The sequence below is a fragment of the Thunnus thynnus genome, chromosome 5 (genome assembly GCF_963924715.1).
Source record: "Thunnus thynnus chromosome 5, fThuThy2.1, whole genome shotgun sequence".
Classification (NCBI taxonomy): domain Eukaryota; kingdom Metazoa; phylum Chordata; class Actinopteri; order Scombriformes; family Scombridae; genus Thunnus; species Thunnus thynnus.
Genome location: NC_089521.1, coordinates 3,930,433 through 4,074,611, shown reverse-complemented (window position 1 = coordinate 4,074,611; position 144,179 = coordinate 3,930,433). Strand labels below are relative to the sequence as shown.

Sequence of the window (144,179 nt, the reverse complement as noted above, 5' to 3'; positions counted from 1 at the left end):
TCTTTGCTTAAAGATGTGTGTCTACTATATTCTATACTATACCACAACTATATTCACACTTGTGCTCATTAGTGTGTCTGTGTGTGATTTCTCACCTGTGTGTAGAGCTTGGTTTGCTGGATTCGCTTCCTCCTTTTGTTGTCATTAATCTAATATATTTCCTTGGAGCAGATTGCACACCTGAATGTTTACAGAAGAACAGAAGTCTGCTGCAGTCTGTCTGAGATCCAGAGCTAGGTTTATGTTCACGACGCACAAGCCAACTTTGCATGTTGGCAGCGTGAAAGGCAGCAGCTTTAAGTACTAATATATCTTGAATAATGTAATTTTCACTTTCATACTCACAGCAGCAACAAGAAACATCAGTACTTGTTAGCGCAGAGTGCCACTGCTCAGACCTGCCAACACTCCTCCTTTTCCTGGGTTTCTCCTGTATTTTCACCCCCTCTCCTGCTGTGATCCCATTTTGTTGTTTCTCCCGGGAAACTCCCATAATTTGCTTGGCCCTCAACCTTTATTATGAATGATCGCCATACACACAGATCCATAAGTTTTGTATGTTTGTCTGACATTACCCAAGTTGCCAGATCGTCTATGAAACACAATCTACACACACAATCCACACATGACATACAATTTCAACCCATCTGTCACCACAACCCAATTCAAGGGGCGTGTGCACAGCTGCTCTCTGTGCAGGCAGTCTTTCCTCCTGTCCTCTGTCCTCCTCCCTCTGCTGCTGATGTGATTCACTGCCTGCAGGTACCGCTGTTAGAGAGGAGGGGCTGGTTTGTCTCAGCCAGCAGCTAAGTTTACAAGAATTTGCCAAATTTTCAGATACATGGCAAACTCAGATAAGCAATAAGGCTACATACAGACAGCTTTCAAATTATTAGCTTAACCAGCGCTCTGTGGTTGTGTAAAATATCCCGGCGGTGGATGGGACACTGCGGGCAAAGCAGTTGAAAATATTGCTTTTCTATATGTTTATGCTTGTTGAACAGGTGGTTTGATAAAGTACTTATTGGCTTTTTACTTGTGACGGTTTTGTTTCACTTACAGTAACAAGCATAGCTGTCATCAACTACAGTAAAATTTACAAATAAAATGTGAAATATAGTAAATATAGTAAAAATATACTTTAAGTGAGAAGAGTTATGGAATTGTACAAGATATTGTGTGTTAAAGTTCACAATATAAAAACAGTATAAACGGTACATGTAATGTGCAATTGTAAAATTACAAATAATTCCATTAATTTAATGTGCCATTGTTCAATGTGATGGTTTCACAGGTGTGCAGATGATGACATTTTTATGTTAATATAACATGTATCAATATCTCAACATCTACTAAATGGACTGACACAAAGTTTTGTGCAAGGCCCTTCACAATGTATCCTACTGACTTTGGTGATCCTCTGACCTTTGCTATAACACCACAATAAGGTTGACAGTTTTGGTTTTGAAGGGAATATCTCAAAAATTATTTGATGGATGGTCATGAAGATGAATCTTAATGATTTTGGTGGCTTTTCATATAAACATTGCCTGCTAAAAATCAGCATGTTAGCATGTTCATTGTGAAAACAGCCTCACAGAGCCATTAGCGTGGCTGTAGATTCTTAGTCTTAGTCATCAGTTTTTTACGTTTTTTAGTTGGTTGATCAGCTTGACTAACATGATACAGTACCTGAATATGACCACCAAAGAACAGCAGTCATTATTAGCTTATTTCTGACAGATTGTACAGAGTGTAATGTTGTGAGTTAAGCCAAAAACAAAGTTGAATAGATCTAGTGAAGAGGCATAAAACTTGTAGGCCTACATACATATTTATTTCCTCTGCTAAAACTGGGTCCTAATCCATAAGTTTTGAATATTCTGATTACAGTTGGTGTTACATCCGTCTTTCTGATAGAGTTCAAACTGTTTTTTCCCCCAGTGGTTTCAAATCAAGTCCCAAGTCACTGACAACGTGCCCCATAAGTATTAATATTAGGCTCCCTGCTACCTACTCTATAAATATTTTTATGTCTGACAAAATTCTGACAACTCCAAAAAGACAGAATGTATGCATTTCACAACAGTACAAATCTCAGCTGTTGCCACATCTGTCAGGGAGGATCTAACTGATGCAGTATAGCAACTGGAAACTACTCCATCATTAAAATGAACAGAGCATGTGCTTGTACTACATCCAAACTCTATGAATAACTTCACATGATGGATTTCATAATGGGAGTTTGAATGTTTTGTATGACTCTAATGCACCTGTGATCTGTTCATACTTTAAATCCAATAAAGCAGCTGGTTGATTTTCATGATTGTATCTGTTCCTTTTCAAATAAGCCATAATAGCCTAGAGGAAGTAGAGGGGAGGTTTATTACAGCAGGGCTGATGGGGACAACAGTGATCCAGTGTTTTAATTACTAATGTCTGGTTAGTCAGTATGGCCTTGCATTTGTTAAGCGGCTGATTCATTATCACACACTTCACTTTCTCGACTTCCTTCTCGCTATCCCTGCCATCCTCTCCCTTTATCCTTTTACTCCAGAAGTTTTTCTTTTCTCCTGTTTCTTCTCATTCTCTTCACATACCATTTCTCTTTCTTTACTCTCATCCTCATATTCTCTCTCTCTCTCTATCTCTGGTGTTCTCTCCTCGTGTACAAGCTGGATTTTAATAGAAATATATTGTTTATGAACTGGGGACCATAATCAGATTTCATCCCCTTCTTCTGACCTCATTAGTATTGACCTGTCCTTCGATGATGATGTCATAGGCGGCTGCTATAAGCTGGCCAATGATCTGCGGATAAAATTGGGTTGTGTTTCAACAGTTTGTGTGTTTGTGTCCTCTCTTTTACATGCACACACATACACACAGGTTCAGAGTGATTTAGGGGACCCTTTCTCTCATTTTTTCCACTCTCTGTGTGCTGTAATGTATTATTTATATTATTTACTCAATTTAGTTCATAATTTTAATGTTTATGGAGTAAAATATCACTTCCATAATGCAGTCTGGTTGCCAAGAAATGATATTCATATGGGGAAATTCTGCAGGACATAATTTTCATCATGAGTTAGGGGGTATTGCAACATTTTTTACTGCAACTACATACTACCATTTACTATGTGACAAACACTACGTGGAACATATACATATATTAAACGCAAAACACAGAGCACATTTTGTTTTCTGTCAGATACAGGAGGATTTTGACCCTGACTTCACTCGTCCACATAACAGATAACCATTCCTATTAAACCAGGCAACATAAATCTCTTTGGGAGTCCAGCAATTTCCAGGTTCGCATTTCCTGAAACTGTGGAGCTGTGCTAATGAGCTGAATTTGTATGTCAAATGTCAAGTGTGTGTTCTTTGTTTCTTTCCTTTAAGTCTGTCTTTCTTCTTCATGTGTGTATGTCCAAATATGACACATGCATGTTAGTGTGTGTGTGTGTGTGAATGTTTGTCAGTACATGTTTATGTGAGTTACATCAGTATGTCCCTTCTGTCCTGTTGGTTTCTAAGGCGTGACAGGTTTAATACCATTAAGCTTTACTGTGTGTTTGAGTTTCTGTGCACATGGACATTGTGTCTGTGCATAAGTGCCTCTACCGTTCCTCAGTTAGTGTGCGTGTGTCTTTCACAATCTCTCATTGATATTCATATAGAGCTCCCAGATGAGGCTGTGTTGAGGTTTCCACAACTATAAAAAATTCCACAAATACGAATGAGAAACTACAACACAACAGACTAAAGATTTACTTGTGGACAAAACATTGTAGTGAAATCATTGTAGAATCAATTTTTCTGACATCAGTGGAAGGTAGGAGATCCCTTGTTGAGAAATTGCTGATTGTTGAAATTACAGGAACTCAGACGCAAGGATGAGTTAATCCTGGGCTTTTCCTCCGTGGCCGCTGCTCAGGCCAAACATCTCTCCGTGGTGGGCTCTTCCTGCTGCGCTGGCTTGTTTAGAGAGTGCTCAGCTGCTGTTGCATCCGGCGAAGCCACTCTTCCCTGGTCTGGCTCTGTCACCACTGGAGGTGAGCATTATTTATTATTTCAACTAATGCCCTGGCCCTGAATGATGACATCTGGCCCATGCTTGGGGCTAAACCTAAGTCCCAAGCCTGCTCCACCCCCTGTAACGCCGAGCCGTGGGTCCTGGTCAGGAGCAGCAAGGGTCGGGCTAGGCGCTCCCTCCAACCACGCGCATCTGATACTCTCCAACTGTGTAATAAATTCCAAGCCCTGGACAGTGGGGATGGACCGCGCTCTCCAGTGAGGCTACAGCTGGTCGACCGTCCATCTTCTGCCTGGGCCTCTGCTCCCAAGCCGGTTGGTGGCCCCTCTGTTGCCATGGACTGCACCTCGCCTGCTGCTGCCAGGGTCCAGCCCCCCCTCAGGAAAGATGTACCTCCTGGTGGTTCTCCTGATGCCTCAGCTGCCCCTCCAGTGTCATGCCCCATTACTGTGCGTGCACCTCATCACTCCCATAGACCTCTGCCACAGAGACCCAGGGGACACCCCGCAGTTCACCATCCACCGAGGAGACAGCTTCCAACTAAGAGCCCCCGTCCATCCTCTTCTCCCCCTGCCCCTCCTGCTGTGCTCGTTGTGGGCTCATCTATGGTGCGACATGTGGTCCTCCCTAAAGCCCAAACCCTATGTCTCCCTGGTGCTGGCGTTCTGGACATTAAAGTGAAGCTCCCTTCACTTTTAGATCAATACCCTTCAGCCTCAACTGTCATTCTCCACATTGGCTCCAATGAGATCAAAACTCAACAGTCAGAAAAACTGAAAAAGGACTTTATGAGCCTCATCAACACTCTTCTGGACTCAAGGGCTCAATGTATTGCCTATGCCTTCTCCTTGCAGGGGAGACATAAAGTATAGCCATTTACTCAATCTGCACATCTGGCTAAAAGGCTACTGCAGATCACTGGGAATTCCTTTCACTGACAATTTCACTACATTTCTGGACAGACCTATGCTTTTCAGGTATCATGGTCTTCACCTAAACTGGTCTGGCTCTCATCTGCTATCTACCAACATGGCACTGACGCTAAAATCATGCAAATCCTTGTGTAACTGACATGGGATTAGTCCATTCCATTATAGTAATAACTCGGCTCTTAAGTGTGATACTCCTGAGATTGTAAACGCCACATACTGTGTAAATCCTGAAACTTTTCTGAACAGGAATGGAACGGTTTGGGCGCCTGACAGTAGCCAGTCTATTGACCCAGTCTCACTGATTCCCGTCATTACAAACTTTAGGCCCAAGAAATGCCTCCCTGCTCACACAACTAGAGCTAACAGTAGTAACTTGATCCATATTACCTACAATCATAAACAGTCTATGCAATCCATCACTCCAGCTAAGTTTGCTCTATTCAATGCTAGGTCTCTGTCAAACAAAACCTTTATCCAGAATGATCTGATCACATCACATAATTTGGATTTTCTGATTCTGACAGAAACATGGCTGAAGACTAGGGACTGCTGCCATTTAATTGAACTCTGCCCTCCTGAATACAGTTATTTTAACTCCCCAAGGTCCACTGGCCGTGGTGGTGGCCTTGCAGTTGCCTACAGCAACCTTTTTAATTGTAAACATATCACTATTGATAGTTTTCAGAGTTTTGAGATGCTTATGTTCAAAATCAACTGTCAAAACCCTATCTGCTGTATCTCAATCTACCGTCCCCCTGAACCAAACAACAGCTTTTCAGCAGAGTTCTCTGAATTCCTCCTCCATTGTTCTCAACCATGATAGAATTATTCTTGTAGGGGATTTCAACATCCATGTTGATGATACATCCAACCATTTTGCTACTGAATTCCTAAACATTACTGATTCTTTCAATCTGGTGCAGCATGTTTCTGGTTAAACACATAACCGAGGCCACACCCTTGACCTCGTTTTTACTCTTGGCCTGACTATTAACTCCCTCTCGTTGAATGATCTTGTCCCTGATCATAAATGTATTCTATTTGACTCCTACATCCAGGCAACTGCTCCAAGTCAGAAGTGAACAGTATGTTCCCGCATTTTTAATAACCGGTCTGCTTCAAATTTTCTCTGATTTATATATTGGCCATACTCAACCGTCTAACATTAATGATTTGGTCAGTAATTTCAATAATCTGTGTTCCTTTGCGTTGGATGCCATCGCACCTTTCACAACCAGGTCAATAGCAGCTACCAAATCATCACCATGGATAAATGATGCTATTCGTAACTGTTAGCAGGAATGCAGGAGGGCTGAGCGCAGATGGAAAAGAAAATAACTCAATGTTCACTTCCAATACATGACAGAACTTTTAAACTTACTCAATCAAAAAGCAAGATCAGCTTATTTCTCAGACTTAATTACTGCTAATAAACACAATCCCCGAGCTCTGTTTAGCACAATTAATCAGCTTGTACAACCTGCTCCTGCTACTATCTCTGCCACCTCAACTGAAGACTGTGAATTGCATTTATCATTTTTCGTCAACAAGATCAATAGCATTAGATCCAACATTGTACTGCCATCCACCACTTTTGATCCACCTAGTAGTGTTTCAAATTTACTGACCCATTTTGCCCCAATTACCATACAAAACCATATAGAGACAATTTCTCATCTGCACCTGTCCTCCTGCAATCTTGATATCTTACCCCCCAAATTCTTTTTGGAGGTCCTTCCTGTCATTGGCCCTGCTGTACTCACTATTATAAACATGTCCCTCACCTCTGGTTATGCCAGTGTACAGCCACCTCTAAAAAAAAACCTGGCTGATAAGGGGGAGCTCTCCATCTTGGTCTTTCTTGACTTGAGCGCTGCCTTTGACACCATTGATCACTCCATCCTCATTAATCGACTAAATACATGTGTTGGTATCTCAGGGAAAGCCCCCCAGGGGTCAATACTTGGCCCGGTTCTTTTCTCTTTGTATATGTTGCCCTTGGGCCAGATAATCAGTCGCTTTGGTTGTATATCCTATCATTGCTATGCAGATGACACTCAGCTATATTTTTCTGTAAAACCAGATGATTTTAGCAACCTAAACACTCTCCACAGCTGTTTAGCTGTGATAAAGGACTGGATGTCTGTCAACTTTCTTCAGTTAAATTCTGACAAAACTGAGCTTCTCATTTTTAGCCCTGAAAATACTGCTAAAGGCATCATTCAGCATATTGGCCCACTTGTCCCCTATGTCAAAACTAACGTCAGGAATCTTGGCGTTATATTTGACCCTAAATTGAAATTTGAACACCATGTCAATAAAATGGTTCAATCCTGCTTTTTTTCAATTTAGGAACATTGCAAAGATCAGACCATTACTGTCAGCCTCTGACCTAGAGCTTATCATTCATGCCTTCATTTTTCCCCGTCTTGATTACTGTAACTCCCTTCTCACTTGCCTTAGCCAAGCTGACCTGTCGTGTCTTCAGCTTGTACAAAATGCAGCTAGGCTATTAACTAGGACTGGCCGCAGATCCCACCACTTCTGTTTTAGCCTCATTGAATTGGCTGCCAGTGAAGGATTGATTTCAAGATTCTCTTAATCATTTATAAGGCCTTACACGGTTTAGCTCCTGCATATATATACGAGCTACTAAGCCCGTATACTACAATGCGGTCACTTAGGTCATCCAACCAAAACCTGTTGGCTGTACCACGTGCCAAACTAAAAAGCTTTTGTTGCCCTGGCACCCAGACTTTGGAACAATCTCCCCACTTCCGTCAGATCAGCTGAATCTGTTGACTATTTCAAAAAACACCTAAAAACTTACTTTTTTAGAATGGATTTCTCATAACATTTCATAAATTCAAGTGTGTGCTCTGGGTGATGACTGTATGCTTGCTGTGTTTGTATGTGTGAGATGTCTGTATGTGTTCTTGAATGTGTCTTTCATGGTTTTTGTGTCCCAATGTCACTGTAAAGCACTTTGTAACCTGTGTTAAAAAAGGTGCTATATAAATAAAGTTTTACTTACTTACTTACTAAAGATCCCTCCACAAAGACTCCAATAAACTCCTGCTGTTTGGAATGACTTTTCACTTCTGGCACAACTACAGTATTTCATCATACCCTTTCCCAGTGAGATGCTGTCAGACATCAACCTCCAAAATAATCTACCTGCTTGAGTCTTTGCGTTGCCTCCATCAGCAATGAGGCATATGGTGATGCTGGTCATTTTTTATGGTGTCAGTTGCTTCTATTGTATGCCAAAAAGCCTAATCTCTACAGTTTACCTAAACCCTTGTAAATGTGTTTTTACAGCAAAATACAGAATATCAACTGTTACTGGGATTGGGTTCCATTGGACAATATAATATTCAGTTATACTGTATATTACATAACATGGTCCATCACATGAATCTGCAGTTGTCTCCATTTTTATATACAAACATGTGCATGAGCAAATGCATGCGTCTTTATGTGTGTGAATTTGTGCATGTTTGCTGGTAAAGTATAACTTCAATTGTAACAGTGATGAATGTATGCAATATGTGTGCATGCCAGAGGGTGTCCATCAGCAGTGTATGAAAGCAAGCTTCAACATGATTCATTAGAGAGAGGGAGAGAAAGAAAGAGGAGGAAAGAAACTGTTATAAAAGAGGAAGGGATGAAGACAGGTAGACAAGATGAAAAAGAGTATTCTGATGAAATAAAGAGAGCAGTAAAAAGAACTACATTGTAGAGTAATTTGAGCGGAGCATGAAGGAAAAGGAGAGCTGAGGAGATGGACAGCAACAGATAAGGGAGGATAAGGGTGTGGAGAGATACAGTGATGGACAAGGAAGTAAAGATAACCTAAAGAAAAGCCAAAGAAAGAAAAAAGGTAGACACTTTTCTGTGCCGTCTTTTTTCAGTTGAGAAAATAAGAATCAAAATAAGGGTAAGAAAAGACATCATAAGAGGCATCTACAGTATTGTGGATTACAGATTACAGGTTACAGCATCTGAATCCTGACTATTAAAAAGGCATGTGAACATTTTCCAGTGCTTTGTTAATAGAGATAATTGCTAATAGTTTGTTGTTTTTTTTTTTACTGAGACCAACGCCTTTTAATTCATTTTTCATGGCTGTTCAACTAAATCTGTGCTACAAAAAACACGTTCATACTAATACTGTACGGTTTACTCTCACAGAAATGACCAGAAGGGCTCACCATAAAAAATATATATATTTTAGGTGGTAAGGCATTTCATGGCATTTACCTTTGTTATGTGGCCAATAGCACAGCATATTATTTACTGATACACAACTTCAAGACAAATTTAGTCACAATGACTAAATAAATGCACATTATTACTCATATTTCTGTGGTGATTACAGTGGTGTGAGGGGCAAAGCGTTAAAGGGGACCTATTATGCTTTTCCTTATTTTCTCTTATGTATATAATGTTACAGTGTCAGATGTTCATATTAAATGTCACAAAGTGTCAAATAATGGGGTAAACATGAGTAGAAGTAATCCCTGTGAGCAAAAAGCACCGGCTTCAGACTGCTCTGAATGCTTGGTTTCCAACGTTTTTTTTTTTTTACTTTCAGCCTGAGCTGACATTGGCTCGTGACAGATTTCTTTATATGGTCATCTGCTCCATGCACAGCGCGCAAGTTCACTGCTGCGCTCCGCAAACATTATGGTGTTTTTCCATTGTTTTGTGGGTAGTCATGCCGAGCCATGACTTCAGTCCAGCTGGCACACTGTGAGTGTTTTTCCATTATACAGCAGGCAAAGTAAAATAAGTAGTTTACCTGTTGGAGGTGTGCTGGTCATCTGCAGCTCTTCATCAAACATCATCATCACTGTGGCTGTTTCTGCTTGTACTATTCCTCTCTGCATTATTTCTAACTGATCCGCTGAACACAGGGCTCCAGATATCTCCATATGTTGTGTGTCCACCGGTTTTTAGCATTGCTAACGAAGCTCAGCTAACTCAGTGAGGAACAAGTTTCATTTCCTGTAAATTCTTCACAATAAAAGTCTCCCTTTATTTAGTCATTTAAAAGCTTTTAAATGAAGCAGTAAAGCAGGAAATGTTGGGTTTTCATTGGTAGTAACTTAACAAAAGAGACAAGAGGACTGCCTGTTAGAGACAGAGGCTGAACTGAGGGGCTGCATAAAGGGCCAGTATAGATAAAGTATAAAATAAATGAGGAGTTTTGAGGAGAATGAGTCCCAGAATAAAAATATCAAGCAGGAAATTAGCATAATAGGTCTCCTTTAAATATGTAAAGTCAGTTGGATACCTGCGTGGGCTGTGATACTTGTTGTCTTAGAACACTATAACTAAGTAGAGTCCATTACACTTCTTCTCATAACTCTTGTTACAATATAGAGATCAAAAGGCATTGTTAATAAGCTTCAGTATTTTAGATAAACAACATCAGTAGCAAGGAACTAGCACATAAATAATATGTGGTACAATGAATGGTGTGGTTGCAACATCCTGAAAATGTGATGGCTTAAATAAAAAGTAATATAGTAAAGAACAAACTATAAACAGAACACTGACATATTATCACCTTTTAAAGTTTATATGGCAAATTACACATCCAGCAGCAACATTATCATTCATTAAGAGTATTGCTGGCCACCTTCTGAATGTAAGTTCAATATTCACTCTCCTTTTCACACCGTTTTGGTCTCCACCAACTCCTGAGGGAAATACCTGGCTATACATACACATCGCTACGCACACACAAATGACACCTCCTTCTTACCGCAGTAAGGTAGACAACAAGCTACAACCTAATTTTCACCCAAACAAACTGTCCTCCGAGCTGGACTAATAACATTGGTCTTTGTGCACAGCTGGCTGTGAGATGAGAGTGCAGGGACCATCTCAAAAGTGCAACACTGAAAAGAGATACTACAAAAACATTCAATAACTTCACTCTTATACAGTGTAGTGTACTCAAAATCACTTCACACATCAATGGTCTCTTGTTGGTTATACTACAACACTTAGTTTTGAAAAATATACTTTTGCATAATTTTGGGGAATTTAAATATTCAATAACTTCACTCTTGTTGTAACATAACACTTTTATTAATATAAAACGTAACCTCAGCTGGGCACCACCTTCCTTTTTGGTTAGAATTTGTTAATGCCAGGAGGAAGCACTAAATCTTATTCAATTTAATCAATGGATCAGTCTCATAACCGTAAGTCCAAATAGTGACCTCTGTTTACTGTGCTCAAAGAAGTCACACACTCTTAGGATACTGAAGATGTTTATTAATAGCTACACGCAGTGTTTCCCCTATAATTGTACAGGCCTGGTGGGCCGCCAGGCCAACAAGAATCCCCCCCAGGCCAAAAAATATATTTTTTAAAAATAACAGCAAATACCCATTCATCGGAATTCAATAGCGTTTGGGATCCTCTGAGCAGCGCTGTTTCAAAACATTAGTCAATGTCTGTGTTGTTGCCTGGGAAACTCCTGGTAGTGTAACTCTTTTTAAGGAACAGGGCAGTGTGTAAGCGAGTGAGTGGTTAAGTGAGAGAGCGAGTGGCAGAAAAGTGACGGTGAATGCCAGCAGAGCAGAGAAAAAGGTTAGCAGGAAGTTGTCGCTCTGGCAGTAAATGTACAGTACAGGCTACAGTGTCAGTTAATAAATGCTGCAGCTTCTCAAGACTAAGAAAAGTCTTATCTGTTGTTTCCCCATCTGCTGGAAAAGTGAAGGGGGTTAGCTCCAAAGTTAGCAACAATGGGTCAGCCTAACCTGAGGACACTAAAGAGAGAAATACCCAACGGAGAAATGAGTGGCTCCCCTCCTGCCCCTGCCCCCGCCAGGCCAAAGCAGTCAAGTAATGTGTAATGTGTCCTACACTCATATACAGTGTCGTGTCCCCAAAATCACATTGATAATGAAAAAATATTTCTTTGGTTTACTAATTGTACAGTTCAGTTTTTCTCTTTGTATTTATTTATATTTATTTATTCAAACAATAATGGTAACATTAATAATGAAAATATAGTTATTTGGTTAGTCTAATATATGCTGTTATTGTATAGTTATAGTTTTGTAATTTGTGACATTGACTATAAAAAGAAGATTGCACTTCCACATATTTGTTAGATTTTTTTTTTGGGGGGGGGGGGGGGAACTTCATCTTAAGTCAACAAGACTTCAGCTTCCATAAGTACGAGTGACATATGGAAGCTATGTATTTAGCTCCACTGTGCACTGTGAACTATGCATGTAGCATCATTATTATTGTTGCACATTAAACAGTTGAAGAAGTACCATGCTGTAAAATTTAAACAAAATTTTAAAAACCCAGATGTGACATTTTAGTGCATATTATTTAATTTGATAAAATTACTAAAACTATAACGTAGAATTCTTCTTTATGAACTGGGGCGTACAAGACTGGCAGAAGGTACTGTATGTACCTGAGAACATCACTGAGGTAGAAGGAAGATAGTAAAGGTGAACCACTGACATCACAGACATCACCCATAGTAGTAGCAAAGTGTGTGTATGTGTGTGTATGTGTGTTTGAGCGTGTGCGCTTGACCTGTGTGTTGATCTGTCACTGTAAGTGATCTGACTCCTCTGTGCTAGATTGCCATTGTGATTAGATATAATACGGTGTGTGTGTGTGTGTGTGTGTGTGTGTGTGTGTGTTCCCCAGAGGCAGATAAGGTCTGTTTCCAGGTAGGTGGCATGGCCCACAGTGAGTCCTATTATCAGCCTGTCATACACACTCACATCTACCACTGGACACACACACACACACACACACACACAGACACACACATCACTCCTCTAACACACAGGCACAGGAACGGTAATCTGTCCCTTGACACACAAACACACACACACACAGAAAATGACAGATACACACATTTTGCTTAAAGTATAGAGTACAGAAAAAAGAAGAGAAGAGAAGAGAAGAGAAGAGCAGAGAAGAGAAGAGCAGAGAAGATGTAGGTGAACCAAACACAGGAAGAGCTGAAAGTCTAGCTTGTGAAAAATAAGAGAAACAAGAAAGAAAATAAGTGAACCATCATCTCTCTTTCTGTCTATTTGTCTATCTATAACTCACTCACACATATATTATTTCTCTCTCTGTGTGGGATGCTGCATATTGCTGTGTGACGGTGCACTTAGCTCTGATTTGTTCGTGCGGATTAGACAGAGCCGTGCGTTAGCTGGTGCTCAACACAACACACACACACACACACACACACACACATATACACACTCACAGAGAGCAGCAATCGGTTAGACTCCCTGAGGTTCAGTTTGAGCAGGCTCATCCTTCCAGAGGTCATTAACCAGTCCTTGCACACACACACACACACACACACACACACACACACACACACACACACTTAGGGGGAGACACACACACAGCACAGATTAAAACCTGCAAACACACACTCTCGCACATACACACTGTGTTAGGCACTTGAACTTGCCAACGGAGGTGTCAACTGTTAATGCAAAAAATGAATTCTAGACATTACATCTGGCGTCACTTATCTGTGACACTGTGAACCCTGGTGTCTGTGAGAAACAAAAAGAAATGGAGAGGGGATGGCAGAGGGACGGCTGTCGCAATTTACATCAGGTTTTCATTTTTAAATATACCATGTGATACACATTGGCTATTGTCTACCACAAGTAGAAAAAAATTGTGATTCCTGGCCCAGTGTAAACCAAGGATAGTGATCATGTCCAAAACCCTTTTTACATATTTCCAGTTCAATATGTACATTCAAGTTCACATGCCTGGAGTTGTAGCCAGTTTTCTAATTGAAACAGATAAGTATATAAGTGCATCTATGTGGAGCCTGAACACCTTGTCAAAGTGCAAAGCAGCTAAGATGTTTCAGCTTTTTAGAACAGCCCAGTTAATAGAAACTCAACCTTGGAAAATGTTTTTAAGAACATTCTGTAATACCTGACTAAACCTAAGAAATACTGGAGTTCCTTTTGGATTGCATTTTAAGATTGCGATTGAAAAAATATTAAAACTTAATAAAGCAACATATTAACAGTCCTACAGGATTCAGCCTGGTTCCACCATTACTGCTGGTTATACTTCTTCCTCTCATGTTGGACTGAGGGCAGACTAGACGCTACACTAACTCACTCTCGCCACTGTGGTACAAAGTGGTATTACGAGACAGTACGGACTGAAGCTAGCTAGTTAGCATGCTAACTTCAGTAGGTATCCCTGCAACACAATTCATATAGGTCTTTGACATGATATCAGAGCTGTTATTTCTTCACATTCTGTTGATAATTTTATTTAATTTGGAAATGTTTTAAACTAAAATTCTGGCCAATTTTTACACATTATACCTTTAAAAGTAACGTCTACCTTCAGCAGCAGGTAAATCAATCAAGTTTACTTTCTTAAACAGACTTCTACTCAGTAACATGAATTATAAAAGGACCACAATTCAAAAGCTGTAGACTTTTATTGCAAATTAAGCTTTGTTTTCATACTGAACATTTCCAAGTATAAAGCATTTCTTTTTTTACTTTGTTATGTTTGTATTTTTAATATATAGCACAGCTTACAGACAGTTAAATATGCAAAGTTACTTTAAAATGTATCCAGCACCATGGACAGCTAAGAAGCTCTTAATGGCATACACTTGCTCCTAAGTGCTGCTTTGGGAAACATGTGGACATTTACGCGTGATTGTAGAAAAACTTTGATCGATCTGTATTGGAAAACAGGGTGGAGAAACCTTTCTTGAAGCCACAGATGTTTACCTAAGCAAATACTTCACTTATGTTGGCCATCACACCACATAAACACAGATGAGCCTAGATGTGTGTAATGCTGCTAAGACCTACGAGGTAAGCTTCTTTACCATTTTACAAATAAACACCAGTGAGCTCACACTTACTTTCTGGAGTCCCCCAAAGGAAAAATATTGATATGCATAAAATCTTAAGAAAAATTCTTAAATAAAGTTGACAGTCACTCTAAATGGTTACGAGATATTTTTGATACAGATCTACACATGTTGTAACTGCATCACAGCAGACATGGGAAGGAACATGGACAAGCAGTTTGTATGTCCTAATAACGCTACAGATCTAAAGAATGTGTTTTGGTTAATAAGATCCTGTAACTTACATCACCCTCTGCACTGAGAGAAAAGTTAAAGTTAGAGTGGAGATGCAGCTTGACTCAGAAAGTGATAGAACAAGAGGGTCGGAGAAAGAGAAAGAAGAAAGTGAAGGAAGAAGACAGAGAGACAAAGGCATTATCTCCCATTTTCCTCCACAGATGACAAGGGTAAAATAATTATTATCACACAAACAATAATCTGTCTTTCCTGTGCCGTCTCCCCTAAGTCGCATCCATAGCTCCAGGCAGATAATATACTGGACTGCCTGAGATGCATTTGAATATTTCTTTGGCAGGAAATCACATTACTGGCTATTAAAAAGTAATTATTTGTACATAAATTCCCTGCAAGTTTGAGTCTAGTCTTGGCAGATGCCTCTGTGTGTGTTTATGTGTGTGTACTTATGTGTGCATGAGGTTCAATGCTAAGGCAGTTAGCGTGTGGGGCGTTGCAGTGTTGTGTTTATTAAAAACGCAGACAGCCTCTCCATCATCAACTCCACACACACACACACACACACTCACACACACACACACACACTTGGTGTCACTGAAACTATATTTCATAGGGTAGTGCATGATAATGTAATTACCAATACTTAGCATAGACAGAGAGAAAGGGAGGGATAGTGCAAAGACAGAAAGAGGAGGGATAGAGAGTGAAGATAAAAATGAGATGGCTCAAGAAATAAATGAGAAGTAGAGAGAAGGACAGATCTGGCAAAAGTAAAAGAAAAGAGGTATTCTGATAAAGTGGAGGATGTGGAAAGAAGATCCACTGCACAGTGGTATAATTCAGTTGGGTGCTGGTCAAACCAGGAAATAGGAAAGTAAAGAAAGGGCTTGTTGCAAACCAAAACACAGACAAGCAATGCCTTTTCTGTATACCTCATCAAGTTCATTTGGTATGTGGCACGTCCTTTTTCATTTTAGAAGACAAGGCCACATTGAGGAATGAGTAAAACCTTTACTCATGTCTCACTACAGCGAAGGATTTGGGGTTTTGGTTTCATTTTTGGCTGGATCAGGTGTCAGTGGGCTTTAGCAGCTGTGGCCACTTTTGATGGAGTTTTAGTCTGCACACGTGCACTGTGCTGACACTAATGTGTCCTGCTCAGAGACACAGCCACTATTTCTTTGGCAGAATGCGTTCATATTATTTATTAATTATCTGAGTCTGTATTTATTGATATTCTGATTGTGAATTCATTATTTCATAACCCAGAATATGAGTAGAGTGGCTTTTGAACACTGAAAATTATTTATTAGGTTTAAATGTTTCAGGGAAAATTGAAATAATGTAACTCATATCTAAACCGACACTCAGGAATTTTCAGCCTCATGTGACTGAATGGAAATGACGATAAATGATGTAAAATATAAATGTGTTTAAACTGTGTTTTTTGCTGACAGACAGACTCTCCCTGACTTTAATTTTATCCATAATAACAGTTAATGGGGGAAACAACAGATCATGAAAAGAAAAATCTTTCTAATAAATGAAGAAAGTTGTTTATGGTTCTTTTGTTGTTCAGACTGACAATTAACACAGATTTTTAACTAGATGAAAACAACTTTAAAAAAAAATTGGGAGCGATACACTTGAGTTTATTCTGTAATCTGTCTCCACTTCAGTATGAAACTGCAGTGATGTTGTGATGTATCAGATCAGTCCGATGAGCTGCAACGGCCGATCAGTAAATGATATCCAATAAGGGGGCGTGTTGTCAGTTAAAAGACTTTCGTGAAGGCTGCTCTCCTGTATCCTCACTCATGGCTCCTCAGAGATCCTTCCTCCTACCTTGCAGAAATAAGAGACTTGGGACGGCCTTCAAAATGCTGGATCAGAACAACTTCCGGCTCCAGTGAGGATTGAGGAGCAAGGAAATATCAAATAAGACACTTGGGATGCACCCACTGAGAATGGACTTCTCAGTGAACTAGGAGACATCTTGTGTCAAGCAGTTTAACTTTTGAAATGAAAAATGTTTGAATTTTCACAGATTCTTAATTTTATTGAGGGAGGAGGAGATTTTTAAGAATTTTAAGAATTTCTTTGTAGGTAATTTTTGTGGAAAAACAGAAAATCAGACACAAATTATTATATACTCTGTTTTGAACAGAGTATTTCTATATGTCTTAGAATAGGTCTAGAGGGGATTTTTTTTATCATCAGAATGAACTATGATTAATCCCTCCGTTTATTCAGGCTTAGGACTTGGGTTTAGGTATGCAGAAGGGAGTTTTAAATTCGACAAAACAATCTAAACTCAAGGACCACTTACTAGCCGCCGCTTTTTACCACAGCTCACTGTCTTCATTAGCAGATGGAGTTTGTTTAGTTGGCATGGGGATGGCTCAGTTGCCATGATGTGATCTAAGTATAGAATTTTGGTCACATAATAACAAGTGTGATATATAGTCTCTTTTAACTTTTTATGAGTTTTACTCACAGTGTATGATGTTCCTGCCTGTGTGTGTGTGTGTGTGTGTGTCAGCGAGACAAAGCAAGCATCGACTTGTACATTTCGCAGCTTCTATCATAAGAGACAGTGAGGTTGGTGAATGATTTTATTCAGTAATATGTGGCAACACTGTACAGACTCTGGCTTGTTACTAATTGCCACCCGTTATTTTACTTCAACTGCTTGTGGTCTGCCAGGACACTCATTTGCACTGATGGAGAGATCTAATTGGGTCCATTGTGCTAAACAATATCAGTCAATGCCAGGAAAGTAATTGGACACATTTCAATAGTATGTAAATTAACTGTAAGTTCAAATAGCATTAAGTCTAGGGATCTATAGGGCTAATGTTCCAGTACAGGGCCCAGTTGGATCATCTGAGGTGCAGAGGAGGAACTGCTCCTCTGTCTATGTGAAACATGCATGGCAAACTGTGTTAACACTGCAAAGGGCAGAGAGCAGAATGCGATGTCTAACTGCAGCTGAGCCAGCGGCCTTAACATGAAGGGTTGACATAAGTCTTCTCACAGCAGTGTTATATAACTGACCTGCAGTTGAAGTTTCATACCATCAAGCCACTAAAGAGAGATAAAGACCATGTTACCTGTTTATTTTGTCACCTTTTTATTGTAATAATTTTACTCTAAATGTCTGACATTTAAAAATGTAATTATGAAATTTCTCTAATTTGCCTCTCTCTTTCATTGTTGTGCCTTCCAACAAATAACACTGCAGTTAGAATGAGCTTCCCCTGAGCATTAAATACCAGGTGAAATTATGCATGTTTTCATTTAATAAATCAATGTTACTGATCCATATGAATAATTTCCTGCTGCACTTTTGTGCCTTACCTTTGCCACTCTTGAGAATTTTTACAGTCGGCCCCTATAAACACCAATAGAAACATTCAGAGCCAGCAGGCTGTATTTATGCCTGACCAAAGAATTATTCATCAGGAAACAGACAGAAGAACCAGTTTTCTGTTTTCTGCCCTCCCATATACCTTGCTAGGGGTTAAAGTGGGATTTGGCAGATGGGGAACCCTAAAGCTTCATTTATACTCCTGAGCGGACACGCACATGGGCAGCTGCGGACACCACGGATGGATAGTTGTTCTGTTTATACTACCTTTTAGAGGACGCATTCCACACATGTGCAGTATATTGGCGTGTGACGTGTACCGCGGTGTCTGATCAATCCCGAGGTGTGCAAGGACGTTTGGGACACTCTGCAGCCGGAACTCGTCCCTTTCCCGTCCCAGACACAGTGGAGGGAAATTGCACAGAATTTCTGGAGAATCTGGAACTTCCCACTGTGTCTTGGTGCCATCGACAGGAAGCATGTCACCATCACAGCCCCCCCAAATGCCGGTAGTGACTACTTTAATTATAAGGGAAGGCACTCACTTGTTCTGATGGCTGCATGTGATGCCCATTACCGGTTCACGATGGTGGACGTGGGGAATTATGGATGTGAAAGTGATGGAGGAATCTTCAAGGAAAGTATTTTTGGGTCTAAGATACTTGACGGATCTCTGGAGCTGCCACAACCAGCCACCCTGCCAGGCACAGATGTCACCAACCCGCATGTGTTTGTCACAGATGCAGCTTCCCACCGCACCCAAAACCCAAATATTTGTTTGTCAGAATTTACAAATGAATTATAAAATTATATTTTACAGCAATAGAGGGTGTCTTAGAACAAAATGCTGTAATGTTGCAGCAAATGCAGCAGTAATTAATCCAAAAACATTGTATATAATAGTATAAAACACTGACAGGGACCATTTTTCTGCAGAATGAGTACTTTTGATACTTTAGGTAAATTTTGCTGATAATAAATAGTTTTAATTGAGTAAGGTTTTAAATGCAGGACTTTTACTTGTAGTGGAGTATTTTCAGTGTGGTATTTAACTTACTTTACTTTACTTACACTTCTTCCACCACTGTCTGTCACAACAGCACAGCAGGTGTACAACTACCGAGATTCCCAGGCCCAAAGAATCATAGAGAATACCTTCGGGATCATGGCATCCCGGTGGAGGATTTTTGGTTGGCCAATTAACTGCAGCCCACACAATATAGTACACATTGTGAAAGCCTGTGTGGCTTTACACAACTACCTCACCCACACTGATGCAGCAAATCCAGGGAACACCAGATATATCCCATCCAGCCTCACAGACAGCACTACCGCAAATGGAGACATCCAGCCAGGGGATTGGAAGCGGCATGTGGCAGGTGACAACACCCTTCTTGAGTCAAGGCAGCCGTCTACTGGAGGAGCAACATGGGATGCACTCAACACAAGGCACAACTTCATGACTTTTTTTCCAAACACCAGCGGGACTTGTGCCATGGCAAGACGCTATAGTTAGGAGGGGTCTCTAGAACATTGGACATAAACATTCCCTTTCAGCTACTTTCAGCTAGCAATGGTGGAATGTAACTATGTACATTTACTTAAGTACTGTTCAGTTGAAGTTCAGTTGTTCACTCGAATATTTTCAACTTATGCTACTTTCTACTTCTAGATCACTACATTTAAGAGGGAAAATGTAGTACTTTCTACTCCACTGCATTTATCTGACAGCTTTTGTTACTAGTTACTTTACACATTAAGATTTACACATACAATATTGTCAGAGCTTAGAAAATATTTTTACTTTGTGGTATTAGTACTTTTACTTAAGTAGAGGATCAGAACATTTCCTCCACAACTGATTGTTACATTTTTTTCATTCACCTGGTGCCAATGTCAGTGAAGGGCACAGTATATTTCTTGTATTTTCATTTCTGTAACTACATTGCCTGTGATATTTGTGGAGTGAATTTGCTAATTAACAACTGTTTGTGATTAATAACTTCTTACTGGTTTTTATGGCAAGATGTTCTACCATTTAATAGCTAGACTTGCTATCTGTAAACCACTTCTTCCTAGTCAAAATGTTTGTTACATCAGCCACTTTATTTTGTCCAATACAAATGTTGTAGATATCTTGAGATACAATTCCTACCAGTAAGGTTGTTGAACGGGTCCACGCAAACACAACAAATTGCACGTATGTGGATGTCCGCACAGACCCCATAGACACCCTCTGATAATGAAATTTATGTCATGTGGACCCTAGTGGACCCTCGCGGACATGGAAACTATAATTTTAGCTTAAGATCTAAATTGATTTGTACTGTGAGCCCTGGTGGACTTGTTTTCTTTGTGGACAGACTATGTGATCAGCTGACCTTCTTTTAAGCACCCATTTCTTGCTGTGGCTCTGGGCTGTGCTGAATTTGAATTAACCAGATAACTTTAAATGAACAATATGTAATTTCTGTCACTAAGGGTCTCGCAATCAAAACAATAACAACAACAAAAGACAGAGTTTGATGGCATTGTGAAGTAGAGTGGGATCATGGGAGTTGTTGTTTTCATTGTTAAACAACCAGCTTCTCTCAGTTTAGGATTCCTTCAGTGTTCATTGTTCAAGAGGTTTTTACCAGGAGCCGAATTATCCACAGACATCTCCTCCTCTCCAAAACAAACAGACCTGGTGATTAAAACCGGTAAAAACAGTGACGAATGCAGTTTCACGTTAAGATCAGTGTTTCTCTGATGCTGTTCGGCAGACAGAGGACATCTGGCAGGAGTTGCTAGCTGAGCTGCTGCTAACATTTGCCCAGCTTGTTTCTCTGACAACATAAGATCCAGATGTTCAGCAGGTTTTTACCAGGAGCCAAATTATCTGCAGAGGTCTCCTCCTCTCCAAAACAAATGTACACAGCGATTAAAACTGGTAAAAACACTGAATAAAGCAGTTTTGTGTAAAAAAAATCAGTGTTTCTCTCCCAGTTTTCGGTAGACACAGAACCTCTGGGGAGGGGCTGCTAGCCTAGCTGCTGCAAACACTTGCTCATTTTGTTTCTCTGATAACTTAAGATGTAGATGTCTGATGACTAAAATCCTTCATCCGGTTAAAAGATATAATTAAAACCAAGATCTAAAAAGTTTATCGTAAAGTGTGGCTTCAAACTGAATAAAAGTACATTTATGTCAGTTTCTGGCAGACAACCACAATGCCAACGTATTATCTTGTATGCATATACTCTTTGGTAGACTCCATTGTGGTGGACAACGAAGACGCAAGCGCACAAGATGATCACCATCTTGCACCGTTGATCGGGGTGATACGTGTGCCCCGGCTATCTCCCTGGCTAGCACTGCTTGTGATATCAGTCAGGAATCCCCTAGCAGAGGGTTACTATAGTTACTATACCAGTAGTTAGAAAGACAGATAGCCAAGTTGCAAATAAAACAGCTTGTATTTTTGGTGATATTTGTTGAGTTTCATTTGAAATTACGTACCTCTTCAGATAAAAGCAACTCCGTTTACGCTCGCTCCCTTCTGTAGCTAGCTAGATGCTGAAGTACCATGACCGCAATGTTATGGCCATCTGCACGCATGAACCCACTGAAGGGAAGTGATGAGAACGGAAAAAGGATGTGTGTTGAGTGTAGGGTGACATTACTTTCTGATTTATTGAGTGAGTATCTTGATGGCATCAGCTGGAAGGAATGCCAGACTGCAGCATATGAAAAATGAACTTGCTTGACATTATTATGTATGAAACTGCCAATCAGATTTATTTACTTATTAATCAAAGGTGCCAGAATGCTGTTCTGGATCGTTCTGGATCGTTCCAGCCCACTTTAACCCCTGTACCTACCATATATTCAACAACATTAAGGCAGACACACTAACGTGTAACAGAAGTCAAGTCATGAGTATTCATCCCTAGAGGTGCTGTTTTCCCCATCAGCGTGAGTTTGCTGCTGTCTGACAGGACAGTGATTAATATGGACAGGTTGTTTGCAGCCTCTTTTCCTGCAGTCTTTGTCATTGGGTGTTTTTCCATCTAGATCTCCCTCATTAATAGCCTTCATTAATGTTTAATGGCTGGATTACTCTCACTTTGGCTTGGTTTCAACCAAGCTATGGGTCAAACTGACACTAGATTACTGTGCTAGCGTGTGTGTGTGTGTGTGTGTGTGTGTGTGTGTGTGTGTGTGTGTGTGTGTCTGTGTGGGGTGGACTTTGGGTGTCCTTAAATGTCCTTAAAACTTGTTATTCCTCGGGAATATTTCAGGGCTGTGCTAATGAAGTTGCTAATGAAGGATTTTAAATGTTGGACTGAGCTGTTTTTCTTTCTTCTGTCCTCATATTTGTGTGTGTGTGTGTGTATGTGTATGTGTGTGCGTAAGCGGGAATAAATGTACTGGGAGAATACAGAAGAGGTTAGAAAGGGGCATCTGGCAGTAGCATGCACACCTCCAATAACAACATGGATGGAATTACAATGAGAAAGAAAAACAACAAGCAACGTAAGTGGGACAGAGAGTAAATGAATGAAAGCAAGAGAAAGACAGAGAGATGAAGCTGGCACTGCATATTATCTAGGGTCCTGTTGGATATCATTCAGTTTGGAGACATAAGCCTGAGTTGGCTTTGCTTTGGAGAAGCTCTCAAACAGCCCTGACAGAGGGCCTCATGCTGTGTAAGAGCTGAACTTTTATGGTAAAAGTCACATCTTGTTTGCCTTGGTCAGTAATTAAGATTTAATGAGCATCAAAACATTTCTGAAGACGATGATTATTATTTTACTTGTAGCGAATAATGATTTTATTGTTTTGTGGTTATATGTAGAACAGGAGGTTACTGTATTAAAATCAACTTGTTGAATCTTGTCACTAAATAAAAAAAGTACAAAGGTGGAGTGGTAGAAAGGTTCCTGTCCAACAATAACAATGTACTTTACAGTATTTAGAAACAACCTGGCTCCCCAATTATACTTGAGCATCTAGCACCTGGTGCTTCCACTGTCTGACTGGGTCAGATGAGCTGATTGGACACAGGGGATGTAAAGGGTTACTGAGGCACACACACAGGAACAGACAGACAGGTGGACAGATGGATAAATGGATGTGGACAGATGTATTGAGACTAGTGTGATCCCTCCAGGGAAAAGCAGGGGCACATTGAGACCAGCTCTGATTTGTAGACTGGCCAGCTAGGTCTTTAGTTCACAGGATGGGTGGCTGATTGGCTCTGTACATGCTGTATAAGCTTTATTATTCATAAGGTAGCATTATACACAAACAAATCCCACTCAGTACGTTTAAGTTTATCTCCTTAAATTCAAAGACTTCAAAAGCTTTGTGAAGCAGCAGTAAATTGAGATGTGGAGATCTAAATTAGACTGCAAAGGGCTCATTTCAGCAGTACGATTTTTAAGAGCAAAAATGTCCAAACAGCATTAGATTATTTTTATGCATGAACACCCCCACCAAGCATGTTTAAAATCATAAAACTACCCTGCTCCCTATATGCACTTATCCACATCACACTTGTGTAAGTTGTATACTGGACCACAATTGGTTCCAAACTTATGATGTCACAAATCATGCTTGTATGTACACACCTCAAACTGAGATTTAAAGTGAGCACAGAGAACTCTTGAATTTCAGCATATGAAGACACTCTTCTAGTGTCAAACTCTGCACATACATCATACTGTACAGTGAATGAACAGCTCAAACATCCAACTGAAATAACAAAATGAAAAACACATTTTTGACTGGAGGGGGACTTTAAATTTGTAAGAATACGATGGGGCACTCCAGTTTAAGGATGTCAACATAGCTAAGGATACCTTAGCGTCATCCAGCATGCAGAGTTTTGCCTGTGTCTGTGTTCCAGGGAGAAGGCGATGGTCAGTTTATTGTCCTCAAGATGACAGAACAGTCAAGAGTGCACTGATCAGCTCGCTCTGGTGCTGGGAACACTGGTGCCTTCCTTACCCACATCCAGAGCTCAGTTTGGGATCAAAGTTGGACCACAGTGCTTCCGAGCCTGTCCTAACTGCTACAGTCACAATTTCCTATCAGTCTAGCACTTGGTGAATGGGAGCTTTTTAACACTGCTCACAGATAAAAGTGAGGCCTGTTGCACTGTTGTACAAGGAATCAGGCCTGTTTTTCGGTCAGCTACCCAGCCCCAGCAGTGGGTCAGTTGCAGCAGGCCAATCACATGAGACAGATTGCCATGAAGAGACTCTCTGCTTTCTCCACAGCCAAGCTGTCCTGCTGGTTACCTGCTATATGTCTGTGCACTACAATGCTGAGTGTTGGGTCTCCTAACTGTCCCAGATCCTCTCTTCTGGCCTGTGGGAGTGTGGATTGATAGCTGACCACTCATCTGTACCCAATGTAGAAACAACTAAAAAAAGCTAATTTTTGTACTTTTTCTCCAGTGGTAATAAAGGTTTCATGATGGCACGTGGTGGGTTCTCACTCACAAACAAGCAGTGTCCTAATTGGTCGGTGACCAAGGGCTCTAGGTAGCAGTGGGTCCAGTAGTTATAGAGGGACCCGAACCTCTATCCTCAGATGGCTGGCCCAGCAAAAAGGAAGGCTCATAACATTGTCTTGCACATGTAGGTGACAGGTCACCTGTGCAGTGAGGGCTTACATTTGGCAACTGTCTTCTATATGACAGGTTCAATTCTGTTCACCAAATAGGTCAAGGTTGTCTGTGTAGGTTTTCCAGTGGATAGACAGGATGCATTGACTGGGTTTTTAATTTGAGTTTGTATGTTGCATCCACCCTTTTGCTCGATTTACAAAAGGTGAGACAGTCATTCATAACCTCTGTAGAGATTAACTAAGCCCATACTGAAAGGAACCATTTGGCGACTACCACTGCTTGAGGCTGAGGTCAATGCCTTAAAGTCCAGATGACACAGCATTTCTAGAGTAACTAACTTCCGTATTGTGACATATTTCCAAGTGTAACAGGATAGACAGGCAGGACAAAACGCTGGGAGTACTTTGATTTCAATGTTGAAAAGTGGGCATGAAAAAGTGGTTGGTTCTAGCCTACATAAGCACTTGTCATATTCAAGCAGGTAGCTCCCGGCCAATGTGGAAGTGCCTTGAACCTGCATTCTTTCTAATGGCCAGCAGGGGGCGACTCCACTGGCTGCAAAAAGAAGTCCAATTGTATGGAAGTCTATGAGAAAATGACCCTACTTCTCACTTGATTTATTACCTCAGTAAACACTTTCCTTATGAGTTTATGGTCTCAATTGCTGGTTTCAAGTCCTCTTCAATACAGCATGATGATCATTTTGTAAATTATTGTCCCATTTAGAGTAAAATGGATGATAAAGCAGGGAATGCTTTAGGGCGTGGCTATATTGTGATTGACAAGTTGCTACCACGGCGACAATATTGATTACACAACATGACCATAGCGTAACCCCAGAGTATAGGCATAGCTGCTGCTATTTCATATCGTGTTTTCAGTTCATTAAAGTTAACTGTAACATTTTCTTTGCCTAAAAAAGTCTTATCCAGCGTTTGGTTGTGATAAAAGATCCTCTAAGGAGTCGGAAGTTCAGTTTTTCCTGTGAATACATTTTGTTTTGATGGTTTTAGGCCTGTTTTGTGCTAGAGAGAAGATCTGGCAAATTTTCCATCGATGCAACCCACATACTCAGCTCTGCTGCTCATCCCACAAATGCATGTTCCTTACAAATGTGGCACAACAGTATAAGATTTATTGCCCAGAGGCATTGTTAGAACAAAGAAATAATCTACCAAACACAAATTTCCTTACTTTTTGTGCTATGTTTATATTGTTAAATAGGTGCAATATATGATGGGGGATTTGATCTAAAAGGGTAAAAAAAAAGGCATTTTTCATTTCATCTTTGATTTCGACTTTAAAATACCACTGACGACCACTAGATGCTGGCTCTGAAAAATCCTGGCTCCAGTTGACTCCCATTCAAAAAGCAATACTAAGTCAATATTTTTTTCAATGAGTCATTATGGTCTCAATTGCGAAATTAAAGTCCTCTAATAAGTGTGCTGGTGTTCAATTTGGAAATTATTGCTCCATTAATAAGATTTTAAGACTTGCAGTAGCTTTGATGTCTGCCCTGTGGGTGTTGATTGACAGCAGCGATTGACAGTTTGCTCACCTGCTGCTCTTTCTGACTCCTGGACTTGCACTGACTCAGACAGTTGTATGTCTGTAAATTTAATGTTACTTGATTACAATGCCTGTCTTGTTAGCACAATTTAGCTAAAGTAGCTAATATTAGCACAACTCAGTACTCCCAGTAAGCTAGCTTTAGCTTCGGTCCAAGGTTACAGGGTGTGATTCCAGAGTGCAAAAGGCAACACTCTACACTCACACTTATTTGGAGGGTCCTGGCTCCAAAAGGAAAATATGGTGCCGATCATGAGCAGAAACTCTGGGCTTCAAACCAGTTCCAATGCAAACTAATGAGTGACATCACACCTCGCTCATCCATCTATATATACAGTGTATGAAAGAAAACCACAGAAATCTAAGATCTATTTTATTTCCAACCAAATGCATTCATTACAACGATTGTTTTGTTACAAAACCGACCTGAAATATTCCTACCTTATTGTCTCTCAGCTGGTAAAGCAAGTGAAATTCCTGTGTTTTGCCTTTTAGGATATTGTCTAAGACTACAATGGACTTCTATTGGACTGTTACACTGTGTGTGGACACAGTGCTTAAACTGCTACGCTCTCTGTGTTTTCTTTTCTCTTTTACATTTTTTTCTTTTACATAAATTACATGATCTTTGAGGCATTCTACATCAACTGACAGGAAAGCTTACCTCATTCATGCCAGCTGGCACTCTGGTTCCAGCCTGAACTTCATGCTCATGTCTCTGTTTGTACACTTGTCAGCCAAACTGTTTGCTCTGATACAAAATCCTAACATCCTTGGCAGAATTGTCCAGTGTTGGCAATGAATACTGGGTATTGTAGTAACCCTAAGAAATAGCCTCAACTTGACTATTAACAGGGAAAATTGCATTTTGTCAGCCAATATTAAATGTATTTGAAAAATCTTGGCTTCAACAAACACAGTTAATATTGAAGATTGTTGGAACGTCCACAGTAATGATATGAGAGTTTCCCTTAAAAAAAAAAAAAACTTTTTCATGGTGTTTTTTGTTCAGACTGCCTCCAGCTTTATAGTGTCAGGTTGGTCCCCTTGTGCAGCATGTTGTCATCTATAGAGTGTGAGTGTTTACATGTCCTATTGGCAGAGCATCAGTCATCTCTTTATGTCAGGAAGCATTTGGCAGGGTACCAGCAGCCTGTTTATTAGATTACACCAGAATCCTGTGTCATCTTCAAACTCGCAGTGACTTCACAGATTTGCTTTTTGAAAGTCTGTTCAGCAATATTTATCCATATGTGCTTTGTCACTAACTGGCAGTACACATTCAGCAGTACATGAACATTTTGTCTATACTGCAAGGTAGCATGTTCTGATAAGCAGTGCAGTCTTTGTATCAGATTACTGCAGAGGCCTGAATGCCTTTCCAGACTGTGACTTTAAAGTCACACTCAGCAGTGTCTGTTCAGTATATGCACTGTCACTCAGTCCTTGAGCCAATATTCTGCAGGTATCTGAAGTTTTCATACAACTTTATGGTTTGCGCTTCCACTGAACATTATTTGCTGTCCCTGTCATCCCATCACTGTTCATACAGTTGCTGACATGCCTTGTTATCAGTACTGCTGGTTATATGTCCAATTACAGCACAGTCCTGGATGACTTTACCCATTTATCTTTAAACCCAGACTCAGCAATGTCTTTTTTACTATCTGCACTGTCATTCAATCCGAGTAAGGCCACACATAGCAATCCCTGTGGTCAGCTGTGGCATTCAGCCTTTGGTCCAAGGTGGTGTGAGCTGCTGAAATGTTTATATATCTGATTACACCGGGGTCCTGTGTCATTTCTAGACCTGTGGGAGGGAGTTCATCATGTTCTCCAGTATTGATTTTGTTTACAACTCCAATAGTATATATGATGTGCAAGTGGTATTCTTTTTTAAGAACTGTGAGCAATTTCTCCTCTCTGACTTGCAGCAGTCTGCAGTATGTATCACTTACATGTCACACCCTTGTGTGTGATTGTGCATATGAGTCAAGATTTGGAATGTTTTACTGTGAATTGATTACTATCTGTCTTTCATTGGGAAGTAATCACACATTTTGTGACATGTTAAGTGTTGCTGGTATTGAAGAGAACTATCTCTTTTAAAAGAATAGTTTGGGGTTTATGTTTGTTGCATTACTTTAGCGTACAACAGTTTATCTGTCTGCCCAGCATTTCTATGCAGTGTTGGTGTCCTGGCAACCTCATGACAAGACTCCAGGAAGTCACTGGCTGTTGTTCAAGAATGAGTTAGAACACATAATTTCCCATATTTTTACATTTCTTTCTGTTTAACAAATGATATACAACATGTTAATTAGTCAGAATTAGAGGTGCTAGTAGGTATATTTTAAAAACTTGGATAGAGTCAGGCTAGCTGTTTCCGCCTGCTTTCAGTCTTTATGCTAATCGAGACTAACTGCCTCCTGGCTCCATATAAGCTGGTAACCAAATTGAATACACTGTATTAGATTAGATTCAACTTTGTTGTCATTGTACAAGTTCTTCACATATAGTTAGAGTTTAGAATCATGGGTTGGTCTGACTGTGTTTCTGTAAACCTTAAGAGTAACCATCCAGAATGTCATCAAGTCATTGCCAGTAGTAGACAGCTGATATTTGCCTTCATCCTGAATATGTATCTTGTGTTTACACATCTTATTTTGTTTTATTATGAATATTTTTTATTCTTTACCAGCTCACTTGTTTTCTGTAATTAATGTTTGGTCAGGTCTGCATTTTCTTTGTTTCATTTATACAGGAATTTTTAAATTGCTGTTTATTTTTTAATCGGGATGCCAGCAAACTCTTTTTGGAAGCTAATGGGGATGCAAATAAAGCAAAGAACAGAAAAAAATGCTTTTTAACCTCAGGATACACCAGACTCCTGTGTCATCTTTAAAGTCTGAAAGAAATCACTATTTAATTTCTGTAACATCAACAATATCTATAAAGTGACACTCACTTACTACGTTCTTATTACAAATGTTATCTTGGTGTTTTTATGTTTTGTTGTCTTCTTTATCCTTTGTTTATCCATTCTATTACAAGTACTCTATCCCTCTCTACCACTGCATGCTAAATTTACTCCTCCTATACAAAACCTCTTCCTCTTAACCTTCCTATCATGTATATTGTATATCCTTGAAGACAGTACTGAGTGTATGTCATTGTGCACATGTACACGATGTATATGAGCATGTGTCATTATGGGTGTGTCTCCTCTTTTGTCTTTCCATGTCTGTGTTTAAATACTTCACTAAGTACATGTATTTGGCAGCGGGAAGTGCTGACATTTGGAGAAGCCAATGAGAGCTACAATTACTACGCTTAGCAAAACAATTAGTACACACTCTGCACACAGCTAGCTCTCACAGCGAGTGTGTGTGTGTGTTTCTTCACAGGGTTTTCTGTATCTGTTTGCAGTCCCTCCCTGTGCTCCTCTCTCTGTGTGTGCACTTGAAAGTGATAATTGTATGCCCAGTTCAGTTTATTCCTTTATTCATTCACCGCCTCTCACTCTCTCATCCATCTGTCCATCCATCCATCCTGTAGAGTTAGCTTATCAAAAGAGATCACATGTTCCACCATTTCCATGGACTCTGTTTTACCCTGCTTGTCCTATCCTCTACACACTCTTGTTTTATATGTAGGTGTGTGTTGCAAACGCACTCTATTCAAACACATACATAGAGACACACATCCTTTGTAAGAAAATACATCTTCAATTTCTTCTTTCACACCTACATTCAAATTAACTGTTTCAAGAGTCATTGAAACAAACTCACTCAGTTTGCCGTTGTTTCACTATTTCATATTGTTCATATTAGTACTGCAGTACTACTGAACGCCATCAACATAGTTTACACCAACTGTAATACTATCAGGCATAATGTAAAATTGAGAAGATAGGTAGTGGGATAGCTCTTGAAAATACCTGACTGGTTGTGTGTTGCACAAGTTCACACCCACTCTTTGCAGCCTTCTAGGGTTTTCCATTTATAATATATGGCTGCTCTGAGAACAAGCTGGGCTTTACACTTTGTTTATGGGAGAAATAAAGTGCTGTGTAAACTGTTAGCTGTGTGTGTGTGTGTGTTGAAACTGCTAACATAGCATTCAGATAACAACAGCTAATGGCCCACACCCATCCCCTTTTCTCCTTTACTTCTTCAGTTCTCACTTTCAATGTTTCTATTTCCTGTTTCCCTTCATATTTTTCTTCTCATTGTGATCCTTTCATTGTCAGTATCCTGCTGTCTCTCTTCCCCACGTGTGTCCAACTTCTCTTTACCTCACCTCCTTCTGTCTGTCATATACAGTGTCTTCATTTTCTCTGTTGGCGTTTGAGTTACAGTCAGTGGCATTTCTTTCTTTGTCGGTTCAGTCATGGTGGTTGAACTTATGACAACTGGTCAGCTATGTCTACATTTATTTCACACAAAGTGAAAACAACATTTTCTGTACGACACAAGACTTTCCCAGGTAAGACATACCAGACACCAGTTTCTTTGAATAAACATCAAAATTGTAGTGATCTGGCTGCAGGTCAATTTCACAGTGTCAATATGCATCACTACTGTAAATGTGTGCAAAGCAGCTAAAAGTCATCTTAAGGCTATAGATTTAGACTGCAGCCATCTACAAAATGCCATTAATTGTTTTAAATAATTAAAAACATATATATATGTATAAAACATGTGTAGGAAATAATTATTTTAATGAATGTATTAATATAATTAACTTTGAAACTCAAACTACTCATTGCTGTGAAGTAATTAGTACATTAAGACAAGTGCAGCACCAGAGCAATGAGACTATAAGCAATTAAAGCAAATATGTTTGTTAGTTTGTAGTTTTTCAAGCATGAGGACTTTACAAACATCGAAAATTTCACACTGAATTACAGGGAAATGTGTGTAATATGCAGCAAGATAATGGTTCATGATGCTGCAACATGCTGTATCTACAGTTTTTAATGTGATGTAATGTTGCTTGCAGTTTGGAGTTGTGACATTTAATTCAATGTACTGATCTTAATTTAACCAATCACCACCAATCAATATTTTTATATCAGTAATGAGTCAAATTATTATGTGTAATGTCATAGGTGTCAGCTGCTGTGAGAAAACCACAGACAACTGCGGTATCATTGGACTCTGCAGTTCCCTTAGTTCTACTGTTTTAACATCTTTCAGTTCATTGTTTTGATTTTATAGCCACAGCTTTACTGATTTGGTTCACTCTCACTGTTCTCATCAACCTAATGTCCTGTCAAAGCAGGCAGCTGTGTTCAAACAGCAGACAGACAAAGTTAGTGACTAGCTTGTGAACATACTGCAGCATTTGGCAGCTAAAGAGCCACATATTTCCCTCAGAAATTGTTTGAGGCCAAGAAAAAAGTTGAGGGAAAGTGAATGTTAGACTTGTATTCAGTAGGTGCCCAGAAATATGAATCTAAATGACATGCTAATATAGCAGCATGTCTCCACCATTTGTAATTTGGCAACTGCTTGCTAACACGTTCCCCACTACAACTTAAAAGGTGATAATATGTCAGTGTTGTGTTTACAGCTTGTTCTGTGCTCTGCCCTGAAGTGATGCAGAAAAAAGTACAATAAAACATTCTTTATAGGCTAATAGATATACTTAAGGCTTTTGGCTTATCAAAAATACAGTTAGATTTAGTGTTAGAAAATACTTAATGTGGGTTGAAATTTCATAAGTTATACAGTCATATACAAATGCATGACATGCACACAAGACAAAAGAAACTGACACTGTTAATTGTTGGCGGTCATTAGATTTTCCCCTCCACTCATATGTGTTTTTCTTCTTGCTCCTACAGTTGAATGTTTGAGCTTTACTGTGCAGACTGTTGTATGTGCAGAGTTTGTTTCCACATTCATCTGCTGAAAGTGGAAAGTTTCTCTGTACTCTGTGAAAATCAGATTTTAAGGGGCAGGCCTACGAGCATGATTTGTGACATCACAACTTATTTGGAAGTCAATCCTGGTGGAGGTAGGCAACTTACACAAGTGTGATGTGGAAACTTGAAGCCTCCAGTGCACAAACACTGGACTGAATGGACTCTACAGTGAAGGAGGAGACATCTTGTGTCCAGCACTTCTGAAATGACATGTATTTGCATATTTATTTAGAAGTAGATGCCATTTTGAAGGGGGTACATTATAAAAACTCACTTTTTCAGTACTTATGTGTATGTATTTGGGTCTCTGATGAGCCTACTAACACACAAGCTGTGAAATAAGACCACCCTGTCAGTTTGGTGTGCGCTGGCTTGCTCTGTACTCATGTGATTTAACCATATCCGTAAAAAAATATGGATGTAGTCACTGTAACGTCACCCATTAGTTTCTGAAGAGCAGTTTTGAAGCTCAAAGAGGGTGGCTCTGGCTGTCACCATCTTGGCAGTGCCTGACTCCACATATCTCCTGGCTAATCCAAAATGGACAAAGAGGTGGAGCTGAGGGGGGCCTAATGAAACCTGGTTGCTGAAACAAGCCACCTAGCGGCTAGCGATCTGTCACTTGAAGTGGCCACCTCCTTAATTATGCATAACTTTACACCTTCATAAAATTTAAAAGGGTGAGTTATAAAAAAAATTCACCCCCCGTACAGTTGTCATGAAAGGGGAAATTAGCTATATTAGCTAACCATTTTTTGTACCAGGCTGTACACATGTTTATTTCTGCTGTAAAGTTGGGCATTTTAACATGGGGGTCTAGGAGGACTGACTCGCTTTTGGAGCCTGCTTCATGTGGTCATTCAAGGAACTGCAGTTTTTGGCACTTATGCATTGGCTTCATTTTTCAGCCCTAGAGGTTGCCGCTTGGATTCAACAAGCCACTCAGATTTGATGCCCCTTCATATGTCACATGGGGCAAAGGTAGGCTAAGCAAAGGACCAAAAATTTGCCTGTATGGCAGGGCTGGACTGGGGGACAGAGCCACTGCTTTCCAACAGACAGCTGCTGACACCCAGCAAGCTCTGCAGGAGAGAGGCGGCTGGGGAGCAGAGCCAAGAGTCCTGTGCTGCTGCTGATTCTGCTCTTTATTTTTTCACCTTTTGGAATTAAGTGGATTTATCTTCAATCTTGCTTCTCTACCTAGCCGGAACTAACACCTGAGTCACACATCACCTCAGCTGCTGTCATCAGTAATAAACATCTTAAATGCTGCTGAGTTTATATAATTTTAAATTTACACAGTATGAAGATATCTATGTGTATAAACAATAACATTGCTGGCATATTTATACCTGTAGATTACGTTATTTTGTTTGTGGAGGGAACAGTTACAATGTTAGCATAGCTCTGATCCGAACTCCATTCAAAAAACAAGCATTTTAACAGTTGTTTGCTTGTTGTCATGCAGACAGACCTGACAAAGGATGAATTCAGGCTTTTTACAAATTGACATCACAATGTAGTTATTTCAGCATCCTTTTGATCCATTTATTGCAATTAAATCACAGCAAAATCTGAGTTTATTTACACTCAAACTGTCCATTCTGAACGGGACTGTTTAGACAGGATGAGAAGACTACAGTGGCGCTTGATCCTTGTGATATTTTGACCAAAGCAGGTCAGATACATTTTATTAAGATCCAAGGAAACTGTGTTAACTTGTAGAAAAGGGGCATAATATGACCTCTTTAAGGATTTTAACATGGTAATTATACGTTTTTGTGAAAAAAACCCATAACAGACGCACATTATTGTTCAAAGCAGAGCATAATGTCTTGAGGGGATCTTAAGTTATTAGGTGACTTGTGTCACCACAAATGGTGCAGAAGTATGTGTACCATTATTCAGCAAACATTTCCAGATGCATGTATGTAATGTACTGTAAGGTTTTGGCTGATGGTATACATCATCATCACAACATATAGCTTTTCTTCACTGTATTCCCACTACGGGAGTGTGCACGTATCTGTATGTATGTGTGTCACTTCTCTCTTCATAAACCGTTTTGTTTGTGAGGTGCCTCTTGGTGGCCCTCAGGGAGGTTTAGTCTTGATTACGGACAGCTCTTACTGCTCTACCAGTGGCTGCACAGCCAGCCTCCGGGACACATCGCAGCTGAGGATGAGCAAGGAAGACAAAGAGATAAGAGAGGCAAGGAGAAGGTAGCGGGAAAGAGAGGAAGAAAGCATCAGGGCTTACCTGTACCCCCAGTCCAATATGAAAACACACAGGCAGTGAGGATCTCATCATGGGCCCGGTAAATCCAACTTAATTGACTGCAAATCTGGGTACAGCACTCCTCAGCCCTACACACCAGTTTACCTCCCAAACCTCCCACCTGCACTATACACTTAATCTGTCTCTCCCTTTCTCTCTTATAGCCGGTCTGTTGTTTTTGTTTTTCTGTCTGTCTCTGTCTTTACGTTTTACTGTTCAAGACTTTTGTCAACTGCTTTTCTTTATCTCTTTATCTTGTTTTTCTAATTCTTTTATTTCATAGCCCATACTTGATCCTTTACTCTCTCTATCCTCCAGGTTTGTTTTTTCTTTGTTTCTTTCCATATCTTTTCATTTCAGAACTGGAAAAATCTTTTGTTTATCTCATTTGTGTTGATTTTGTTGCTTTTTGTGAAACTGTTTACCTCCACATCTGCTCCTTTTAATTCCTAAATAAAGTCTAAAAATCTTACATCCAGCTCTTTCTCTCTCTGCTTCCCTGTTTTTCTTTATGTAGCTCCTGGTGCACACTTCATATTTATCTATTTACTATCTATCTGGAAATAGATGTGGTATTAAAATAGTCCACCAACCAAAAAGTCTTCCGTTATTCATCTTCTTGCCTGACTTAGTCTAAATCTTCTCATTTTCAAAAACAATTGATTACATACATTAAGTGACACACACATCATCATACATCACCTATTCATCACTCTAGTAAAAGGAAGTCAATGGAGATTTGTGGATGACAGATTTAAGGGATTTATTGCATATTTTTAGCAATGTGAGTGTGCATGCATATAGTACGTGCTCTTTTAGCATGTACACACATGCATTTTAGTGTGTGTGTGTGTGTGTGTGTGTTTGCATGCAGGTCTCTGTATAAATGAGTACCAGTTGTGTTTTGATGGAGAGAGTGATTCATTAATATTTATGAAGAGAGAAAAACATCAACGGAACACTTGACTCTGCCCTCGCACGGAAGACTGGCATCAATGCGAATGAGTGTGTGTGTGCGTGCATGTGTGTGTGGTACAGAGAGAGGAAGACAGAAAAGTGGTGAGTGTCTGTCTGCTTGTCTCCGCAGAGCTGCTACAAGTTTTCATTGTCTCACTGTTGAGATACTGCTGGTTATCTAACATGGTGTAAATGGTAAAAGAAGCCAACAATCTAGATCCTCACCTAAAGTGAAACTTTGAGTCTTTAGTGTTTGCTCAACTGTCATACATCATTTCTGCTACTTTAAGTATGTTGGTTGATCTTTCTGTTCATCCTTTTGTGGTTGATGTTGAAGTTTACCATGTTCACCGTCTTAGCAGAGTCTGATGGGTATGTCATAAGTTATGAATGTATTGGACAAACTGAAGTTTTGACCCAATAATGATGCCTGACAACCCAGTCTCACATCAAAATGTGTAATAGCTACGTTGTTACACAATGCAAAATGAACTAGTTTCACAGTAACAGTCCTAAAATTGTGAGATGCCTACATTTTTTTTGGCCTATTCTTTCTTTCTTTATTTTTTATTGGCTTGTGTCCATGTCACGTGACTGCATGTTGTTCGAATCATTGTCTTTGCTTGGTGTAGTTATCTGAGCTGTTATGTTATTTGTGTTCTTTTATGTAACTGTTTGATGATGTTCTTTCAATAAAAATTGAATGTGAAATCCAGAATTTGAAGCTTTGCAATTAGCTGACTGGAGGACTTGCCGCCCGCAAATTTTTCATTGTCACCATTTTAAGGTTTGATTTAATGATATCTTTAAAGTTTCTCAACACGAAAACACAAACCACACGTTACTGAAATATTTCAGTCAAGACCAAAGTGGTGGACAGACCAGCAGTTGTACATTTCTTGAAATTTCATGTATATATGATTTTTCATCTTGTACCACCAGCAGGCAAATTTTGAGAGAAATTAGAACGTATTTTAATAAATGCAAAAACCCATGGATCGGAGGTCATTATCCAGATAATGTATCTAGATACAGATCACATGTTAATACCAGGTGTAAATAGATCTTTTTCAACTTTTGAAATGCTATTTCTGAGTTATTTACGTTACTGATGATATCCTCATAGTAACTTACAGCTTTGTAAATTTGAAATAATTCAAAATACATCTCTGTGAAACCTTATATCACAAGTGAACACAGTATTTGCAAACATTAATTTGCAACCTCACAGCTCTTCTCAGTTGCATCACACAAAACAAATTAATATGAAGATGACAAACAAGTATGTTTAGGTGTGGGTGGATTTAATTGTATCTACAAAATGCAGCTACTGTCCCTCCATCAGCTCAGACAGTCCTATTATGGACCGGTATCATGGTGACAGTTTCAACGAAGAAGAACAAGTTGGATTTTGCGTTTCCCACTTCTCTTCTCTCCGTTTCACACTCTTTTCAACACGATTTCTCTTCTTCTCAGCTGTCACCTCCCCTTCCATCAGCTGTGTGTGTGTGTGTTTGTGTGTGTGTAGGACATGTAGAGGAGAGCTGGTGCACACCTGCACCATGTGAACTGTCCACAGGGAAGGACGGAAGCTCGGTAGAGCACAGCTGTCCACACACACATGTACACACACACTGACACTCACACAGGAAGGAGACAGATAAAGTGTGAAGACAGAGACAAGAGAGAATAGGAGAGAAAAGTGCATTTATGCATACAGGAGAAATTTCAGGAATATGTGTGTGTTTGTGTGTGTGTGTGTGTGCATTCATTAGTCATGCAGGCAGTGTGGGTCAGCTGTCAGTGAGTTCTGACACCCCACTGTCAAGGACCAGTGATGGAAAAACTGACACACACACTAACACACACACATACATATCGCTGAGTGCTGCAGTACAAGCATGTTGAGAGATCAGATGGCTGGTATATTTCACTCTCTGGTTGAGAATGAAAGATATGAAGACTCATGGGACAGAGAAGGACACTTCCTGCACAATATGTCACAATATGGTCACAATGACTGTTTGCACATGCTGTCTGAGTTTAAAGTGAATCTAAGGTTTCTTTTGTAATGTGTAAACATAAAAGGATGTAATGTCTATTACATTTTCATTTGAAATAACCTGACTCAACTTCCATTTTGTTTCACTTCATTCATTCAACCTGACATTGTGTTCATGTTAGCTGATTTCTTGTTTTGATTTAAGAGTTGTTATTTCTGTTGTTATTTTTTTGTAGCTATTTTTCATGACTATGGCTAGGAAGGAAGCTAGATATTATTATTATTTTCTAAGCAGATAAAATAGGCACAAAACCAGACCTTGAATCGATGAGAAATATGAGATGTGTGTGGCGATTCAAAAGTCTGAAACCAGACAAGTTAAAGACTGATTCAAAAAAATCTGATTCTTTAAAGTGACTAGACGTTGCCTTGTGAACGGTGTTATGGGTTAGGGTTTTGTTGTGACAGATGCTGCATGCAAGTTCATTCTGATGCTGAGGTCAGCTACATATGGACTGCAGATTCAGACTGTTTTTACAGCTGATTCATGGGATGATAATACTGATGAGTAACACTGGATCTCAGCTTCTGATGTTGCCAGTGGGTCCCTGATACTACAGTCACACCATACATCTCTTCTTTAATTTCTTCATCATCACATTTTCTCTTCAACTATCCTTCTGCGAGGCTTTCATCATTTCTATAGCAAATGTGCGCAAATGAGATTGTGGAAAATCACACACTACAGGCATCCCTCAGTTAGTTTTATTTCAGTCTGTTAAAAAAGGCAACACTCAACACTTCATTGTACATGGCTACATGTACAATAAATCACACTTCTGACCACACCCCGCGAGGTGCGACAGAATTGAAACTTGAGAGGGCAGTGAAACACTCTTCCCAGCCTGCTAGTCAGTTATTCAGATGTCTTGCTCAGTTGAATACAACAAAGAAACTCATTTTCTTGCTGTCGACATTGACTGTATATAATTATGGACGTCATGACAACTTCCCAAAATGGAAGCCAAAACATCTCGATCGCCCCCTGATGGCTGGCTGCAGCATGGATCATAAGTCCCGCCCCCTCCATGTTAGCAGATGGGAAATGAGCCTAACTAAAATATCAAAGTTCATCTTAAATAAATTTTGTCACTGACATGTACTGTATGAATAGGTTGTATGCTACACTTATAGTTGTTTGCGATTATGTAACTGTACCCATGATCTTCAAAAATGTCAGTCTTTTATTGTGTTATTGTTGTGGTTTGTTCTGTTTTGTTTATATTGTCTTATCAAAATGGAATATATGCATAAATAAAGTATTTAAAAAGAGAGAGCAAAACAGAGCATCCTGGTGGCAGAGTAATTAAAATGCATACCATATAATCGCAGTGTCCACGGCTCGGGGGAGCTTTGTTGCATATCATATTCCTCCCTCTCCCCTCCGCTCCTGTCTGCCTCAGCTATCAACTGTCCAGTAAGGCCAAAAATGCCAACAAAAAAGCCAAACAAAAGAGAGAAACAGAGATAAATGTATATACAACATCTGTAAATACTTTTCTCAGCTCAGTTGGATTGGTTATATTCAGAAGGAAAAAAAACCTTACTCCAAATGTCTTTGCTGCAACATAAGTAGCATGTTTTCATGAAATCCACAAGTCATTCAAGTCAGTCAAGTCCATAAAGGGCCTCAAGAATACTTCATGCAGACTTCCAGAGAGTCCACTTGGAGTGCACACTTAGCTTCGAAGATTATCCATAATTTATAGCAATAATATTGTGACAATATACAAGAAACAGTAATAATACAAAATTGTAATATTACCAATAGTAACAGCAGGTACCTACATTAGCTATACACAATTTATAGCTCCACATTTAATGTATATAAGTATGCATTGGCCTGATCATTTAGAGAGTGACAGTTGGTGGTCATCCAACAAAGAAAAAAAACATGAGACAACTTTCAATGTAAGGATCCTTAGTTGCAATTATAATATTAAAAGTGCTACAGGAATTCTCCAATAATCAAAGCAAAGTAGAAACTTTACCATGCATATTAAACATTACCTATCTCATAAAGCAGAAATGCCTATTGCATAAACTGCAAAAAGAGGCGTTAAGTGTTGTGTAACTCAGTCCACAAGTGTTGAAATTTTGATTCAGCCAGAGACAGCAACAGATGAGAGAAGAGGGAAGGGAGTGTTTTCATGTTACTTATTCTGTTTAAAGACATATATGGTACTCTGAGTGACATGCATGTTTCTAATCATGAATAAATGTCTAATGGTATTTCATATTGAAAAATCTGCAACAGAGATTTTTTTCAAAAGTGAAGATCTGCAATAATTTATTTTTCATACAAAATCGCCATATTAAAATCCACTACCTGGTTATAAAACTCTTTCCAAATACGGCCAAGCTGTAAATAAGTTTAATTTGCAGACAATATCGCCTTGGAACATTTGGGCTTTTGTCTCCTCTACCCAAAATCAATAACAGATGCTTTATCTTGTATAGTAAGTTTATCTCACCCACAGATCTAATCTAAACAATCCACACTAGGATTTCAAGTAAATCTTGATTTGTGAAACCCTGGGGCGTTGGCTGGACTGTTAACTATCAGGGGCTGAGCCCAGATTCTTCTCCATCAAAAAACCTTTAAAAATGTACTTCTAAATAGACTGTTTTCATGCACATTGCTTAAAAATGTGAAAAATGGAGAAGAAAGGAAGGGTTTGGATGTGATTTACCATATAATCTGAACATGAATATTCCAGCCACTCGGATGTCTCAAACCAAAATGAGTGTCATATCAGATACCAACTACTATTATTACAACGCCTACATGATGGAAAATCCCCAAAACCCATAATACAATGGCAATTTCACGAATGAGAGCTGAAAATGACTAACTACTCAAAGTGACTGAGTAAACTTTCATAATTTGGCTGCAAAATCATTGCTGATGGACTGACTTGATATGAACCACAATTCCCAGCTCGATGGTACAGGTAGTAAAACATGAGAAAATATTGTTGTGGAAAAATGAAGACAATGACTGAATTCTGTCTTTTTAAAATTATATTATCTGGATAAATTTTGCCTACTGCAGTATTGTTACGACCCAACTTGTCCAGGCTGCAATATAAAAGGGGAAGGACATAAGGTTAAGATTAAATGAAATTTATCTATTAATATGATAGCCCCTTGAGATGTAGCATCTCATTTCCAAGGGGGTCCTAAAAAAAAACCACATAATACAAAATATAACATACTTACAATGACAATGTTACATCACAAACATTGACTACAAATACACAGATACAGACAGCTCTCTCACTATCTCCCACCCACACCCCCCACCCTCAGCAGTTGTATAAGAAACTGGATACAAGAAATGAGAAATTACACATAAAATCAGATCAGTTTTATCAGTGCCAGGAGCACTTGAAACAATTGATCTTCTAATTGCAAATGCACACAAATTAAAAGCATGAACAGGTTGTTTTAAGATGACAGAATAAAGAAGTCCTGAAGCAGCGAAAAGAGTTAATAGATCTAAGAGAAAGAGGAAGATTATTCCAGTTGGCTGGAACTTTGTACTGAAAAGACCTGCATCCAGATTCTGGGGCCAGAAAAGAAGGGATATTGCATATGTTTGAGTGAATAAGATCTATATGGAACCAAAAACTGTTTCAAATAGGAAGGACAATTAAAATAAACACATTTAAAGATGAACTGAACCCAGTAACACTGCCTTCTAGCTTTGGGCTGCAGCCAATTAAGTGATTCATACATAAAGCAATGATGAGTTCTATACGGGCACCTCAAAATAAACTACACAGAGAGTTGTATAATACATTTAGGGGTCTAAGATAAGTATCAGAGGTGTTCATATAGACAATGTCAGCATAATCAATTATAGGTAAAATTAACTGAGAGATTATTCTTTTTCTGACATGAAATGAAAAACAATTAATTGAGCAATAGAGTGAGCACAGACAACTATATGTTTGTTTCATAATAAAATCAATGTGGGGCTTAAAGCAGAGTTCAGGGTCAATCCAAAGTCCAAGATATTTGAAGGAGTCAACTCTCTCAAGGGGGGATCCATCATCAAAATTAATATGAAAGCCACAGGGATGTGGACATCTTTGTCGCATGCCAAACACCATGCTGCAGGACTTCTTCTTATTCAATATGAATCTGTTATTATGAAGCCATTTATGAACCAAATAAAAGTCAAATTGTAAGGAGTTCTGGATCTGTAATATATCAGAGTTAGAGGTGTATATAACAGTATCATCAGCATATAGATGAATAAGAGCATATTAGTGGTAAATCATTAATAAAGATAGAGAGAAGAAGTGGACACATCATTGGTCAATTTTAGAAGGGCTGTTGTGGTGGAGAAATTAGTTCTAAAGCCAGATTGGATTGGAGTTAGAATATTGCACAGATTGATGTACTGTGATCTATTTATCTATCTATCTATATATATATATATATGATTAAAAATAGGTTTTTGTTTTGGCAATGGTACAGATAATAGAGATTGGTCTGTAATTATTCACATCTAATGGATCTCCTCCTTTGAAAAGAGGGGTAACTCTAGCACATTTCCATATGGGAGGAATTGAACAAGTAGATATAAACATATTAAATAAATCAGCTAGGGGATATATTAGAACATGAGCTGCAAGTTAAATAAATTTAGCCTCCAAACCATCTGGACCAGCACTACTATTTTCTTTTAACTCATTTATAACATAGAAGACATCAATAGGCAGAATGTTTCTAAAGAAAAAAAGAGCCGTTAGAAGTAGTACAGTTTAAAGAGCCAGCCATATCATAAGAAATAAAGTGTTGGGAACCACAGATAGATGAGAAAAGACGGTTGAAAGCTGGGGAAATAAATAGAGGATCAGTAATAATTTTGTTATTTATACATATCTGGTTTAAGAGGTTTTTGTTAGTTTTATTGAGAATGTTGTTCAATTGTTTCCAGAACTGTCTAGGATTATGGAAATCCTGTGAAAAGCTGTCTTTATAGTGGTTAGATTTTGCATTCCTTGTTTTGGTTTTACATAGATTTCTCAAGTATCCGTAGGTTTCCTAATCGGCAGCATCCTTAGACTAACGATATTTGGCCTTGGCTTTATCTCTTTGTTTGAAAAGGCTGATAACCTGTGAGCTAATCCAGGGTAGGTGTCTACCTTTAACTCTAATGTTTTCATGGGGGCATGTATATCAATTATGGAAATTATATCTTGAATAAAACTATCTACATTAATGTTCTTGCATTGTCTCAGTCTTATATATTTAGGAGGTGAACTTGGGATTTTGATTTTCCAGACACAAAATATAACAGAGTGATCACTTAAACAGTCTGACATAACACCAGATTTAATTATTCTTTCAGGATTAGTGACAAGTACCCAGTCCAACAGAGATGACGACCGATAATCAACTCTTGTAGGTTGAGGTTTACACTATTAATTAAATTCCTATCATTGGAGGAGGAACAATCAAGCCAGTTACTATTGAACTCATCCAAGATAATCATTTCATTATGCCTCTCAAGAGGATTAATAGTTGACAAAATAATCTTAGTGGAGTCAGTCGGAGCGGAGGGAGGCCTATAGATGTTGCCAATAGTGAAATGTTTGTTATTGTGAAGAATAATGTTGACAAAAAGACATTCAAAGTTGACTGGCTATACATTAGGAATGACACACTGAGTGACAAGATTTGAAGCAACATATGTGGCAACACCACCACCTCTAGAAACCCTATCAGCTCTGTACAAAACAAAATTGTCCATTTTAATTTCATCATCAGTAATATTACTATGTAACCATGTTTCAGAAATAGTGATGATGTTGGGTTTATAAAGAGTAACTCAGGCTCTGAGGAGATTGATTTTTGCAACAAGGCTCCTAATGTTTAGATGAATGACCTTTAAACCTTTGGCTGATTCAATTGTGCCTATAGAAAAAACAGAAACAACAGGTCAGAGAACAATGTTGGGAGAGGGAAGGTGATGGAGGAGGAAAGTGAGAGCAACAAACAGGACAGACAGACAAAACGACAAACACGACACATGTGTACACACACACACACACACACACACACACACACACATACACATATATGAAAACATAAAAACAAGGAAATTACTGAATTTATTTGCAATTAGAAAGAAATAGAATTGTGTTGTCTGAAGCTAATAAACAGTGCTCACAAGGAAGTGAAAAGAAGTCTTTAAACCTATGAATGATTAATATTACTGTTTGCCAGTAAAACAAACACATTTTTATAATTATCATCACTACAGAATGTTTCCTACAATCAATTCAAAGACCTTTTAAATGCCTTTATCCAACTTACTGCCAACCATTTCTTTTCCATCAAGCTTTGGTTCAACTAAGCCTATAGGTCCTTGACTTTACATTCCATTTGTGTCGTCAATCAGTTTTTACCAAAAGCTCCTGAGCATTATCAATCTACATTTACATAATAGAATACAGCATAAATAACACACAAAATTAAAAATATAACTGGTTTCAATTAAGAAAAAAACAGGTAACACCTTTGAGTGACAAAGTAGCTCTCCATGACACTAAAAAAAAACAATTCAGAAACATATTTTCTGAGTCACCCTGACATAGGTTGGACTAGTTCATAGGTCTTAATTGTACCTACCAAGCCATATACAGATCTGCCAACCCTGGACGAATTATGAGTACACTTTCCGCAACCTAAATGCGTCAGATGCAAATCACTGCTGTTTGCACAATGAATTATTGTACATAATTTGCATACATACACATAACAGTACATCATTTGCATACATGCAACAGACAGACAAAAAAGTGAGGGAAGCACTAATATAAAAATTCTTGATACCATTGTTTACAAAAATATCTGCTGTTAGTTGGTCATTTATATCTGTTTGTCCATTTGTCTTTCACCTAAACACAGCTTACCAACAAACACAATTTCACTACTACTACACACTAGACTACCACTACTGCTGCATTTACATAATTTCTATTGTTTGCACCTTCACAATAATCAAATTTTGAGCCAATTTGATTTTTGAAAATATGATGTTCAGCTAATTTGAAAAGATGATGACAATGTACCTGTAAAATCCAAACTAGCTTTAACAGACTTTTTTGGCTTGACTATTTTTATTTGACTGTTTTGGGGCTATGGTGACATAAATATTTTAGAGCTGGTTAATACAACTGTTCACATTATATTAATAACAATATAGGCTGAAGATGAACATGGCTGTTGAAACTGTAGAAGTACGCACATCCCTCCTTACATATTGTACTTAATTTACAATGGGGGATGTTTCTTTTCCTTGAAATTTTCCTGGAGTAGGCAAAATTATAGACTACAGTGCCAACACACACATACACACACACACACACACACACACACACACCCCTAGCAGGCCACGGGCCCATTCTGCCTTTTACACACTCACACTCACCTCCCAGCAACTTTCTAGGTAACATTATTTCTGCAGCACATGGACTTGCTTATTTTCCATCGTGCCGTGACCTGCTCCTCTCATTACAGTTACAGGTTTCACTGCAATAATAATAATGAGTACAGTACTCTGAAAAGTCACGTTTAACAATCTGACACACAGACAATATAACTTAATGTTACTTTGCCAACTTAAACACAGCTTGTTTTCCTGGCTCATCATGAGAGGAAAATCATCAATTGAAGAAAGACCTGTCAGCCGATAAGACACAAGTATTTCCACGTATTTTCCTGTAAACCCTCTCTGATTGGTCTTGCCTCCATTCTGTTCACTAAAGATACAAAATCACACTGCCATCTTCTTTAGTGACAAACCACTCAGAGTGGAGAATTATTCAGGGCCGAAAAAAAAATCTGAATGCCCAGGCTAGGCGATGGCCACGGTGAAACCGTTCCCCAACACAAGCATTATGTGACCTCTACCTGCCAGGAAATGTCTTGCGTTAGCATGGCTCAGGTCAGCACTCACACAGCAACTCCAGCTCAGTTCAGTTCAAGGTTGAGGGGTTGAAAAGGAAAGTTAATGTCAGCCTATTATACAGAAACCACATCCTCCCTCTGCATTATTTTAAACATATCTTGTCCTCTGAAGGCACATAGACACACACACACACACACATACAGAAAGCATCACTTACACATGCAGACCAGTACACTGACACATACTGACATAAATATACACAAGCTAGCAAGGACACCAAAAACATATCCTTCAACCTTGCACACTACGCCTCCCTGTCAGGTCAACCTTTAATGATGCTGAAGAGAGAGAGAGAAAGACAGACGGAGTGAGTGTGAAATGCAGTGAAACATTGCTTCTCCAAATGAAGTTGAGGTCATCCATTTTTAGGCAGGGATAGAGGGGAGTGTAGAGGGGAGGAAGGAGGGACGTAAATTCTGAATGCAGCATGTTTTTAAGAGGAAAATCTGCATAATTTCTGGCAGATGATTGGCAGGAGAGGGCGTGGAGGGAAGGAGAACAGGGAGCGTGAAGGAGGCAAACATGAAGGAAGTGAGTAAGAGAGAGGCTGAGATTTTGTAAACACCTCAATTTTTCATTGGTAGTATTGGTTTCTGCACGACACTTAACTGGAAAACTGAGATGTTAAACTAGTAGTGTCACAGAAACAAACTAATAGTCTCTGTTCTTATAGCCGTTACCAAACAGTCATGCACAGTAAGACACACTGCAAATTTGAGACCTGATGTTTCAACACTTTTTAGTGAACTGTATGTATGAGAACCACTGAAAAAACATTCAGTCAACATTTTTCAAATGGTTTAGTTAGTTAAGACGATAACACTAAAATAAACATATAGTATATGTACATTCAAGATGTTAAAGCTGAAATCCATACGTTTGTCATCTACCTCACCAACCTGCTCCATTGTGACACTCCTTCCTGAAGGCTCCACTCCTCTGATGCCAACTTCCTGTCTCGACCATCCAGGACCAAGCACTGGACCTGGTGTGACAGAGCCTTCTGTAGCTGCCCCTTCCCTCTGGAACTCTCTCCTTAAACACACCTGAGACTGCACCGACCTGTCCATGTTCAAATCACTTATCAAAACTCACCTTTTCAGAACTGCTTTTAATGTGTGATTAATGTTGTGTGTTACATTGTGCATTTAGTGTGTTGCTTTTTATGATCCTTTTAACTTGTGTAGTGTCTTTGATTACCCTGAAAAACACACTATACATAAAATTCATTCATTCAATTTATTATTATTATTATTATTCTTATTATCTTCCACAAAGTGGAGAGGTAATTAAAAATACATTTGAATTACAACAAAGATGTAGCTCGAGCATTTCTATGACGTCTCATTGAGTAGATTTTGGTGAGGCCACATGGCTAAAAAAATTCTTCTATGTAATGTGAAAAATATCCACAGGCACAATGCTTAAATACAGCTTTTGACTTTATTACAGGACTGTAATGACACTGGCATGGCTACTTCCAATATTGATTCTGGATCCATAATAATATCTAAAAAATATATACAAGTAAATGAAAAAACAAGCAAAGAATTGCAGTTCATAACTGAATTGATTGAAAAATGTTTCCCCATTACTACTACAATAATAACAAAGGCATCTTCTGTCATAAATGTACAATTCAAACTTATACTTTGCAAATTGCAGTAGTAACTTTAAAGAATAGATTCATTTTGCATTTGTGGCGTATTGCCAGTCTGTCTAAAATTGTGAGCTCAGTTATGTAGCAGTTCTTCTGACCAATGGATTACGACAGAAAGTAACACATCATGGTTCAGCCCGATCCATGTAGCCTACATTATATGATAACAGATACTGTAGTGAAAGCAACTAGTGTTCACAGCACTAGATGTTCATATGTTTTACTTCTCCATTTGCCAGCTGAGTGAACACCGTGCACCATGCTGTGGCGAGTGGGGTGCAGCCACTGTCACAACCTTTAATTACTGTGATACTGAGCCAGGATGTAACAAGTTTTTCTAAGGCAACTAAATTTATGCATAGTTTGTAGCTTATTATCACTATTATATAGAAGAGCAATTTCCTAGAATGTGTAAAATCATTCACCGAGGGGTATAAAATATTCAGTTGAGCAATAGCATCAGACATTTTCCCAAGGATAAAGAGGTTACATCACCTTTTCAGTACATACTGAGAATGTCTTTGGATATGACCCCTAAAACTGGTCACCTTGGACTGCAACCTTTGCAACATGTCCTTGGAAAAAGACTCCTCATTTCACAAAACATCTTTGCCTCCTCAGGTTCATGTTTGTTTTTATGCCCTTAAACTGTGGAACACACCGCCTCTGGATATTAGAAAGGCTCTCTCGGTATTTTTAAAAGGAAATTAAAGACTAATCTTTTTAATCTGGCTTTTAATTCGCAGTAATGTTAGAGCCGTAGTTTTTTAAGTTTTAGTCATTGGTTTTTCTGTTCTTATCCCTGGTGTTTCTTTTATTTGATTATTTTTAACATTTACTGTTTTATTGTTGTAATTTTTAGTCTTGTAAATTTGTATTTATGGTTTTCTCCTTTTTTTTCTCTGCGTTGTTTCAATCTTACTCTGTGAAACACTTTGGGCTGCATATTTTTGAAAGGAGCATATAAATAAAATTGAGTTGAGTACCTGGAGCTTCAACTCAATTTTGTATTCTCTGTATATTTTACACTTGGAGATTTAGAAACTTCATGTGTTCTCTGCATTCACAGTAAGCAAATTACCACCACTTCTATGAAGAATAAATATGTAACATATGTTATTTTTGTGGACCACAGCAGCATACATTTTGAGGGAAACTCAACATACCTATGTGGGACTTATTTTATCATTATTTCAAATTTCTCTAGTACAGAGAGAAGTGTGCATGGGCAGATCCTATTACAAATTTTACTAAATGATAAATTACTGAATAATGAAAAAAAATACAAAAATGTCATTCATTCACATTACGTACACATGACAGTGTTTGAATAACTGAAACTGAAAGGAGGTGCACTCTATCAGTATGCAGGTAGCATATGATGCTAACTGCATGGTAACACATGCATATGCAAATTGAGGTCTTTCACAGAATGCTCTATTTTTCCTCCATGTTGGACAACAGTTGCTATGTGATAGCTGTAATCGTTGAGGGGGATGCTTCTCTCAACGCACAGCTGCTAGGTGACAATGGTTATCCATTACAAATGTGGCTGATTATGCTTTACACTCTGCCCACAACACAATGGCATCAATACATAAATATATAAAAAGCCAATAACATTTTGTCATATGTTTTTCCTCGAATACCAAGCCTGATGGTACAGGCTGGTCAGTTGACACACAGGGACAGGAATCTTGTTAGTTCCATGCTCTGCGGCCTCGGCTAACCTACATTTTCCCTGAGGGCAGCTCACCCTGCCTCTATTACCTTGCTGGACATTACAGAAAGGCTAATCTACATCATTCCTCTAATAACCTTCTTACTAACTTCTTCTCTTCCCACAGGACTATTAGCTGATTTCTCACACAAAACAAGAGAATAAAACCACCAGGAGATCTTTAGATGGCCCAAAAATATATTATTAGATTTTAAGTGAAATTTAGAATTTAATGTAATGTCTTTGTAGTTCTTTCAACTACACAAGTTCATAGCTCTGTAATAAAAATAACTTCTACAAGTTGTGCTGATGACATGGGCCCAAATGTAAGATGACCCTGATTATAGAGCGATTCCCTTTTTCAGGCAACTGGAAAAAGACTTTTTTGAACATATGCAGCACTTCAAGACTTGTCCAACTAGTGAAGTTTTCCTGTGACACTAACAGAATCCTCACCCTATAGAAGTCTTTTATCATGTAAAATTGAAACATGAAATACTTGTAGTACAGCAGTATGTAAATCTCACATTTGTGGAGGTTGTCTATCAGTCACATACAGACTCCTATCAGGATGTGTGAAGCGGTTCAGATAATTTTCTCTTCAGTCTTTTTGAACTCTTCATCATCACATTGTGAGACGTGTCATTTTTGCTGCTTGACAGATGAACTGGTCACCAGTTCGTTTCTGCAGCGAAAATGTCAAGAGACACTTTTGATTCGTTTTCACTCGTCAGGAAAGCATCACAGGTGAGTGACATGAGCCATTGAAAACTCTTTTATGTTAAACTAGGCTTCACACTTTTAGGGCAGTCTAACTGTGAAAGACCCACTATAAACTCTCCAGCCTAGCAACATGAAGGCAAACAAACTATAAAAAACCCAGAATTGCTGGGACCTTGTAATGCAGACATTGTTGGATGTCCAGCAGGAAACATGAGTGTTCAGATGATCATACAAGTTTTATACAAGCTAACAATTTAGGCACATTAGCTACCACTTTATTTGGAGGTATTTTTTTTCAGGGTTCTGAAAAAATTTAATTTAAAACAACAAAGTAGAAATAATATGGACTCACAACAACTATCTAATTCCAATCCCACACAAAGGAAGCTATTAGCACCACTAGCTGATGTAGTTGTAATGTTATACAAGAATGAATAATCATAACTTCAAGAGCAGGTTATTTTAACCTACATTATCTCAAATCAAGGACTATTTTAATGCCCAACTCAGAAGGTGATTTTTGCACCTCAAGACTTAAAAGGGCCATTTTAGTTGAGGACTAGACCTTACTTCCCCTTACAGTAAACTTGCAGCTCTCATTTAGCCTGTATGAGAAAATGAGAGAATAATCATAATAATGAAAGCACAGTGCAGAGCAGCTGGATGAAAGGAGAGATCAATACAGGGAGCGCTGCGTCCTCGTATTTAAAAATAATTCCATCCAAAGTCCGACTAAAACTTTAACTAAAGCAAAGTAGTCTGTAGAAGTCTAAATACGTCACTTGAAACCATTGAATATTTGGCTGTTTGTTAATTCAGTCACTTTAACGCTGTGAGGAAAAGCTCTGCTCTGTCTGCCCTGATCGATCAGCCACAAGTTTGACTAAACCAACTACCACTACCTTGCTAAAAGGCACCTCAGTGGATGTAAAGAGGGAGGGGCAAGCACTGCTTTTCACTTTCCCCGCGTAGATTTATCCTGCCGGTCCTGGAGATTAAACCTTGCTCACATACTACACTTGCTGATACTGTATTTCTCTTAATTCCACAGCTGGATTGCGTTACTGTTCCCCGTATACCTTACAATTTGCTTTGTGTCATATGCCATTTGTCTCCTGACATCAGGTTATCTTTTAGCTTTGCAAAAGGTTTATTGGTTTACCCATGTTGACTGGACTGTGGCAGATCATAGAAGTATCATATGGGATTTTTTGTTTAAAAGTTCTTTAGAAGATCGGGCCTATGGGTAGTTGAGATCAAAGGCACTGACTTGGCGACCTTCTATGTGTGTGGGCTGTCAGACGTGGCACCCTCATGTCTGTGTCTGTAATTGCTTTGTTTTGATGGAGACAGAGGGTAAAGCTGCTTTGGACTCTGTGTCCACTCAACATCACTCCAGGCAAGAAAGAAAAAAAAACACCAATCGCACTTATAGGCGAGAACTCACACATTCAAAAACAGATACACATAAACAAAGATACACATGCACTCGTTTCTACACACGCAATCCCCCCTTTTCCATCTTATCTGACCCGTCTCCTTTCCGATCTCCTCCTGTGCTTTGAATGTAGCTTTGATAAGTGAGCACTAAGCAGGAGGCAAAGAGGAGATGGTGGAGGCTTAATGAGGAGAAGAGGGAGCAGATAAGGTGGAGGAGACGGTAAGAAGAACAGAGGAGGAATGAAGTTGTAGGAAACAGAAAGAGAGAAAGGGACTAAAGAGGTGTGTGTGTGTGTGTGTGTGTGTGTGTGCTGTGTCCATGGTAGCGGTGGACACACACTGAGGAGGGAGATTGGAGAAGGACAGTGGAGAGCACACCCACTCCTCCGAGCAAGGGACTGGAGCAGAGAGAAGGAGGGGGGTGATGATGAAGAACATGAGAGATAACACTGAAGATGAGACAAAAGTGAGACAGGTGTGTGTGTGTGTGTGTGTGAGAGTGTCTATCTGGTAGGATCAGTAAAACTATCACCCATGTTTTCCCTTTACACACATACACATGCTCACACAACGATCAATCGCCACTTAGTGGAACACAACCCTCTCGCTGTGTTTTTGAAGTCTGATTACCAGCTGGGCGGAGATATAAAACTGCTCTATTTGTCTGTCTGTCTCTATTTATTTGTCTTTTTCTCTCTATCATATGCACAAACACACACACACATCTTCTCAAATAGGAAGGCTGAGGATGGATTTTGAAAGGTTTTAGAACTCTGCAGGACGTCCACTGGAAATAAAAGAATGATCTGCTGAATGAGCTGTTGAGGACATTAGGAGCTTGTTTTTGCAGCTCCGTAAGTCTTGCTCCATGCCAATTATCTAAGTATCATTTGGTAGAAGCCTTTATGCAGAGAGGACTTCAATACACTGAGAGTGTCTTTCACTGGCAGTGTCACTCTAAGTTGGATTTACTGTGAATATGACCCTCTAATGAGAGAAAAAAGTGGCAAATTTCCTGTCGTGATTTTAAGAAGGACTGTGTACATTTCTGTGTAGATTTTTTAAATTAAATTTCACCTCACTTTATGTTGACAGCTGGAATGTTTTTGCAGTCAGTGTTTGCAAGATACAGTCAATTCACCTGAGTCAATCAACCCTGCATCTGCTTTTAGCTAGCTTGCCGTGAAAATGCCTTGGCCATTTCTGTCTGGAGGTTTTTGCATTTCAAATATAAGTTTTTACAACTTTTCCAACATTGATGACCAACTAACTTTCAGTGGGTAATGTTGCTATCAGCCAAAAACTGCTTGGGTCACTTTTAACAACCCTCAGGCACTCATGAAGTTATTAATGGTTACCATATGGTATGGGGGCCCAAATGCAAATACGTTATTCAGAAAAGCACAAATAGTGGGCTTTTTACAAATATTTGTTTCATACAAATATTTTAAAAAATCACTTGTTTTCGGGAAGAAAAAAAACATGTTAAATAACAGCTTGCAGGTCGGTTACATCACTATCTCAGTCTCTCTCCTCTGCTCTGCTGTTACGTCTATCAGCAGGTCTCAATGAGTACATGACGCACATTTCCTAATTTGGACATCACTCTTGGAGTTGAGGGTGTTCCCCAGAGATAAAGCTGAGCTACTGACACACGCAAAGTGCTCCCAAGGGATTCTCCATAACCTGTTGTTCCCCTTCTCCTTTCCTCAAAGTTAGGTTGTAAAAAATAGGCAATAAACGAAAATTGCAAAGCAATAATCGCCTTTGAAGTTCTTCCCTACACATTACACACTGTGCTGTCTTTGTGTTATGGATGTATAAATAAGTAGAGGTCTGTCTGCAATGAGGCGATGAGTAAAGTTTTAGCTCAATAGTCAGCGCAGTCGTCTGTGATCTGGGAGACTCCAGTCTGAGACCCGGTGAGGGGACCTCCTTCGTAAGGTAGTTTATTCATAAACACTTATTTTAACACTTTAATTTTCTAAAATTAAAAGCCTAATAAAAACAAAGACAGGATTTTTGAGTCTCTTTCCACTTTTATTTGAATACAAATACAAATAATTTTGCTGCCTCAACAAATATAGATACAAATACAAATACTGAGCTCTTTGCACATCCCTATCATATAGAGTGGCCACTAGCATAGCACCCAGCTATTTGCACTTGCTCATTCGGGCTTATGCTCTATCTCATTCACAACTAGCCAATAAACAGCAGCTAATCCAACTTTCACTGCAAGACAGGAAATCTCAATCCAAACTCATCCAAACTCCATTTCAAGACCTTTTTTAGATTTCTTAATTAAAGATTAACTTCTCAACCTGTAGCCTTGTGACAGTTCTGTTGTGTTGTGGTACTTGTTCCTGATGGCTTCTCCTTGATCTACAGTGGCTTAAAATGTACCTTGCTTTGGACAAAAGCATTTACTAAATGTGCAAACTTAATGCAAATTTCAGTCAATATTCTACACTCTGAAGTAGGGAAGATGTTAAAGAAATTACAATAAGACAGATATGTCATCAACATATCAATATTTATTCTTTTTTTTTGTCAATGGAGCAGTATGCACATATATAACACAAGTGATCAAACTACTAACCGCTGCGGGATTCCACTTCTAATTGTGGGAAATTCTAATAGAGTGTTAATTAAAACATGCTGTGTTCAATCAGATAACAATAGCTAACAGGGTTACTGTTAATTCGGATGGTTGAATATGTCACTAGACATTAAAATTAAGCATTTACATTTTGGGCACACTAAAATATATTTCTGCTGCTATTGTTTTTGTGCATCAGGTTAAATCAGATGTTCCAACAAAATTAATAAAACCATTAATAGAATAGAATATTGAAATCACTCATTTTAGTTGAGATACTAAAAAGAATTGCTAAAAGCAATTTTTGTCCAGTTTTGTGACTCTTTGTTTGACCACCTGCTAAGATAATCTGAATGATCCTAAGAGTGAGTAATCAGGTCCTCAAGCACTTTGACCTTGCAGTGATTCAGTTATGAAAAGACTCAATTGTTTGTAATAATTTAATTTTGGAAGATGGAAGATTTTTTATAAGAACCATGACATTCAACAGAGAGAACAAAATGGATTTATCATTGGTAACTGTGTGCAGAACAGGCAAGGTTGAATTTACAGTTTGCAATGTTGGCACACAGGAGCAAAACAAAGTAGCTAACAGATGTAGAGAGGAGTATGGTAAGAGATACAACAGTGTGGAAGCACAGAGGTAGCAACAATGGAGAATGTATGGTTTGAGTCAATTCACAGTCCAAAACCTCCGCATCGAAATTAAGGAAATGGCTTAAATGTTGTAATTTGAAAGAACATTACTGACTGTTGTGGGAACTGTAGAAGGAGCTGTAAAAAAGATAGGGTTGCATTTTTCTTTTTCACTATTGACTAATCTGCTGATTATTTTCTTAATTTATCATTTAGAACATAAAATGTCGGAGAATAGTGAAAAGTACATTCACCAGCAGTGTGTGACAGCATCACAGTTTAAATGCTCACCTGATTATCTTAACAACGGCATTTTTAGACTGGATGCAGACTAGATGAAACAGCTAGCATGGCTCTGTCCAAAGTTTAAAAAATCCACCTACCAGCACCGCTAAAGCTCACCAATAAACAGGTTATACACTCACCTGCCACTTCATTAGGTACACCTGTGCAGTTTACAGCTCTGCCATAAATTCTACATTTATGAAGCTTATACATTTTCAGTTTTTGTTGCCATTGTCAGAAAGGTGATAATTCCACTGTATGTTCATTATTGTAAGTCGTAGTGGGTGGTGGTGTACTGGAATGCATTATATAGAAAAGTGTCCCTAATATTTTGCCCTCCTCATGTATGTTAATAGAGTGGATAAAATATTAGGAACACTGTTTAATATAATGCACCCCAGTATACCACCACTACAGTGATGACAAGACTCCAGCAAAACTTTCCTAAAATGTCAAACTTTTTCATTTAAGGACATAAAGTTTCGTTTCACCAGTTGTATGCATTGTAGTTGCTTTACAACAAGCGGGAACAATGATATTTCAAAAGTGTGTGTTGTTGAGTGTGTCCATAACTGATCCTCCTTCATTTTTTATACATAGATACTGTAGATAGATAGACAGATAGCAGCACCTCCTCCCAGTGACCTTCTCATCTACTGCAGAAGAATAACAGGACAGAAAAACACGAGGAAAAAAAAAGTATGGTGGAGGAGAGACAGAGAGGGAGGGAGTAATGGAGAGGAGGCGTAGGAAGAACATGTTCGTATGTGTGAGTGTGACTGTGTGTATCTTCTATTCAGTCCCGCTGGCCTTGTGCTTCTCTTATGTTAGCTGAAGGTTGAGCCTTGGGCTCCAATGAAAAGACCCCATCGGCAAACAATAAGCACCGTGTTCCTGTGTGTGTAGGGGTATGTGTGTCTTTTGTGTGTGCAGAAAGTACACGCACACACGCACGCACACACCCAGGCAGGTTCCTGGTAGCCTTGGGCACCCAGGACCCACTCACATTGAAGACACACTCTCCCTTTGTTCCATCCAAACAGCTCTATAGAAAAGTAATAAAGACAGGAAAGCTCTGACAGCCAGTTCAACCATCTCTCCTGTTTATTTTATTTTTTCTCCCTTTTGTCTATCATTCTCTGCTCGTCACCTTGATCGTCTGCCTCATGCTCTGTCTCTGCCTTTATGTCTCTCTGTCTGTCTTTCATCATGATTTTGTCCGTCTCTGCTCGTCTCTCATGTCTTAGGTTTACGTGGCATTTTCATCTCTCTGCTTATCTTTTTGTTTTCTTTGTATGTCTTTCTCTTGCCTCTGTGTCTCCCTCCATTTCTTTTTAACACAGCTGTTTACCACAGATTTACACAAGAGATGAGGGGACAACTTGCAGGTAGGTTTTGGTGTTCTTGCCTGACTTAGTTAAATGCAGTCTTATGCTCAAATAACAGATTGCTAGAAACCAACTCTCACTTGTTTCCTTTGCAGGCAAACAGAGAGAATTTCATATATGCTAACACTATTTTTTTATGCTAACGTGACGGGGGCTCGCTTCTCGTTTTCTTCTTGTGTGTTCATCTTATTTTTTGTTTTATTGTTCTCTAACTACCCTCTTCTTTTTGCTGCTTTTCTCTCTTTATTTCCCCCCATTTATTTCCTTCCCCTGTCTGTCACTGTCTCCTCTCTCCAGCTCATGCTGAGTTTGCCGCCAGCCCTCTGTGCCTGTCCCTCCCTCTCAGCCTGTTTTTCTCCTCTATCTCTTTCGATCTGTTTATTCTCCACTTGTTTTTCTGGCCTCGACAGCACTCTCTCCCTCCCCAACCAAACCCTAACACCACCGCCTCTCCTTCTCATCTTCTTCTATCCCTCTGTTCTGCTTTACCTCCTCTTTATCTCAATCATTCACGCTCTCTTTCCTTTTCTCTTTATTTACTATATCTCTCTCCTTAACCACCCATACCTGGACAGCAGCATATCCATCCCTTCACATTTTGGTGTATATATATATATATATATATAGGCCTATATAATATATTTAGGATTCATCATCTGGGTACCACTGTCTATCCCTTTGGGGGACAGGTGGGGTACACTTACTGGTACAGCGTTTAAATTGTTGTATCATAGCTCAAGAGCAAGAAATGACCTGCCATATATTTTTTGATGTTCCCAGGTTAACTCTTTCTTTCTCTGCACACCAGTATAATCTCAAAAGATCTCCTACTGCAACGTTTATTTGACTAAGAAGAACATGCTGATTGACATATTTCGATAAAAAATAAACTACATTAGGGGTTCTTAGGACTTTGACGTGCATGATCTGCAGTGTCATCTGTTTTTTTGTTTTTTTTAATTTCCAGCACTGCTTCACTGTTCTGAGACATTAAGTACATGTATGTGCTTGAGACAAGCTGTAGGTATTATGGAGAGCCATACCTGCATGGAGGCTGATTACGTTGATGATACTAACATAGAACTTTTTTAAACTTTTGATAAAAATAGAAGGTTGTAGAGTAAATCAGCATTGAATCACCTAACATGGCTTCTATGCTGAAAATATGATAGCATTTACTAATTTTCAACTTTTTCAGCCCTGTGTGCATGTCTATTAAGCTTCCATTACTTCAGACAAGACATGCTCCACATCAGCTGAGGTTAATTGTGTAGTACAGGTAACACACATTGTTTAACTTTGTCTTTAAAGTTCTCATGACTCTATTGCCTGTTTTTAAAACTGTTAACCGTGTTACAATTCAGGAGCTGGAGGTATTTTGTCTTTGGTCGCGTCAAATCATTACCAGTCAATAAAATGGTGCTGCCAACAGGTACAGATGGCTTATCTGTTACCACACAAACATCCGCTGTATTGCCACTTTCCACCCCAACATTTACAATATTTTAAATGTACATGTTTGAAAACATTCAGGGTTGAAGTTTCAGAAAATTTCTTTTAAAAGTTTTTCTGACTGAATAGATTCTCAACAATTAGCCAGCATAGAGATTAAAGGGGATCTATTACGCTTTTTCTTATTTTCAGTCATATATAATATAATGTTACAATGTCAGATGTTCATATTAAACGTGGCCAAAGTGTCAAATAACGAGGTAAACGTATGTAGAAGTAACCCCTGTGAGCAAAAACCACCAGCTTCAGACTGCTCTCAACGCTCAGTTTCCAATGTTTTTTTTCTACTTTCAGCCCGAGCTGACGTCGGCTCGTGACATATTTCTTTATATGGTCATCTGCTCCGTGTGTGAGTTCACTGCTCCGCTAACATTACAGTGTTTTTCCACTGTTTTGGGAGTAGTCATGCCGAGCCATGACTCGGGTCAAGCTGGCACGCTGTGAGTGTTTTTTCGATTACACAGCAGGGCAAAGTAAAATAAGTAGTTTACCTGTTGGAGGTGTGCTGGTCATCTGCAGCTCTTCATCAAACATCATCATCACTGTGGCTGTTTCTGCTTGCACTATTCCTCCCTGCATTATTTCTAACTGGAACAAAGAACAAAGAGCTCCAAATATCTGAGTGTGTTGTTATGTCAACCGGTTTTTAGAGCCACTAATGAAGCTCTGCTAATTCAGTGAGGAACATGTTCAATTTCCTGTAAATTCTTCACAATAAAAGTCTCCTGTTAGTTAGTCATTTAAACACTTTTAATTAAAAGCAGTAAAGCAGGAAATGTTGGGTCTTCATCAGGGGTAACTTAACACGACTCTGATACAGCTGCCCCTTGGCAAACGAAAGTTGGCCAATCAGAACAGAGTGGGCTCATTGGGAGGGGGGTATTAAAGAGACCGGAGCTAAGACTGCCTGTTAGAGGCAGAGGCTGAACTGAGGGGCTGCATAAAGGGCCAGTATTAGATAAATAAGGAACTGTGAATCATGCTAAGCTGCCCTAGTGGAGTCCAAAAATAAAAATATAGAGCTGGAAATGAGCATAATAGGTCCCCTTTAAGCATTAAATCTAGTGTCAGGATGTGATTTGTTGAAGTTAAATGCCAGAAAACAAGGGGGGAGAGTACTAAAAATATGCACAATAAGAATTTGACTGTAAAATTGAAAATTTCTTCTTCTTTTTCCATAATTTTGATTATTTACTATAGATAATATGTACAACAATGAAGTTCCCTTTATATTTGGTTGTTTTCCTTTAGTTATTGATATGTGATGTTGATATATTACACAAATAAGCAAAATATAAAATCACACAAACACACACATTTTTGTTTGCTTATAAATGTAGGTTTCTTCATATTCTGTGTAAGGCTAGATAGTATAGAATACATGGGGAGAAGAGAACAGAATTTATGATAATAACATTTCAGCAAGTATGGATGGCCTTGCTATTAAAATCAATTGAACAAATTAACATTAAAGGCCCCATGAAATGAAAAATACATTTTCCTGTTTTAAATCTGTGTCCCTGTATTAATTGTTCATTTATCTCTTGTTATATGCCAAATAGATACACTTTTGTGGGTTGTAGTAGCTAACAGAGCAATATGGAGAGAGTTAGGAAGAAATGTGTGTTTGGATGTCAGTGGGCAAAAACTTTTTCATTTCCAAAACAATGTAGATGAGGTCAAATACATTCATCTCTCCTTCGTCGTCCTCCTTATCTAACAACAGGTTTGGGTGTGTGCGGAGCCAACAGTAGCTCTTTTTCTCTCTGCAGCTCTGTACCACCCACTTTTTTAGTGGTCCAATCAAATGCAAAGGATTTGATTTAAAGTATTGTTGCTTCCATACAAGTAGAAAGCCCCTCTTTCTCTTCATAGCCTCATAGGTTTCTTTCGCTGACATTTTTTTTTGAGTACCTGTGTTACACTGTATTTGGTGACCCATCAGATCATAGACTGCATATAAATATGGACGACGCGTCTCCACTTCCTACTGCTATGGAAAAGTGAGGCCAAAATATCTCCTTTCCGGGAGCTGCCATCTTGATTTTGTGACGTCATTTGGAGCCAGAGTCTGCGCAGTAGAGTCGGACGGCAGGATAATGGCCCACGGAACAAGCCCGCCTCAGCTCAAATTTATTTGACGTGTACTTTGATTTTTTTAGTTAAGCTCATGACCCATCCACTAACATGGAGGGGGCGGGACTTATGACCGATACTGCAGCCAGCCACCAGGGGGCGATAGAGATGTTTTAGCTTCACTTCTGGGTTGCTGTCATGACATCCATCTTTATATACAGTCTATGCATCAGATTAACCGGTAAGAGGCTAAGAGCACAGCCTTCCTTATGTGTATTTCAGCGAATCATGATGCATTTCATCGGTCACATGTCTTGGAGAATATGACATCTTCTTAAACGTGCTCACGTCGCAGGCCAATCAACTTGCCCTCCATAAACTTTACAGAACAGAAGTGTGTGTGAAGTATGTGTAATGCTCAGTGCATCATGGGAAGTTCCCCAGCAGTCTAGGCCTATAGCAGCATAACTAAGGGCTGATCCAAGGCGAGCCTGGTCGGCCCTAACTATAAGCTTTATCAAAAAGGAAAGTTTTAAGCATACTCTTAAACGTAGAGAGTGTGTCTGCCCCCAGACTGAATCTGGAAGATGGTTCCACAGGAGAGGAGCCTGATAGCTGAAGGCTCTGCCTCCCATTCTACTTTTAAAGACTGTAGGAACCACCAGTAAGCCTGCATTCTGGGAGTGCAGTGTTCTAGTGGGGTAATACGGTACTATGAGCTCTTCAAGATATGATGGTGCCTGACCATTAAGGGCTTTGTAAGTTAGGAGAAGGATTTTAAGTACTATTCTAGATTTTACAGGAAGCCAATGTAGCAAAGCTAAAATGGGAGAAATATGATCTCTTTTTGTAGTTTTTGTTAGTACACGTGCAGCTGCATTCTGGACCAGCTGGAGAGTCTTTAGAGAATAGTGGTGTCCAGTCATGTGCTTTGAAGGGCTTCGCCAGCTGATTGCATTGATCAGCACACCTTCAACCAGAGTTGAAAAACAAACAAATGCATCAGCAGGTGTTGACGTGTCTGGAAGGAAAACTAACACCATGACGACACCAGCAATGTGGAGAAAGCAGCACATCAGCTGCAGCAGTCAGCTGTCAGCTGTCAGTGTCTACACTGGATCTGTTCAGCTGCTGTGCACTCAGAAGCTTTGACAGAACTCACACCCCAATATACAATCATGTCCTTGAGTTTGAAGTAAAACAGTTTAATCCTGAAAAGATGTTTCAGGGTGCAGATTCAGCCTGTGTTTTTACTTGGCTGGTGTAGACAGCTGCATGAGACTGAAATTTAAGCAAATGTCTTGTCAGTGACGAGACCGTGGACTAAAAAATTTGTCTGAGATACATCCTGTGTAGGTATTTGCTAAAATAAGGCTCGTCAAATGCAAATCCTTTAATTACTGTACTGTACTGTGTTTTGTTCAGACCTTTACAACAGCCTACAGTGTAAGCATTTGACTCGTGTATGCGAGTGAAAATTGCAGTGTCATTGTGAGAAATTCGGCGGTACATTCCTGACATTTCATCGGGGTATACGGAATATGACGGTATTTGTATTTTTAAAAAAAAACAACAACGTAAAAGCTGAGCTGCTGGTGATAGAAGTCATTGTAGCATTTATGATATTGTCTAGTCTACAATGTTGTGTGTCTAATATACAATAAATACTTATGGCCAAAAGAATGATCAATAGATTGGAAATAAGCGCTCTTCTTCCACAGATTCTTGCTGGAGAACTTGATGACACTTGTTGCCACGGCAGGCTGAACGGAGGTGGTGGCAGACTGGCAGCTGAATAAAATCATGTGGCTAATGAACTGCTTTTGTAGTTGGAAGAAGTCGTCTCAAGATAAATTATATGTGGCAACATTTTCATGATTCCACAGGGCTGTCACGATGAAGGAATTTCCCCTGGGGTGACTTAGGGGGGCTCAACAGTATGGTATGTGGTATTAGTGCCATTTTTTAAAATTTTTTACTGAAAATTAAGGTATGTTAGTCTGATTATGTGTTGGCTGAATGGAGCAGCAGTACCTGACGAGAATGGAAAACTCTCTAAATTCTGTTGGCCTACAGCCAAGTCCTGTTAACTCTGGGATTTATGAAGAGAGTCTGGCTAGACAACCCTTTAGATTGTATGACTGGTGGAAAACTGCTTTACCTCCAAGACAAAGTATTCAAACATGTGTATTTTTAAATACCTGGTCAGCTCACCCCGAGCCCAGCTCTGTTATGAGGGCTGGGTGCCAGGTTAGCTTGTTAGCCTGGATGCTAGCTGGGAGAGGCTCACGCAAAGGCTCCATGGAGCCCCATGAGTGAGAACTCAGCACGCGAGATGCTGCGTGAGATGGGCGGAGCTGCCGAAAATTCATGAAAAAAGAAAAAGCATGAACATGGCGGTTGTGGTGGTTGCTTGCATGGTATTGCAATATCGTGATTATCAATTCCATACCACTCGCAGTCGTCATCATTCTCAGCTCAGGTAGAGGCTGACCTCTGTTGTGCACTGCAGTACGCGTAATGCAATACATTACTGTTTTTTAATTTGAACAAGTGAAGAGATGATCAGCCACTCAGAATTCATAGTCTGCTAAGTCCCGCCTCTAGCTGAACATGATTGACAGATCACAACGCTCCTGTGTGATCAGAGTTGTGTGTGAGACACAGAGTAATGTGTCGTGTAATGGCGACCAGAGCAAAGAAAACGATGAGAAGCATTAAAAAAAGTTAACTGTAACACCCACTGCAATAGTCACTAGCATAAGGAGTGACAAAAAAGGAGTAAAGTGTAAATATTTTTATTACAGAATGTCAGATTGAGATTTTACATTCGCCCACCTTAACCTCCTCACAGTTAACTATCACTAACAGGGCAGGGGCTGAGTTTCACTAAGACACACCAGTGCACACTGCAATCAGTAAGTCCTACACACTAGGTGAGTTAACACACTCCAAATTGGCACACATGATTATCTTCACTGCGACAACTAACAACCACGGCACACCTTAAGCCTGCCCTGACTGCCTAACTGGGATTCAACCTGAGTAATGTTAATGGTGGGGACAGCAGACAGACTGACGTTAAAACAAACAAACAAAAATAAGAAAAAAAAGGAAACTAATCCGTCCCAATGGCAATACCCATATCTTCTTTTTACCCGGTACCAGCTCACTTGCCAGGGTGGACTAGACAGAAAAGAAAACCCCCAAAAAAACAAACAAACAAATGATACAAATAATCCCACGGCAAGAGCAGCTAATGGACCACTGATGCTCTGGTACATCGATTTATTTTCATACCGACTACCAGCCGCCTTTAACCCAGCAGGGAAGTAGGTCAGTCGTTCCTGCACTCTCGCCTTCCCTGCATGCCAGCATGGATTGAGGTGAACACCTGCCTCAATCAACCGGCCTGAACCAACAGTTGCCAAAAAACCTCTGTTCCTCCTTCATGTAGCCTTATATCTGCCAAACCTCAATAATTGGTGCACTTCCCTTTTTCGCTTGGTGCCACCTGCCACATAACAGTTAGTTAAACTTCATGTGGCTACAAGCTAACAAATCAACACAGAAGAAAACTGAAGTACAAGCAAGCGGGAGCTTGGAAAGTCCCGTTTTCCCCTTCCACCTATCTCAGTAAGCTAGCTGTATGGTGCTAATGTTGCTAATTGTGTGTGCGGTACTGCGTTGCCTGTATGTTTATTGGTGGAAATGTTTGTGGCATAGCTCCAAAATTGTTGATTGCTGATAGTGAGTTGACGTTATAACGCTAATGCTACTGATATAGTAACAATTTAACAGTACTATATGGGAGAAGGATGTTGAAATATAATGGTGTTCATTATTATTGTATTATTACTTTGAAGATGTAAATGTTTAAACCATAGTATTAACATTTTACTGAGGGGAATGTGAGAGTTATGTTAATGTCATTTGTACTTTCACTAGAGAGAGTGCATTGCAAATACAAGCAGGGCCATATGTAACATGTATACTGCCTAAGGTCTTTCCTAATATTGGATTTAGGGAAAGCTTAATGCTATTAGCATAATGTTTATGTTATTAGTTGTTAGTTAACTGGTACTATAGTGTACAATGATGTATGCTGGTATGATAGTACAGTGATTCAGATATTGATATTGATATTTAAAGTTGTTGAACTAGAGTGTAATGCAAGACGGAGTAAGAGCCACTTCTGAAGATCCATTCTATGGCGAGCATCCCAGCCTGATTCTCCCCGGAGCACAGAATTGACTCATTGAATACTCCACCTGATGGTAGGGTGGTGTTAGTCGCCAGGACTGCTACACACACATCCACAAGAAGAGTGCACTCTATTCCAAGAAAACTGTCACAGGAACAGTCACAAAAATTGAGAAAACTACAGACAATGGACATGATATCGAAAGTGATCACAGAACACACAGACTTCATTGACTATTGACTATTGAACTAAAGACTTTTATTTTAAAAAGGGCCCATGTTTTATTTTTCATTAATTTGTTATTAAAATGTTGTGAGCTATCACTTGAAAATTTAAGTCACTAAAGTTTACATATTGCAACTTACCTTGTTGTTTATGTACTTCATCTATGGTTATTACAATCTATGCCTCTTAGCTCCTTATGAACCTAGAGTAGCAGTGTATTTACCAGGAGTGGGTTACACCTGGTAAACTGTAATACCTTGATACAGCCTACTTGATTAGACTGATTTGCTCTTCCAAATGTCATTCTGCTTGAGCAGAAAATGCAAAAACTAAGCAATTTGTGAATTTCAAAATGATGTGTCTAAATGACATGTCATACTCCAGGGCAGAAAAAAAACAAGTGTGTGACTTCATATCACAAAGTCTTTTCGGTGTTCTTTTCTAAGTTAGATGGAGATGTTCATGCTTACACAAAGGTGTGCTCCAGTTCTGAAAACAGATATCAGAGCGATGTTTAATAGTGAAAGTGCTACTTCAGTTTATCCAATTGTGCATTGAAAAGCCATTTCTTGATGAAAATGTCAGATTTCTTGAAGGAAGCTAATGGCAAATACAGATTCTGATTGTTTCAGAAAGGTGAAAGCATGAGTTGTGACGCGTGCTGACATCTTTAAAAATCACACAAAAAAATAAAAGATTTTGCTTGTCAGTAGCCCAGCAACAGTTTTCCCATAACTTAAACCACTTCAATGCCAAGCATACTGTATACTTGACTTCCTATGTCAAAAATACAATTCCCCAGTTTTTCATTAATTTCATTTCAAGGCAGCAAAAGTCTACAGCAGTGAGAGCAGCTCCATGTGTGGTCCATTAATTACCACAGAGAATCAAACACCTGTAGGTGCCAACCCTTGAGAACCAGAGTATATGACACCCTCCTCCCAGCAGGCCAAGGTATCATCACAGCAGTATTAATGATGGAATAAACTTTGGCCTCGACAAATACAATACAACACCTTAACCCAACAAACACACACTCGCACCTCTCCTCTTGTTCCTTCTCTCTGTCTCTGTCAGTGTTAAGTGCTCCCTGTGACCCTAGCTAATAGTGTTCCAGTTCTCCCATGTCTCCATTGGGGAAACACACCGACACACACTCACTAAACACTGTGTACACATTTCCACCATGTTGTCAGCCAGGACTGACAATGGGTTGCAGGCTGAGGGGGTTACAATGATAAGTGGGTTTCATTTAAAGTCTTATTGATCAGTACAGCTAATTACACCCATTTATTAACCTGTTTGTTTGTCTGCTTTAGTCTGTATGTGGAGTCTGAGGTTGAGGACTATCTTGATGGTGTGACACTAGAGTGAGTATTTGTGGGCTAATTGTGGACTAATACTTAGCTAGTGCTGTCTTATCCTCGCTGTTCATCTCTATTTGTTGCACTCAGTCTGTGCTCCGAGCATTAAAGTCCAACTCGTTTTACCAGAAGGGATTTAGTCCTAGTTTTAAGATGCAAAAAATCATCAGTCATTTATATGAATCTCATTTAGTGAGCAGCGTTAGATATTTAAACTCATTTTATCATCTGAGGGAGATGCTCCCTTTTGAGGCTGATACTGATTGGTATTTGAAAGTTAAAAAATTCAATAATGATATATCAGCCGGTAATTGTTTTGTTTAATGATCGCCTCTAGAGTTATTTTAAGCCATACATTAAATACTAAAAAATAATTAATATGATTAATTTTCTTCCTGAGGTAGAGATGCATGACGGGCTGGTTGTGTAACGCACCCCTGCACAGGCAAAATGACATATGCTGGGGCAGGAGGGCAGACAGAGGAGAGAAATGAGAGGAGAGTGGAGAACTGTTCAGGGCAGGCTGGAAAAACAGTGCACGCCTTCTCCATGATGGGGACAGAGGGGATTGGTTATTATCCTGACATGCAGCCATGAACAGACGGTGAAGACTCGGTGTGATGCACCAAAAACACTCAGCAGTGTAGTGAATATCATGGGACAACCTAGGTACTGGATGTGATATTTTTTTCCCCAGGCAAAGTGGGGAAGTGGCAAAGTCATGACCCGCCCTACCTCTGATTTGCTATCTAACCAAACCAACCAACGAAGGCAACGAGTACTAGCCAATCAGAGGCAGAGTAGGGCGGGTCATGACTTTGCCATCCTGGGGAAAAAAAATTGGTGTACTGGATATGCCTGTAACTATAAATATGTAATATCAGTCATATCAATATCACTTAATCAGGCAGTAGCTCATTAATGTTTTTCACCTCAGTGGTTTACTTCACTGCCTGTGGAGATCTTATGATTCCCGTTCCCACTGGAGCAGAGGGAAACCTTGAAAACCCTCTGCATGTAAATGGGAATGTTAGTGGAATATTCATTTTCATTAGCCATGTAAACATCTTTTTCAGGCAAAAACCGGAATATTTTGTGCATGTAAACGTAGTCATTGTATGTGCACTGGAAGCTTCAAGTTTCAACATCACACTTGTGTAAGTTGAATAATGGACTACGATTGGCTCCAAAGTCGGTGTGATGTCAGAAATCATGCTCATAGCTACATGCATCAAACTGATATTTTCAGTGAGCACAGAGAAACTTTCCATTTTCAGCAGATGAATTTGAAAACAGCCAAACTGCACATACATCATTCTGCATAGTGAAGCTCGAATGATTCGAGTGAAGTCACAATAATCAAAACCCATTTTTAAGTGGAGGGGGACTTCAAATAAACACTGAAACATAAACACACATTTTTAATTGGAATTGGAAGTTGTGACTAAGATATGTACTGAGCATGACATTTTACAGTTAGAAAATCAACTTGTCAGTGCTCTCTGGATGACAAAATATGTAATGGTGACACTGTTTTTATACTACCTAAAACATCTCTGGCATCTCTGCATTTGTTACTGACATATGGCTGATATAAACTTGGTGATATCTACAGTGAGATAAGCACAGACTAACAACATTATCTGTAGCTTAATAATTTTTTCTCTAACTTGATTTTTTAGGTCTACCTGATTAACAAATTCCAAGTGTCAAACCCAAGATACACATTTGCTATTGTTTTATAGGGTGGTTTAATATAGGTTATTTGTATGTTGCTAGTACATATGTATGATGCTAGTACTTGTTGCCTTTGTTGGTTGGGTTGGTTAGGTAGCAAATCAGAGGCAGAGTAGGGCGGGTCATGACTTTGCCATCAAGGGAAAAAAAAATATGACCACCTGTACAGATTGATTTCAGTCCACCTTTCTTTCTTTTCAATTAACATGACAAACTTTGACTCAACAGCTCCAAGCAACTGCTTCAGTAGCCTCCGTGTCAGTTGAAAACGGCAGCAGCTATTTAAACAGGAACAACACTCAAACTTGGTGCCAGTGATTCATATGACCAATGTTGTTTCTAATGGTTGCTCAGGGACACAAAGTGTTACATCTTGCACTTCGATACTTTTCTTACATTGCTGCAGGCTAAAAATGGGCAAAAGCAACATACAATACTTAATCATATCCTGTATATAACCTGGAAAGAAAGAGAGAAATGGCAGTCATTGATAATTTATGGAGTTATTATTATAACAAAGGTTCAGGAACAAGACAACGCCCCTCTCTCTCACTAAATTCAATCACCTGCGCCTCACCTATCTAATCATCCATGCATACCTATATAGGCGCATCTACCCCCTTTCTCTGCCGTTGATTTCGGTTCTCACGGGTTCTTCTCAGTTCTCACTTGATCTACGACAGGCTTGCATCGCAAACCCTTACCTCCCACCTGTGCTCCGCAATCCACATTCCTCGGCAACATACCATCCATGACTCGATTCAGCAGTACCAACAAGATACCTCCCCCACCACCACATCCACATGGAACCCTTCTTCCCCAGATGCCATGCTTCTGATCAGCTGGAATCCAGACGCTCCACACGCATCCACACCATAGCCCACTTGGACGCGGCTCTTTTCCCTCCGATTCACATCTTCAACTGGACGTTTGCTCGCCTCTGGCGAGTTTTCAGGGAGATGGTCGTCCCACTCCTACGAAACGTTGATAAAGACAAACTTCCCAACTCTACGAAGACTCTACTTTCATCAATCCTCTCGCTGGCAGCTCAAATCCTCCCACTCTTCCGGGTTCACTGTTTTTTTTTAGCGCCGAATCACAATGAAAGTTTATGACTCATGACTCTTTCAGATGGAACTTCAGTGCACTGCATATGCATTCCACCTGACCCAGACGTCATCCCCTCGGCTCAAAAATCCTTAGAGCCCTACAACTTGAGAGAATCTCCAACTAGACTGTCATCTGCTTCCAGCGTTCCCCCTACAAGGAAGACATCCCCTCCACAGCCTACAAAGCCAGGCTTTTCCAGTTCTGCACAGAACTGCTCCAGCTGACCTCTCACTTGCGGGTTCCCTATCCAGCGCCACCCACAGATGGCACACCAATGATTCTATCCTGCCGCCACTATGGTGCAGCAACAGACTGCTTCAGCCCTAGCTAGGGCCAGGTCGTATTTCCCCACGTGCCTGCTCCCTGTCTTAATTGTCTTGTGTTTTTGTTTCATCCCTGCGTCTATGAGATGCACATTTCACTACTTCACACACATCCCTCACCCCCGACCCTCATCCCTTCATCCCTCACCCGTTGACCCTCATCCCTTCATCCCTCCATCCCTCAACCCCCCACCCTCATCTCTTCATCCCTCACCCCTCATCCTTTTCCCTTCATCCCTCACCTCTCGACCCTCATCCCTTCACCCCTCATCCTTTCATCCCTTTGACCCTTCATCCCTCGACTCTCATTCTTTATCCCTCATCCCTTTATTCCTCAACCCTCGATCCTCATCTATTCACCCCTTGACCCTCATCTCTTCATCCCTCACCCCTCGACCCTCATCCCTTCGACCCTCATCACTTCACCCCCTACCCCTCGACCCTCATCCCTTCATCCCTCACCCTTTAACCCTCATCCCTCATCCTTTCATCCCTCACCCCTTATCCCTTCATCCCTCACCCCTCGACCCTCATCCCTTCATCCCTCACCCCTCGACCCTCATCCCTTCATCACTCACCCTTCGACCCTCATTGCTTCATCCCCCACCCCTTGACCCTCATCCCTTCATCCCTCACCCTTTAACCCTCATCCCTCGATCCTCAACCCTTCATCCCTCACCCCTCATCCTTTCATCCCTAACCCCTCAACCTTTATCCCTTCATCCCTCACCCCTCGACCCTCATCCCTTCATCCCTCGACCCTCATCCCTTCATCTGTTTTGTTTTCGTTTCATTTCGTGCACTTTGTACCCCTGCACATACATCCCTCCATCCCGCATCCTTTCTTCTTCCCTTTCCTTCCACTGGTCCTCCCAAGCTTCCATACCTACCTCAGCGACATTCAAAGAGCCAGTTCTCACTTTATACAATGAAGTTGTCTTTGGGATGACGAAGCAGAAAGCTCATCTAGACATGTCCCCCACCCTGAGTCTCGACCTCCGGATTCCTAGACACTCTAGCCTCATCGTGATTCCATTTGTTCCTCAGTCATCCCCATGCCATCGACCCCCTTCATCCCTCTCCTAGACCACATCATCCCACCATACATGACCCAGACCAACCTTGAGCTCCCATTCATCCCCCGGCAATCGACCCCTTCGTCCCTCTCCTCCACTCCCTTCAAGCCCATCATACACTATCCTCATCCAATCCTGAACCCTCTCGACAACCCAGATAAAACTACTTTTATACTGTTCAAATGGCATGGTCTTTGTTAGTGAACAGACATTCAAAGTGCTGCAACTATTGGTCATCACATTATCTATTTGCTACATTTTAGCAAACTTGTTTAGAGGAATGAATACAGTGTGTTTTTAAAACTTTGGCATCCATTTTGTCTGGTTCAAGGTAACACTGATGGGTTGCCATGGTTTTGGTGGTGAGCACAGCCAATTCTCATCACACTTCCCTCTGCTTTACCTCAGATTTCTCTTTCTCTCCACTCTACTTGCTCTCTCCCTCTTCTCTGTCAAGGCATATGATAGTGGGAGAGAGCCAAGGTCTCCAGAAAAAGCAGAGAGACTGTTTACACAGAGTTGTTCGATGCAAACGACTGTCGCAATAAGCACAAGAGAGTGGAGGTGGCATTATGCATACACAGATACAGACTTTAAAAAAATATTTGTGTATGTCTGTTAGAATGACAGATGGTTGAAGAAGATGTCCAAAGCCAACATTCTGTGCCAATGCAGGATGTAGTATGACATTGATATCGCAAAATGTAACCTTTGTGAGCAGATCTTAGACTGCATATCATGTGTAATGTCATTTGTTCCAAATATGAGTGGATGATAGCAAAGAAACAAAGAATAATTTGATTTTAAGGGTTGATCCCTTACTTACTTAAGCTTACAGGGCAGCTTCCAGTACCGGGGCTACTGCCATCACATTCAAACATGTTGAGCAGGGAAGACAGACAGCAACATTTGAGTATCTCTATAAAGGAAGGGTCTGTGCATTTTTACTCAGATTTGTAAATGTGTTAAAGACTCTGCAAGTGTGTGCTGAGATTAGCAAATATTTAAAGAAATGTAAATGGAATGTTATTATTGAGTGAAATATGTAAACTTGTAGATTCAATAGGTGGAAAAATAAGGTTTTGTTCATGAACATTGTGCTTCAGAAGTAAATACTGTTACACTTCTGCTATGCAGGAGATCTGCAAATGTGTATAAAGTGCAATAAATGCATGTAGGTCTTTAATGATCTTCATCGAGACATTTGAATTCTTGATTAGGGTTAAGGGTTACTCATGTTTAGGGTTAAGGTTGGGCCGAGGATCCAAGTGGATCCAAATAGTCATACAAATCTGAGTACATATTCAAAGGAATGTCTACACATTTACAAATCTGACACAATTACAGTTTTATATACTGACTGAAGCTTTAGATTGGCCATTGGGTTCGTAGTCACCTCCCTAAGTCGCTGGTCACGCTGGCTTGATAAAATCATGTCTGTTCCAGGAAGTTGCAGCATTGTGCAATGCCGTCAACCTCCATCAAAAGAGCTGGCTTGAAACTCCATGCTAGTTTTTGTTTGATGTTGATAGACCAAGTAAAAATGGAGATAGGATGATATAAATTTGATATAAAAATCATGTTTACGTGTGCGTAAAAGCATGCAAAATGGGATGGGGCAGACATTGCATCCATTTTATATCTTTGTTGTTTTTTCACATGACGAAACGATGTCTGAATCTGCTTACCCTGCTCTACAGGCTGAACATTTCAGGGAGGGGAGGGGGCCAACTGAGCAGAGCACATCCAGAGCAGAGAAGCGGGAGAGTGAAGCAAGGGAGAAACAGAGAGAAACAGAGAGACATGAGGAGATACTGAGCTAGTGGAAGATTTGGAATTTTTGTGGGGGAAAATTAAGTGAATGCTAAACGTAAACCAAGCAATCGACTTGTTATTTCAAGAGGAAGACACTATTTGCAGTTCATTGTCTGAATCAGAGAGTGATGTTGGCAATGATGAAACTGGCTGTTGTTATTGACAACAAGAGGCGAGACAAACTTCTTATGAAAATGTATTCCTTTTGTTTTGCTTATTACTCTTTGAAGTCTCTTTTTATATGTGTATATGTTAACATATGTATGTGTGTTTGTGAACATATACAGTGATGATGAGCAGCCTGGAACAACCCCAACAACAAGCACAAGGAGGGGGGCATGGGAGAGGGAATCACAAGATCTCCACAAGTCCAATCAGCGCAGCCACACCACAGCTCTGAGAGGGAAAACAGAAAACAATCCAGATACTGCCTCACATACCAGTAGGTTCATGCCCCGCAGAACACCAGGTGCATAAATACCAACAAGTATGCAGCAAAAAATGAGGAAATGAGCAAGAAGTACAAATGGGTTGATGTTGAAGTTGAGGAACTCTAGAAATTCCTTGATCTCCTCATGTACATAGCACTAGTGTAGCTGCCAAGTCTCCAAAACTACTGGAAACAACCACATCTTTCTGTGCCGTTTCAAGCCACTGTCATGACGAGACAGATTCAGGGCATTATCATGGAACATTCACCCCAGTGATCCAGAGGAGGATGTCAAAAATGACAAGAAGAAGGGAACACCACACTATGATAAGATGTTCAGACTCAAGCCTCTTATTGATGACATTCACACTGTCTGCCAGGCTCATTACCACCCATGGAAGGAATTGGTAGTCAATGAGAGAATGGTGGCAACTAAGACGAAAACTGGCATGACCCAATATAGTAAGAACAAGCTAACCACAAAGGGGATCAAGCTTTTCATGTTGGCTGAGTCAAGCAATGGCTACACCATCAATTTCAACATGTACCATGGCAAATCTCACACAACAGGTGTGTGTTGACTGCTGTATGATGCTGTCATGGAACTCATTCAGCCATCATATCTCAGGGCTGGATACCATATTTATATGGACAATTTCTACACCAGTCCCAAACTGGTCCTTGACTTGGCCAGCATGAAGTTTGGAGCCTGCAGCACATACAGGGACAACAGGAAAGAGTGTCCCAGTGGTAGAGCAAATGCCCTCACCAGAAAATTAAAAAGAGGCATCGTGAGATGGATCAGAGAGCACCCCCCCCCCCCCCCGCTCTTTGTGAAGTGGATGGACATGCGGGAGGTTGCAGAGTGCTCCACAATCAATCCAGCAATTTCTGGTGAGGTGGTCCAAAAGAGAGTGAAGGATGGAGATGGACACTGGGCAGTGAAATACATTCTCTGCCCCACCCCCATTATTGCTTCTAATAAGAACATTGGTGGGGTTGACCTATCGGACCACCTCATCCAGTATTACTCCACCCACCGCAAAACTGCTCACTGGTATCGTACCTGTTCCTGCACTCTGTTGACAACAAAGATAACAACAAAAGCCTTCATCCTGCACTGTGAGATCAGCAACACACAACAGGTACAGCACATGATGCACAAGAACTTCCTGGTTGAACTGGAGTCCCAGCTGTGTGGGGAGGACAAGACAGTGGAACATGTTCCTGTTGCCAATGCCAGGACTACAGATGCCAGTCAGAAAGTCACACAAGGCTGCAGGACCTGCCAGCACTGCCAACAAATAGACAAAAAAAGGAACCTCACACAGTGGAAATGCAAGTCTTGTGATGTAGCCCTCTGTGTCATTGTTGACAAAAACTGTTTCAGGGAGTGGCACACATAGAAAAATTTAAAAAAAGACCAGCCACACCTGCTTTTTGTTGCAAATAGTGTTATATAGTTTGATTTTTATCTCAATTTTACCTTTAAATGTTCACATTTGCAACCTGTGTTCACATTTGCAACTAGGGATGTCAGTATCAGTTAATTTTGCTTGCGACAGACTCATTAACCGGTAACTGACTGGTTAATTTTTAAGAAAAGTTGTGATATTCATTTGCGAGAGCCGTCCAGCAGTCAGTGGTCAGAGCTAGCTTGACTTTTAGCTCATCCTTCTTCTCCTCAAAGTGTTTTTCAATGCATTTAGTCACAGTAGGTCTCGATGGCATAACATACACGGACTCGAGGTACAAATATAAATAATAATACAAATATAAGGCGACCCCATTATAAGACAACCCCCCCTTTTCCAACAGCCGTTTTTGAAAAATAATGTTAATTTCTGAATATAACTTAACGTCATAGTATAGTTGGATACTCACACACTCTCCTAACAGGCTCTTGGAAGCGGTCAAAAAATATCTTCTCTGGCAGTTAGCATTTATAAATAAGACTGCCTGTTTGTCTTTTTGAGCTCCTTATCATCTGTGACTTTGAACTTGCTTTCACTCGTCATGAATTTATTTCCTCCGTGACAGACAGTGCTGACTGACTCAAACACACTCACTATGATCTGACTAAGACACTCGCTAGCCTAGCAACATTAATGCTACACACAACTCATAATGCAACACTCCATGTAGAACTCAGTTTTACACTGGTACTTTATCCATTGAAAAGAAGATGTTGTGAACACGTAATTGCCTAGCTGTTAGCAGAGCGTGTATGGAAATTGATATATAGACCGACATGCATAACCAGTCAAAAATATTCTTGGCGGTTAACTGATTAACTACCCTATTTGAAACCTTTAAAATGCTTCACTGAGCATGTTTGTGTTTTATGGTAAAAATATCACCATTTTCCAAATCTGATGTTGTGTGTTTTGTGTGTTTTGGGGTCCAATATGTTGATCTAGTATGTCAAAGTGAAAAAATACTTGTGAGGTCATATAGGTGATGTGATGAAAAAAAGATAGCAAATACTGGCGTGGTAAACATTTTTTTAATGTGATATATAAAGGCAAAATCAAAAGTATGCAAAAACGGCCAAAATAGCCCAAGACTCCTAAGGAATAAAAGAGTCATAAAAGTTCCCAACCGGTTTCATTTCACAACGATGTTGACGCTTTCAGAACTTCAGCAATGGTGTATATCCTTTCCTGGATCTGTGATCTCAACACAGCAATTTGTTTGAGTAGAGTTCTGTGGACTTGGCAACTTGGATGTTACTGTGACATACACATTAAGCTACTAGCTACATACAGTAGTAGTTCAACATATATGTCACAGTAGTCTCTGTATTCAAACGTTAATAAAAATTATACCTGTCAACACCTTTGTAGCAATGGTTTACTATTAATAATCTTGACTGATGTACATTATAAGAGCAACTGTGATTGAAATATCAAATGGTAACAAGATTACCATTTGTTGTTTGATTAATATCGGGCAACAAGACAAAAATGCTAGCAGCTCTGTGAGGCTGTACTTAGCAACAGTTTGTGCCTAACGTCAGCATATTAACATGTAGTAATGTTTAGCATGTATTTGATATTATTGGACAAAGCCAAATAATGTCCCGCAGGTGGTGTTAGAAGAAACGTTAGAAAATCAATTGTTTAGGTGTAGAGATACTTAACTAAATAATTAAAAACTTTGACCTGCTGGTGGTGCTAGATTAAAAGTCTGGGAAGTCATTAGGCTTTATCCTCTGGGGACCATGAACTGTATAAAATTTCAATCCATCAGATAGTCATTGAGATATTTGAGTCTGGACCAAATTGGTGGCCCATATCACCATACCTAGAGCCACGCCACTAGAGGTACTGGATATAATACACACAGTAATAAGCAGTGGGTTGGACAAGCTACCAGATGCACCTTTTGGAAGAGTTACATGATTACATGATGTTGGAAGAAAAGGGTTAGCCAAACAGACTTTTTTGGCAAGACAGTAAAACATAGTCTTTTAGTCTGGTCTGATGTGGGGCTGGCATTTTACGTGTTACATTCAGTGGTTGGCTAGGGCAGTTCTCTATGTCCTTTGGTTTACAAAATTGGCAGAATATTGTGTTTTGGCAGAAGAAAAGAGGGGTAGATGACAAGGAAAGGGCTCTTGCTGCCAGGTATGTAGAAGAGGGGGGAAACAAGGATTTTTGGCAAGTGTGTAAAGAGGGAGGAAGAGGAAGACAATTCTGCAGTGGGGTCTCTCTCTGGGATGGCCACTTGATGGATGAAGCTTGTTTCTTCTCCAGAGGAGATTAATGAAGAGGGGTCAAACCATGGGGCCTTTACATACACACATGCTCAGATACATATGCACATTTTAAGAACACGTGAAGTTGGACACACAAATACGCCCACGGATTACACTTGAGCAACCCCACAGGAGTGTGTAAAAAGAAAAAAATTAAAGTTAGAATTAGAATTCCTTTATTGTCATTGTACTGGTGTATACAACGAAATTCAGGTACGCTGTCTGAGCAGAACTCAATATCCAAGATTAAGAATAAACCTATTCATTTCACACGCACTGACAGACCCAATTCCAAACGCACATACCAAAAAAAACCAATATCAGTGTTGCACAGTATAAATATATCAATATAAATAAAGGTATTGCACAGAATTAGTAACGATATTGCACAGTATTGTACAGTAAGAGTTGTCTATGGGGGGTGTGCCTTCAGAGCAGAGTTCAATGTGGTGATGGCTTTGGGGTAAAAACTGTTCATTAGTTCTGTGGTGTGTGCTTTGATGGACCTGTAGCGCTTTCCTGAGGGCAGAAGGTCAAAAAGGTGATGGACGGGGTGAAATGCCTTCCGCAGGCAAGGGGACATATAGATGTCTTGCAGGGCAGGCAGATGTGTGATGGTAATTTTCTGGGCTGTTTTGATGGCTCTCTACAGAGCCTTCTTGTCAGCCAAAGAGCTATTGCCATACCACACCAGCTCAGAAAAAAAGTTTGTTCACTGTTATATTTTGCTCTTTTTAGGGCCCAAGCATGAAACAGTTACTGGCACTGACAGTGTGAGGAACCTATTGTTTTTGTGGAGATTATTATTCTCCTACCCCATTGCATTTTTGAGGGGCTTGGGATGCTTGAAAACTCATGAAAATTAGCACACACATCAGAACTGGTGAAAATTGCCAAGTTCTGTGGTGACTGGGCTCAGGCATGGCCAGTGGGCTCCATAGTGCCCCCTAATGCGTGGCAGGCCATAATCAGGATAAAGCTGCTCCGATATTCACAAAATTTGGAATGCACGTTGTTGTCATCATTTCGGACATACATACTTCACATTGGCCTTCATTAGCTCTGCCAAACCAGAAGTTGGCAATTTTGAATTTTGTGTGTTTTTTCTGTATTTTAAGCAAACTTTTTCGAACTCCTACAGGGTTTATCGGATTCATTTGAAATTTGGTTGATATAACCCTCAGACTAATGTGACACTAAATTGTGACGGCATACTCGATATCTCAAATGATGATGTCATAGGTCATTTGACAACACGCCATTTTAGGCACTTTACAGGTATGGAACTTTCTGAAACTCCTCCTAGAGGATTCAAAAGGTCCAACTCAAATTTGGTAGGCAAAATCTCAAGACCTTTGCAATGCCAAATTGCAAAGCTTTTGAGTTTTTATGGGACGGCGTTGCCAAAGCAATACAGAAAATTTGCATGTTTTGCCATGAAAGAGGAAGCTGTTGTAACTTGAATTCTCATTGTCCAATCTGCCCCAAATTTCACATGCTAGATAAGAGTCCAGGCCTGAAGTCATCTACATGCCCATATTGACTCATAGTCATGGCAACTACCTACTGACAACAGGAAGTCAGCTATATGTGACCAACATCATCAGATTTACATGAAATTGATATGGTGTGGTCTACACATGATATGCAGCAACATGACATTTAATTAGTAGGTGTTTTCTAGCCCCACATAGTGGACACAGGAAGTGATATTTTACTCATGCAACGTCCGATATTCATGAAAATTCATATGTATATCAGTCTCCACTATATGTATTGCTGCATTAATGACCCACTTGTGTAGCACCCCATACTGGCAACAGGAAGTGAAGCCTAGGTAACACATAGTTCATCAGATGTATATGCAATTTCCAACATGTCATCTCCAGCACCACATACCGCACACAGGAAATAATATTTTACCCATTCACACAGTTTCCTATAATCCTGAAAATTCAGAGCTGTGTCGACGGATCTCTGGGAGCTCCCTCTGATGCATGTGAGGTGTGAGGGCCTGTTCATTGCTGCTTACAGCTTTAATAGTTTTTTTTTTTTTTTAATGATAATATGCAACTGTTAAGAGCTACCCACAACACTCGGTGACTCTTCTATGGTTCAATAGCCTATATCTGTGATATCGGCAGAGCTCTTGAATCTGCCAGACTGACCTGCATGTGTCCATCATCTGCTGGTCTTAAATGGGCAGGTACTAGTACCAGTATGGGTGATCTGTGATCATGAGGAACCTGGTAGAGGTAGAGCCTTTCTATCAATGCATCAAGTCAATGAATTTGGGGAAAACCTTATACATAGACTCAGGGGCCACTTTTTTAAATTAACCTCCCAAGTTTTGGGTTGAACCCTTTTGTGCCTCTAGACCAGCTTGAATTAATTCAACATGGTGCTGCTTAGGGACTGGAACTCCTTTGGATTTGATAAGGATACCTCAGTACATACCTCTTGTTCTATGTGAGTTGGACCTTGAAGTAGTATAACATGTTGGGTAAATGTCCCTATTGAGCCCACCAAATCCCCTTTTCTGACATTTTTAATATGTACTGCCCCAATTTAAGTGAAAACATTTTAGTTAAAATGAAAATCTAATCTCTCATTTGAAGTGTCAATAATTTATTTATACCAATTTCCAATGTTTTTATTGTTTAATTTGTCAAAATATGTCAAAAGTCAGGCATGAGCTTAATGGGTACCTAACGTACCCTTTAAGCCCGTGGGTGTTCCAAATAAGCCCACTTCATGATTTGTTGATAAATAATTATATTTATTTAAAAAATCTTGAAATTACAAATTGTTCTATTCAAATCTGTTATCTCTTAGCTCTCAATTGCTTTTTTCAGCGTGTCTTCACTCCTATCCTATGGCCTGTAAATGGCATTTGAAATGGGCGTGACCAGCCATTTTGCTGTGTTGTCAATGTAGAAAAAGCTAAACTTACAACACGTCTTCTTTGGAATGTAGCCAAAAAACTATTCATGAACAAAATCAAAACTATAGTGTAAATGACTCTTTAATACTTAATCTTTCAATATGCCTTGACATTTGGTCTGTATCTCTCTCCTATGGTGTGCTGTTGGTGTTTGAAATTGTCCAAAATTTCTGGTCCAGCCAGATGGTTGAAAGTGCAGGTGTTTTTATGAAGATTTCTAATGACTGACTGACTGACTGAAAGAAAAACAGTTTGCTGGTTTAATACTGAGGTTCTAAGGATAGTAAATGAGTCAATTACAGGATTTACAATTAAACAATAACTTTAATTGATTTTCAAATGTTACTTATGCAAGCACACACAAACACATACACAAGTGCACACACATACCCACAGGCCACACACTGAGAACCACTGGATTACGCAAAATCACATTTTTCATGACCTCATATTAGGATACCCACTGCTTCATGTTATCTTTTTCTTAGCCTATCAGTCACTATAAGCCTACCTGAAGACACTCTGAAATCTCCTGCTCTACCGCTGGACCCAGGTAGATGGCATGTCCCTGTTGTGCATCAATACTCAGCTGCCCCTTCACTCTCTGCCTTAATGACTTCCTGTCAACACCATAACTTTTTGCCAGAAATGAGAGTTTTCGCACTGCTCCCTCCCTGTACAGACGGCATGCTTCTATCATGTGTGGGCATGAACTGTAGCTCTTCCGTGTTCTAATCATCTCAAGCTGAAACTCATCTGAAAAGTAAAGATTTAAAAATATAAATCTTGTTAGAAAAGAATATAGGTCTATCCAGACTTAATTGACCAAAATTAGGCAGAAAAATGGTTCAAAGGTCAAAAGGGAGAAAATCCCCATTGAAACACAGTCAAGTGGGCTTAATAGGAGCAGGTGGGCTTAAAGGGAAAATCAGTGACTTTATGGTTAAAAGACGGAATACTTTATTCTACACATGACATTAAAAAACAACTATATGAAATAAATCTATATATGGTGCACTATCATAACATGAAAAGTATAAATTGATCATGCAGAGAAATAATTATCTGTACTCATTTATATCCACCCCAGATGCAGTGATTTTTTTCTGGCGTCCCCTTTAAGCGCACCATTTAAAAATGTTGATTAAAAAATAAATAAAGATAAACATACACATTTATTGTCCATTTAACAGTATAATAATATATAATGCATGCAAAAATGTAAGCTATACATGCTTACCATGCTTTATGTCATTGCAATGAACCATACTATACAGCTACTCTATTGATGCAGCATGTGGTCTGTTTGCTTGCATGCTAAAACTCATATTTTGATTTCAAAAGAAACAATATTTCTAATTCAAGTAATATTCTTACATAGGTCTTAATCAAAACTCTAATCTCTTAAATTTTGATAACAAATGAGTTTTTACCAAAAACAAGAGTAGAAATATGAAAAAAATGCTATCTTCTGAGGGTACCAAAATCACCAAAGTTTTTGCAACTTCTTCTGGGATCAGCAGGCACATTTCAGACATGTGCTTCGATAACTCAATATCAACAAATCTGATTGGCTTACAATAAAAAGTGGCAAAAAGTTATATAACAAGCAGCTTTACTGGAAGAAACATCACACAGCAAAAAACGATGATGTAGTTTTTTTTTTTATTTGACTCAGAAGTTGCAAATGGGCTTATATGGTACGTGGGCTTAATAGGGACGTTTACCCTAATGAATACTTTGACATTTTAGGAGATATACGATTTTTTTTTTCTTTTTTTTGCCAAGAGTTAGATGAGAAGATGAATATCACTCTTATATCTGAGTAAATGTGATATAAAAACTACATTGTGGTTTTATGGGGCGTTACATGCTGAAACTATTTGGCAGTGACTTTCTGCAGTCTCCACTGGTGATGACAAGACTCAAGAAAGTCACTGCACTGGGCCAAAAAATAGTCCAGCACAACGGTTTCCCCTGCATCCAGTCTTTTTGCTAAGATAATTATCAGGAAAAAAACAACAAAGTGGATTTCCTAAAATGTTGAATATTGGCACTTGAATCATGGCAAATAGAAAAATGATTGTCTTATTTGTTCATGTCCAAGTTATGTACCTGTCCTACAACAGAGAAACATTCTTTACATGTTGAATTTAGACACATACATGGTAGAAGTCAGCAAATAAAAATCTAAAACCTCAGTAGCAGACAAGTGTAATGGATGAGAAAGTAATCTTTTGTGTGTACAGAGGTTTGGTCCAACCAGTTCAACAGGAGATCATGGCACAGGGGAAGAAACTCATTTGGTGGTGTAATAATTTGGTCCTGTCTGATTGGCACTATTTGACTGACATAAGTTTATATAAATGTGGCCACCAATGACATTCTCTGCTTACTTTATTGCTCTGGAGTCATGCAGGTCATCAAAGAAGGTGAGAAGAGAGTCACTGACCCTTTGTGACAACTGGTAATGACCTGCAGTTTGTCTGCAGATCGGGCAAATACAGCAAGGAAGCAGACGGTGATGGAGAAGTTTACTTTTTATTTTATGGCTCTATGGAAAAGAACTGGCACTTTTCTCGAAGTTGACCCTCTGAAAATAGTGATGTTTTCCTGCCACTTGTGGTTCCAAAATATGTTACTTTTAAGATGTTTGAATGACTTAACCCTGCTGATTTTTTAGCCATTAATGCCAATGGAAGGGTGAGGTACTGTTTGCTTCTTGAAGACTTTTGTTGATGCAGGTTAAATGGAAAGTTCAGTTCCATATGACTCCATCACCACACTATTCAGTTTATTGGTTGCCAACAGATAAGCTTTTTCTTGGCGAGGGTTAACGTCTGCTCACTTTAACCATGAATATCACTGGAAAATGGCACTGTGAGTGGTTTAAGCACTGAGGTGAACAAGGCTTGAAGCGGCTCATTGATTTCTGAGGGATACTTTTAATCGTATGAAGTTACTATGTGCTTGTAGTTAGGTTGCTATAGCAACCTTGTAGTTAGGTTGCTATATGATTATGTTATATAATTATCCATTTCAGATTAGATCATTTTGTTATAAGTTCTATTTGCATGAAACTAAGTTGTAACTCACGCACACTCAAAAAACTGCAGCTATAACATTCATTGCTTACAGGTGGCACTAGTGTCACAATTGTAGAAGGTTTTATTTTGTTTTCTCGTAAATGGTGCACATGCAGAAAATTAAATTATTCCTTGTGGATATGCTTACCAAACTAGTTTGTACGATGTGTTGTGCGACCATGTCTGAAGTGTTTATAGTTGTTATGGTCGGCCACACTTGGAAGTCAGCGCGAAAAACCTGCGTTTCAAGACACAATCATATTTTTAATGGGGATAACAGTGCAGAGGTTTGGACAGTCCATTCATTGTCTTGCACTTGTTTGCACACATTAAGTGACAAAAGTAGTTGTGAGAAAAATTTAAAAAGACAGCCTGAGTTCAAATCCTGTCTACTTTCTCTCCTCCACATTGGAAAGGTTTGGAGGGAAGGGGTTTCATGCACTGTTTGACCATCCGACAAGCACTTTATTTGAAGCCTTTTACATATCATACATATAAAATATTTTTCAGTGTTAAGTGCTGATTGGGAATTACTATATAAACACAGTGAGCTGGATTTCTACCCCAGTAAATCAATACAGAGGATCAAGCTGTGTGGTGGTTCAGAATTGACTTTTGTCTGGTTGTGAATTTCATGTTTGGGTGTAAAATCTTCCATAAGCAGATAGTTAGGTTGAACTCTTTAACAGCATTTCTACTCAGTGCCAATTAGTTTGCCAGGAAATGTACTCTCCAGGCTTGATATACTGGTGAATGTCTGTGGCGAATAAAAGGGGCTTACAGTTGATGAGAGTTTACAGGATAGATTCTGATGTTCATTGCGTCTCTTATATATGCTAAATTGAAAAAACCAGGGCATCTCTTCCTCTGCATGCAGACAAAGAACCAGAGCCAGACTAAATGGATAGATTACACTAGGCAGACTGTATTTTTTCGGGGTCCCTGCACACACATTTTTATATTTGGTAAACAAAAAAAATGGCTTTTAACTGTCACACAATTATTATGCTCATTAATTTAGTTAGATATATATTTTAGCTTATCTATTTATATTTTGGTATTCATACACAACTTATTAGTCATTTATTTAACTTATAGTGGAAAGTATAGCCCTACAATATATTACACGTTTCATTTATATACATTCAACATTTGATCTTAATATATCTTTACTTATTCAGACTTAGATATTTAAATAGAAAAACTTACATTTACAGATGCTTTCTCCTTACTTTTGATGAGGTGAAGTCCTTGATGATGTCATCAAAACCCAGGGAGGTCGTAAATCCATTCTCAATTGCCAAAAGCCTATGTTGTTGATACTAATGTTGTTGATGCATTGTCTTCATCCGTTGTCCATCCTTGTTGCTTGTGGTGGTGTTTTTGTGTCATTGTAGAGGAATCATCCTCGGTATCTGTCAAAGATGTTACCCGCTGCTGCTCTGCTAATGTAACATTGGGGCTAAAATCACCTGCATCTGCCACTGAGTCTTCGGGCACAGAGGGTCTTGCAGTTGGTAATTGGGGCTGGCTTGTGAGCTTTCAAATTGCAGGGCCCGAGAGAAGCTTGTGTAAAGCCCTTCTCTGTCTTTTTCTTTCTTCCTCTTTTCCTTTTCTGCACTTTGCTGCACCTGAAAGCATGCCGAAAAACTGCTAGCTTATATGTCACTATTGCTAACATATAAGCATGACCTCCACTGAACCGGAAATACTTTTTCCTGCACATTGGCGTTAACTTGACGGTGTGAAGTAGCAAGGGATCATGGGAGTTGTTGTCTTCGTTGTTAAATAACCAGCTTCACCGGGATAGGATTACTCCAGTGTTAATCATTCGGGATGTTTTTACCGGGAGCCGAATTACCCGCGGAGGTCTCCTCCTCTCCAGAACAAACGGACCCGGTGATTACAGGTAAAAACACTGAATAAAACTGTTTCACCTAAAAAATCAGTGTTTCTCCGACGATGTACGGCGACCACCGGACGTCCGGTACGGGCTGTTAGCCGAGCTGCTGCTAACACTTGTTCGGTTTATTTCTCTTATAACTTAAGATCCAGACGTTCGGCAGGTTTCTCCCGGGAGCCGAATTATCCGCAGAGGTCTCCTCCTCTCCAAAACAAACGTACATGCAGATTAAAATCGTTACAAATACTAATTAAAGCCGTTACACCTAAAAAAAAAACCAACAATATTTCTCCGACGATGTTCGGCGACCACCGGACTTCCTGGAGGGGCTGTTAGCCGAGCTGCTGCTAACGTTTGCCCAGTTTATTTCTCTGATAACTTAAGATCCAGACCTCCAATCACTAAAATCATTCTTCCGGCTAAAAGATATGGTTAAAGACAACCTAAATTTATCATGAAAATGTGGCTTAAAACGGAGTAAAAGCCAATTTATAACAGTTTCTGTGGAACAACCACAACGCCGATGTATTATTTTGTATGTGTGTAAGTTACTCTTTGGTAGACGCCATTGTAGCGGACAAACACAGCGCCGCCGTATGCATCTTGTGTGTGTTTACTCTTTGGTAGAGGAGGTATGACGCCATTGTTATGCGACCAAATGAAACGGTCCGTTACTTTGATTAAATTACAGATTTCTCTGGGTTTGAACATTGTTGGAAACATTTTGGAAAATGTAAATACACAACTCAACAAAATATATAACATAGGTCTAGTTGTTTTTAGACATTATAATGTGGAATAATTACATATTATACCTCCAAAATAGGCAGCTGGTGTTCTTTACCCCTCTGTTTTGGTCCCCTAGTCGCAATGAGGCCCTAGACATGTGCCTAGTATGCCTGTGCTTAGATCTGGCCATGAGGAGAACCCGCATATATATTTTAAAATATATTTTATATTAGCATAAAAAGACATCCTCAAAAAGATATGAAGGAGATGAAAAGTACTTACTGACTTTCTGTCTCTATGTCTCAACATCTTGCTCTTCCCCTTCTCATTTTTTCAAGCTTCCTGTAATTTATGTTTCACCGCCTCTCTCTTCTCTTGGTTGTCTTCCTCCTGTTCTGCCTAGGTCAAGGTTTATCAAAGGTGGAACATCTGTTGTCTCATCAAAACTGCGTTCTCTCTAGCCAACATATTTTCACCGGTTCTTTGCCTGCCTGTCTTATTTCACCTGCCCTTTCAAACCAAAACATTCTTTCTTGACAGAGGAGAGCATAATGAAAACACGCCTCTCCAAGTGACCTTGACGATGAAAGATTGCAGCATATCACAAACTTCTTTGGTGGGTATAAAATTCAGCTCAATTCAATATTTAGTTGGACGCAGTTGAATTTAAGGTGCCTTCTTGATGTGGAGAGAAACTGTCTCACCAAGGAGACATACAGACCAATGAAAATTATAGATGATGACTTATGAAGATAATTTTATTGGCATTATTTTCACGGATGTTCTACTTCATTACTTTATAAGAGACTATTATACAGTATAAGAGACAGATGATAACATGCAACAATGCTCACGTCTTAGAACAGGCTATGCATTTTGACCCGTGCAAATTCCTGACACTACACTTTCTACCATCTGAGCATAGGGCCAGTTGACCAATAGCAGATACTCATCCCTCTGACAAAGTCATCAAGAGTCTTTTTACACCAATATTTGAATTCTCACTGAAACATACTGTAAGAAGAACTACAAGAACAACAGAAAGTCAGTAAGAGGGGAAGTCATAGGTGTATAACAATGCACAATAATACTAAAGGCTAATCTTCTTATTCCAGTCAGTGTTGGGTCTGTGATAATATATTATAATTTGCATTGTTAACACTGTCTTAATAAACTGTAGGACATGAAGTTGAGTTGGAGAAATTTAGTTGCAACCATTGATTTCATCAGCTATAATGTCAACTCTCTTGATTTATTCAGCTGTAGCTAACGTTAATTCCGTTAACAGGATCTGTACTATTTGCACTCAAAGATGGTTCCATTGCAGAAGATACATAATTTTAAAAAGTTTAGATTGTCTTTACACTCATCAGAAAAGAACAACAAAGTCATTGATCTCTCTGGATTTCAGTCATAGCTTCACATCAATTTCAGCCAGCAGCAGCGAGCTTGGTAGCTGTTGAGTGTAAATGATTGACAGCTGGCGGACAGACTTCAATATAAGCATTTAAGCGCATCATATCATCATTTTAAGCTTATCACCTTAAATGGTTTGAGTTGGGTCTTCAAGCTCCAGAATTCAGGGCTGTGAAGCAGTTTACCTTGTCAGTCTGCAAAGCTAACTGTGTAGCTAAACAGCTACAGTGCACAACTGTCAACAGCATTAGGGGTTGTCAGATGAAAACTGGATAAGATGCCATGATTATATATGAATATTACTGAACAATGTGAAGTATACTGTGAGTTTAGTAAATATGTTTATTTAAAAATGTACTTTTCTCTGACTGACTGTTTGAAAAGGAAATTGTATAATTGTATTCTAAAACTTTCCTCAAGCCAAGAAAAGTGATTTAAAAATCTGTGTCATCATCACAATGTAAAGTTCATGGGCCGAGCAGGAACTCATGGGCGGGGCCAGCGGGGGAAACACTACTGCGCATATTCAGTGGGCCCCAAACCGGAAGCTAGAAACTTTTTTTGGAACAAAACCAGCTGCATCAGATGCATCATCGCAGACAGGCTGGAAATAGAGATGCTAACGTTAACTAGCCTGATGCAATCAACAGATCATAAACTCTGATTTTAATTCTGCTGCTGTGGTTGTTAAACTGTCACATTCACACCGATATAAAGAGTCTGTCTGTCAGTCAAACAATCAGGTTTTATCTTTTTTTATGTGAGCAGCCCGCTTTAAAAAAAAAAAAAAAAAGGACAGCAATATTAAATCTCAACATTTGTGAGTGGAGTTCCGCACACAACAAGCTGCTCCTCTGTCATATTACTGTGTCATTGATGCAGGTTGATCATCAAACCATATAACGTTAGCTACTTTTTAACGTTTGCACAAGCTTCACAAGTCATCTGACAACCTTAGACGTTAATTGCAAACTTCACATTGCTAACATTACAGTGTTTCCAGTGCGGCCTGATCAGGCACCGGGTCTTACTTTCAATATTGTGGATGTAAGCTTCAATCCAGTTTCTGCATCCTTTTTGGGGGGGGTATTCTCAAGTTCATCCGCCTGTTTATCAATTTGATCAATGGAAAATGATGGTAAACAACTCACCTTTTTCGACCATCTTGCACAGAGAGTGTTCAAGCTTCCCACTCAGAGGAAAATGGCCACCGTGTGAATATGATCCATTGCATGTATGTATACAGTGTGAGGATGTATGTCAGAGGGTGACGAACCTATCGTCTCCTTCTTTCACTGTTCCTCTGTCTTTTCATCCATCTCTATCTCTCCTGGGCCCCTGCAGTTTGTTTTTTTTAATGGAAAATTCAAACGGACTTCTGCCTTTCTCTCTGTCTCATTTTCCCCCTTTTCCTCTATCCTCTCTCTCTCTCTCTCTGTGTCTTTCTTTCTGCCTCCCTTCCTCTCACCTGCCAAAATATCACAAAGCATTTTTCTCTTCTGTTTTGCTGTCAGTGTCACTGATCAATGCAATGGAAAGGCCAGAAAGGGAGTGAGACAGACAGAGAGGAGGGGGATGAAGAGAGGGCAAGCTGTAGGAGAGAGGAGGGGATAGAAACTCCATCCCTCTATCCAGACCTTTACTTCCCTGTTCTGTCCCTCTCAGCCTCTTGTGCCAAGTGCACCTTAGAGATGGAAAGTGCTAAACTAACATACTGTACGTAATTCATTCTGTCAGCAATCACTCTGCAGAATGACAGAGAGAGGACGAATAAGAAGTGAGAAAATAGAAACAAGCCAGAACAAAGGATCTAAAAACTTACATAAAATAAACCAACAGCATTGACTAACAGGCTCTTATGGTGGTGGGCAAATGTATTACCTTCAAACAGGCAGCGGCTAGTTGCTTCCTCCTGTTTCCAGTCTTTATGCTAAGCTAAGCTAACTGGCTGCTGGTGGTAGCTTTACACTGAAGGGACAAATACAAGAATGGTATCTTCTCATCTAACTCTTGGCAAAAAACCAATTAAGTGTCACATGGCAGATGTTGATTGTCGGTTCAATTGTGCTCAGTGTTTGCAATGATTTTATAATTTGTGGTGATTTGCATGACTTTGTATATTGCATGCTTTTGATATTTTGGCATAGTATTTGCTTTATTTTTTGTATTCTTCTATGCATTTATTGCACTTATTTGTTTGTTTTCTTTCTGCAGGTGGGACATGCACTATAATCAGCAGATCACACACACCTGTACTAGATTACCGTTTGTTTGAGTTTGACAGACAGCCTTTGCGGCCAATCCCTGCCAGACTGTTGTGGTTACAGGCCAATGGCAGAGGACCTCTGCTTGAGCAGAGCAAGTCAAGCAGCATGGACAAAGTCCTGCAATGGAAGCAAAGGGAAAAAGGGGAGAGCAGCAACAGAGAGTCTACGATCCACAATGACTATGTGAGTAGCCTGTGTGTGTAGCTAAATTTACAGTATTTGAGAGAAAACAAAGGCAAACATAAGTTAGTACCCAAACTGTATCATTGCAACTGATAGAACAGATGGGCTAATCTATGAAAATAAGAAACAAGTTGTAATAAACTGGAGAGATCATTTGACCTGTCTAAGCATTCTTGTACTAGGTACCTTGAACCACAAATAAATAACATTGCTGCCTATATGTGGTAAACTAGTTACGAATATGTTGAATCTAAATGATGTGCAAATTTGACACCAAGCCAATCTCATTGCATCTGTGGGGACATTTCTAAAAACTTTTTTTTAAAGCCATAAAAGGATGCTGTCTGTCATATATTACATTGGATGATTGACACACTTTGTTAGAAAAACACATGATGTTTACCTGTCAGAATGACAGTGACAATGTTAATATCTTTTTATTCTTGGTGCATTATCAGTTCCAAACCAGGGATAAAAGCTTCTCTTGTTTGTCTTACATGGGATGACACACTTGTATATGACACTGTACTTGAGTATCCTGAAAAATTGAAGAGGCACAGACAGACAGGAAGGTTGTCTGCCAAACATCTGTTATAATTTTGAAAGATATTAACCTATTGTAGCATCAGAAAACGACACACTCACCCGATCTGTATCTTTCAATGTATGGAAAACCACCAAAAGAATAATTATAGTCATTTGAACAAACAATTAGGGAAGATGTCAGGGGGATATGAAACTCTGTTCTCTGCAGCGTTCATAATGTATGCTGCAAGACAGGCATTTTACATAAAAATCTCAATATTCAAAAGAATATTTGTCTGCATGCAATACCAAGCTACAATAGACAGATAGATAGATAGATAGATGAGAAAAGACAGGAACTGAGTTACACCAGTTAGTCATCTTGCCTCGTGGTTTTCCTAACAAACAGCAAAATGACCTGACTGGCCAATCAGCTTAGTGACATTAGCACAGTGATTAACCAGCAGCCTGCTACCAGGCTACACCAGCAGCACTGTAGATGAGGATGCACATGTGTGTTTATGTACAAGAGATGCACGCAAGAGCATGAGTGTACGGGTGGAGAAGGGTGTTTTCTTTTTTCTTCATTTGTAGATAAGTTTGTGTGTGTGGATGGATGGTAAAGCAGGCGTGCTATTATGACCCTGACTGTGTGACAGACTGCTCCATCTCTTTCCCTAGAGTGCGTTCTACTAAGTGTGTGTGTGTGTGTGTGTGTGTGTTTGTGTGTGTGTGTGTGTGTGATGGTGGCTGGTCAATTGCCACGTGTGTCTGCAAACCTGTGGTTAGTTTTTTATCACACAGACACAGAAGGTGATGTAAACAGTACGTGAAAAACCTGCAGACTTGAGTGTTAATGTGTTTATAAAAGAGAGGAGGGTTATGTTCAAAACCAGTGTTGGTCAGTAACGCATTACTTGCAACGTGTTTCTGTAATATTATTATTTTTTTCAGTAACAAGTAGTGTAAGGGATTACAGTTTGAAATTCTGTAATTATATTACAGTTACTAATCCCAGTAACGCTCTGTTGCTTTTACACTTGGGGGTCAACGTGTTGGCTGTTTTACCAGAATTTAATGGAGGGTTGATATCAGTGTGGTCTCTGCAATCAGGGGACAGACGCTCCGGAGCAGGAAAAATGTGACTTGCGGTTATTCCAAAGTTGTGGTGTAGCTTAGCTGGTTTGCTAATATTAGCCACAGGTACACCTACGTTCACGCTGGTTTCATTCAGAGTTGGAGGGTGTGTGAATCATGCAGTTGATGTCAGGACTTCTTCCAAACTGTTTCCTACCTGCTTGTTAAACCACAGGCACCTCATTTTCTATTTCTACATGTTAAATACAAAAGATGCTATATTAAAATGATAATGTAAACTTGAAAATGAAAATGTAATTCCACAATAGTATTATAATTTTCCACATATGTATGTGTTGAGTAAAAATTAAAATGAAAATGCAATATTATGGTGGCTCTGAGGGTCAAAACACAACATTTCACAAAAGACATCAACAATTGCACAAAATACGACATTTCACTAAACACAACAATATTTCACAAAATGGAAACGGTAGGGACAACAATTCTTGTTTGTGATTGGACAGAGCCCAAGTTAATCAAGATTGGTCAATGGTAGCCTACTATAGGAAGTAAACTCCCGCGGATGCACTTACTGGCCGTGAATGTATATAGTGGGGTGGTACTGGGCCTTTGTCTTCATTGAAAGAGAGAGGTTAGCAATGGCATGACAGGGAGTGATGAGGAAAATGCAGCACAGACTGCAGCAAGTTGCATGTAGTGTGTTCTCAGCACACAGTATACTGCTACTCTGTATGCAAGACAGTGAATTGCCATATAATGCATTGCTGTGGTGTACATTTCTCCTCTGTAACCCATTTTCAACTGAAAGGACTCCACTTCTTCAAAATTTCCGTTCTTTTTAATGATGAGTGAATTCTGGTCAAAATGAGGATTCTGTCATCTCCACCTCCTCCTCTGCCACACAGCTGGCCGGAATGGTCCAGAAATGTCATGTCCTCCTGCTAATGAGGTGAGAGTGTGTACGTGTGTGTGTGTGTGTGTAGGGCTAAGAGGAGTTTAGGGCTCGCATGTCTACCGAAGGAGGAGTGAACACACACACACACACACACACACACACACACACACACACACACTGACATTTAGCAGATCCATAGACTCTAATTTTGTTTCAGCGTCTGGCCTTCAGACTGCCCGGTCCTAATTCTCTCTCGTACACACATGCACACACACACACACACACACTCCTCCATTTTTTCCTTTGTCTTAAATTCACACACATACCGTACACCCTTGTTTTCTGTGTATTGTTCTTTTTGCTTAGCTTTACATCTCCCTCATCTTTAATGTCCTCTCTTCACTGTACTTTGTTTTTAACTTCTATCCCTCTCTTTCCATCTTCCTTCATATCACTATTACAGAACTCCACTTATGTATCCATTGAAATACAGACCTGCAATCTGGATAACAAAAAAAAGCAAGTTAATTATAACTTGGCAGAGAACTGCATTATTACCAATAACCCCTGTTGACAGCCAGGGTGAGCTTTCCATTCAGTGTGGCCACATTTAAATGGTCTATATGTGACTGTGTGACATTCACTGTTCCCAGTTTGACCCTCTTCGCCTCCAACAAAAATGCAAAACTAGCCTGTATCACAGAAAATAGCTCTCCAGTCTCATGAGTGAATTTGACAAAAACCAAAATGTAAAAGATATACCCTTTTTACACCACAATAAACATATATATGCAGATTTTTTTACAGTCAACCTGCTAAAAATAGGCAATTGACTCCTTTCCCACTGCCAGTAAACAAGGTTACCTTTCTGTTTTGGTTTTTTTCTGGTGTGTCATGTTCGACGTCACGACTAGCAGCTAGTTACCATGGCTAGCATTGTGAGCACATCCATGCCGTGCTGTGTGTAGTTCTGGTTTAACAGCACCATGTTGGGCAGGTGACAGGTGTGTTTACAGTGTTTGTGTGCACTGAAAGACATCACATCGCTGATATATAGTCACACAGCTGACAGACTGTTAGCCTAGCATGCTAATACTACATAAATGGCTGAGACCATAGGTAAACATATGGATGAAACCATTGACTGTATATAAATATGGACGACGCGTCTCCACTTCCTACCACTATGCAAAAGTGAAGCCAAAATATCTCCTTTCTTGGAGCTGCCATCTTGTTTGTGTGACGTCACTTGGAACCAGAGTCACACCCCCTCAGCCATCCCGCCACATGACAGAGGTTTGAGAGTGGCTGTCACAGCTGTCAATCTTGACATCACACCCCCTTTTTATATCACCACATAACTAATTAAAAACATGATAAGAACTAGCTAAAACGACAGCAACCATCTCAGAAACTAAACTTTATTTGACATGTATTTTTTGATTTTTTAGTTTAGCCCATGTTCCATCCGCTAATATGGAGGGGGCGGGATTTAAGACCTATATTGCATCCAGCCACCAGGAGGCCGTTGAGATGTTTTGGCGTCACTTTTGGGAAGCTGTCATGTTGTCCATCTGTATAAACAGCCAATGGATGAGACCATATGTTTACAGACATCCACAGATAGAAACAGATGAAAGAGGAAAAAGGGTGAAAATTAGCGTGTCCGTCCGGGTGTCATGTTTCCATCACTGCCGATCAGAGCTGGAGCCGATTAATACCCATGACTACTGCATAGTCATTTTACCTGGTAATGAATGCCGATTGTAGTGGCTTTTTTGTCCAGTGTAAAAGAGGCTGTAGAGGAAGAGGGCTGATGATTTAATGTCCATGAAACTCACTGTTTTTTGTCATGTGGTGGTATACTGTAGTAGGATATAAAGCTGTGGTACTAATTATGTGTATGTGTATAGGGTAGCTCATGTACATTTTAGGCTGACATTCTGAACAATTACACACATAATAGAAAATGAGCGATATTATGACTCAGTGATTAACAATGCTGTATCACTGCAAGAGTGTTCTGGGTTTGATGCCCATTAAGACACACTTAAGGGCTCCGCGGTCTACCTTGTACACTACTCCCTATATAATAGACACTCTGTAGTTTACTCTATAGTGAGCAGTAAGTGTGATTAATGCAACGCATTGCATTGTATGATTGTTCGCAGAAAGTAGGGTACATGCCATTGACACCACTTTTTTCTTTCCCATAGTGGGAATTTTTGAGGGTACTATATAGCACATAAATGTCACATTTTATTTCACACTTTATTCAGACAAATAAAATGGCGGAGGTTAAATATAATACTCACAGCACTGATATAAAGAGCACCCTTGCCTGTCACTGACCTTAGATCTGGGTGCTCTACTGCTTAAATGGGTTGTTGTATAGATTAAGCATAATGGATTTACCTAATGTTAGCAGTTGTGAGAGTGAGTGTTGGTGAATACTGACACTATATAAAGTGAAATTACTTGTTAAACTACATTAGTAGCTCTTGTGTAGCTTTTCATAATCATGTAACATTTCCAGTAGCAATGTTTTTTATAATAATAATAGAGAGAACAGCAACCAAATGCGACATATTAATTTTCTATTAAAGAAAAAAAAGCTCTAAAATGTTTGAAATGTTGCTCCATCACTTGCACAGATTCTGCACCTGCACCTCCCCAGCTTCTGCTTGATGAGAGAATCAAGCAAATGAGTTGCTTTGGCTATATGGAGCGAGAGAACCAACTTGTCCCAAAGGACCAACCCTGTCTATGAGAAATTGTGAAATTATGACTAATATGCAACAGCAAATACGTTTTGCTAGAAACATAATGCTGGATAAATTATGTTTTCTGTCAAAGTAAAGGGAAAATGTTGTTCATTAACATATTTGGCAAGTTGCAGAAATCTTTCAGTAACCTTGATCAAAGTACTCTTGTTGTCTAAACCTAACAATGTCCGAGCTCAGTGTATTTCAAATCCAGGCAGTGATTATGTTTTTCTAGGTAATTTCTAAATAAGTTTGACAGGATGCAGCCAGCATTGTTTATTACTGTTGTAATATATTACTGTTCAGTAAATGTTTTTTGATGTAACATAGCTTCAATGTATTAAGCTGCTTTTCTTCAGTAGCTTGTAGTTTAGTTTGCTATTTCCAATAAAAATTTAGTGTTCCTGTGGTTTAACTACTTCCAATGATGAGTAGCTTGTAGCTTCACAAGCAACACTTTCAAAGTAACTTCCTCAACACTGATGTGACATTATGGCCTCTGAAGGCGGGGCATTCTTTGACTGGATTTGTTTACATCTTGTACCAAAATGTTGGAATAACAGTCCATCAATCATATTGATATTATCCTAGTATATATATAGTATCAGATAGAGACATTAATTGTGAAACTAACAAAGAGCTGCTGGCTGTGACACCAAGACTGTTTTGAGCAAGCAAAACTCAACGGAGCCTGAGTTACATTTATTATGTGTACTCCAGTGATGCGCTGATGGCCTTGAGCAAAGCATTTACAGTAACCCCCTTATGCTCCGGCAGAATTGTTAAGTGGCTTACGCGGGACACTCCAATGAAAACATTTTGTGTGTGTGTGTGAGTGTGTATGATTGTGTGTGTGCACGCATAGCCTTCTCACCCCCCTGCAATTACTCCCCATAGGCTGTTACTGTACATAATAATGTGTTTTTAGCCAGCGTGTCTGGTTAAATAAGATTTCGAAAAAATTTGAACTTCACAGTTATGAAGTGCTTGACATTACCCATCTGTCTTTTTGACACCAGGCGTTCGCAATGATCTACTTCACACACACACACACACACACACACACACATTCAGTCACACACACATTTGCTCTTCCCTCACTACTATTGTTTCAGTTGTGCCCCATTCTGTGTAGCTCATACACACAAACGTAAATTTATTTCCGACTGCCCACACACACAAACACACTCACACACATGCATACTGTATAACAGAGCAGAAAATACACACAGTTGCACTTAAAGGGAAAATAAAAGGCACTGGAAAACGCCTTGCCTCCCTGCCTCTCTCCATATGCTTTGTCTGCCCTCATTAAAAGTGATGGGTGCACATCACACATACACACACATGCATACACACACATCAAATCACATCATACCCAACTGTCATATTAGTAAAATATTAATGGTGAGCACGCCTGCTTGATATGCTCTTCTTGTGTGTGTTTGTGCACGAGTTCCCTGTCAGACGGAGGCTTTATGTGTGTATGTGTGTGTGTGTGTGTGTGAATTAGAGAGAGAAACAGAAAAAGAGACAAAGATCTGAAATCTGTGTGACCATCTAACATTAAGGAAGCCTGAAGTAATTGGGTCGAGAGAGAGGTAGGAAGAGAGCCTGAGAAAAACAGTAGAGAGAAAGGATGACTCTAAGGTGCCTGGAAGGGTGTGGAGGTAGCGAGAGAAGAGAATAATAGAAAGAAATAGAAATGGTGGAAGAGAAAACAAACCAGGAAGAGAAAATAATCCCCAAAAGAATAATAACAAAAAAAACAAAACACTGACACTTTTCCACCTGTAGAAAAGAGAAACAAGCCGGCCCAGTTGAAAATGTGAACAGATGCAGATGGCATCCCTGTTAAATTTGTATATGTGTTTGCATGTTAGGGTACATCTGCTGTGTATTATTGTTTTGAAGTGTAGACAAACATAGGCTACACACTTTTGCACATTCAAAATGTTCAAGGTACTGCATGCTACATTACCTTGTACCCCTTAATCTGCTGTATGAAAGCCAGAGGCATCCTGGTGTTATCTCTGTGTTTTTGTGCAGCTGCCCTTTCTTCACCCATTTCAGGAAGCTGTAATCAACTACATGTTCTTGTCCAATCAGTCCTGCTGGTGCTGCAAAAGGCCTTTACCTCAAAAATCTGTTAATTTTAGGTTTTATTTTAAGTTTTATCTTTTCATGATCTGTTACTTCCCCTGTTAACCTTTATTATAGATAAAATTAAAGTAAGGGAGAGTCTGTCTGTCAGCACGAAACACATTTTAAACACACTCACATTTTACATCATTTATCATCATTTCCATTCAGTCACATGTGAAGCTGAAAATTCCTAAGCGTCGGGTTTGATACGAGTTACATACAGAGCTCTGCAACCAAGCGTCAAAATTTACTGCACAATGAGGAAACACTGCAATTTAAAAAAATATATTAGCAGACTACAATGCTGATGGAAATGTTCTGCAAAACCCAGATTACATTAGTGATAATGTTTTGAAAATTCTCGCTTTCTAAAATATCTGCACTTGGTGAATACAGTGTTGTTAAGGTTAGGGAAAGCGTGAGTATATGCCAAATAAATTATGGCTATGGTTAGAGTTAGACACCTAAAACACCTTGTTAAGCAACTGAAATACTTAAGTTAGGCTGGGAAAAGATCATGGTTATCATGATAATATGCAGATTAGTAGGGATGTGCAGAGATCCCTACTAATTGTATTTGTATCTGTATTTGTTGAGGCAGCAAAATTATTTGTATCTGTATTTGTATTCGAATAAAATGGAAAGAGACGTAAAAATCCTGTTTTTGTTTTTATGACACTTTTAGTTTTAGAAAATTAAAGTGTTACAATAAGTGTTTATGAATAAACTACCTTACGAAGGAGGTCCCACGGGTCTTGAACTGGAGTCTCCCAGATCATAGACAACTGAGCTGATTACTGAGCTAAAACTTTACTCATCACCTCATACAGACAGACCTCTACCTATTTATACACCCATAACACAGTAACAGCACACCATGTAATGTGTAGGGCGGAACTTCAAAGGCAATTCTTGCTTTGCTCTTTTCATTTATTGCCTATTTTTTACAACCTAACTTTGTGGAAAGGAGAAGGGGAACAACAGGTTATGGAGAGTCCGCTGGGAGCACTTTGCTTGTGTCAGTAGCTCAACTGTATCTCTGGGGAACATACCTAACAAATGATTTTAAATATATTTTAAAAAACAAATATTCGTATAAAACCCACTATTTGTGCTTTGCCGAATAATGTATTTGTATTCGGGCACACCCCTACAGATTAGCATGAGCAGCTGAAACATTCATGGAGAGCTAAGACTGTGGGTCTTTAAGACTATAAACTATGAACATAACAAACAAAAGAACTCTCAATGGTCAGGTCAAGACAAAAGTTAAATTATGCTAACGAGGACAGGAGAATTAAAATGTTGGACAGTACAAAGACATAATGTAACAGTATTGAAAACTGTCATTCTCACATATTTTCATGAAAATTGTTCTATTCATTTTTATGTATAATAAAGTATGAATGATGAAATAACTACATGAGTTCAAGTTCAATAATTTTTTTCAAATGATCTTACAAATTATTGGTTAATCTATATATTTACATAATATCCTCATGTATCCTCATATATTTCATAATGTCTTATGTATTTATTTAATATTGAACACATATTTCTGAGGTTGCATTTTTCACTGAAATGTGTTATTTTTTTTGTATTGGGAAGAAATCGTATTGTGAGTGGATATATTTTGACAGTATTATTTTTTGTTGTTCTTTATTTGCAGTTTTGGGCACAAGCATTAATCAAGCTCTTTGATTTAAAGTTGCTCCATCCCCTATAACTGTGAGGTCTACTGTATTCTATGTGCTGTCTACGACACACAGATAGCTTGCACATAGCAGCAGTAGGTGCTTTTTTAGGAAACTGTAGATTGCATCCAGCGTCTGGTAGTTGTTCCTTATAAAAAGTCCACATGGACCACAAGAAACGCTTCAGAGGACAGGGTAGAAAAACATTTTACTACTACTACTGCTACTATTTGATAAGTGATCATTGGGAAATACATTGCAAGAATACCACATCCATGGTCAATGGTTTCCCAGCAACAAAGATACCACAAATAATAACAAGCAACTTTGTCAACTAACCAGCCCACAGACCACAAGGCAACATCTCAGGGGAGGCGTCGACCCCCAGAGCTGCTGGTCACAACATCCTGCTATATGTAGTGGCATAACATATGTCTGAAGATAATGATGGGATGAAAGAAAGTGAGGAAAAAACCTGAAGAAAAAAGAAAAAGGAGTTGGAGAAGATGGAGGGAGAGATGAGGGATACCTTGAAGGAGCCGCACAGTTAAAGAAGACGAAGCGTTATTGCTGCTTGGCTACACAGGGATGAGCAGGGGGTCCTCTCTCTTTTTACTCTCTCTCTCACACAGAAATACACACTGGGGGCAGAGGGGACGCCTCTGTGAGCACCAAGGTCTTTCCTCTCTGTAAATTAAAACCATTAATAACCAACTGGGAGAACAGAGAGAATCAGGAGGAGACAGGAGGGAGATGGATAGAGGGCAGAGAGAAAGAGAGAAAGTGGGATTTGGGCATGGCGATTTAGAAAGAAAGATTGGTGAACGGGAGGTAAACTGATGGGAAACTGGTACCACCGAGAGAAAGTGTAGAAAAGAGGATGATTCAAGACTCCTTTATTGCTACATCCCATTATACAAGTATAAGAGAGTAAAATTCTTGGGTTTCAGCTCCCAGCAACAATGGCAATAAAATAAGAAAAGAAATAGAAATAAAATAGAACTAAAAAATACAATTATAATATGAATAATGTATAGTGTGTGTGTAAAGAACTGTGTGTGTGTGTGTAGGTCCTGCCTTAATAAAGTGCATATGTGTAGTTGTTTGCATGTATGTGTATGCACAGCTACATCTGTGTGTGTGTGTGTGTGTGTGTGTGTGTGTGTGTGTGTGTGTGTGTGTGTGTGTGTGTGCGTGTGTGTCACAGACAGACAGGCAACAGGCTGTTAGTGTCCATTATTCATAAACCTTGTTGCTTGGTGGAAAAAACTGACCATGAGCCTGTTGGTCTGGGCCTTGAGGCTGCGGTGCCATTTGCCAGATGGCAGCAGCTGAAACAGTCTGTGGTTGGGGTGGTTGGGGTCTTTGATAATCCTACGGGCTTTACAGACACACTGTCTGTTGGGTATATCCAGGATGGAGGGAAGATCTCTTCCACTCTAGACTGTCCGCACAACCCTCTGCAGCACTTTGCTGTTGAGGGCAGTGCAGTTCCCATACCAGGCAGTGATGCCCCAGATCACACCGCTGTAGAAGTCCCGTAGGATCTTGGACCCCATGCCAAACTTTTTCAGCCACCTGATGTGAAAGAGGCATTGCTGTGCCTTTTTCACCATGTGGTCGGTGTGCTCGTCCCAGGTGAGGTCTTTGGTGATGTGAACGCTGAGGAGCTTGAAGCTGCTGACTCTCTTTACAGCAGACCTGTTGATGGCGATGGGGTCCAGCCTCTCTCCTCTCCTCCTGTAGTCCACGATCAGCTTCTTGGTCTATCGACATGGAGTGAGAGGTTGTTCTCCTGGCTTCACTGCGTCAGGTTGTTGACCTTTCTCCTGTAGGGCGTCTCATCGTTGTCGGTAATCAGGCCTGACACTGTTGTGTCATCGGCGAACTTAATTACCAAGTTGGAGCTGTGCGTAGCCACACAGTTGTGGGTGTACAGGAAGTAGAGGAGGGGGCTCTGGATACAGCCCAAAGGGGCTCCTGTGTTGAGGGGCAGAGGTTTTGGAGTCCGTCGTCACCACCTGGGTTCGACCTGACAGGAAGTCCAGGATCCAGCTGCACAGGAGGCAGGCTCCTAGGTCCCTGAGCTTGGTGTCGCATCTGGAGGGGACTGTGGTCATCAGTCGTTAAAGCATGTTGCCTTGCTTTTTTCCAGCACCGGAACACTGATGGATGACTTGAAGCTGGAGGAGAGGTTGAATATGTCCGTGAACACTCCAGCCAGCTGCACAGCACACAGTCTTATCACCCAGCCTGGGATTCCGTCTGGCCCAGCCACTTTGCGGTGTTGAAGCGCTTGAACGAGTTGTGCATGTCGGCCTTGGCGCTTACTAGAGCACTGTTTATGATGGCGATGGTAGGGGTTTTAACAACCTCAAAACGGGTGTAACAATTATTCAGCTCATCCGGGAGGGAGGCAGCCATTTTAGCTGCGCAGCTCTGTCTCCCCTTAAAGTCTGATATTGTGTGCAGTCCCTGCCACATACTACGTGAGTCATTACCACTTAGCTGTGTCTTGATCTTCTCTCTGTATTCCCGTTTGGCCACCGTGATAACTCTGTGAAGATCGTAACAGGCTTTTTTTTTCCCTCCGCTTTGTCTCTGGAGGCGAATGAGAGAGAGACAGAGGTAATTTTAGGAGAGTTTGCTGTTACTCCTATAAATCACTGTGATTGGCTGAAAAGATGAAGAAGAGTTACAATTGTGAGTCTGTGTGTGTTACACAAACTTATGGCTGTGTCCGATGGCTGGGGGTTAAAACAGAGGGAGAATAAGGGGGTGTTGTCCCAGGAGTGTGTGTGTGTCATGGGAGAGCACTAGTGTCTCATCTGTCTTCTGATGTAGAACAGTGTGAAGACACAGCACCACATTATTATACAGAGAGACAAAAAGAGGTGAAACAGACTTAGAGACAGAGGGAAATATAGTTTGAGTGTGATAATCTGGAGAGGAAAAGAGAGATATGAGTGTGAATAATACTCTATCTTCAAAACTTTAGCGGTGGTGAAGTCTTTTTTAACATCTTGTCAAAAACAAACACACGAGCAAATGTACAAAAATGGGTTAGACAGTGCATTTATCTGGTCTAACGTAAGCTAATAGTTGATGCTAGTATGTAGTAGTCAAGTCAAGTTTATTTGTAGAGCACAGCACCGCAATTCAAAGTGCTTTACAGAGTGATAATAGTTAAAATTTGATTAGGACTCAGATACAGTCCGACATTATACACACACATGCATACATATATATGTCCATGATGTTCCATACTTAAGGAGCATAAGCGCTAAATGCTCAGTAAATATTATTGTAACATATTATTTGTTAACTACATCTTTATGTGGGGTACATGTTACATTAGAAAAAGCCACATTCAGGATGTTTAGGGTAATGTTAGCATCTCTGTCCTGCTCTGCTTTGGATTTGTTGGTTTGAAGTTCATCCAAGATGTCTTTTCCAATCTAATCGGTTTTTCTTCATCCTAAAATCTCTCACTAAGTTGAATGCTGACTTTGTGTCTGGGCCACGTGAATTTTAACCTCTGTCTCTTTTTTGCATCATTACTCTGGGCTGAGTTACCCTGATATAATGTACTATGTGTATCTGTCAACTGCATATTTAATACGCTTTTGTAGGTTTCTAGGTTTCTCATTTTCATACAAGTCAGCCAGATATAATGTTCAACCAACTGAGTTAGTAAGCTAGCTAGCTACAGTACAGCTAAAATGCAACAGTGAACCACGCATACTAGTGTAAGTGCACACACACAAACTCACACGTGAGTTCCAACTGTTTGTGTTAAAATGGGTTCACTTATGTGTAACACTGTATTTTAAATGTAAGTTGTTTCAGTGAAAGCACAAAAGCTACTATGTTAAAGCAAAAGCCAATAGAATCAAAGCTAGTTTTTATGTGTCACAGTGCTGCTCTCTCAAATAGCTACATTTTTTTAGACTGCACACACATTTTTTGTTTTTTTTCTTTCTTTTCACGGTTCACTGTACTTCAGGATAAATTTCATATTCAGTAATGTGAAGTTTCAAACTAATGAAACTAAATTGATGAATTCAGATTGTAAATATTCTATAAGGAGTGCACTTCTGATTTAACAATGTGCAGAATCACTGTGAGGAGCACAATCAGATCTCTCCAATGTTTCAGCAAATGTAACAGTGTTCATCATGCAGATGTTACTGGTAACTTTGTTGTCTCTCTCTTAGGGTTAGTGTACTACCCTGTTCCTTCTGCCTGACCTCCTGGTATGTTCGGACTGACAGTGGCGCAACAAAAAACCTCTAGACAGGCTCAGTTGGAAACTACAACAGAAAACATTGATATAATTTCTCTCAAATATTCACTGTATCTTATAGCACAAATGACCTTTTAAAATAAAAAAGGAGGACACTTGACAAATAATAAATCCAGGGACATGATACTGTGCCTATTAGGAAATATTGCTTTAAAAAACCCCTCACTTTATAAATCATGACCTACATTCAGGCCAAAGTACTCATACAGATTATTAAAAGGACTAGTGTGTAAGTAAGTTTTAGTGGCATCTAGCAGTGAGGTTGCAAATTGCAACCAACTGAATACCCCTCCCATCCCCCTCCCCTTCCAACCTTGTAGGAGAACAGTGGCTGTGAAACTCGTGAAAAATGTGAAAGGCCCCCTCTAGAACCAGTGTTTGGTTTGTCTGTTCTGGGCTATTGTAGAAACATGGTGCAAGAGGACCCACTCCCTATGTAGATATAAAGGGCTCATTCTAAGGTAACAAAAACACAATGATTATTATTTTCAGGTGATTATAGACTAATTAAAAAATACTTTTGAATATTAAGTTCCATTTCCACCAAGTCCATTCTGCTAGATGCCACTAAATTCTACACACTGCACCTTTAAGAGAAAAAAAAAGTAGTACGAACGTGGATGTTTTGAGGTCAGTTACCTCTAAACAGAATGTGGCACCATTTGAAAAGCTCGACACAGACTGCAAAAGAAAAAGTTTTATCTTCTATTTGTTTTGATGACAAAAAGCTATATGTACTCATACAATCAAGGTATTATATAGTGTGTACACAATAATTAGAGACCTCTGTAGACATAGAAAGACAATTATGGGCAGTGCAAATGGCTTTCGTTCATTGTAGTAAAAGCTACATCCACCGTTCAAGGTTACTGAAATTGCCTAGCAACCGTTAGCACACCACATCAATTCTGTGTGTGGGTTTTTTTTTTCTTTTCTGTTGTTCACATGTTCATTTATGTTCATTGAAATCTGCCAGATAGTTCACTGGTTTTGTAAGCAGCCCTAGCCTTGAGTCAGCTCACTGAGTTTTTCATCAACACACACACACACACACACATACATACACACACATCTGAATGAGTTTGGTGCTAACAAAAAGATGTCACAGAGTGTCAAACCAATATCTCTCTCTCTTCACTGCTGCCTACCTCTTCATTTTCAGCTCAAGGACAGAGAAAAGGAGGCAGAGGGAGAGAAAAAAAAAGAGTGATAAAAGTGATGGAGAGAGCAACTGACAGGGAGGGAAAGAGGGAGAGTGGTGACAAAAACCTTTAATTTCAATATACCAGGCTTTTCAGTAAATGTTAAAGAACATCTCCATTCACATGTGAATGCCTCAGAAATACATAAAAAAGGGTTCTGGCAATGTCAAGACTGTGAACATTTCCCATAGAATCATATGGGCAGTCAGAACACTCACAGATCCAAAAATGACGGTGAAAGTATTAAACAACCAATGGAAAGGTTTAAGAGTCCCTAATCTAACAAGGCATATCTTTAATAATCCATAAGTATTGAAAAGCAAAAAAGGAAACAAATGTGTTTAACTATCTGAAAGAATAACATTAAATCAATGTACAAAAGTGTAATTTTGTTTCTGTGTGGTGAATCTGATGTGAGGAACCTTCCAGGGAAACACATTTTGCAGGTGGTAACAAGTCTGGCACCCTGTGGTTCGGTCGCTATAGGTCCATGCTCACACGAATGAATGCACAGGGGGTGATTGAGTTTGAGTGCGGATTGAAATAGCAGAAGGTGTGGAGCGTTTTCACCAAATGGAGAAAACTTAGAGAAATCTGAGAATCCGCCGAGGTATCAGAGAGGAGAGTGGCGCTGACATAGCATGGTCAGTTTGTTCAATGGCAGTAGATTATTAAGAGAATATCAGTGGCTGTTTCTGTGAGGTCACCAACATGGATCTTTTTTTTTGTGTGAATATTATCATTGTCACATCAGCAGTGAACACTGTTACTGTTAAAACTGCATACCTGCTCTTATCATCAGGCACCATGCTGATCTGATTCATGCCTTTGTTTGTAACAATCTGCAGATGAACCGGGGTCAGATATTGAGCAAAATTTTAAGAAATCCTTTTCTGTGAGATCCTAAGTGACACTTCAAAAGAAAGATGAAGAGAAAATGAAGTGTGCCTGAGGGAAGACACAGAACAGCATTTAGAAAAGCCTTTAAAACTTTGAATATGAGTAGAATTCCTCCACTCAAAAAATGTGTTTTGCTTATTGTTACTTCAGTCGGATGTTTTAGCTTCACTGTGACACTGTTTGACACTAAAAGGCTGTTTTCACATTCATCTGCTGAAGGGGCAAAGTTTTTCTGTGCTCGTCTTATATCTCAGTTTAAGACATGAGTATGATTTTGTGAGAAAACGTTTCCATTTGTTTTTCATATGTAATTTAATGTCAATTCAACAAATGTATTTTCTACTTTGAATTTTGTAATTATGTTGCTCCTTATTCACTTAATTTGTCCGAGTAATCGCTAATTTGTAACAACACTGATAAAAATTAAAATTACAGCTGCCGTGTTTTTACAACATATGATCCTTGACAGGACTACAGTAGTGTCAGTCAAAGATAGGTCCTTTTATCTGTTAGCTGTATTTATTATTATCAGCTTTATTAAAGGGAGAGATGAGGAAATGAAGGGAGAGAAATGGAGAGGGTGTGGAACAAGAAAACCAAAAGAAAAAGAGTCGGAGGGAAAGAAAATTAAAGCTGCATGGAACCGTTATTAGCATTCTGACAGCATTGTTTAGTGGTGACAAGACGAGCTGTTGTTTGTGTAATTATGTTATTAGCTTTTTAATACACATCCCCGTGTAGTCATTTAATTCTAGTAGCATTTCCCGTCCCAGTGATGGGTCGCTGATTGCTGCACTCAGCCGTTTTATTAGGCCTAATTAAATTAATGTTATTTTGGTCCTGCCATAAGCGACACACTAAGAATAGAGGCGCTGTCACGGGGAGAGACGTGTGTTTGTCTGGATTTGAAAGGTGCATTTGCATGCCTACGTTTGCATGTGTGTCTGTAATTTTTGTGCAAGTTTTGTAGGTCCACTAGTGTGTATATACATTTATGTGATCAGTGAAAGTAGCATGAGATTTCACTGCATGAAGAGAAAATCTCTGAGTTATTAGGTTCACAAGTGCAGCAGCTCAAATATAATTAAGCGCACACACACAGAGTTAAACACAGGTTTATCTTCCTCATGTCGTCCATCATGATGACTTTATGCAACATCAATAGAAAATAAAAATGAGCGCAGGTTCAGACGTCCACGTTTCTGTGTGTGTGTTTTATTAGTGTTTAATCACAGTTGTGTCTCTGTGTGTGAGCGCTGCAGGGAAGCCCCCTTCATTACTCACTCACTCTCTCTTCCTCCTTCCCTCTTTCCTGGAACCTTTCCATCTCTTTTCTTTCCCATGTCTTCTTCTCAAACTTTCTTTCCTGAACACACACATTGACTTGTTCTCGCCTCCCTCCTGCTAACCGTCTTTCTCCACATGCCTCAGCTTCTCTCTTCTCTTTCTGTCTCGCCACGTTTTCTTCTGTGCCGCCTCACACACACACACACACACACACACACACGTGTCACTCTACTCTTAAGCACACACACACATACGCAGTAAAGCCTCATATGTCAAAGCTCATACAGCAAACCAAATTGTACGTGTATGACACAAATGTACATGGAGAAATGAAAAGTACTCAGTCACACAGACGTCGAGTGCGACGGTGTGTGTGTGTGTGTGTGTCTGCTCGGAGCCAAATCCTACATTCATGACACGCACACAGACAAACACCTATGACCCAGTGTGTGCCAATGAAATGTAGACGGAAGGTAATTAAACAGGGATCAGGCTGCTCTTTATCAAGGGCTCTTCACTGCTGGGCTAAATTAACCTCTGCCCACACACACACACACACACACATATTCAGACACATATACATTTGCATACATAGAAAGACTAGTACAGAGAAACAGACATTGGGATGCACAATGATGCATAATTTGGGATGCATTGTGAAGCTTGGTGCAGTGAGTTCATGATAAAATCAATTGAAAATACAACATTCATAAAAAAACCCTTTAATTTTCATCTTGTTTTTGAACTGAGGAAATATGATAAAGCACATTACAACACTTAACCGAGCAGTAGCTTGTGAGCAGAAGCAGTGAGGTGAATGCAATCAGCCCTTTTCATAAAAACCTTGAGCTTCATGCAGCAGAATGTCCAGTGCTCCTATTACTGACGATGAAGAAATGTAATGATGTATTCACACATGTTTGAAGTATGTGAAAGGTGAAGTCATTACCTCCAGGATGTAGTTAAGTTGTGGTTGTTGTGGCCAAAAATTGCCTGAATTTGCAGCAGCTTATGTTCCAGAAAGCTAGTATCAAATGCTTCAGAAAAGCAAATTGACAGAAAAACAAATTTACACAGATTTATGTTCATTTGCTGCATTCGTTGAGAATTAGATCCGTTATTAGCCAAACATTACTAAAGATTTACATGTAGTTTTTTCTAAAACTACAACAGTTTTTTTATTTGTTGGACTGATGTTGCATCTTATTGACAATTACATTTGATTTTATGCTTTGGATTGCATGTTATGTTGTTGTCGGCCTGTGATAGTAAAATAGAGCCATGTACAGGTAAAGGAGTCTGGTGAAGAGATGTGCCTTTTCCCTTACCTGCCGCAACACAGACAACAGCCAGTGCAGCACTGAATCTTATCACCGCTGCTCACAACAGCACAGTGCAGTTTGTCAGGTCTGCTTACAATACCAATGCTATGATAGTGTGTGAAGTAGCTTTTATGCTTTGTCACAATGCAATTTCATACTTCATCATCTTCAGAAAAAATGTCACAATTTGCACAAACCCTAAAGAGATGTTAGTGTATAAGCTTCTCCATTTATAGTTAAGAATTGATGAGCGCTTACAGACTCACATTAAATTACATATAGAAGAATGATCTTTATCAGTTCCACTTGAGAGGTTTACAGATTTTGAATTTTGGGGGAAAAAAAAAAAAGTGCACAGTATTAGGGGAAAAGTTGCATTGGTGAATGTGTAACTGGATAGGGTGAGGAGGATGTGATACAGGCTGGTGGTCTCAGTGAGATGACTGGTGGAGATGCAAAAAGAGACGCTGAGGTTGCAGGTTTATTTAACACAATATGATTGGCTGTTGAGCCGCAGCCGTGGCAACGTGCTGCAGAAAGGGATGAAAGGAAAACAGATGATAATCTGACCAGCTGGGGTACCAGCAGACCCCAGAGGTATACTTTTTGTCATATCTCACAGGTGCTTTATTCTATCGTTCCAATTTTTCATGATTTTGTCAATCAGTGTATTCCTAATGACTTCATTTTTTTTTCTGTTTCTGTTTTAATTAGTGCTTTTTAAAAACACCAATGTATTAGGGTCCTGGGGGACTCCAGTCAAAAGTACCCATTTCCGCTTATGCAGTTATAATAGAACTATTTATTGAGTTCATGTTTGCCATGGGTTCCTTATTTAAAATATCACACACTATCAGGGGGGTCGGGGCACTCTGTCAGCCATTTTGAAGGCTTTGTGGAAAGATTGCACATGGGATAAAAGCTGTAATTTGTATTAAAGAAAAGTATATTTTCATTTTACACAATATGCAAATTAACTGTACCTTTCCTAAAATAACAATAATCTATTTAGTTTTGTTTTGTTCTGTTTTTTCAGATGACATTAATTACATAATTAATAATGCTTAAAGAGGAAATATGTTAACATTTTGTTATGATGGTTGTTTCTTACAGCAGTTTATTCTTGGGGTCCCCAGGGACCCCAGTCAGTAGTCCTTGTGTGTTAAATATGTTGGTAAGATGAGGGTTAATCAAGCCATATAAGTTACCTGAGTAATGTCAAACAAACAGCCAACAGGAAATAAATGAAAAGATGTTAAACAGACAATGTAATGTAAAAAGGTAATTAATTAAACTAATAATTTCACTGACTACCAGTCGTGTATAAGGGGGCTAGATGAATATTAGTCAACAACAAAGGTCCCTTGCACTCCAGACAGACAGCCAGCACAAAAACTACACAAGCCACAGGCTAATAATGGACAGAATGCCAAACTAAACATAAAAACATGAGGCCACACTGTTCGGCCTATATGATACAACAATCATGGCCCTTAACCTTACCAGCGACAATCTTAACTTAAAGGTAAAGGGGCCAAAGTGTATTAGATATTAGAATTAATACATAACTGAGGTGATAACTGTACTCACTTTCGTTCTTCACACTTCACACATCGCTAATCAGGAATTCAGGGAAGAGAGACAAAGCAATGTCGCTTGGCTTTGTTTGACCAACCTGATTGTCTGTGTGGACTGCAGTTTAGGGCCAGTGATTCTCAATCAGAGCTTACTGAGTGCAGAAGGTGCATCCCCTCCGCACCTGGGGCTGGGCGTGGCCGAGACAAGGCAGACAGAGACAGAGCTGGGCCTTTTGTACAGTGCATCACCAGCACATTGAGCACCAGGTTGGTGATTTAATCAACAAGGGCACACAGTTTAAGCCAAGATCATCCAACTGCAGAGTTGTACTGTTATCAGACATGCATATCTGGACCTGCATTACATGTCAGTCCAACCTGCAGGCATGGAAAGTAATAAAGTAATTTTATATCTTTTAACTGCTGTTCTTTTAAACTTGCAAAATGTATAACTGAATACATTTTATGATGCTCAGAGTGTCATTCTGTGTCGTCTGTCCCTGGTTGGTTTGGAGGTTCCTGGCGAGATTTTGTTTGTTTGAAAGAAAAATACTTCTGTCAGGTCTGATGCCATTGAATGCAGCAGCCACTGGCTTTGGCTGCAAGGAAAGGAGACAACCTGAGTATGCAAAGTCACCATGTGAAAGATGGAGGGAGGTCAATCTACAGCTTTGCAGCTGAGAACCAGCTGCTGAGCTGCGGTCTTAATGAATGGTAACAGTACAATAAACACTATCAGCATATTTTCATTATAATTTCTATTGCTCTTGTTAAATATGACAAAGTTTTCCAAAAATAGCATATTTACTCCATGGCTACACAACAGTTGTCAACCTTTGTTTCTCATTTGTTCTTGCTGTTGCTGTGGTTTGTCTAATCTTGTCCAGGTGCTTGTCTGGATCAGAGTAGTTTGCTTCTCTGCCCAGCTGTTTGGCCACCTGTGGAGGTGAGACAAAAGAGAAAGCGGGGGTGAAACAGAAACAAAGAAGACAGAGGGACACAAGGATGTTTAGATGGGGATAAAAAATATATACAAGGAAAAAAAAGAAAATTGGCAACAAAAAGCTTGCAGCTGAGAAGTGAAGGGACATTTTACCTTTTAATCCCAACTGAGGAGAACAGGTGCAGCCTTGGGCCTGTGTGTTTTCTGGCCTGAAGCCTTTGTGTTTCAGCAGCAGATGCTCACGCTCGTCAGGTTGATTATGGACTGAAAACTCAAAACAGCAGCCCTGCAGAGATTTATAAAAAATAAAAAATAAAGATGTATTAACCAATCCCCAGTTGATATGCAGGAATACAGCTTCTAATCATAAATGCTTACACAAAGTCAAGAGAAGCAAATGAAAAACCAAATGTATAAGTACAAAAAAGGCAAGCTAGGGTAAAGGGCATGATTGGCCATGATGAGGGTATGATTGAAGATTATACATCTGGGAAAATGGAACCACAAAGGGGCACGTAAAGAGAAAACAGATCTGTGTGTCTGAACTACTCGTGTAACAGCAACGATTTGGCTGCTGATAGATAGTCAACATTTATGTGGGTGTCTTACGTGGGTGCATTTGGACAATTGCTTGACATGAGGCCCCCTAAGAAAACATCTTGAACTCTTTCTGCTATTACTCAAAATCAAACAGATCATCATTACACATGTAATGTGTTTGCCCTCCATTTGAACGTCCCTATACACTCTATTTAAGGCCCAAGTGTTCTCTTGGTTGTAAAGTTTTGTTTGACTTTACCTTATAATGGACTCAAGAACACTCAGGCATACACCAATGAGAAGGAAGACAAGATGTTCTGTTTGACTGCAGATCTGTGGCAAATTATGACAATGCAGCTTCCATAAAAACCTGTAAAAAAAACTTCAAGTTCAAGTTCAGATGATACTGCACCCAATCTTTTGCGTATGAAGCACTCACCTACTGTAAGATTAAAAGGTGACTATCAGAGGACCGATGGATATGCACAAACCAATGCACACACCTACTCGAGAGCTTGACAGAATTATGGCTGATGACTAATACAGAGGCAATGTGTTTAGCCATATTGTCGTTAAGATATGACCATGTTGAACACGGTGAACACGTGTGCTGTAAGCCTACAGTAAGTGAGTATTTGATGTTCAGAAGAAATATTTTGGGTGTTCCTTTAAAAATACAGAATGCAAATTACAATCGTTCTCAGATACTATTATTCTCAGTGTTACAGACATCAAGAAACTGGTAGAAAATTAAAGGGCGGGTCCATCACTTTTGGGTTTTTTTTTTTTTTTTGAGGTTTTGATATAATTCTGTAGCTTTACATTAGTGTTCCATATATATTCAAATCCACAAATTCAAATTTTGGTTGAAGTGTGTATGTTTTAGTGTCAAAATGGCATTTTCCCAAGCCCTTTTAAAACCTTTTTCCCACATGACCTGATGTAGGTTTCTGCATGATGACGATATAAACCCCCTAGCCACAGACATGGACTGAGCACTCACTGTTACTGCTGCTCAAAGTTAAAAAAAAAATAAACTGTGAGCTCTCCTCCTGCCAGTAAACAGCTCTGGATCAGAGCAGAATCCAGTATGACTCACAAGTGTTATTTGTCCCAAAGCTCCTGTTCTGCTCCCAACTCTCTCCTCCAGAGCTCCTGGCACTCAGTAGCTGTCTGTCCCTCCACTCCATCCATTGGATATATAAACATCTCACACAATCAGACTTAGCGCTACAACATCAATCAAAGTATATCTGGGCAATTTTCATGCTCTAACATACAGCAAGCAAGTATGTTAGGAAGACACTGTAAGCGGACTGCATGTGTGGGTTTGTTTAAATGTTATCCTGAATCCAGTATGTCTTTTGAAGGAATTGTTAAACATTTTGGTAAATACGCTGATGTCCTCTCTTGCAGAAAGGTAGCCTAAATGAGAAAATTGATACCACTCTCACGTTTGTCTGCTCAAAATTAAGCTCTAGCCAGGAGGCGAATAGCTTAGCTTAGCATAAAGACTGGAAATGGAGAAACAGCTAGCATGGCTCTGTTCAAAGGTAAAAGAAAATTGCCAATCTAAAGAAAAAAAGCTCACTAATGAACAAGTTATATCTTGTTTGTTTAACTTGTACAGAAACCAAAATTAAAAAAAAACAAACAAACCATAGTTTGTAGTTTTACAGGGAGGAAAACTGGAATAAGGCTTCTGCAAAGCTACATGTAAATGTCTCTGTAAACTTACATATAGAAGGGTGTTATGGGTAACTTTTAGGAGATGTCATACAGACCTGTTCATCAAGCAAACTGATTGGTTGATCCAACTCCTGTAGAAAGGAGAGAGAAATATCAAGAAATAGACCAGCACATAACCCTCCATAAATCCACATCTTGTCGCTCTTGTTTTTGTAGAGATTAAACAAATGAGATATATCGTGTTACGTGGTGAGTTTTAGAGGTACTGGTAAATGTATTTTAAACTTTGGACAGAGCTAGGCTAGCTGTTTTCCCTCTGCTTCCAGTCTTTATGCTAAGCTAAGGTAATCGTCTCCTGGCTCTATTCATATTAGGAGAAACAAAAGAGAGTCGTATTAATCCTCTCTTACAGATCTTCAAATAAGCGAATAATTCCTTTAAGAGAATGTTCATTAATTGGGGTCTTGATTTGTTCACCAAAATATGTTGCTAAATTAGAATTATTGAATAAAATCCTAATCAGATACTAATACAAAATGCCACAGAGCTAAAAGTTTATGACTTAATGTTTTTGTGTATCTGTGATTTAGAACACATTGTTCAGGATGCACTGGGGATTTGGGAAACTCTGCATATTATGATGTAGAACTCTTTGATGTGCATAACTGAGACACATTACAGCATTTCATGTTGCTCCCCTAATGGCCATCTAAACTAGGACAAATCTGATTATTTACAGATTCACGAAGAGGCAGGCATTCTGCAGCATGGATTTCAGTCCAGCAAATGCATGCATGTAGCAACCTTTGACATGATACATCTAATCTGAACAGTTTCAAGACATCTCTGCAGTTTAACAATATTTTATATTGTTGGGAACCGAAAACCGGTTCCAAATTAGAACCGAATCCAAAATGCCAAGAACCTGGTACCTGTGAAAAAATCTGAATTTCGGTTCTGCTTATCAATTCCTAAATGCGATAACCCTTTATCATTGCAAACAAAGGCTACATATCTGCAAGGATGTGGCTAACCACCAGGACCTGTCTACATCTTGCATCAACGCAACAGTGTGTAAACGCTCAAAAGTGTAGCTTCAGTTTATTAAAGAAAACAACAAGGCAAAGTGCAAAGCATGTGGGAAGCTTATTAGCTATAAGTCAGGTTGCACATCAAATTTGACCAAACATTTAAGGCAGCATGGCATCAATGTTTTGGGCCTGAGTGGGCCATCAGCAACCTGAAAAATGAAGCCAAGGCAGAAGAGCCAAGAACTGCAGTTCCTTGAATGGCCACTTTACTTTACAGCATAACAAACATAAAAGTCAAAGTAAATACTTAAAAGAACAAACATATTTTTGTTGTCTAAACATCTGACCTCTTTTTTTTACCATATTGCAATTGAAACTGGGAATCGATAAGCAGAATCGGAATCGATGAAATTCAAATGATATCCAATCCTAATCACAGGGAGTACTACACAACCTGTGAGATGTATTATGACTTGTCTGGCTCTGGAATCAGCATTCCAATGTTTAAAATAACAATTATGCTATCAGCTTTGTCTTAGCTTGATCTTTTGGTGTTAAATTCTTAACATTGTGCCTCTGTACCAAACTGGAGGAATGGGGTATGAAAGAAATGGGCATTTAGGAGGCAGTAGAATCTAATGAAAGGTATTATCCAGTTATCTTCCCGATAACAATTGTGAGTCTCAGGACAGACACACAGTTTCTGAGTACAGCACACGTTATGAATGTACTCTGTACTGTATTAATGAATACACATTCAAATATTCATATTAACCACGGAAAACACAGCAAACAAGCACCTGGGGTGGAAGATAAAAATGCCTTCACACACAGCGTTCACAGTGGGAGATTTGTGTCAGCCTCAGGCCAGTCTGGTTTCCTGGTTAGGTGGAGGATGAGACTTAACAGAGAGAGCAAAGGATTGTGCACTGAAAGAAGTAAGGTGAGGGGAAAAATACAAATAAAGTATGAAAGACTGTAGGAGAAAAAAATAATAAATACATTTTGAGTGGTCTTCTCAGGTCTGTTTCAGAGAAAGTGTGTTGAGTGTGTAGAAGTGTCTGTTTGGTGGTAGACCTGGACTGTAGGGTCTCTCTCTGTCTCTGAGTCTGTGTGTGCTTCTGTATGACCACTGAGAGAGTTCATCCCACGCTGGGCATTTCTGCTGAATCAGTGACTAGTCACCTCTCCTAGCAGGGTAAACAACACATTAACACACACAGATACACATGTATACACACAGTGAGACACATAGACAAACCGACAGATTTACACACTTTTTACACACAAATGCCCAAACAGAAGTGAAGTAAAGACACACAATAGATGTGAATCCACACGCATGTCAAGCATCGTACATACACATTTAATTTACTGTGGGTATCTGCCTCTGAATATGCTACCTGGATAACGAATGATTCAGTCATCACTCACATACAGTATGTTCACTGCAGTCTTTCCATATTTGGATTAGATAGCATTGTTTTTATTCACTGTGCAAGGCAGGCAAAGAGGTCAAGCCTGTCTATTGTCAAGACAAACAAAAATGTAAGTAAGTACTGATGTTTACAATGTTCTACCTTTGTCTTTGGGGTCATTTTTAGTGACATTCCAGTAGGAGCTAACAGGAAAAAACAGATTAGCCAAGATTAAACATGACAGAAGGACCAAAAATAACTACAAGATAACAAAAGAACACTACAAGTTACAGATACATGACTTTGGATTGACCAATGAAACATACATATTGTGGTAAACTCTCATAAAATTTAGACATTTAAAGTCCACACTCTTGACCACACCTAATATCACTGTCACTTGTGACCACAGCCAGCTTTGACATTGTGTGGTACTATAGCGTTATGCTACATCATAGCTGCACAGGGTCTGGAGAAAGTATGTTGTCGCCACCAGCAGTTGCAGGGCAAGCAGGATAAAAGGAACGATCACTGAAATCCATTGAGCTGCTTCAGTGAAAGGGTCCTGGTATTCAATAGCACATGCTGGCTCACCGTCACAATTCAGTAGGACAAATTTATTGAACGGAGCCATCATTAACGTTATTAGCAACACCTGTGCTTTTTGAATCAAAATGGTTCAACTATGGTAAACTTCGACACACAAAGTTTGGCCATTGATCAATTGCAAATTGCCTTGTTAGTGCTGACCTTTGATAGAATCGAGAGAACTGGAGAATCCAAACTAGAGGTAGCTCTTGTATTAGCTGTGTAACATAATTCATTTATATATAAACCTGCTCTGCTGAATGAGAGGCAACATTAACAGAGCTTTTTACCCCTCATAGTGTATGGATTTTGCCATGAACAAAACTAGCCACAACCACTGCATGACGAGCAGGCAGTCACTACATCACATGCATTCCATTTAGATTAGTTAGTTCCAGGGCCCTGCTATTGTGCATGCTGGTTCACGGCTAACTGGGACACTTAAGGCTGAAGACAGGCAGAAACTGTACGGATTTAGCCCAATTTCAACCCTGAATTGGTTGCCCGCGACTGATTTTAGAATCGGGATGAATTTCTGCCAGATCGGTTGTCATTTCACCTTCAGTTTGAGGGGCATTACAGTGCATATCAATTACCTGAATGATAATCAATCTGGCTTTCATATGATCATTTGGATTTCTGGCATGTCAGAAATTTTGGATGGCTGTCTTGTAGTTTGAGCAGTTCTACGGTCTGATTTCCCACAATTCAACATAGAGTCATCTCAATGCACTTGAGCTTATACAGAAGTAAACAATAACAAGTATAGTGCAGACAAGAGAGCACGCTTGTTGGACAGAATCTATGGAGACCAGGTTAATCAAGCTCTGGGTGGTTTTCATGCAAAGTAAAATGGCTAAAAGTAAAGCTGCCTTTCTCTTTGTTGACAATAACTTTGAATATGCAGTCATCTTTTTAGAATAGAACTTTATTGGAAATGTCAATGGACAAACCCATTCGTCCCCCTGTGAGAGACAGCAATGTGCCACAAGACATCTAGTCTGCTGGAAATCCAAGAAGAAGAACCCGTAATTGATTTTCAGTTCATAAGTAAAGATTGTGTTTTGCCTTTAACCTACAGCAATCTGACCTCTTCTGGTACTTTCAAATTTGGCATTTCCTCAAATCAAACACACCTTCTTTTCTAGATGCCCCACCCTCTTCGGGAATTGATAACCTTCTGCCAGTGACAAAAAAGACAAGGCAGAATATTTGGTTTTCATATGATCTCCTAGCACCAGATACACCTCTGGTTTTGCTGAGGATTGGAACACATTGGGAAACAGAACTTGGCATTATCACGTCTGATGATCAGGGGACTAACGCGTGGAAGAAAAAATCTTGTTCATCTTGTGCAAAATCTCAACTCATACAATCCAAAATAGTATATAGGGCACACTATAATAAATCAAGACTTGCCAAGATACGTATACCCAACACTTGTGACTGATGTTCCCAGGCTCCCTGTAATCTCACTCATATGTTTTGGTCCTGTCCGAGACTGGGGGAGTGCTGGAAGTCTTATATCAGTCATTTCAGTAATATTAAAACAAGCAATAGAACCATCCCTACAGATTGCTACATTTGGCATACCGGAAGCTGACAAAAATATATCATTAAAACAAGCAAATGTAATCTCATTTACCTCTCCAATAGCTCATCAGAGAATACTTTTATTATGGGATAAACCCCATCACCTACTTCATGGCTATGTGATACAACGTCTTTTTTGGAGATGGAAAAGCTCAAATTCTCTATACAGGGTTTGACAGACAAATTCTTTCATCATCGTCATTGGCAGCTCCTGATCACTTATGTTAAGAGTCTGACCTCCCTTTCCGCAGAATGACTACCTGGGTGAGATGATTAATACAATGTAGCAGCTAAATCCTACGTTTTGGCAGTACATTGAAGATCTCCTGACAGCTTGTTATGCACTGCAGTGACCCATACATATACTCACTACACTTTCCTCTCTCTTAATTTTTTTACACTAATATACTTCACTAATTATTGTTATTGTTATTGTTAACTGTCATGTGTTTTGTTGTTATCGTCATTACTGTCAGCATAATTCTTCCTAGGATTACCTAGGAATAGGAGCTCAAAAGGTTAAGTGGGGGATTGGGTTTGGATAGGAGGTTATAGAGAAGCAACTGGAGCAATTCATGTCACTGTATTGTTTTGTGATGATTTCAGAATTGCTAATAAAATGTTTGTTTAAAAAAAAAGGTTATGTTCACTGGAGGTGTAGCAAGTTAACAAGTTAAAACATTCTTCTCTGGCCATCAAATTTGTTGTGCTTCCTCTAATATGATATGAATGCAGAATTATTGCTGAACTGAAATGCAAAGAGCAAGCTACAATAGTGACAATGTGTTACATATGTTTCAGAGGATACAGATGTAAGGACATTTGCTTTGGTGGGGGACAGTGGTGTATGGATTCTGGGGTCCGGCATATATTCAATATTTACACAGCTACACAGTAACAGTCATGTTCATTCTCCCTTTTCCCTCTCTGTCTCTCTCCTGCTCTTGTTTACTGAAGAATATGGAAGGTAAATGTCAAGTATGTCATTTCTCACTGTCTCACCCTCTTCTCTTCTATCACTCTACCTGTCCATCTTTCTTCCTATTACACCTCTTCACATGTTGTCTCATGTTCAGTTTCCCTTCTATAGTTTAAAGATTTTCTTACATCTCTTTCTCTATTGCTCTCTATGAGTCTCATTATCTGTCCTCTCTGTTTATACTTCTGTCTCTTTCTGTTTTTATCTTTTTCTTAGTACATTCCCAGTTTGTCCTTCTGTTAATAATTACCAGTCTCTCTTTTCTCTCCCCATTTATCTGTCATCTTCACTATGTCTTGATCTCCTTCCCTCTCCCTGTCCTCCTCTTCCACTCTTAATGTATCTCTTGCTGAATCTTGGCAACTCTCATACGCTCTTCATTTTCGTCTGTCTGGCTATCCTCCTTTTCTTCCTGCATATAAAATTATCTCTTGCTCCCGCTCGCTCATTCTCTTTTGGCAGGCCCATATGCTTTGAGCCACAGAGAACCACTCTGCACATGTCTTTTTTTTTTTTTTCTTTTTATTGGAAAAGCAGACATCGAGAGAGAAACACTGGCTCACTGCTTATATCACATCACATCAGTGCAATGTGATACTGAGAGACAGATTATTGGTCGCAGTGGACTGATATGAGCAATGTTCCATTGCTTATGTCAGCTAGAGCATAACATTGATAATATATTAGTTTTATGTATTTGCTTAAATATACAGTGAGGTACTGTGTGTTCCAGTCAATGATAAAGTGGTAAAAAAAGGTCACTGAACCATTTCAATCACTTGTGTAATATGTGCATTTGTCTTGTCATATTTATACTCCTGTCAGTAATGCATATGAAGCCCCTGACCCACGTATTGCAGCTTTCCAATTTCTTAGGAATGATACATAAATAAATGATAAATTCACCTCTGAAAATATGACCTTAGCTTACTTATCAAAATTCCAAAACTCAACTTAAGGGCCCACATACACACACTCCAACTAATTTAAAAAGTAGTGTCCTTTATCAATAAAAGAATGCTGAGTCATAGCCTGGAAGTGAAGCAGCTTCAAACAAAAGGCTGCCTCACTTGCAAGTGCAAGCTACCAAAATAAAACTATCACATGTAATATTAGTTTGTACTCACAAGTTGATTGAATGTCACCATAAACCAAAGTATCAGACAAACAAACATTTTGACCTGCTGGTGGTGATAGATGAAAAGTCAGGGTATCATCACAGTGATGACAATTCATCTTGAGGGGAACATGAATGTCTGAACTAAAGTTCATGGCAGTACATCCAATAGTTGTTGAGACATTTCACTGAAAACCACGAATGTGAACCTCGTGTTGGTGCTAGAGGAAACATCAGGGGATCACCAAAGTCCCTAGGGTTTATCTTCAGGGCACCGTACATGGCCATCTATCCAGTAGCAGTAAAACACAGTAAACATGTATTTTACTGCCAAATCTTTCAATAGTTTCCTGTTCTAAATCCAGCATAAACTGCTGATAACACCAAAATGAACTAATATTATACATTTAAAACATTAAACATTTTAAATATTATTTATTCATCCTTGGTTTTTTACTTATTTATCTCTGTCTACAAATGAAATTTCTGACTGGGATACATATACTATGAAATGAGGTCATACAGATTTTAGCTTGAAATGGAAGTCTTCATTACTTGTTATAGTGCTTAATTTGTTCTTTAAGAGAATGAAACACTGAAATCTGAGTTTCACAGTCTAATTAGAGATCATACATTTACATACCTAACAAATATGTGCTTTTCACCTTATAATAGAAGTTAATTAGAGCAAGTGTTTGCAAACTACTTCAAGTGAGATACTGTTAAGTGCTCACACACATAGTGCACCTGAATGCAGCCTTGGTTAACAACTACTCTGTTCCTTGATCTCAGTGAATATTATTAAACCTTTTTCCCATTGTCCTTGTTTTTGCAGCAAGACATCAGCACAGATCATAACACCATCACAGAAAACCCTACTTGTTTTCTCAACTGATTTGCTTCATTAACTTTTTTCCCTTTTCCATTGGATGAGTCACAACTGGAGGGATGAAGTCAAATCTGGTGTGCAGTTTCCACCTAATTGGGAATTAGTGACCTAGTGTAGCAGAGCTGATAAATGCCATATTAAAGAAGTTAATGAGAGTTGACAGAAACCAGTGTTGATCATTCAGACCATGATCACTGTGTCACACTGAACCAGAGGCATATCCTCTTCACACATACACACACATACATCTGTACTAGGACATACACACACATGAGCATTCACATGGATCACTGATACTGTGCATGCACACATATCCATATTTGTGTTGTACTTGTCTATTTACTTGCATTTATTTGCCATTCCCTAAATATGTTGTTAGCCTTGTCTGTAGGTTATATTTTGATAAATGTACAGTGGATACTTTTTCAGCATGGTCACTTGCCAGGCAACAACTCATAAATATTTTTATTGATATTCAGGGGCTAAATACTATGTATAAATATGAAGTGAATCTTTATATTGGCCTTTACGCAGCCCGTCAGTTCTTCCTGTGTCTGAAACAGGCTGTTTTAGCTCCTGTCTCTTTAAGGCTGTGGAGGCTAGGTAAACAAACAGCAGTAGTGGGATTTCACTACTTTTTTTCATTCTTTTCTCAAAATGTCAACTTGTCAAATACATCCACACATGTTGGAGCCCGAATCCAACCCGAAATATGCAAGTGGACAACAAGGAACAACCTTGGCAACAAAGTCTACCAAGGAGGGCCGTTTGTGGGCATGTGTGAACAATCTGATGTCAGCACAAGGAGGAAGTAGAGGTAACAGTGCAAATGAAGTATTCAGAACTGGCTGAAGCCCAGGCCTTTAACCTGCAGGGTAATTTTGACACATGTTCACCTCATGTCTTGGAACTTTGATCATGTTTAATATACACATCCAACATCACACCAGGTATAAAATAACAAAAAGCATGATATGTCCCCTTTAATGCTTGATGACACTGAAACTACTTACAGCGCTTTTTAGTGAACTACTGTAGCTGGCAACTCATTGGCTAATGTACTAGCAAGCGGGGAACATACTAACGTTATTCAGTCATGATATTTCTCTGAGCTTCTATTTTCTCTGTAAAGAGCCATTTTTTCCCCTGACTCTTTGTTCTTTTGGTTTTACAACATTTCATTCACTTACTGAGGATAGGAAAAAAGTTCTCTGAGCTAGCAAGTTTGCTCACTCTCAGTTAACTAGTGCTAACTGTCGGTAAGCTCATCAGGTCAGTCTATAACAGGAAAATAAGCTCAGTTTATTCAAGATATGTATTTGTACCATCAACTCCTATTTCTTTCTGCAAACCATTTCTATGTTATTGAGCAGTTTATACTTCAACAAGGTTAAATAAAAGTGGCTGGTGCGACACAGCTAATAAGGTACAGTTTTTTCCTTCATTTTGAACTCTTTGGTTCCCTGTTCCTTCAAAGGTCAGCACTGGAAAATTTGCACAAATTTGCACGTCAAAGTTCACCATGCAAAAAATTAGCACAGATGATTTTGCCAGGAAATGTTTCTTCATTCGAGTGTTAATCTAGAACATTGATAAGGTCACTGGGTCAGAGTCACACAGTTATCTGAAAGTTATGCACATCCTCTGACAAATCAGTATCAAATATTATCCATGGTGATGGTATACCTGGACTCTATAGAATATTAAATGGATAAGACACATACAGAGACTCTGAATCACTATGAATGTTACCCTGGATACATAAGGCTGTTTGCTTAGTGGTCAAGGAAATGTTCAGTACATGTGAGCAGTGGCTTTGAGGCTTTGAGAACTTGTCATGTGTAGGTGAGCATGTGAGTTAGAGCGCAGGTGGGATCTATTGTATGCTTTTCTGTTTTACATTAAGCAGCCTGTCTTTTCACAGAGATGGAGTGACAGACAAATAGGACAAGGAAAGAAGAGAGGTGAAAGATCAAAGACATAGAGAGAGAAAGCGTGTGTGTTTCTGTGCATGTGTGTGTGAGTAACTGAGAGGCAGAGTGATTGGGACTCAGAGAGAGAGAGAGTGAGATGCTATCATTGACAAATGAGGGTGAAAGGGAGAAAAACTTCAGCAGATGGTCACTCAGCATCAGCCTGTCTGCACTCCTCCCTGTCAACTCTTCTCATCTTCTTGTCAGTAAATCTGCCCGTGCTCTTCAGCGTCCACCTCTGATGTCACTGATCACCATGACACACATTTCTCTCCATATAAAGAAACATACAGTACAACATTTTGCAAGTGGCTGTGCTGTGGTCTTGAGAAATCTGTTTTATTCATTTTAAATCAGTTTGACTATATTTGTGAATGTTACAAAGCTCTGCAGGCGTCTGGGGTAAGTATTTTTGATAAATTATTTCTTTCAATTAATAATTCATGCTCTCAAATTGCTGATTAGCAATATGTACACTAATTGCTTAAATCATTCTCTTAAATCAATAATTTGTACCCTCAGTATACCTAATTCCTTCCCTCCACTTACTTCACCCATGTCAGATGTTATCACTCAATTAAATGATCGTTAATCAATGGTTATCGGCCTGATAGATATGGGTTAGAGGGGGCCTGCTACACCTACTAGTAGGTGCATATCAACCTGCTGGAATAAGACTGTGGCACCTACCAGTAGGTAATATGCTGCTATGTTATGTTACACTACAAAATAATAATGTTTTACGGTGTGACATTGCTGTGGTTAAGGTCTGGTTAGGTTTAGGCACAAAAACCACTTTGTTGGAGTTAGGAAATTATTATGGTTTGGGTTAAAATGATCACTTAAAATGTGGTTAAACGTGGCAACCATCAGTTATGAATGCAGTAAAATGCGGTAAATATCCTGACGGAGGTGAATAGTAGTCTCGAACTGCTGTCTCTTGTTTGCAACTTCACATGTTGCCAGCTAAATATCCAGTCATCCACCCCGACCTGCCCTCTCCTAATAAGTGAAAAATCATCTTATCAAGTTATCTTATATTGATGTCAGCTGAAATACGTCACTTCCCCAGGTCATAATTACTACAGCTGCTAGATGGTGTCTGTAATTCAAAGATGACCTCCACTTTACCAATGAATGATAAGCTACCAATGAATGATAAGTAGCTCTGAACCTACTAGCAGGTGTAGCAGGCCCCTTCCAACCCATATCTATGAGGCTGCATTACATCTGTAATAGTTTTACTGCAGAATACTGTTATCCTGTAAAATACATTATAAAGATAGCAATGATAACAGAATTACTACAAGAGAGACAAGTATTTAAGTTCATTTATTGTTTATTAATTTAAGTCCTGAGTTTCTTGAGATATAGTTTAGCTTGTGGTGTTACCATACTCACCTTGCTTTCGAGGAGACAAAGGGGAAGTCACCCAGCAACTTCCTGCTTTCACTGGTGATGTCAGAAAGAACTGACATCACCAGTGATGGGATGGACCAAGTATGGGGTTCAATATTTATGCGATTCTTACTTATTTTGGCTTATGATGAGGACTATGCTGTGGATAATCTGTTTGTGTAAACAATGCTAACTGATACAAGTAGCATTGTTGTTTACCTGTTATAGGTGGGAGACTGAAACACCCCTGCAAGAAATATGGTTCTGCCTAGATTGATTGGAGGACTTATTTAAGAGGTGAGATGTTGGTTTGAGAGAACAGAAAGGAAAGAGGATGTCCATGTAGCTGTGTGCATGTGATCATGCTGAAGTTTGTTGAGTTTTCTTGAGTTAAGCCACTTAAGATTCGTTTGGTTTTCTTTTCTTTTTTTTTTCTTTTTTTTTGGAGAAATTGGTTTCAGTTACACTGGTTGGCATAAATAACATTTTTTTAGTAATTGAACAAGACTCTGAATCTGCTTCCTATCACCTCTCTTGACACTCTGGCTAAGCTTCCTCACACCACACCATTTCAGATTCTCTCATAGTCCTTTTTTGTGTGAGTCAACTAAAACAATACTTTTAGTATATATCTGTCCACAACATCAGTGTTTTAGGAAGATAAGCAAATTGAGTTGTTTTGTTTTGTTTTTTTAGTTTGGCTAATTGGCTCTGGACTTGTATTAGTCAAGTTCTAGTCAACTTATTTGGAAGCATGTAATTTAACCGGAGAGAAAACGAGATGGGAATGTCAATAGTTTTGCAGGTATTTGGAAAAAATTAAATTTTGACCAGATGATCGTGCTACAGGAAAAGTTAGGGGACTGTTATTGCAATTCATCCTCCATCCATCAGCTGTACAATGCTATGCATCTTTATGGCAATCCATCCCATAGTTGTCAAGATATTTTTATTAAAAACCACAAACATGAATAGTATTCATGCATTCATAGTAGCACTAAAGGAAACATTAGGGGGATCCCCAAAGTCAGTAGTACACATTGTCTTGGAACAATGAATGTCTGTACAAAATTTTACACCAGTCTATATTGTTGATATAAAGATATTGCACTGAAGAAGTGAAAACTTTCACCTGCTGATGGCGTTAGATGAAGAGTCAGGGGATCACCAAGGTCATTCAGATTCATCCTCTGCTCACCATGGACATCTGTACCAAATTTCATGGCAATGCATCCCATAATTGTTGAGAAATTCAATGACATGAATGACCAGATTTCATGTCAATACCTCCAATAATTGAATACTATATACTATCATGAGTAAAAGTAATCAAACCAACCAAACACACACACATGCCACATTCCACATCCAAAGCTTACTCGTCCTCCCTGTACATAACCTATGATTCTGTGCATGCTTTCACAAACAAGGACACTGCATGAGAAAAATAGTTGCAGTAACAAAGTTCTTGCCAACAATTAAACCTCACACATACACACATACACAAACACAACAGCAACCTCCTTTCTGCTTCCTTATATTGCTTCTCTCTATTGAAGCCAAGGTCACTTCTCAATGGAACCATCATATGTGTTTGTTGACAAGAGATGCTGGGTTCCACATGCAGCTTTGTGTGTGACTGTGTATGCGTGTGTTCAGATATTCTATTTTTCTCATATAATATACCTTACCTTCTATCTTACAATGAAGCCCTTTATAGGTGCATTCATAACCTTTCACCTCTTTATAATAAATATCATATCTTTATCACAGCAATAACCACCTCAAAATCAATGTCTATGCTAGTGTGTCCAGGATTTGTTCTCATTATATGCACAAATGGTCTTTCTGTTGGATGTTTTATGTGTAGGATTTTCTTGAAGTAGACAGTTAAATGTGCTAGAAATCATTTGTCTCATGTTATAAAAATGCTGCCAGGAGCTTTAGACAGCCACAGACAAACTAGTAGCTGCCGAACAGGGTATAACAGTTTGTTTTGCAGCCCGATTCTGTTTGTGTGTTTATACACGGTAGGTGTTACAGATTAGACTTGCATGGTCACAAACTCTGCCCTGCTGATTTCAGTGAAAGTGTTAATCCTTCTGTTTTGATTTTGATGACATCTTTGGTGTTAAGCTGTCATTTATCGAAGCGCTGATAAACAGATGGTATTACGGGTGTCGCTGTGACTTGACAGACAGCAGTGTAAGTCACACAGACTGATCACTCTGACACACTGACCCATGGGCATATAGCCCACACACACACACACACACACAGACACACACACACACCTCCAGATGAATGCAACAACACAGGACCTCACTTGTTAGTCTAACAGTCTTGTGTCTGCTGCAACATATTTTTCCTTGAGCTTTTGTGAATTAAATTTGAGTTTTCTCTCTTTTTGTGCGCAGCCTTGGTGACTATGGCAACTACCCAGGTCATCTTCACTATATGCCGTGTTAATTTGTTTTTGGAAGTGGGAAGTCGAAAGTGGAAAAGGCATCTTCCCAACCCTGATGCATTGATGCTACTACTGATTCCAAGGTTAGAAAAACAGAGAAAAGTGATTGTGAAATTGAAAAATTTGTATCAACAATATTACTTCTATAACTAATAACTGAAGTAATATTATTAAATATATATATATTAAATATATAAAAATACATATGATAAAATATAATAATGGCCAAGGGCCAACATAATGAGTACCTAGTTTTGATAATACTTACTTAAAGAGGACCTATTATGCTCATTTCAGCTCTAAACTTTTATTTTTGGACTCCACTAGAGTAGCTCTGCATAATTCACTGTTCAAAAAATGTATTTACTTATTTATGTTATACCGGCCCTTTATGCAACCCCTCAATATACACAGTTTCTCTTACACTCCATTTTAGCTCCTGTCTCTTTAAGGCCCCCCTCCCGATGAGCCCACTCTGTTCTGATTGGCCAGCTTTATGTATCAGAGTTGTGTAACTTAACTGTCAATGCAAACCAAACATTTCCTGCTTTACTGCTTTGAAAAGCTCAAAAGACTTTTATTGTGAAGAATTTACAGGAAGCAAAAACATGTTCCTCACTGAATTAGCAGAGCTTCATTAGCGGCGCTAAAAATCAGTCGAAACAACAACATGTGGAGCTTTTTCGAGCTTTTAGTTCAGCAGATCAGTTAGAAATAAAGCAGGGAGGAAGAGTACAAGCAGATACAGCCGCAGTGAGATGTTTTATGAAGAGCTGCAGACAACCAGCACACCTCCAAAAGGTAAGCTACTTATTTCACTGTGCTGTGCTGTGTAATGAAGTCGTGGCTACTCCCTGAGTGGAGCAGCGAACTCGCGCACTGTGCATGTAGCAGATGTCCATATAAAGAAATCTGTCACGAAATGACGTCAGCTCGGGCTGAAAGTAGAAAAAAACATTGGAAACGTTCAGAGCAGCCTGAAGCTGGGGCTTTCTGCTCACAGGGATTACTGCTACATACGTTAACTTCATTATGTGACACGTCGGCCACTTTTAACATGAACATCCGATATTGTGACATTACATATATGTCTGAAAATAGGGAAAAGCATAATACCTCCCCTTTAAGTCAGATTTGGATTCCGGCACATTTACTTGTAATGGAGTATTTTATAGGGGTGCACCCGAACACAAATACGTTATTCGGCAAAGCACAAATAGTGGGGGTTTTACGAATATTTGTTTCATACAAATATTTTTAAAATTATTTGTTTTCAGGAAGAAAAAAAAAACCCATGTCAAATACCAGCGCCCATGTTGGTTACATTGCTGTCTCAGTCTCTCTCCTCTGCTCTGGTGTTACGTCTATCAGCAGGTCTCAATGAGGGGAGTCACATCCACCTGCTACATGACGCGCATTTCCTAATTTGGACATCACTATCAGAGTTGGGGGTGTTCCACAGAGATAAAGCTGAGCTACTTACACACGTGAAGTGCTCCCAAGGGACTCTCCATAACTTGTTGTTCCTCTTCTCTTTTCCACAAAGTTAGGTTGTATAAAAAATAGGCAATAAATTAAAAGTGCAAATTATTTTTGAAACTAATACTTGACTGACTGACTGTGTGAGCAGGTATCTTCATTGCTGCTCAAATTCATTGAGAGCAGAACTTTGTCAAATTTAACTGTTTTAACCATTTGCCATAAATTATCAGTTCCTTGATGTAAGTGACTGAAAGCAGGTATTTATTTATTTGAAAAAGTTGTGGATTATTATATTAAACTGCTAAACATTAGAAGTATAAAACAATACATGCCACTCTTCCTCCCTCTTTGCTCTCTTTTATCTCCATCACTCCATTTCCTAGTACACGCCATGTATTCTTTACCTTTTCCTGTTTTCAGTCATTTCTGATTCTGATCCTCTCTGTCCAAAGTTTTTCCCGTTTCTCATCTAGTCTCAATTTGCCTCTGTTCTATCTGTCTTTACCTCTCATCCCTTTTCATCTCTGTCTTTCTCCTGCTCTCTTTCCCCTCACTCTGTTCTCCAGCTGTTCACAGAGCCCTGTGTTTATTTGACATATTGAACTGTTTTGAAGCCAATAACCTTTCAGCATGTCTTGGACAATAAATACTGATGAAGCTTACAGAGGCACACACTCTCACATGTCAAGTGGGATATACATTTTTGAAATATATACATGTATGCATACACCCATATATAACATGCCTGTTCACTCTACATGCATACATGTATGTAGTGATTATAGCTCCAGAGTGGCATATTTTGCATATATCAACCAGTGTTTCCTGCTGTAGGGCTAAATCAGTAATACAGACTAGTGGAAATGTGTGTGTATCATTTTAGTTAAAGTTTTCTAGTCCGTAGTTGAGATCAAATTTTCAAACTTCAAAAACAACCATCATATTATACATTCCTCATAGATAAAAACATAAAGTGCATAAATACAATATATACACATATGTTAAATAAAACTCTTAAAGACATTACACCAGCTTCTGGTATGATTTAATACATCAGATGTTGTTTGTACCTTTTCCAATCACTCATATATTTATACAAAGCTCCTATTCACTGCCTGACACGTGGGTACATTTACAGTATGCTGACTAACATGCTGTAAAAATGGCACAGTAAAATCTTGGCAGTTTTATAGCACCACTGTTTTTAACTGTGAGTCTCTGCATATTGCTCTTTGGCTCCAGCAGCTAGCCACTTAGTGCACAGCTATATATATGTTCATACCCATCTCAATACATTGAAGATATATGTCTATTAAACCATCTTAATCTTCGCTTAAAGAGACCTAATTTTCTATCTTCTTTATATATAATTACCGTTATATTATTCTTTTAAATGTCAAAAGCAGCACCATGTTGAGACCACATGGAGAATGGTAATAATAGATAAAACAGTGACACAATAATGTACTTACTTTTTAGGAATGAATAGTTAGTGTAAGGGATTATACCTCCGTAAACATATTGTAAATTCCTTTTTTTGGGGGGGTCTTGGTCTGTTTGTCGTCTTACCAGGAGTTTGATGGAGGATTGATATCAGTTTAGTCTGTATGTGTCTCAGTTGAGAGACTATCTCAGGACATGTTAGTGTGGTGCTGGAGGTGTGGACAGGCAGCTAGCTTCCACAAAAAGCAAGAGATTTAACACCTGGTAACTCCAGACTTGTCTCTTGCCTGTATACATGTTTCAAGAATTCAAGGATCATTTATTTCACAAGTATAGAGTATAAGGAATTTGCCTTGGTTCAGCTTTCAAAACACACAAATATATTATATTCAATAAAAAATCTAACAAATAACATATAACATAGATACTGTTATGATGACACTGATACGCTGGGTGAAGGAAGGTCTAAAGAAGCAGGTGCAGGGGCAGATAGCACCTGTTATGTGTCTACTTAGCTGGCATCTGGTAGTTGCCATTGGTAAGTCTACATTAAAGAATCACTTGGGTTTTCTTTACAGTCAGAGGAGTGTGTGAGCCCTGTGGCTTCATTATGAGGACAGGACTTTAGGACTGGCAGTAGCCCACAATGTCTTGTTTTTGCAAAACTCGTGTGAGGTTAACTCTTGCAAGATTTGTAAGAAAGTAGTAACTTTAACCTACACCACATTTCAAGTGATCATTTTAACCCAAACCATGATCTTTCCCTAACCCTCACCAAGAGGTTTTTGTGCCTAAACCTAACCAGACCTTCACCACAGTGCTGTCACATCATAAAACAGCGAGACAAGAATATTTTGAAGTGGCTTACAAGAGTTTCGCAAATCTAGGGTTACCATCTGGACACAACCCTAGCCAGGCCAAGTCAAATCAGGCAACATAAGTGAAAACACTTGTGTGGTTGGATCATGGTTGTGTAAAGGCTTCACTTTGTCTGCATCATCATGGTTGAACATTGTCACATTGTTGTCATCTGTCATTATGTGCGGTAAAAATTACCATGGATTTTCATGTGTGACAACAAACTAACATGAATATATGATCAAGCATTTGAACCAAGTTTGAAAATACTCTGAGTAGTTCTGGGTAAGTTCAGTAAGTTAGACTGTATCATTGTCAAGTCCAAAATTAGGAATAACATGAATATCTGAATCTTGCTTTAGGTTGCAATACAAATGAGGCTCACAGGTTAGTCATGTATTTTAAACACAGTTTTCGAACAGTATGACAGTGTGTCTCGGTGCTCCTGCCGTAGATGTATTAATGTCTTCACTGACACAAAAGGGCGCTGTGCCTGCTGTATATCATTACTGTTAACATCTGCATAAATCTAAATAAAGCTCTAATTTGATCTCTCAGCAACCAACAGGTCTGGGTTCAGTTCTGACCTCTCTCTCTCCCTGGGGTCTATAGCCTGCTGTAGATTAGCATAAATGAATGATGATTGTGAATATGTGGCAAATATGCAAATGAGCTAATTACGATTGATCAGCTGATTGATTGGTGTTGTCTCCACTGGTACCAACCGCCCCTGCGTGCTGCTTTCTGTCTCTTTGCAAATAGACCTTCCATTCCCACGGCAACGGCTTGTCATGACAGATGTTGGTGATTGACAAGTGTATAGGCAGGGCCAGAGGTTAGTGATGGCTGTGTGTGTGTGTGTGTGTGTGTGTGTGTGTGTGTGTGTGTGTCTATACCCTAGCACACCTGTTCATCGGATGAATATAGAAAAAGATGAAATAGAGCAATTATATGATCAGAATATGTTTAGGAACATCAGAGAACATCAGGAAAATGTCTTTGTATGTGTTTTAATCTTTTATGCTGCTGCCATGTCACCTGCACTCATGCACACACACACACACACACATACTCACATACGCATACACGTGAAAGCTAAACACACGTGAAAACCTCTGTCTTTCACACTGACGCATTCAATCTGCAGAGGCTTTTGAATCTTTCAAGGGCACACCTGAACATGTGCCCACACACACACGCACACATACGCACACACACACACACACAAGCATACTCATATGCACAGTGTATCTCCTACGGTCTCTCTCTCTCATATCCCCCATTTATGCACTTTCTCTTTTGCACACACACCATCTCATCCTCTCTCTCTCCCAGGCCAGAGGAGAAGCTGGGCCAGTGTCTAGTCGTGGCCTGACAGTGTAGGGAGGGCCACAGAGGTGAGTGGGAGTTGATTGAGTTTGCTCAGCTACAGCCCATGGGACTGCAGACAATATTACAGGACTCACACTCTCACCTGCGCACATACACACACACATACACACGCACCTGAAGAGTGGCCAGCTACTACACACTCAATTTAATCAGGGCTTATGTCTATGGAAGTGAGCATATGTGACCTCCTCTGTTTATGCGCCTTCCTCTCCTGCCTGCCTCACTGTCTTTCTATCCGTCTATCAATGTATCATTCTGTCTGTCACATGGCTTCCTGATTCTTTCTCTCTCTTACTTCCTGTCTTTGTTACATCTTACCTCTCTCACACTCACCATATCTATCACTGCCTGTCTGCTTATCAGACATGACAGAGTGCACAGTTTTGCATGAGGTGAGAGCAAAAGTTCAGCAAGTTCTTTTGTAAATTGTCTAGATAGATTTAATATAGACAAGAGTTGAAGCTTCCAGGTCTTGAAGGATTATTCTGATGTCTTACAACTTGTTTTTGTAGTTTTTTTGCCAATGTTCTTATATCTGCAGTAATAACATTGTACTTGCAAACGTCATTACTGATATTAAGGGACACGGTGATATAGCTTAGAAGAAGTCAGATGAGCATACAGGTTTCAACCAAACTCCAAGATTAACTAAACCAGTTCATCTTTGACTTATGGTACTTGCAGTTGTTGTGTACAATATCTAAACGTGGCATTAGAAAATCAATAAATTATTTAATTTCCAAATCTTCAGACATTTTTCCAAATACATGTTTTTTTCATCTCTGTGGTTTCATCTCTGTGATGCTCTCCCTTTTCCATCTCATCATCTCTGTGGTGTTCTCCTTCTTCCACCTCGTCATCTTTGCCTCTCACCTTTTCACCTCCCTGTTGTTCTCTTTCTATCACCAGTTCTCCTGATGTATCTCTCAATTCATCATGGTAGAAAAAAACTGGTGATGTCACCCTTCCTCTTCATTTTTACTCATGTCTCCCACAAGATTCAGAGTGACTTGATGTTTTTCTTTTAACAGTTTCATTATTAATAATGATGTACAACTTAACACTGAATGTGGAAGAAAGTTTGAGTTGATGCGTGTTGTTTTTCAGTTACTGCCTGTTTCAACCTCCTGCATGCCCCTCAATGTTTCCCAACAGACTTCTGAAATAAGATTCAAAGTGATAAGTAATTATGTCAATGCAAGTTTTCTTTAAGGGTTTAAATTGGCTCCTAGGTAGAGACCTACATATAAAGACAGTATTCACAAATTATGTCACTTACACTCTGTGAAGCCACACATAGTGTTACTAATGATCCAAGATATCCAGTGTTTATCCAGTGATGCCGATGAAAGGGCAAAAGTCATTTTCTCTGAGCTTCAATTTAAAAATGTGGTGCAAGTGCTCTCAGGTACTAAGCTTTGAATGAACTGTCACTGCATTTCTGACTAATGTGGCTTTGTGTTTGGGACTTGGATCAAGTGATTTTAGTGCTTTTTAAACTGGGTGCTTTTGTATGTAACACTTGCTTGACTGATCTGAAATTTGGACATGTCTGCAGAATGAGCAGTTTCAGAGAAGTTGGTAGCTGCAGGCAATCTGGAGACACTTGTAAGCACCGGTGAATATTTGGGTTTTGTCAGGTTTAATCCATCCCTCACACAATCAAACAAGAGTAACTAAACAAAACACGCTTCACCAAAACAACCCTGAAACTATCCATCTGCGGCCGTTCTGTATTTCTACTGGAGGACGTTGGCAACCCTACACACACATTTAGCTGGGAAAAAAAAGTCATCAGCAGTCATTACGTGCAGCTGGAACAAGGAGAGGCTGCACAGAAAGCTGTGGGAGCTCCTGCCCGCTGCAGGGACGGCTAGCGGCAGCATACATGGCTCTGATAGGAGTCTACGGGGAGCATCATCTCTTGCTGCATTTGCTTGCGCACAGACATCGGAGTTTCCCTCTTGTAAATTTTCAGTGAGCTACAACTTTTCATGTATATATTTTTTAATTAGATTGTCCAAAACTTGGTTGTCTGCTGGGGTGGAAAGGCATTTTTTAGGGCTGGCAGCTGCCGCCCCATGCCACCAAGGTAGATCTGCCCCTATATGTAATAAACGTTGTTGCTGTTGTAGCGGATCACAAGGTAGCCACGCCCTGAAGCATAGGCTGCTTTATCATCTATTTATTTAGTACAACCAAACACTGAACAAGACTACGATTACGAAACCTAACCAATATTATCACAGGGGTAGCGACTTGTAAGTCACAACGTAGCCACGCCCTAAAGCATATCCTGCTTTATCATCAAATTTAAATTAAATGGGACCATAATTTACAAAATGAACGTCATGCTGTATTGAAGACGACTTGAAATTATCAGTTGAGACAATAAACTCATTAGGAAAATGTTTACTGAGCTGATAAATCAAATGAGAAGTAGGGTCATTTTCTCATAGACTTCTGTACAATCCGACTTCTTTTTAGAGCCAGTGGAGTCGCCCTCTAATGGCCATTACAGAGAATGCAGGCTTAAGGCACTTCGGCATTGGTTTAACTTTTCAGACCTGGAACTACCTGCTTGGTTCATACAAGCATTAATATTTACATACAAGTAGTCATGTGATGCATTGTATTGTCAAGTATTGATTATTGCTTCTTTAAAGTTGAATTAATTTTATTCATTAGGGAACAAAAACCAAAGAAGAGTGCTCTGATGCTAGCAAGACTATTCAGTACTCGCTAAACTGTTGGCTTCTTTTCAACCTGTCTGATCATCTGACAGCACTCATTGTTTCTTGCCCCTTGACTTTGTTGTAGCTATATTGCTGTATTCCCAGATCTCAGCGATCAGTTCGGTGAGTACAATATTATCAGAACAGATAGAAGTAACGGGAAAAACTATAAAATTAGTTGTAATTAAACCAGAATTATCCTTTCAAACCATATGTAGCAGATTCATCAGTTTAGCACTGGTTCATATAAGAGCTACATTTGAAGAATGTGGAATATGCAAACAAATAAAAAATCAAAAGACAAGTAAGACATTTTCTTACCTGCTTTCCACATCCTCTCAGATTGTTGCTGTGGATCTTTTTCGGCTTATTAAATAAATTGCTACAGTTATATAACTCTCAAAAAATTGAATTTGCCATTCTTCTTTGGAGTCAAATGTGGCCTTGAGAAAATTTCCACCTCCTGTCTGAATTAAATTGGATGCGGCTTGTATCTCTACGCAGATATGAGGGTAAAATTTAAAGTGTAACTCTGGGTTACTCGCCGCTAAAGCTCTTAGAGAGGTGTTTCCATGTCCATTGGAAAGAACGGCCTTCCTCTACAACAGCCTGATTACTGTCATGTATTGTAATGTAGCAAACAATCTAATATTATGAGTGATGTGTGTATATGTTAAATTCTGACTGAATAACAGAGAGGAAATATGATTTTGCAGAAATGTATGTATATGACAATGTGTTTGTGTGTGCATGTGAGGATGTCGTGCTACTACATAAGCCTGTATGTGCGTGCAAGTATGTGTGTGTTAATGAAGTCTGTGTCGGGGAATAGTAATTGCAGCATTCAGGTCATTTTTCCAGAAAGCCTCCAATTAACAGAATCAGAGCGCTGCCCTCTCCTCTCCTCCTCTCTTGTTGTCTCTCCTCTCATCTCTTCTCCTCTCCTCGCTGTCCCATCCCTTCTTCTTTCCCGTCGTCTTTTCCCTGATCAGATTCCCTCACATCTCTCCGTCTGCACCTTCCACAGCGCTCCTCCTTGTTTCTGTGCAGCATCCGTCAAGGATCACTTTTAATGACAGAGTCTGAACGCTGCGGGACAAAGGCTTTGAAGAGGAGGACGCCATACTAGAGATCAGAGGATTTGTATGTCTGCATGTGTTTGTGTATGTGTGTGTAGACTAGATTTGCGAGTGTGATTACCTCTTATCACGAGGAGATATATTGGATTATCACACACAGCCATAGCATCTTGGGTGTGGTTGGTGCGTGTTTTTTACTTTGACTTTGCGTATGGACCTCCTCTCCCTTTTCCCATCTTATGTCTTCCCTTCCTTTCACTCTCTTTTTACAAGTGAGTGCTGGTAATTAAAACACCTATTTAAATGAAAGGTATTTTGAGGTAAAATAACATGTACCAAAAGGAATGTGGTTGAAAAAAACCAATATCAAATATATTCATGTAAAATGAAACAGCTTAGCTAAAAATTACACATAATTTATAAGAACAATATTGAGTGGAAAACTTGTCTCCATTAAACACAACTCATTTTAAAGTAACAAATAATTGCATTTTAAAAATGTATTGATGCTTTTCACCTCTAGAAACCATTCATAACCTAATTCAGTATTTACATTTAAGAAGCTTTTGGTTTTAGATTTCCTGTCAGTCATCAGCTACATCTTAGTGTGACCTTGCCACCACAATATCTATTTTTCTGCTGGCAAGAATCACAGGTTATCTGTACAAGATAATGACATTAATCTCGTTCTGGGCTGCATCTATAATGTTTCCTGATTTAATTGTAAATATTAAAAAATGTCTATTATTATATTATTATTCATATTTTTATGTGTGACTAACAGACATGTCACACAGCATGAGGAACATCAAGTCTTATTGATTTGATGTGATTAATGGAGGTGTGCATGCGTGTGTGCATGTGTGTGTTTGTTTTTAACCTTATGCAAATGGTGAAAGTGATGTCCTTAGCCATGGCACACATCATGTAATACTACATTTCCCACCGTCGCTGAGTGACTATTGAATATTTGTGTGAAATGGTGCGTCAAATAAGACGCTTTTCTTGGGGGGGGGGGGGATTCTGAATGACTGCAAAAACTAAACTTTATTGTGAATGTTTTGTGTTGCTTAAATGCTATCCAACCCCAGATGGCATTAGTGTGGTTCCACTCCCCCAAATTGCCGCCCACATCTCTAATTTTTTAAGTGATTCATATAGGTCTGGAGTTTGATGTATGTGCAGCTATTTCAGCTGACTGGAGAAACAGTCAACCAATAAGAGGTTATTAGGCAGAATTAAGAGTGTAAATGTCAGAGAAAAATTGAGTTAAATATGAACGAAAGGTTGCTGTAAGTTGATTTACTAATGTAACGGCTCTTAAATGTGCATATTTCTTTGTAGTAAAAAATGTTAACTGTTCTTAGCAAATGCCACCACAGCTTCCGTGTCAGCTTTTTATCGACAAAACAAAACAAAAAAGAAAAAGAGAAAGAAAAAACCCTCCCAAACAGCCTGAATGAGTGAAGTGAAAGAAAATGGCAATTCAGACTGATATTCAGGCTGCCTCACTGACATGATGTCACTTTATATCCACAAGAAAAAAATTCACTACAGAAATAGTGGAAATTGGAAGTGGATTTAGGAAAAAGTAACCTAAATCACTTGTGTGTTAAATATTTAAAGTTTATTTTCCCTTGAAGCCACACACATGACATGAACCAAGCTTTAGTCTCTCTGTCTCTTCTCGCCTCACACTCTCTTTCTCTGGAGTGAAGCTGAGTGTTGGCAGACTCTCCTGCCCGTCCACTTCCCTTCAGGAATAGTATTGGCATTCACCGTCCTCACACACCCCCTCTAACTCTAAAAGTACGCAGTAACAGTCACCTTTTCTCTCACCCCCTCTTTGCTTCTCCCAACCTGCCAGTCCCATTGCTTCCCTTCTCTCTCTCTCTCTCTCTCTCTCTCTCTCTCTCTGTCTCTCTCCATCTAAAGGTGAATGTTGCGGTCATTGTCGGCAGATCCGCCCAGAAAATTGAATCTGCCAGCAGGTTGGGGGCCAGGGAGGCACAAGTGCCAAGCTCTACACTGATTTAATTCCGTGTGTGTGTGTGTGTGTGTGTGTGTGTGTGTGTGCATGTGGTGTGTGTATGTGTGTGTGTGTGGGTCTGTCATAGGCTATTTTTGGGGACAAATTTTAGACTTATTACCAGTTAATTGGGGATGGCTTGTCTAATTGGGGACAAAAGTCATGTCCCCAATTGGTAATGACTGGTGATTTTTGGGTCAGTGATTATGGTTAGCGTAAGGGTTATAGTTAGGCAAATAGTGGTTATGGTTAGGGTTAGGGTAAGTCTCCAGGAAATTAATATAAATCTATGTAATGTCCCCAAAGTTGACCTAGGACAACATACATGTGTGTGTGTGTGTCTATGTGTGGTCCACATTTGTATGTACATCTCTATACTACATATGCAGCATTGTGTTCATATGTCTCTATCCTGCTAAAAAATAGGAAACGCTGTGTTTCAATTAAATGCAAGGCCACATCAGCTGCACTCTATTCTATTCTATTCTATTCTATTGTGTTCTATTTTTATCATAATGTGAATGCAGGAAAAGATTAGGTAAGACAGAGAAGGAGACAAAGTGAGACAGATTCTTAGATGTTAGACTCAGCCCCCTGATGCAACCTGTATGGAGCTGTTTTCTACAGAACAAAACACCTTCCTGTTTTGCTATAATTTTGGCCCATTACTGTTGTAGATATAATTTACATTACATCCACAATATTTGCTGGCCTCCACTAAAATGTGGTTGCAACTCCAGAGAAAGAAAACAACCAGGAAGCAATTTTATTCTTTATCTAGGGAAGGATTTGTAGTGCAGTCTCTGCATAGTATTTCATAATTTTGGACCCGAATCACAACGGACTTCAGGTAAACCTACCCAAACCAGAATAGCAGAATAGCACTGCTAACTTTACTCTGCTCTGATCGCCAGTACTGGCCGGCTCTAAGCACAGCTACACCATCACTGTCTCCCTCATTCGACCACACACTCACTGAGCTACTCCTTAAAGGGGACATATTATGCACATTTCCAGGTCTACATTTTTAATCTGGGCTCTACTTGAATATCTTTGCATGATTTACAGTTCAAAAAACTCCATATTTAACTCATACTGACCCTTTACACAGCTTCCCAGTTCAGCCTCTGACTTCAGCTTTTGACCTGCAGGGAGCATTTCTATATACGTTAACCTCAAGTTTTGGAACTCTGACCATGTTAGGATAGATATCTGACATCATAACTGTACATAAATAACAGAAAATCACAAATAGAATAATATGTCCCATTTAAAGGAGCTATGCTATACTTACAACATACATGATCAGAGCCAATACTGAGCACATTCAGGTCCACTCAGGTATTAGACATATTGATATACAAACCTGACCCGTGGCAGTAAAACAAGACCTGACCCAATCAGATTGAGATGAAAAAAAGCTCTACCCTGCAACACATGAGCAATTCTACTGACCAGTGCTGAACAACGCTTTCTATGGATCATAAGCCAGCGAGGTTTCTGAATTCTTGTCTGGGACATGTAGCTTCAGCCTCAGTCATTTAGCACGATATAATGTACATGTAGCCATCAAGTGCGTATTAAAGACACCTTTACAGGCTTTTCATTTATAAAAGCAAATTCAGTTTTCAACAAGCTCACAGAATTTTAGTGTTAGATATAGCTTACAGCTAGCTAGTTAGCTACAGACAATAAAATCAGCTAGCATCAGTCATCTTTTCAGCCCAATAAAATCCATGGTAAATCATGGCCCCATTTAGAGTGAAATAAATGATAAAGCATATGCTTTAGGGCGTGGCTACGATGCGATTGACAAGTCGCTACCATGGCGACAACGTTGCTTATGTAATGTAACCATTGCATATAGGCACAGCTGCTGCTATTTCAGAGTGTGTTTTCAGTTCACTAAAGTTAATTATAACATTGTTGCCACCTAAAAACACCCATCAATGAATTGGATGATCAGTTTTTCCAGTGAGTACATTTTGTTTTAACAGTTTTAGGCCTGTTTTTCACTAGAAAAATTAGCATTAGCATTAGCATTATCACTGTTAACCATAGATTGTAAATGCACCGTGCTAACCAAGTTAGCAGCTAACGCTATGGTCAGCTCCACCCTCTCATCCAAATATGGTAACTTCTGGCTCCAAAAATCCAAGATGGTGATGGCCAAATCCAAGATGGCAATGGTCAAATCGCTACACTCGAGGCTTCACAAACCGTCACAGTGACTACGTCCATATTTTTTACAGTCTATGGGCATAGACCAAGACGCTGCTGTGCATATGTCTTTGACATTCACTGCACTGAATACAGCCATAGATGCTAATATACCATGTGCAGAATGCACTTGGACCATAGTGGGGGGGGGGGGACAATGCCTTCAGAGAGAAGCACTCCAGAGGCTAATAGGGATCACTCACTAGGATCTCAAGCACCAACAGCAGTTCCCACTGGGGGGCTTAAACATGCATCACCAGCCGTTGTCTCTTAACCCCCTGTAAGAAACATTTCATGAGGGAGTGGGCAAAGATCTGTTGCCAAAGCCAGGAGGAAGCAGATGCATACACTTCAACAGTGGCATGAGACAGCCCCTTATCCACCAGACATTGTAGAAAGGAGAGAACCTCTCCCACTGCACATAACAGGGGGTCTAATCTCCTTTTCTTGCACCAGCATTGGAATCCCAACCACTTAGCTTTGTAGCAAGCAATGGTGGATCTTGCTCTTGCTGCTTGGCTGGTCTACACCACCTGTGCAGACAGTCCAGCCCGCATCAGCCTGTCCTTTTCAGGAGCCAAGCCTGAAGAGGTTAGCCCAATGTGGGCAGTGCACCTATTGAACACGCCTCTAGGGACAAAGCCCCCCACACTTGGGAAATGGACCAGGGCTAGCCACCGACATCTGGGTCATCTCTGCGTGCCATGGTGCTGAGCAGGGATCGGACTCCACCCTGCCTGTTGATGTAAGCAATTGTGGTGCAGTTGTCTGTTCTCACCAACACATGTGTCCCCTGAACCCGAGTCAGGAAGTGTTGGAGAACCAAGAAGTTTGAGCTGCTTGAAGTGTGTCGGTATTCCCCTGAAGGCCACACACCAACAACTGGCCCCACTGTCAGGGACACATCTGTGAACTGCGCTATATAGGAAGTCACTTGACCCAGTGGCGTTCCTGTCAACAGATGCTGTGGGGACCCCCAGTAGTGCAGATCCTCCTTCACTGATGGAGGAACATTCACCAAGTGGTGCTTGTGCCTCTTGGGATTCAAGCGCAGGCTGGTGAACCACCGTTGCAGGCAGTGCAACTGCAGGAACCCCAGTTGACTGACTGGATGGCCTGCCGCCACCCAATACCTGCAGGACTGTCAGAAGGACACCTGCTGCAGGGCCATCTGTCTGGGTTCTGACAGAACAGCCCACAGACTGACCAAGTTGAATGCGACTCCCAGATACTCCACCTGCTGGCGTGTCTGGGGGACACTCTTCTTCCAGTTCATTGCAAAACGTAACCGTGTTAGGTGCAGCACCAACCTGGCCCATTCTCTGGACCTGGCCATGACAGTGAGTAAAAGATGACCCTCATGCCCTGATCACGCAGCAGCTGCAGCACCGCGTCCATACACTTGCTGAATGTGCAGGGAGTCTGCAACACCCAGAACCAGGTTATTAATCTGACTAATGGTGTGGCCCAGAAAATCAACCTGTTCTGCTGTGGAGGGGGCATTCAGCAGTGTATTAGCTGCAGTAACGCCCAACACACTCAGATTGTTAGCTGCTACGGCCAGCTGCACACCCAGCCGGAATATTCTATCAAAATATTCTAGCTTGTTCCTATCCTGCACCAGCATAGGCTGCAGCTTCCTGCTCCCCACCCAGCCAGCCCAGTCAGGAATCAGGAGGGCTGCAAGGGCCTCTTCCGGGGGGGCTCACCCTGCACTCTCAGGAAGGAAATCAATCCTGCGACTGACCCAGATGTCTGGGAGAGGAGACGAAAAAAGACAGATTAAGTTGGATGAGCTGGGCCGCAAAAGCTTTCACGAAGGTGGCTGACCAGTTTGGGTGGGATGGGGGGGGCAGAGAGAGCCTAACAAACCTCCCAACAAACCAACAAACTTCGAAGTTGCAGAGACAGACAAGAGATTGACGTCATCATCCATCCATGAAGCCGCTTGGAGAGTCTCACCTGAGGCATCCAGCAGCAGTGGAGAGCCAGATGAAGCAGTGAACTCATCTTCATTGTTGGCGTTGAGTTGAGTGGCTGCATCATGCCGCTCTCTGTGTGGTCCCGTCTGAGGCACTCGAAGCAGAAAAGATGCCAGTTGGCAGCAGTGATGAGACCGAGGCACAATGGGCAGGGACAAGCTTGGAGCAGTGACTTCATCTGCAGAGAGGTAAGGTTAATTCGCTGGTATCGCTGTCGCTGAAGTGAGAAGCATGATAGAGTGACTTAGACTTAGAAGATCATGGGCCTGAAGGGATAGCTCAGGGCTTCTGCCCTTTTCTATCCATAGTAGGTGGTCTTGTGTCCTTTTGGTCTTGGTCGGCAGAGGAGAGGCAGAAGGAAGGAGGTGGGGGGACTCATGAGGTTTCAGGACACATGTGGGCCAAGGCACAAACAAAAACACAAAACAAAACAAAACAAAACAAAACAAAACTTTTACTTACATTTATGTATGTGTGTGCATGTGGGTTTTATTAAGCAGCAGTGGTGGAATAATACTCTGTGTATCCAGGTTTGGTTAGTCAGTCATGGGGGGTTGGTGGCTGGAGGGGCTTTGGTTAGCTGTAGAATGAATGAGAGGGGGGTGTTAACTGTTACTTTTGCTTCCTTTATGGCTCTTTGGAGTGAAGGATTGTTTGTCGCTGTCCTCAGGTATTTCAGTGCTATTGTTTGGTGTCTCTGTCTTAAGGTTTGGATTCCTGTTATGGTGCGTATATAGTGATTGCTGATGTAGGATGGGAGTCTGTGTGCTAGTTTGAGTGCTTTGTTCTGGATTGTTTGCAGGCTTGTAGCTGGTTGTCAGAAATGGTGATCCAGGCAGGGACAGAGTATTCGAAGAGTGGTCGGATGTATGATAGGTAAACTTTGATGACTGTAGAGGGTGATGCGCCATGTTTTCCACAAAGGGCTTTGAGATGGTTGAGTCTACTGTTTGTCTTTTGTTCCAGGTTATTGACATGCTTTGTCCAGGTCATGTTATTTTGGAATGTGACTCCGAGGAATGTGATATTGTTTTTTTGGTTGTATAGTGTTAGATTTGCACTGTTGTTGGGCTGCAGGTGTGGGTTTTTAGTGAAGAGGACGGACTGTGTTTTGGCAGGGTTGTTTGATTCTCCACATATTAGACCAGTTTTCTATTTCAGTTATGCATGTGTGGAGTTTTTTGGCTGCTAGGTTTGGGCATTTGGAACTGGACCAGTAGCAGAGGTCATCTGCAAACTGTGAAACTTTGGCTATGGTGGCTGGGGGGTAGTATATATCAGAAATGTATAGTAGAGAGAGAAGTGGACTGGAGTTCCACATTGCACCCTGTGGAACTCCTGCTTGGGGGGTGAAAGGTGTTGATATGGCAGAGGCAACTTTGAGTTTGATTTGGCGGTTGTTAAGAAAGCTGAAGATGATGGATTGGGTGGGTTTTGGGAGTTTGAGATTTGTATCCAGTAGTCTGTGTTTGAGTCCGTTGTGCCATACCTTGTTGAAAGCTTTTTCTATGTCAAAGAATATTGCCATGGTTATTTCTTTTTTGTTGAGGTTTCTGTGGATGTCTTCTGATAATCGGATCATGTTGTCTGTGGTGGCTCTCCCTTTTCTGAAGCCAGCTTGATGAATTCGAAGGAGGCCCATAGAGTTTGAGATGAGAGAGTGGCGGCGAGACACTGCCTTATATACTGTGTGAAACACACGTAATCAGTAGGCATGTCCTGATTGGCCAGCTATGTACATGCAAATTTCAATGGGTGATTGCCTGTGTATGATTGGAGGAGCGTATTACCCATAGAGTCCAATAGCATCCAGTCGAGGGCAAGGCTATGTGTGAGATAGAACTTCACCATATTATGTTACTTAGGATTATTTTGATTAATAGCTTGTTTTTTATAAAACTCTGATCTGCCTACTTATTAGAGTGCAGGTGATTCAGTAAAATCAAAGAGAAGGACAAAAGACAAGGAGAAGGAGAGGCTGAAAAGAAAAGATCTATTCTAGAGACAGAAACAACAGACAGAGAAACAGGTGACAGCAGCAGAGAGAAACAACTAATATCTAGACAAAGCTGTGACAAGAGACAAAGAGACAGTGAAAAACAGAGAGAGATAAAGAGAGGTGCCTCTGGCTGTCAGGTAGACCAAAACAAACACTGGGTGCCATGTCGCCAAAGGGCCTGTTTCAGCCAGACTGACACTAAATTAGACCCTCTACTGTCTAGTTCAAAGCAACAACAACATCAAGTGTGGACCTCCGCCTGTGTTTGTTTGAAGGGAACGGTATCTTTCTCTTTCTTTTTCTATTCTTTCTTCTCTTTTCTATTTTCAAACTTCCCCTCTCCTTTAATTTCATCTTGTCCCTCATCATTTACTTGCTCCCTTCTTTCAGTTCTTTCCTCCTGCCTCGCTTTTATCCCTTTTATCCGATCTTTGCGCCATCCCCTCTGTCTATCCGTACAACTCTCCCTCCCTCCCATTGATTGTGCTGCCCTCTTCACCCCATCTCTCTCATTCATAATTGAACAGCATTAACTGCTGCTGAGGCCAAGCAGTCGTTTAATTAGCTGACCAGCCTGCAGAGACTCACTGCAAAACATACATTACACTCCTGCTCAGAATAGTCCAAATACAGAGAAATGGCCAGTCTGTCTTTATATGAGGATGATCAACAAATATTTTGCATCTAAAGTTACATCCATTCTTCTCTAATAGGAGGGGAGTTTAGTTTGGCTAATTGGCGCTGATTTTGGTGTGTGTGTGTGTGATTTATCTGGGCAGTAATGCTGTTCACAGCTGTTCACAGTACACAACTGTATGTTGTACTTTTCTTCACTGTATTTTAGTTCTCTCTTTCATCTCATCCTCCCCTCTGATTTATGTTCCTCAAATGGTTTTCACTTGCTGTTTCCACTGTGATCTCCATAAGAGCTCTCAGCTCACACTCAAATGGACCAACTGGTGGCAGCAAAATATATGCTCTTTAGAGACATATGTTTCTAAAGGTGTTTTAAGACTATGTGCATTGCTCCACAGTATAGATATTTATGATTTAAAGCTGTAATTGCCTAATAGTACCACTAAAGTCTTGCAGATCCTCTTTTCTTGCTTGCTATCACAAAGTGGCAGCCAATCAGTCAAAATAATTGACCATTCCCTGACTTTCAAGCACTCCTAATTGTACTAAAAGTCTGCTAACATATGTTTCTGGAGACATCACGCTGAAGCAATTGCTAAATCTTTCAGAGTACATTTTGGGCACTTTATGCTTTTATTAGAGAGTAGACAGTAGAGAGCAGACAGGAAATGAAGGGAGAGAAAGAAATGGGGAATGATTGGCAACTAACGTCACTAGCCGGACTCAAACTCACTCATGGATGTTGGATGGATGTTGATGAAAATGTTTCTTCTAAGTATAAAGGTGCCTGATCTTGGAGGATATGCAGTGTTGGGCCAGTGTTAGTACTTGAATGGAGAACTGTCTTGGAATACCAGGTGCTGTTACCTAAAGGAAAAATGAAAATTATGGCCACGCAAGGTTTAAAGTCCCTGAAAACTTGATTTGAAAACTAAAGTTTTTCTCTATAACATAAAATTTCATGATTAAAAAAAGTAATAATTTTTAAAAGTTTTCTTATATTTAAGAGTTTAAAAGTCAAAGTGGGTAGTCAAATGTGCAAGTATGGTTTGATCAGATTTGACTGAAATGCAAGAAACCACATTTTCCAAATGAGCCCCACCCTTTATAAAGTGATGAGAAGAGCACAGAAAAAACACAAAACACAGAAGCTCTCTAATGTGGCAGATTATTTGAGTTCATGTAGGACCCCATCACTCAAAGTAAAAAGCCAACTGTGAAAATAGGTTTCAGGGCTTTTGCGAGTGGCAGTGACAGTTTCACAAACACATAGACTGTCATAAACTCCCAAATCTCGTGACTTTTAAATTAGCAAACAGTTCAAAACTTTATCAAAATTCAGCAAACAACTTGAGTTATTTCTCAGTCAGATATTCTCACACACAGACTAAGGTGAAATAAAACATTTCTACTCACACCACCATGTTAAAACCCTAATTGAAAACAGGTTTGCTATTAGCTGCCACTCAAAATTTGATTGCACGTTTCCTTATCCTCATTAT

General features: G+C 39.7%; 2 long non-coding RNA genes across 2 annotated transcripts; one reads left to right on the top strand and one right to left on the bottom strand.

Moving 5' to 3' along the window:
* Window positions 1-46,769: 46,769 nt before the first annotated feature.
* On the bottom strand, window positions 46,770-83,269 carry LOC137182513 (uncharacterized). Its single transcript, XR_010928349.1, has 3 exons — window positions 83,190-83,269; window positions 58,322-58,418; window positions 46,770-46,926 (listed from the first exon to the last, which is right to left on the bottom strand). It is a non-coding gene; the product is annotated as an uncharacterized lncRNA (long non-coding RNA).
* On the top strand, window positions 79,688-93,949 carry LOC137182512 (uncharacterized). The gene is made up of 4 exons (XR_010928348.1): window positions 79,688-83,889; window positions 85,153-85,228; window positions 88,243-88,478; window positions 93,654-93,949. It is a non-coding gene; the product is annotated as an uncharacterized lncRNA (long non-coding RNA).
* The last annotated feature ends 50,230 nt before the right edge of the window (window positions 93,950-144,179 follow it).